The sequence below is a fragment of the Chroicocephalus ridibundus genome, chromosome 1 (genome assembly GCF_963924245.1).
Source record: "Chroicocephalus ridibundus chromosome 1, bChrRid1.1, whole genome shotgun sequence".
In the NCBI taxonomy this organism is placed as follows: domain Eukaryota; kingdom Metazoa; phylum Chordata; class Aves; order Charadriiformes; family Laridae; genus Chroicocephalus; species Chroicocephalus ridibundus.
Genome location: NC_086284.1, coordinates 181,728,777 through 181,872,955, shown reverse-complemented (window position 1 = coordinate 181,872,955; position 144,179 = coordinate 181,728,777). Strand labels below are relative to the sequence as shown.

At 40.8% G+C, this 144,179-nt stretch overlaps 3 protein-coding genes across 3 annotated transcripts; all 3 read left to right on the top strand.

Moving 5' to 3' along the window:
* The first annotated feature begins 46,439 nt into the window (after window positions 1-46,439).
* On the top strand, window positions 46,440-77,964 carry RAP1B (RAP1B, member of RAS oncogene family). The gene is made up of 8 exons (XM_063322992.1): window positions 46,440-46,601; window positions 65,418-65,502; window positions 66,909-66,977; window positions 69,775-69,831; window positions 71,256-71,396; window positions 73,286-73,429; window positions 75,228-75,343; window positions 76,784-77,964. The coding sequence occupies exons 2-7, from the start codon at window positions 65,446-65,448 to the stop codon at window positions 75,312-75,314; spliced, it is 555 nt and encodes a 184-aa protein (XP_063179062.1). The 5' UTR covers window positions 46,440-46,601; window positions 65,418-65,445; the 3' UTR covers window positions 75,315-75,343; window positions 76,784-77,964.
* A 6,948-nt stretch (window positions 77,965-84,912) lies between these two features.
* NUP107 (nucleoporin 107) lies at window positions 84,913-119,647 on the top strand. Its single transcript, XM_063322991.1, has 28 exons — window positions 84,913-85,030; window positions 85,828-85,913; window positions 87,649-87,738; window positions 94,003-94,118; window positions 96,079-96,214; window positions 98,174-98,277; window positions 100,170-100,297; window positions 100,625-100,673; window positions 101,878-101,949; window positions 102,523-102,611; window positions 103,509-103,587; window positions 104,569-104,682; window positions 106,877-106,967; window positions 108,012-108,088; window positions 108,610-108,669; window positions 110,053-110,198; window positions 110,305-110,353; window positions 111,476-111,545; window positions 111,990-112,108; window positions 113,779-113,817; window positions 114,170-114,320; window positions 115,202-115,308; window positions 116,299-116,401; window positions 116,580-116,740; window positions 116,933-117,058; window positions 117,816-117,929; window positions 118,207-118,374; window positions 119,339-119,647. The coding sequence occupies exons 1-28, from the start codon at window positions 85,023-85,025 to the stop codon at window positions 119,444-119,446; spliced, it is 2,760 nt and encodes a 919-aa protein (XP_063179061.1). The 5' UTR covers window positions 84,913-85,022; the 3' UTR covers window positions 119,447-119,647.
* A 901-nt stretch (window positions 119,648-120,548) lies between these two features.
* SLC35E3 (solute carrier family 35 member E3) lies at window positions 120,549-127,264 on the top strand. The gene is made up of 5 exons (XM_063322990.1): window positions 120,549-121,080; window positions 121,265-121,375; window positions 123,199-123,357; window positions 124,306-124,388; window positions 124,857-127,264. Exons 1-5 carry the CDS (start codon window positions 120,691-120,693, stop codon window positions 125,041-125,043), a joined length of 930 nt encoding a protein of 309 aa, XP_063179060.1. The 5' UTR covers window positions 120,549-120,690; the 3' UTR covers window positions 125,044-127,264.
* Window positions 127,265-144,179: the final 16,915 nt, after the last annotated feature.

The window sequence follows — 144,179 nt, the reverse complement described above, 5'->3', positions numbered from 1 at the left end:
GGTGGGTCCAAAGTCAAGCCAGAAAGTCAGTCCATAGGCCAGGATCAAGGTGGCCTGTGGCTGGGCATAGCTGTGGTGGCACTGGAGACCGGCAACCCAACATCACAGCTCAGATAGAGGTCTAAAGGCCTGGGCCAAAATGGGGTCCATGGGCAGAAGTTTGGTCCCTGGTGAGGCTGGGCAGGGCCAGTGAGGCTATCAGTGCACCCATGACCCTGAGACGCTCAGTCAGGACACCTTGCTCGCTCAGCTGTTTTTAAGGATCTGGTTTTTTTCCTGTGGTCTTCATGCCTTTCCTGTCTTTCCAGGATTTCTGTGATCTTTCTTGCTGCATTCCCTGTAGGCACATGGAGGCACAACTGATGTTATCTCCTGTGCTGCCATCTTGCATCGGCATCCCCTTGGGCATTCCCTCTCCAGCTCCACTGTGACTTTGGTAGGAGCAGGGGTCCTTCCCGTTCAGATAAGCTGATGGCTTTTTTATGTTTAAAAGCAGCTGATACGCTCACAAAGTTTAACTTGATCCAGAAAAATGTTAGCAGAGACCAGGCAGTCTCAGGTACTGTCTTCGTTCTATTTGCTTAGCACCAAGCCCCTCAGGTACTAATAAATAGTAACATTTCAAGGGTCAGGTTTCAGTGGTGAGTTTGTGGACATAAAAAGAAAGGATATTAGCTCTGCAAGGGGTCTGGTAGTCTGGAACGTCTTTGTTTTCACCTGGGAAATCTGACCTCCCCGGGTTCGTACTTGGCAGGGCTGGGCTGCAGGTGCTGGTGGCAGCCGCGGCAGGCTGTGCAGAGCCTCTCAAGCCATTCCCAGTGACCTGATCAGGCAGGTCAATAAATATGGCTGATGTATTTTAATTGAGTAGTTTCACGGGCCGGTTATGTCCTTGTTCATAGATGAATTGCTAGGATAGAGATTCACAACTTTTCATATTAAAAATGTCTGAAGCTGTTCGCCACCACTGCCATAACTCAGAAGGAAACTGCCCCAGCTGGACCTTTTTCTTTTTAGCAAAGCCACTCATCTGTGTGTGTTTGATCTAAGGACAGTTATGTCGTATTAGCCTGCAGGATCTGATAAGCAGGGTGGATAATAAGATTAGAGTCTGTGGTGTTGACAGAAACATGGTCCATCCACCAAAATATGCACAGTGCTTAGTGAGGACTCAGGGAGCCCGTTCCCCAGTGATCATATCCCACTTCTGCCTCCCACCCACCCTCACCCACCGTTCTGTTTCACTATTGTCTCCTTCCCACAAGGCACCACAGTTTCTGTAACTATTGACTTTTATGACTCAAATGCTTTTCCAAATGCAAAGCCGGGTTACAGAAGAACTGGTGAGGCCACACAGCCAATGTTTTTGTTTCTTCCAGACACATCTCCTAATGCACCCCTCAGAAGAAGGGGAGGTATAACCTTTTAGCATAAGGGCTGTAATGTAACTATGAACTTTCTTGGTCTTTTAGGAAAGCTGTATATCATCCATTAATGAAAGCAGTACAAATCCTCAAGTTACTGTCTGACTGTACTATGCCTGAGTGACCAAGGAGTGCCAATTTTTAAAAAATAACTCATATTTGGGACCCTCCCTTCCTATTAGAATTGGGGTATATTGGCCACTTAAATAGGAGTTAGGAGCCTAAATGCCATTTAGTCCTCTAGCCCTCAGTTGATGGCCTGCCCACAGGGATGCACGGCATGGGTTTGCCACTAAATTAATTAATCCTGAAGCTGGGTATAAAGGTGAAGAGCAAGATTCTGTGCAAGACAGACATGCCTCCTGCATCATCCAGGCTGTTACAAGTATATCAAACTATGGTTCATCTCTTCTCTCTGGACCTCAGTAGCCCTTGTTAAGACTTTGGTCCTGATTGTAAGGATTCTTCTAGGGGTAGATCTAAATCCAGCAAAAACTGAATTTAATGTTAACAACTGCCATAGCTGATTGCGCTAGAGAGCCAAGAGGTATCCATGCTAGGAATGGCAGTCTTTGTAGAAGGTCTTGTTTAAATAGCCCATGAGAAGACAGTTCTGGCCCCCAAAAACTTACAGTTTAAAGTTAGGAAAAGATGCAGCAGATGATAGGCAGAAAAGCAGAGAGGAGAACAAGCCTAAGGAAGTGATGAAACAAGTATTTGTCAATCTAGCAGGTCTCATGCAAACTCACGGAGGCAACATGGCAAAAGGACAGTTTTAAGGGAGGACTGAAGAAAGATTATGAGGCTGCTCTGCAGATGTTTACGGAGAGTTTCTCTTGATTGTTGGGGACAGCATGAGACAGAGCATGGAAGCATGTGTTTGAAAAGCTAGCAGGAGGCAATGGGCGTTGATACAGTGAGCTGGTCAAAGACGGGAGTTGGCTTCTCATCCCTGAAGGAGATGGTGGGTAGGATGAGGATAAGCCGTGCTTCCCCCCCCATCCCCAGTCAGGCACGGAGGGAAGGTACCCGCAGAGGAACTCCCTTAGAGCATTACAAACACTGGCTGTCAACAACCAGAGAGCCCCCCTTCTTTTTGACCTGATGTGAGTCAAACGTGTAACTATAAAGCTGAAATGGAAATGGATGGACAGATAACTGCTGAGGAACAGGACTTCATAAAAGCAGTATAAACATGCACGCAGTGTTTTTCAGTGTTCTTCAACCAGCTTTTTCTCTGGTTACAATTCAATAAGAAGATACTGGAGGTACCTTCTGATGTTAGTAAAGAGTTATCTACAATTTGAGAGTATATAAGATTTTTATTCCCCCACTTATCCTTTGGCTTGTTTGTACTTATTTTTATAGATCTTCCTTACCACAGTGTTTGCATTTGCTAACATTCAGCAACCACTTGTTGCTCCAGCTGCGCTTTTTTATATCAGTGTAACCACTTTTCTCATGGTCTCTTGGTGTTTGTTCTCTGCTTTGTTTGGATTAAAAAAAGGACTTGCACTTGCAATCCCACCAATTGCTACTTGAATATTTACCAGTACCTACTTGTAAATTCCTGAAAGTTTTTGTGAGTTTTGCATAATTGTTCTGATGATTATCTCTATTGTCCTTTATAAAGGAAAACTTGTGCCAGAATCATCACTATTCTGCATTCTTCCAGCTGAACAACCCTAAAGTCAGATCCAACAAATGCCTGGATTTGACCCTGCTGGCCATAGCGTCTGTGTCTTTGCCAGGTATCCAGGTTAGAGCATAGCCCCAGACCATTAGAAGTGCAAGTAGGAGGGAACTAGAGTTGCAAGGAAGAGACAGCATTAGCTTGTTACACTAGGGACACCACATTCATACATATTTCCACCCCTCTCTCAGAAACTGAAGAAATCTACCTGACATTGCCAAGGTCTGTGCTCTCCCTGAGGAGGTGCTCTGTAGGGGTGAGACTTGGGCAGGATGCTATCCTGCAAACAGTTGTGTTGAAGTCTGGGCACAGATGGATCTAAAAATCATTGACATCTGTCCTAAATACAGCATTGTTCCTTCCACGCAAAGACTGCCGGCCCTTTTTTCTCTTCATTCTTCTGCTTATTACAGTCACCTTAAAAGACTACTGGAACACGCAAGCAAAAAAAGCCCAAATTATCATTAAAACCTGTTCCTTTGTGACTCTTCTGGACTAGCTGATCTCTACCATCTGTGCAGTGCATAGATATTTTTAGCAATTGTAAACTATAGTGATGGGCCAGAAACATGCAGCCTAGTACATTTCAGTCAGAATCTGAAATGGTGCCATTTGTGTCAACCACATGCAATGTGAGTATTCGTGATAAGTCACCTACATCAATAATGTATTTTTCCTCTATTAAAAATCGTATTATATACAATAAAGTACCACCGTTCTTTTTTCTTATTTATTTTCCTGCTTTATATCATGGTGACATGATCATCAGAAGTCAGGGTCAGTGTGGCAGGTCAGGAGGTTGGCCACTACAAGCTCTATCCCATTAGTTGACCGTGAGTGGGTTGCATGAACTCACTGGGAAGTGAACATTAAAAGGCTCAAAAAAGACCCCACTCTCACCATTCCATGTCCAGGCACTTATATGTAGCTAGCGTTGCTTTAACTACAGGAGAGAGAACATTTCAAAGGACAGTATTTAAAAATGGCTTAGTCACCTCATGGTTTTTTGACCTATTGGTTATGCTTTATGTATAACCTACAAATATGCAAAAGAAGAAAACTCAGATTCAAAAGTAGGTGGCAGTGAGATCCTTCACCACATTTCAGTCCCTTTATGCCAAATACGATACTGACAGCATGAAAAAAAGAGGTCCACAAAATTGGCAGCAGCAAATATTCCTTTGGTTAAAGCTCCGCTGAAGACAGTGGTAAAACCTGGACACTTGTGCAAATACTGCCATAGGAGAATGCTGGGAAGGGGACCAGGGGCAAGGCTGGCTCTTGGTTGGGTTTTGGTCATTGGATTTAAGCTGCAATACCTTTGGAAAGCTCTGGGAGCTCCCCAGTATACACCACTGATGGTGTGCGATCAGGAGAGTGCCCCCAGGCCTATGTCATTTATATCGTATCTCCTGGAGACACAGCACAGAATTTTACCTGCATATTTTGGAAGGCACTGCTACACAATATTGACAAACAGCTGAATTATTTGTTACAAAGGATGAGAAGGAAAATGGTCCAGCTGCTATCAACAAGAGGCTGGGAGTCAGGACGGCTGAGTTATGTCCTGGCTCTGCCTTTAAAACAGCTTTTTAACTGTATAATTCTCTTAAGATACATGCACATTGCCATGTCCATCTTAAAATAACAGTGCTTATCTGCTGAGAAGCTTATATAGTTTCTAAGAAATTCATTTCAATACTTGGCTGACTGGAGCTATGCGCACGCATTGCATTATTACAGGCCCATGTGGTCTGAGGCGACCTTCACTGAAATATTAAGCAGTGATCTGATTGATTATTCTTACGACTTCTTGAACTGAGCCAGTACCCAGAGTTAGATGTCTTCTTTGATGATTTGACAAGAAGCCTTGAAGTGTGTCCCAGGTCTCTCTTTGCTTCCAAAGACCTTAAAAAGATCCATATTTGTGCCTAGAGGTTTACCAAACAACAAGTCACCATTTTGGTGCCCATAGGTCAAAGAACAGATCTCATGCTAGGCTCTTCTCAGGGCTTGTTCAAGCCTTGGTCTTGCTTTTTTTAATCTGCATCTCTGTCACTTTGTTGCTGGCCTGTGAGTGGGTTATCATTACTTCCATCTGTCAAACATATTTCTCTTCTAAAACTATTATCCAGTAGGTGCACATTGGCTTTATACAGGCATTCTTGTAGGTGATGATCACCTGCCTTTTTATTATTATTATTATTTGTAGAGACTCCTATTTTTTAAGTTCTCCACTACAATGAAAGGCCCTTTTTTTCTCCCAGTTTTCCCACTGACTTGAACAATAATCTCACTGCAAACTGAGATCAAAATTTGCTCGGCATTTGGGAGTGCCTTGACTTAGTGGCTAGCAGAGCCACCGTTTTTCAAATAAATATTTACATTTGTGTTTATTTGTGGTTGATTCCATGGGAAACAATTACATGGGTTCTTTTCCCAACTAAATCTGAATGATTCATATTTGGGGCTAAAGAGTTCATTGTGCAATTTTTACTTGCTTTGCTATATTTTTATTGCTGAATTTGTTATGTTGAAGAATCATGTGTGTCAGAAGTAGTCAGCAGGCTACTTAATTAGTCATGAGTATACATTTCTGAATGTCACATGGATCGTCCGGAAGAAAGCACAGAGAGCATCAGAAGAAAGCCAGCAGCATCAGAAAACATTCCTCTAAACAACTGGGAACTTTCGGGACAGATAAAGGGTTTTCGTACTTAAAAATAACCTCCTAGATAATTGTTCTGCCCATATGTTGGAGGGCTGCTGCTTTGTCATTTCCTTATGTTTGTTTAGTTTATATGCTAGTATATGCAGTGTGTAGATAGATTATGGATTGTTTTCCTGACTTCAAAACTCTGAAGTTTCACTTAGAATTTAAAAGGGAATATTAAAGTTACTTTAAATGGGAAAGAGATACTGCTGATATTGAACAGTATGGGCTTTCATGCTTCTGGCTCCGAGTGAATGCAAAAATCATTAGACAAGCCACTCTTAATGTTGGGAGTTTCTCGATGCTCATAGTGACCCCATGAAAGCAGAAAAATAAAGTGCATAATCCAAGCTACAACAAAGTGCAGTTCAGGGAACACACACACACACACACAATCTAGACACCTCACCTGCCGTCCTCATGCAAAAATCCTGCTGAGGCAGCGGGGAACTCCTGCACAGAGAAATCTAGCAGGTGTGGGCCCTATCTTTGTGCCTTCAGTACTTCAACTCTGTTTTCCCAGTTGCAGATGCTTTTGCCCCCCTTAAATTTTTGTATTGAACTATTAATATTTGATGATACATATCCTATTTGAAAGTGTAACATTTTGTGTTTGCATTTATTTTATAAAATGCCTTACTCTTGGTACAAGACACATGGTTTTAAATGCATATTCCATTGACCACCTGAGCAATCAGGGCTTTAATTCTGCTTTCAGTGAAGTTTCAGTTTTCAACAGACACAGGAACAGATCTGCATTCATGACTGCTTTTTATAATTAAACCAAAAAGAGAGGAGCTGCCATTAATGTAATGCAGTTTTCCAAATCAATATTGTGGCTTCTTCCTCCCTGATCTGCTGAAATACAATTTCAGAAACGCAGAGCACATCGCTGCTTGGGGGGAGGAAGGCACAGAGTACCCAACATTCCCCCACTGGCTGATAAAGTAACATCGAAGTTGGTGGACCTTAAAGAAGAGAGGCCAAGGGGAGCTGGTAGAACTAAGCAGTTTTATAAAGCAAAGGACATCAGCTGAAGCCACTGTTGTGCCTGTGATGGTTCCCTGCAGGGGGAAGGTATTATCAACCTCCTCCTTGCTTCCTCATTAGTTATTTTTGGCTCCAGATGAGTCCTTCATTCCTCTTTACCAAGAACGCTAGACTTCCGTCACCATCATAAGAAGAACAACAGCAGCAAAACAATGTGCACGTCTGGGTGGGCTCCAAAGAATGAAGCTCAGGAATGGAAATTGTTGTGACATTTTAACAGCATAAAGAAGGTTTCTAATTTAGCAATTGTGTTTATGTCGTAAAATGTTATACTGGCAAAGATATAACATACTTTGTAAATACATTTTCCAAGCTTTCCCAAAGTCAGCTCACGCTACACATATTTCATCTTGTCATTAGGGTATCTTGCAAAATTCAAGAAATAATATGAAGATTTCCAAAACAGCGAGGCCTGACATTGCAAAGTACAGAGCATTAGAGAAACCTGCGCGGGACTATATACCATCAGAGGACCAAGGTCTATCAAACACTGCAAAACTGCACCAACTTCACCCCTTTCTTGATTATTATTTTTAAAAGAGAGAGAAAACTGTGATAAAACAAAAAACAATGAAATACTTTGATTAAAATTAGTCTTTCAGAAAATGTTTTGGATGATCAGGGCATTTTCTCCCACAAGAATGAAACCTCCAAATTCTCTGGAATTCGTATCACGCACGTGCACTTTTGGACATTCTCAGCATCTTCGAGGTCCAGAAACTTTACCCGTGTCTGGGGTTCTTTTGAACAAACATACATGTCTACATTGTGGGTGTTTCCATCTGAATTAGTCATCTAAGCTTTCTGCATAGCCAATCCCAGTAGGAGAAACAGACCCTTCTAAAGAGTGGTTAATCTTATCCCGAACTAGGCATCTAAAATAGACCTAATAAATCAAGCCCACTTAAAGTGCCTTTCTATCTGTTGATGGCAAAGATAGCCCAAGGTGCCTAGCTCAGATGTAGATGTTTGAATTGTAGATGACTCAAGTTAGGTGAGATGAATTCTGCCCCATATGTCTCCTTGATTTTACAGGCTCTCTTGGAAGCAAAGTCTGGAGTAGGCAGTGAAAATACTGAGACAATTTTGTTCCATAAACCAGAAAGTTTGGTGTTCCCCAGGCAGGTCTACTCACCATATGTCTTTACATTTGTTCTGTATCACAAAATTGACTTCTTGTTGCTTGGTTAAATACAACATTTTTAAGAAGCTAACATATGGTGGTATCACGCCACTTTTCAGAACTGGGATGCTATGGAGAGCAATGGGGAATTCTGTTTAAAAAATGGTGTTAAGAGCTATCCTCAAAAAATCTCTGCTAAATGGGGAAAAGGAGAAAGTTTTTTTTACCAAAAGCACCTCTTCTTAAAATATTGATAAATTACTTAACATACTATGAGTTAGTTGTATCAGAAAATGCTTATGGCAGTTGTTGAGTATTGCACGGAGGATTTGGTTCTGTGCATCCAAATGCATGAAAATTCTTTACACATAGACAGATGTTTAAGATGCAAATACGTTAGAGCTGAACCTGTCAGGTCTAAAAAAATCTTCTTTGCTTGCTGTTTTCTCCATCTTTCAAGTAACATTCATTTCATTATTATTTTTATGTTCCAGGGTAAGGAGTAAATAATGTAATGGCAACCAGCTGTCTCGCTGGCACCAATCTCCCTGCCCCCTGAGGCTTCGATACAGTCAGTAGGTGTCCCATGCTGTGAGAGCCAGCAGAAGAGAGATCAGATGCAGGAGAGAGAATCAGGAGGAAAAAATGTCTCTCTGGTTCAGATTTGACACACTTTTGGCCAAATTGTTGCCTTCAGGGTACAGAGGGCGGTTCTCCAGACCCGTGGTGCTGCCCAAGGGCAATCCACATCTAGGGCAATGGCAAAAACGGGTGCCACATCTACACAGCTCCAGAAGGATGAGGCTATTTTACAGAAGCTTTCGGAGTGTTGCCACTTCCCTCCGGAGTAGGTCGCACAGGTCGCACTGAACAATGTCCGGGAATAATGTGTTAGGAAATATCAACAAAGCTGCTTGCTCCCGTGGCGCAGTACTCCCTTCATCTCAATACTTCGGATGGCTAGTGTCATCTTCAGAGCCTTCCACCCACTGCCTTAACCTCCCTGCATCTGAGCTGAGGAAGTCTCAGCTGCGGGGTTCTCTGTCTGCACCGATCATGCCAGACCTTGGGTTCAGAGTACCCGATCTTGTTTCACACAAGCTCACAAAGCTCTGCTGGCACGCCAGCATCGCCGCTGAATCACCCGCGCGTCTTAGTCAGCCTGCTTAAAATGGCACAGCTCTGAATTGTCTGGTTGCCTCCTCCAAACTGCATCTGACCTTCTGCCAATCCCGCTCACTCGTTTCTAGCTACTGGCCTCTTCTCTGAATTTGCACCCCCACGCTCCTTGAGACATCTCAGCTCCGAAGGCCAAGTGCCCGCCTGTCCATGGCCCTTTCCTCTGATGATGTACCAGGGCTTTCCTCCATTTGCACCATCAGACCATAAACCCTTCAGGGCAAGGGCTTATTATGTGTTAGGCGCTGACCTCTTCCTGTACCACATCATGTACATTTACAGCACTATCAATTATTTAAAATAGCTCTGCCTTCAGTTCAGCCACATGCTGAGTTAAGCTCCATCGCCTTTGGGTAGTTTGCAGCAATTTTATTTTTCTTCCTCAATGTTTCACAAATTGCTTGCTGCTCTGTAGCACTTGTTACTATTTGCTAAGGGAGATGATATGGTGTATTATCACTCCAGAGAAGTGTTTTTGTGGAGATAGTGTTAGCTTTCTTCCCAAAAATTCAGCTACGCCTGCATAGGAATGGAAGCCCAGACCCTACCCCCAGAGGGGCCTTGACTTCATTAGCACTTTCATTTAGCTCAGACAAGTAATTATTAATATCAACATCCAATTCTAGCAAATCTAGCTGGATGTGCCACAAGGTGACAAGATGTAATAAACATAAAACAATATAGACTTAGAAGAAGGGAAAATGTTCCCTTCAGTTAACAAGGGACAGACAAGACAGCAATAGCAGCAAACAGTGATGCACATAAGTAGTTTCATATTTTTTTACTTAATCTTTCTCCTATATACTAAGTTAATTTTTTAATGCTTTTTCCCTTGAAGTGTTGAGGGACAATTTTAATTATTTACTCAGGTTAATGAAGAAATTAAGCTCTGCCTCCTGAAATATAAATACCAGGATGTTAGATGACACAAATGCTATTTTTATTTAGCTCAGGAATAGCTGGAGACAAATGCAGAGGACACGGGGCGGTGCTCTGGTAGGCTGCTGCAGTCACCTCCAGCCCCGCGTCCACTCCATAGGCTCCCACACCTCCAGGTCTACTCAAAGCCTCAGGAACCTCACCTCTCCCAGCAGCCCTTCAGTTCAGTGACTGAAACGTGTTGGGACACATCCCTCCTGCTTTTCCACTGCCTCCTTCCCTCTGCCTGCATAGGGTTGTCCATGCCCCTACCTGGAAGGTGATGCCTCCCCTCCCCAGGGTCTGCCAGGGACCAGAGCACCCCTCCCCATCGTCCCTCCTGTGTGTGCTCAGGGCTAAACCAGGAATAATGGTGTCAGGGCACCCAAGGACACGGCAAAAGCAGACAGAATCAGAGAGATCCTTCTTGCACTTGACTCTGTGTGTGTACTCACGTGTGGTAACGTCCAAGAAGAGGAATCTGGGAGCAAGACTTTTACCAGGAAACCATGTCATCAAATGACTCATGTTATAGCCATGAAGAGTTCAAAACCATTATTGTTCCTATTTTTCTCTCTTCACTCAGGCCTGGACCTTTAGATAATTATTTATTTTAGCTACTATGCCAAGAGCTATTGTCCTAAAGCTATTGAGCCTCATCACAGAAGACATAACCCCCACTCCCTCTTCTCAGATAAGCTCCCCAATCAAAATGTAGGGCCACTTGCTTAGGCTACTCAGACAGCAGACTTAGTTAGTATAATACACGGCAATCCACCTATTTCCTTCAACAAGCTCAAAGGAAAAGAAACTATCACCTGAATCCCTTCCCATGGCCTGCAAATCTGTGGCCAGCCTCCAGCAGTGTCATAGCCATCACAGGACTGGGTCTGTTGGGTTGCTGGCCTTGGAGACATCCCAAGGAGGTCTGCAAAGACCTTCCTTACAGGAATGCCTATGCTGAACATGATCAGCTATAGCTCAGTCACTTCTAAACCTGCTAAACTCAAGGACAGGAAGAAGGAACAAAATCCTAAAGCATAGTTCCTATATTTTGCTTAGATGTCAAAATCTCTCTGTTTGGCAAATTCATACCAGGAATTACAGAGAAGAGTCTCTCTCTCTCCCTCTTTCATCCTTCCTCTAGGATGTACTAAAGCTGAGGCGGCTGTGGGCAGGGCTTTCTGGGGTGTTTGTGACTAACAGTGGCTGTGACACTGCCTGGCTGCGTCCTCAAATGGAGTACAGAGGAAAGAGGAAGAGCCTGAGAAATGAAAGGGCTAAGCCAGCTACTTGAATGCTGCTCCTCAAGTCATCTTCTCTGTTTCTTTATGCCTTTAGCCAGCAGAACCCCTTTATGCCATATGTGAAGGGGTGTCACCATTAGGAGTGTTTTCAAATATCTGTCTGAGAAAAAAAATCCTTCTTGCTGCGATCAATGCCCTTTTCTTCTTGTCTAACTGACATACTTTACACTTACATTCTTAAAAGGATTTATTTTTTTTCTCCTGTATCTCCAATATCTAAAAATTATTTTTAAAATTTCATCCTCTCCTCTGGTGTACTAACAGTCTATCCTCAAATGGTGGTGTCTACAAATTTACTAAGCTGTTTCATCGTCTGAGTTGTTAACAAACACATTGAGTAGTACCAGACCCAGAAGGGCCCCTGTCCAACCCTACTGCATACCTCTCTGCTGTCTGTTGGTGAACTATCAATTACCACTCTCCAGACACAGTTAGACAATAAACTTGGCTAATCATGCTGTGTATCACATTCAGGGTCCCCAGTAACTTCAGTATCAGTCCAGGGAGGTGACTCAAGTGAAGACTCATTGCCAACCTTCAGGGCCATCCCTCCTTCCTCACAAACCTCTCACACTTTTGCTGCTTTCCACACTTCCTCCCATCCATCACATCCCTGCCGGAGGCATCACAGCAGTAAGGTAGTTATTGCCAGTGCCATTCTGAGGAGCAGCTACCAGATGGTGGAGCCACACACAGAAGACCCTACAGAACCAGGTGAGGGAACTCGGGCAAGTTCTCAGTCCTATATTTTTGTCTAGAAAAGAACCTGGAAGTCCTGGAGAAGAATTAACAATGGAGTAAGCTTTTACACCCTTACCTCAGGAATCTGACTCTAGGACCCCATGGTGAAACGCCCAAAGGAAGAACTTGAGCAAAACCAGACCAGGGACTGCAAGCACTGAATGAGATGGAAATAATTCAGCAATTTTTGCTTGTCCACAAAGCATATTAAGAAGCCACAGAAGCACAGCAGAAATAAGGCCTCTAAAGGCAATACTATAAAACTGTACCCTTCATCTGACCCATGGCTCAGAGTTCAGACAGCCCGAGGCTAGACGTGCATGGCGTTCTTGTCCAAGTTTTAAGTAATCATCATGGTGGATTTGCCATTTTTTCTATGGCTGACCAAAAAAGATACAGTTGAAAATGCCCACATCTTTTTTAAATTGTTTTTAATTCCTTATTCAGTGAAGCCAAGGTATTACTCATAGTCCCTTAGCTCAAAAAAGGGAAGCAATAGAAGAAGAGCAAAGAAGTATAAGCTTATGATATATGTAGATGGCCGGTCCTCTATGTATTCCCCGATCTTTTCTACTTGCCTATTATGCATAGACTGGTTTCTTAGTGGCCTTCTAAAAGATGTACGTTTCAATGAGGAATTTGAGTGAAGGGAACAGTGGCCTTAGTGACTCCTTAAGGCAATAGCTGCAATAATCCTCTCAGAAGAGAAAATATACATATATATAACTTGATTAATATTCTGCAGGATAACGTATTACTTTTAGAGTGACTTCTTAGGTGAATAGCTGAGCATCCTCTAACATTCAAAGTGGTTTTGTGTTAAAAGCAGCGTGCAAGGCAAAAAGCATGACCTTGTAGAGCACATGCCAGTTACAGAGCGTAGTGCTGTGAAATGCAGCAGCCACATGAGCAAACCTGTCCCTATGGGTAAAATTGTATGCCTAAGGCATTTGCTGGGTGTAGCCCCATAGCTGCAGCCACTGTAGAAGTTGTTTTATAGCCTGTCTTTCCAACAGAACTAATAAGCTTTTCCAAGAATAAAATACTACAAACACCATGTCTTTGCTATCAAATTTGGGGTAACAAAATAATGCTTCTCTGAGGCATAACGTGAGAATAATCACGTGCGGGGAGAGCTTTCCTCAAGAACAAAGTCGTTCTCTCTCCTTAGGGGCCCATTCAGAAATGGCTGGTTTTCAGTGACTCCAAGAACCAGACAATTGCATCCCTCAAAGCAGAACATACTCTTCAGGTGTGTTTCTATGTGCCATATTCCTCTTCAGGAAAAATGATTTTACAGTGGGTAAGCACATGCAGACTATTGGTAAGCTGGTTAGCAAGCGTAATGAAAAGTGGTGGCACGGGCAAGCGACTACTAGGTGTGCCCAGGCTGCTTGTGCTCCAGTTGCTAGCCCGTGTTGTCATACCTTTACTGTTGCTGTTACCAGCCTGAAGTATATTAAAATTAACACAGGTAGCTCATAGGCATGTCAAATCTGCCTCGAACAAATATTTATAGTCTGTGTAGACATATCCAGTTCAAAAGCCAAAAAAAAAGTGGAACAAATGTCTATAAAGACGCACTTTTCCTACTCTTTTTTGGGTTTTTTGCATATTAGCAAAATAAGCTTCCTTTGTGGAAGTTCTTATTATAGTCTTACTTAGAATAGACTGGCAAGCGATAAGCTGAGTCATATTGGGTTTGATCTCCCTTATATGGCAGCAAACCAGGAGTCACGCCGCTGAAGTTCATTGGAATAAAACTAGGCTAAGTGGGAACAGAATCAGGCTCACAAACTTGTGCAAGGGTGTTATAGGTGCTGCTGGTGATACTTGTATTTTGGAGTTCACCCTCACCTAATTCATCACCGTCAGGGTTCTCGGAATGGAACAGGAGTCCAAATCCACATGGAAGAGTATACGGCAAAATGATCTACAGCCTGGGAAACAGGTTTTGCTTTAGCATATGATGTATGAGAGTTTCTCAAACACACACTTGATACTCGCATCCCATAATGGTAATGGGACTAAAAGCATAAGTAAGGGTTACAAGATAATCCCTGACATAATTTTACTAATGCCTTACACTCATTTTTTTCTGACCCTCTAGGCTGTCATATAACTAAGTAGTAAAAACTACCGGGGGATTCCTTGTGATTTAGCTCTAAAAGCTGGTTCATGAATCTTGTGACCTGACTAGCTTAAAAGGCCAGTTGTTCCCTGGCACGTAAGCAACATTATAACAACATTAAACAGCAAATCATCTCGTCTTCAGACAATTCCTGAGCATTTATTATTGCTCAATTGATAGAAGTTTTGTCGGCAAAGACTGTACCAACTACTTTCCGTGGTGTATTCACTTCCAACCATTTTTATTGCGGTCCCTGCTGTTCTTCTTCATTACTTTTACCCTCTATGGGCTGCGCACCACTTTGCTGAATCCAATGTCTTTTTCTTAAAAGCCAGTTTTCCTTGCTAAGTTGTTAATTTTTTTTCTGCTAGCTTTGATGTCTTTCTTCAGTTTCCCAGTGCGTCTTCAGAACTCCAGTTTATTTCAGGCTTTTATTTGTGTTGATGCCTGCTCTTTAATTTACTACTACGTATACCAGCAATTTACAACTGTCTGATTTCTTTAATTTGAATTTTTCACACAATAATAAGTAAGACACTAAGTCGATGCAGCGCTATCAACCTAAGGTGAAAAAAAAGAAAAAAAAAGGGAAGGTACCAAACAACATCTTCAGTTGCTTTATGATTCTAAGCCTCCATGGCATTTTTGGTCTTCTAATCTAAAGTTAAGGACAAAGATATGCAAATTACAAACAACAATGAAAGTAACCCTGAAGGAAAGTCCAGTGTATTTGAAAACATAATTGAGTTTAGCAATGAAGCTAATAGACTCGCTTTTTTTTCAAAAGGTATTCTAAATTTCAAGTCAAAGTGCCCAATGCCATTGGAAACTGGCTTTCAAGAATTCTTTGAAGGGAAACTGTTCTATCAGGGTGAAAACCCCCAGCCCAACCGTGCAGCGCTTGCACAGAGGTGGTGTTACACCCTTCATGGGCGTTACAGAATGGGGAGAAAGCACAGGGCAGAAGGAGCAGACAAAAGCAGAGGATGGAGGAAGGGAGAAATAAAAGCTTACAGAATTATCCTGTGGATTCCTAGGTGCCCCTCAGTCTACAAAACCACCGTTCCCCCTTTAGCCCGCTACAGGGCACAAAAGTATAATTTATCTGTGCTTTGTAGTTCGCCTTTAAGACCTTGCTCTCCCGAAGTTAAACCCTTTACGAAGCTCCGACATACAGAATCATTCTGCTCAGATCACAAGGAACAGGCCTGTATCTTATGTTGATGTAAACTACAAAGGCAGCATTTTCTGTATCTGGTTAAAACAAAGAATGGAGAATTTAGCATGCCTAAATTCACAAGAAAACCTGAACATACTTCTAAAGGAAAAAAAATGTCGGACACCGTTCTCCTTGTCATGTTCGTAAAACCATCATTTCTATGTGATTCCTTTTAAGTTCAAAGCACTGGGTTTTTTAGTAAATGAGACAAGGGGGAAATGGCGAAAACAGTTTCCCTGAGGAAAACTATTCCCCAGTTCTTAAAAAGTTTGAACATATTGAAGCCTTAGGGAGATGAAAGCATTTTCCATTACATTTGTGCTTTTCTTCTTGTTTTTCTTTAATTATTTTTACAGAACGTAGCATGGTGAGAAAGAAAGGAACAGATCATTCAGATCCATAAACCAGCTCTTGCTTTGGCTGACACCAGTCCGTTCCTTCTCACAATGTTTTGAAAGGTTTCCCACCATTTTCAGTGGTGTGGCATCTACCTTTTGCTGTCCTCACGTTTCAGGGATTTGTAGGTGTTTTGTGCCTGGTGTGTTGATTGCAGAGGAAAACTCAGCACAAAAAAAAGAACTAAGAAGGGTAGTTGCAGTTATGTCCCACTTGTGTGGGTTTTTTTTAATATATTTCCATCTGAAAGACCCTGGAAATCTTTATACATAGCAATAGACTCACAAATAGCAGGCAGCAAGGGACCTTGGGAGATCCTCTAGTCTATCCTGTCACCCACAGTCGGAGGGACCACAGCTATGCCACTTCTCACAGATGCTTCTCCTGCTTCCTCTTAAAGATCTCTAGAACTTAGAGATCTGCTTCCTAGGACACATACTCTAGTCCTTCACTATCCTTACCATTAAAAATCTTCACTAATGCCCGAACTGCATGTTGCACTTGCATTGTCCCCCTTAGCACATTTTTTCCAGTCTTATCCGACATGAACACAGAGGTCAGACGATTTCCTGCCCGCTCCCTGGCAGGCCTCGATGTGTCTGAAAAAAACAAGTTTGAAGGCTGACATCGTGTCACTCCTCTCTCCTCATTTCTCAACAGAAAATAACCTCGGTTCCTCCTGCCTTTCCTCAGAGCCTGTGCCCTCATGATTATTTCTCGAGCTCTGATCATTCTTGTCGCTTTTCTCATGAAACACCGTCATTAGCCCCCCCCTCTTCTGAAGTGGGATATCCAAAAATGGATTCTGTGTGGATGAGGAAAAGATCCCACCCTCGTCAGACCCTGCCTCTGCAACTCAGTATGGAATATCAAGATGGAAAAGCTTCATCAGCCACAGTAGAAACAAATAGTATTTAAGGGTCTATTAAGCTCAGCTTTCAGGAAATTGCAGTTTGGCCTCATTGTGTCATCTGCAGGCATTAACAGGCGTTAAGGCTGGTACCACATGCACTAGTGTAAGTGAATCCATCCAGAGGGAAGGAAAGTTGTAGGTGCTGTTGGATCCAGACATGGAGTTCCCCTAACTGCTACGTAAGGGCCTCCACCACAGCATGCCACTACTAAAGGTCATTTGCCTTCCTCACACACACAAAAAAAGAGATGCAGAAAATCTGTGTTAAAAGGGAGAAAGTGCTGATCTGCAGTAACTTGATCAGTGTTGCTGCAAAATGATTCTTGGATAGCAGGATCGTTATCTTCATTCTTTCCTTCCTTTACAAAACTCAATCAGGTTCACACTCAATTAGTATAAAGTTTGCTGGAGCCTAACTTTCAGAGTTAATCTCCCAAGAGACTGGTCAGTAGCTTTAATAACAAGAAACCTTGTGCTGTGCAGCTGCCCAGGGCTTCTCTCGTGTAGTATTTAGGATTCCATTCAAGAGCAGTTCCCCTTTGTCTGCTGCCTTCATAAATAATGGATACATCTTGCATTAGAGATTAGCAAAGATTGTTAAGCTTCCTTTTTTCCATGTGTAAGATTTGGTAGCTTTTGAAATATTGATATAGTTGTGCAATTTGGTGCACCTATTATATTTTTAAGCAAGAATGAAAAAAAAAAAAAGAGAAGAGGAAAATTATGGTAAATATGAAAAAGCAGATCTTTGACACTCAAAAACATCAGAAAACATGATCCTTCCATTTTTAAGTCTATGGAAAAATAGTTGCATTACTAAGTTTTGTAATATTCTTTTAAGAAGACTCTACAGAGATTGCTGTAGGTTTCAAAGCAATTACAGTAGGAGGTTGTGAAAAGCCTGCAGGAAATACTGCCAAGGTACTGCACCATCTAAAAGGAAGAACAGAGTGCTGGAAACTTTTCAAATCTGATTGAGAATAGACAAAGGAAGACAAATTTTCAAAGTCTTCTTTACTCATTTCACTGATTTTATTTTTAATGTAATACTTCATAATTACATCTTTTATCTGAAAACACTTTCATGTTTAGGTATTCCTTATTGGAAAAAAAACCACAGGTAATTCACCGCATGTTTTGGTAGGAACCAGCTTTATCAAAACCAGTGACTTCTGTTTTTTCTTTTGTGTGCATGCTACCGAGTTTAACTGTCTAAGCAGTGACATTGTACTTGTTATTGTGGTTCTTTGTATGCAACGAAGTCCTATTTCCAGCTCTCTGGCCCATCCCTTCCGCATATGCCACAGACAGGACTCTTAAGTGCAGCTTATTACAGGGACGAGTTAACCGGTAATTTCATTGTGCTGCGTGGCTAGGATCCTGAAATGCAGGCTGCCTAGCCAAAAAAGGGTGGACAAAAACTGAAAGACTGCATTAAATAACCATAAAAGTTACAGGGTCTGATAATACATACAGTTATGGCAAAATCATTGCTTTCATGCTGTGGCCAACTTGCCATTATCCAGAGCTATGGGAGAGGAGGAGAGGAATAAAGGCCTGAAATAACCTAGCTAATGGAAAATTGCAGGCAATATGGTACTGAGCAACTTGGTGCCAAGGCATTTGAATGGTTTGCTGTGAAGTCAGCCAGGATGGCTGGTGCCACATTAGTGCTAATATGCCTTTCTGGAGCATGTCGATTCCTTCAGGACCACACAAGTGTGGCCTTTTGTCCACGCTCCACGTTGCAGGAACACTCGGAGCTGGCTGAGGAGCACACTGCAGTTGTATTCAGGGCTCTGCAGGATTTAGCTCGGGTCCAGCTGGACTTAGTAGCTCACGCTCAGTGCCAGGCTTGCTAAACTGAGCCTGGCTTCGTGCAAAGCCACCTTGAACCGCGGGGTGCTGGGACACCCAAGTTGCCTCTGTGCAGAGCAAGCTTCAGTCTGGCGGGATTAAATAGTTCAGTCTTCAATGTACAAAACTGGCTGAGCTTCCTCAGAGACAAACTTACTCTAGATACAGTATGGTGGCTGTCTATGCAACACTGTCGGAACTACCGAGCCTGGCCAGATCCAAAGTGCCTTGTAATCACAATATAATTTATCCTGAAACTACAGATCACTGAGAATGAACTCCTTTAAAGACACATGATCTGAGACACACAAAAGATAAGAGATTTACTCAAAGTCTCATTGCATGTCAGTAAGAAGCCCACAGCTGCTAAATATCTCAACCTTTTCCCAAACTTTAGGTCTTAGCCCAGGCTACTTTGTGAAGACAAGGCTGGAGACGCTGTCCATACTTTCCCCAGCCGCAGGGACCGGCCGGGTGAGGAACTCCTAACTTGTGAAATGGAAACTGCAAAACTCGTCATTCAGCAGAGAGGGAGCGGAAATAACAGGACTGAGTTAATGGGGACCGAAAGCCTCGGCTTTCATGACCGCACAGGGATACCACAAAAACAATCAAGAAAACAAAGCTATTTGGAAGTTGGAGAGCAGGGGACAGGTACTCTATATCCAAACGCATTCACTAAGGCATGACTGAGTAGAATTACATGTGATTTTTTAAATTGCACGTTTAGCAGCGCTAGGGATGTGAAGAGAGCAAGAGAGACTGACCACATTGTTTTCTTTTGACTCCCAGGCAGACTGTTTGGACTGGAAGTAGATCACAACTTGCAACAAGCTCTTCACTCTTATAAGATTCATCAGGTTACACACAATGCATCCAAAAGTGGCTTAGCATCTCCTCACATCATAAATATGTTATGGAAGGAGAGTGGGGAAATGCATAGAGAAATGACAATATTTGGAACTTTCCTCTTTCAGTGTCCCTCTTCAGGACCCCTGTTCACGTTCTTCTGTGGGTTATCATTTGTTTCCTCTCTTCTTCCAACTTTTCCTATGAAGAAATGTGAAATAACTCACAGAAATCTTTCAAAGCATAGAAACAGGGATACCAAGTCAGGGGACATCAGCACCGCCCAGTATCCCGTCTCTAACAGCGGGCAGCAGTAAATGCATAGAAAATAATTTAGGAACAGAGCAAGTGCATGATGTTATTCCCAGAATATCTGTCGAGCACACAGCAATTTGTGGTTGAGAGGATTCCTGAACCAGACATGGTGATTTTGCATTTAATAGCCCCCAATGGATTCATCTTTCATTAAGTTGTCTAGTCACTGTGGAACCCACGCTAATTTTACTCATCTGCAGCATTTTGTGGTGAGGGGAGGGTCACATCTTCAGCATTCTGTCCTCTGTGTTGTTGCTTAGGGTTCTTGGTTTTGATATTTGAAGGAGATATTTCAGGAAGTATTTCAAGAATTGACAAAGTAGGGTTGATCTTTGACCGTGAGATGACGAGAGAAGATGTGATTCTCCTTCAGAAGATCAGACAAATGTACCTCTACCTTTAAACAAACAAAATACCCATAACTGAGCACAACAGTAGCATGTGTTTTTACACAGTGAAAGTATTTGAGTCTGGCTTCAGGTGCAAGCCTTTCATCGTGAATCCATTAGAAAAGTTCTCAAGAAGTAATCTAAACTTGGCTGCCCAGTGGAACTGTGTAGATGTATTGTTTTTTGATAAGTATTGAACTGAATTTATGCTGCAGTGTGGCTAGACAGACTCAGTCCCACAGAGTTTCATAAGCAGTATCTTCTGTTTTCCACCATTCCTTCTTGCCAAAGGAGACAGTTTCCTGCACAATTCCTCATAGGGTTCAAAGGAATTCACAACAGAAGCGTGAAGTCTATTGTATACTGAGAAAAAACAGATCCTTTGTGCCATAAGGTAATGGAGCATATCTAAAATAATACAGCACAAGCATTAAACTCAGCAAGAAAAATTCTGTTCTGTTACCTTATTGACAGAAAATGAAGCTGAAAAATTTGGCCAAGCATACTTCTGTATTTTCTTCACGCCCGATTGTTGTGTTCAAACAAAGGCCTTCTCTTTCCCACACAATATAAACGCTCCTTGTTCGAACCTAGAGTTCATAACTTCAGAATTCATTCCTAGGCAAATCGTTTTATTGTTGTTGCTAGTGCTACTGAGAAGAAGAAGGGAAAAAAAGTGCTACTAAAGCATTTAGGATTCTGTATTATATCAATACAGACAGAAAGAGGGGAAACATTGAAGCAGTGAGATGACTTTGGACAGCCTGGCCGGCGATAGCCTCTGCACCCTGCTGGCGTGCCCAGTTTGACCTGACATCTGCTTTTGCAGTTCAGGGAGGGCGAGATCTGCTTTCTGCTTCCCTCTGAGGACACCATGGGCCCAGAACAAGTGGGATGGTGAAGAGCAGTGGTGTAAGCAGGCTGCGGTCAAGCAAGCAGCATTTTGCAAAGGAAGGGTGGGCAACGAGACCACAGGGCTGCCATCCAACTGAGTGATGGCTTCTCAGCAAGGCAATGCCTGGTGGGAGCTGCAAGCAGCCACGGGGCCACAGCCATCCAGAGGGAGAACCAGAACCTCCTGTGTCTCTGTTGCTGTGAAGCCAATGCTGAAAGGAGGAGAGAAAATGCCTTCAATTGCTGCACTCCCAAGCATCCCACCTGGCGTCCTGCACCCTCAGATTGAGTGGATAAAGATTTTGCCCTGAGGAAAAGACATAGGTTGTTCTTCAGCCACTGTTGTGTCGTCGTGCTGTGCTGTTTGCTGTAAACTTACATTCAAAACAGAGATGGACTTTTGAACTGGAGGCCCCCGGGGAGGCAGAGCTATGTACCATTACTAAATTTAGATGCTTTTAAAGTGGAAAATGGTAACATGTTTTGCAAATAGCAAACTTTTCAGGATGCAGTGCACAAGACTTGTTCCACATAGCCCGGCTGCTACGAACAGATGATTGGAAAACAGGCAGTCATTAATCTCCTTCTGGAAAGACATATAGATTCCTCAACTGTTCACAGATGACTTCAGATACATCCAGGATGAAAGGCCTGATTTTTCTTCCTGGCTCCAGTCGCAGAGAGCGTTTCACACTGGCACTTCTGCCTAGGAATCGCTGTTCCCTGAGGAGGCATTTGAATCCTCTGCAGAAACACATGAGTCTACGTAAAAGCTGCTGCAATTCCTGACAATACTTGGGAAGGATGTTTTTATCCTATATTTGGCTTTTCTTTTTTTTTTTTGTGAAAGAGAGAGGAGCTTTATAGGTATCATCAAATTGATAATCTGCTATGTCAGATAATCATGTTATTTATGGCCTTTATCCCCTTCAGCTCAGTTCAGAGTATTTAATTATACTTCAGATATAACTCACTTTTCTCTACAATCTTCAGTCATCGTTCCAACAGCAACGTACAGCCACCTTCTTGAATAAGTTATTATTTCTTAATATTGGGATCCTCAGTGTTAATTAGGATACCTTACTACTTTGTGTCTTGCATATTTACAAAGATCTGTAAGAAATCTGGCGTTGGATTTCTTGGCTCTCCTGAGAAAGCTCGTCCACTGCATTGCATCACTGCAACATCTGCTTCATGTAAGCTCCTTGAAGTTCACTGGGACGCAGCATCACGAGAAGCAACGAGAGGTTAGCTTGTCTGGTGGCGGCAAGCGAAGGTTCATCTGCAGAAGCCTTGTGACAAGCACCGCGGTCACTACAAGTGATCTATGTATTTCCATGGATATTCAAAACCGTAACTCCCAAGTGCCTCTGGGGATCTACAAACTGGAATAGATAAGAGAAAGAGAAAAAACCCAGAGCTATGTTTCCTCCTTCAGTTTTTATTCATTAAAAATAGAGAAACCAGATGCAGTGAAATAAAACGTGTGTGTTTACACAAGAATTCTTTACTATTTAGATAACAGAATTATTTAATAACAAGATGTGAAATCATATAAAAATTAGCATTTTGCCTCTCTGATGTGGAAGATATGATGCAGACTGGTCGTTCAGAGTAAAACTAGAATAATACAGTTGCATGAATTAGGAGACAATACAATTTAAGAGAAAATGTAATTCTGTTGCAACACCATCTCTTGGTTTAAGTTGCACAGCAGGACAAGGGTTTCCTAAGACAAATTTGATAACCACCATGGAGGGGTTTTTTCCTTTTTTAGTTGCCTAGTTACAGAGTTTGCAAGCATATATTACAAGGTTAGCCCATTTGCGAGGCAGCCTAAATATGTTAGGCCTGAAACTATAGCCTTGGCAATGTACCAGAGACCCAAAGGTTTCTTACAGGAGACTCTGATATGCATCCGTTTCCAACAAAACCTACAGATTAAAATCATTTTTGGCAGACAAAAAGGTCCAGGCTAGACCCAGACGGACAATGACCCAGTGTTTCTCCATGGTTTAGTCATTAGACTTCTTTGTGATTCAATCCACTTGATATCTGTAATATGTAAAACAAAAGTATATTTCCTTTATTTCCATAACGAATTTTAAGATCTACAAATAAAAGAGTTGTATAACAGAGCTAAGTACTATTATCCTAAGTAAGTCCATTGCTGTGTCTTAAATTGATATATCTATATTCCATGAGTCATAGATTTGCTCTCTTTTTAACAGTAGTTCATATAGGTTTTGTGGATTTTTTAATTATTTTCAATATTTTCTGATTCCATGCCCTAGAATTAACAAGGATTCACTTTCCTCAGGACCCTGGTCTAGAACCTAAATTGCCATGGTATCTGCTCCTCTCCCGGGTGGTCACAAAGGTAACCTTGAAACTGTGACGGCATCATCAGCCGGTGCAGTAATGTCTTCCTGAGGCTGCAAACAGTCTGAATTTAGCACAATAAACTGCCTGTTCGCATTCCAGGTGACCATGCATACGGTGTGATTCTGTGGCTAGGGTATAAAATTTGAGCAAAACCAGGCCTTTTTTCATAAAATATTTCACCTTCACCAGCCTCTTCTCTCAAACACTTTGTTTCCTCTTTTTCTGCCCTACCATGACCTCTCTGAATCTGCCCTTTTTTCAGCCCTCTAGCAGCAAATTAATTGGATTAAGCGACTCCTCCTTCAACCATGGCGAAAGGAAGTAAGGTGTTAGAGATCCCGTCTGCAGCTCTTTGGGCAGAGAGCCATGCATGCAGGAGGTAGAACCGGGCAGACCAAGGACCAGCTGGGAAGCTGGGACCGGCCAAGTCCCAGCACAGAGCTGCTGAAGCCGCCTAAAAGCAACCTCTTTGCTTTGAATAAATGGAAGGGAAAGAAGGTGATGAATAAACATCAGCTGAGCCAAGACCCAAGGAGCAGAACCTAGCCAAATGAGAGGTGTAATGCAACAAACTCTTCCTCTGACATAACCTTTGTTGAGAAAAATCACCAGTTAGTGTCACTGTCAACTTCAACACTCAGCTGCCAATTAGCCATCACTGATGATCCAACCTGCTCTTGGTAACTCCTAAGACAGCTCAGCGCAAGTCCAGGTTGGGTCTAGAAACAGTATGGGCCCTTCACAGAGAACTGTGCCTGCCTGGTAGGCACCGTGCTAGCTCACTGTTTTATTCCTATTGTATGTCTTTATAGCCTAATTTAGATATGTTTCGTGTTGCTCATTTTGTTTCTTCAAGACGAGTGTTCACCTCTGTCTTCCCTGCCTGCATTTTGCTAGATAATTAGCAGCTGTGTGAACCATCCTCATGAGATGGAGGTGGGCATGGAGAGCTGGGAGCAAAGATTAAGGCCCCATTCTTTCACCTTAGAAACAGCATTTTGTTTCAGAGGAGCCCATGAGTGTTGCCATGGCACTTGGGGATTGTTTTTGTGCATTGGGTTCCACTGTGTGGCAACTTACATAGAGCTTCTTTTAATTTCCTGACATTTTCAGTGATGGGGCTAAACTGTAAATTCTCAGATCCCTGAACTTTGCTACTATTTTGTGGTTTGAGCTCATTTTATTGACTGATAGTGATTTTATAATAAGATAATTGTTTCACTCATTAGCAGTGCAGTGACTGCGGGAGGTCTGTGCCCAGCGTAGATTATTTAATCCAAGCTGGCCAGAAACTTAAATCAACAATGTATTTTAGCTGTTTCAAATGAAGACTGTTTTTATTGAACTGGTTTCTATTAATTTTCACTGCCCTCTGACAGATGCTGCATCAGAATTTCCTTTCTGTAATTAGTTATTGCAAATTTGTATATATGAACAGTTTTTAAATACAAAAGGTAGCTGACAGTGGTACTGTTTGCGCTGCCGAAGCTATCAGCCCAGCGGGAAAATGACAGTAGCAGGGAGAATATGGGAGACCTTACAGAAGTGAACTCCTGCCATGTGAAATGTTGTCGGATGCAGTGAAAGGCCTTAGAGCCGCACAACGATCACACAGTGTGCGACATCCCCCCCGGCCCTGCAAAGCCATGGTCCACCACAAGCAACCAGCATTCCTGCGGAGCAGCTCCCTCGCGCTCTCCCGGACCCCTCCGTCACAAAGCTAACTCTGCTGCTGTGCATTTAGCACCCTAAATATACCATAGGTTGCAATGAATAGTTGACATGAAATGCTAGCTGCAAAGAGTAAGGCCATGAAGAAGTGAGGCTGCCAAGGTAGGCTAGCCATCAGAGCTCTCTGCCCTGAGACACCTCCAACGGAGAAGTCACTCGCCATCCTCCAGCATAGCAAATGGGCAGCTTTTCCTCTGGCCGTGACAGCTTAGCCAGGTCTTGACATTTCTTTTAGCCACTCATTTTTCCACCCCAACAAGACTCCCTCAGCAGGTTAGCAAAATTCTGTGTGGATGCTCCATGACCTGTGACCACCAGATCAAATGACCAACATGGACTAACAGGAGTTCTCCTGGATTTCCCAACAGAATTCACTTCGCCCCCCGCAACAACAGCTTCACAAACACCAGTCACACAACAGTGCAGAGGAGCGGGAAGGCAAGGAGACAAAAAGAACCGCAATTTAATTAAAGCCATCGCTGACAGCAAAGGAATAATCTGTGGAGCCACCACATCCATGCTGACTGTAGAACGACCAAGCCTCCCCTGGTACTTGTCTTTCTCTGCTAACTACAGGCAGAGCCTAGGAGACCTCCCCAGGCTGAACACCTAACTTACTTTGAGATGGTTATAATCAGAATAAAAACACCCACCCAAAACACCTCTGGGTCTTTGGTGTGAAAGCACCACATCCTGATACCCTGTTTGCTAACCATTTTTCAGGCAATCAGACACTTCACATCATGCATCTGTCTTGGTGCCCCCTCACTACCGAATCTTTTTTTCTCCCCGTCCTTTCAAATTGTATTTTGACCTTTTCATTCACTCTTTCTTCTGTCATACTTTTTCTCCCCTTTCTTTCATGTTTTTATTTTTCTTTTTTTTTCTCCTCTGGTTTCGGCTTTACGCTCCCGTACTTTGTTTTCAGCGTGCTGCTGCCTCATGGGTTGTCACAGTAACACCTTGTACATAATTAGCTCCTGTGCTCTTCATCGTCCTGTTGGGTAGAGATCTAATTGGCCACTCATTTTCCCTGCTGCAACTCCATGGCCAGGCTGAAGACAGCCTTGATTGTCCCTTCCGCTTCATGCTAGCTGTCACCACTGTCCTCCTGAACCTTTCTTCACCCCTACCAACCACATGCCTTTGGTGAGGAAGGCTGGGAAGCAGCTGATGTAGCCCCAGAGCCAGCCACTTCCCCACTTTGGTAGCTCATCAAAAATCTGCATTCCTCAGAACCCAATTTGGAGCTGTCAAGTCCAAAGCCGAGCGTCAGCAGTCGGAGGAGCACATCATTTCAGGCTGGTGTCACCGACTTTGGGGATTTGCATGTGCCAGAACCGCCCTTGGGCCCTCGGTACCAAAATCTCTGAAAGACAGAAATAGAAATAATTCTGAGAATTGAAGCCAGGGGTGGCTGGGAAGGAGGGGGGAGGAGGAACAGACATGCTCCTCGCTGTTTGCCAAGAGACAGCTTGCTGTTCAATCTGGTTTATAACCATTAGCTTATAAAGAGGTACTTCTCAGCTCTGCTGTGCAGTAACACCAAAGAGTCAATGCTCTCCAAGTTGTGAAGGGCCCATGCACAGCCTGTTGTAACCAAACAGGGCATTTGATACGTTTCCTCCAGGTATTGCCACACATAAAAAATACCCCAGATGGTTTAGTTCCATTAAAGAAAGCAGTTACACTGTCTTCATTCAGCTGGACTGGCAGGCCAGCGCCGCTGTAAAGGAAATTCATCTCCAGGATCCGCAAATGACAGAGCTGGCTCCCCTGTACAATAAAGCTTACTGCAGCAGCATTAGCTGCAGTACCTTTTGTTACATTCTGCTTACACTGTACGATATTGGGTAACTTGATATTTCTCCAAGTGACATCTAAATTTAAGTCCTGAAGAAAGCTGATTGTCATCTTTTGTGAAAACATTACGTGAGAATTTTAGACCCCTATGTCACTTGATGTAAATCAGCTCTGTATATAAAAAGCTACTAAACTACCCTCAGACCCTGTAAGGGCTATAATTTTCACATAATTTTGGTGTGATTATTGTTCAGCCATTTATGTGTGACTATGATAAACATACTCCCTTGGAATTAGTCCATTTAAAAACACATTTCCATGATCAGCCTGCCCTTCTTAGCCCTTCTTGACCCCCACTTGGTAATTTCTTCTAAGTCATTTTAATCATGTTTTATCATTACAAGGCTTCTTAATAGGACAGGCTAGCCTTCCCCTCTCACTGCATGAAACACTGCTGCCGGAGCTTGATTTGCATGACCTAAATGATTTCTGCAATCACTGCTCTCCAGTTGTTTGTCCTGGAGGGACAGTGAAGGATTATACTGTTTTAAAAGCATTTCTATTTAGCAAATACCTCATTTGCAATAAGATATCAGCATTTACCACATTCATAATGCAGCTTGTCCTGCTAATAAATTTCATTTCTGCTTCAATTTTCTTGCTTCGCAGAAGACCAGAGACAAAGATTGCATAATTGAGATCCAAGAGCAGGTAATAATTCCTTACCCGTTAGCCCTCCGACTGCAGAGCTGTAAGCTCATCCAAAACAGTTAATCAGCAGCTTGTACCACCCATCCTCTCCCAAGGACCCCACATGAGGACCTCCATACCCCCCTGCATAAAAAGGGAGGAAGACCACTCTGCCGAAGCCTTGAAGTTCTGTCCCTCATGCTACTGTTCCTTTCTGCCTCAGTTTCCCTTCATTTAAAAATAAAAAATTAATAATAATAAAAAAAAAACCCACAGAGGCTTTTAGCACCACAAATACTTTGAAACTAAAGATGATATTTCTTCTCTTTGAGGGACTGATCCAATCACTAGGAATCTCGTCATGGAGTTAAATCACTCCTAGTTCAAGTCCATTTTTGGGAACGGAGAACAGAAAAACTGTGAGGTGAAGAGATGGTGTTAAAGCCTTTTCCAGCTGCTCTTCCAAATGGTCTATTCTCAGTACCAACAGCTAATGGAGGTGCTGCTCACTAGGCCAGGAGCTATTAAGCTCATTTCCTTTGCTGCCACTGCGCAGATGCACTGAGGAAGAGTTAGGTGAGAGGAGGAAGGGTCCAAAGTTTCCCCATCACGCTGCAGCTATGCAAGGCAAGAGGCACAGTTTTCTTCATAACAGTAAGCTAAATGGAAGTGAGTTGATTAATGACGATGGCAGGAAAAGAACCAATAGTGAAAGCATTTATAAGTCACTGTATAACTTCCAGTCCAGCAAAGGATTCTTAAATGAACTACTTCATGCAGCAGTTTCTGTTAAAGGGAGGCATTCGTCTTGCATTATGATTTTGTTTATTCATGCAGGTCTTCACTGTAACCACCAATGTCATGTCAAAAGCAACAATAATGGATTTCCATATCTTCTTGACATAGCCTATGTCTTTCTTAAAGCAGGGTATATCTCTTTCCCACGTTCCCATAGTGCCTAGGACATTGATATTGGACCTATTAAGACCTCGTCATGGTAGAAGGAGTAATTATTTTATAATCCTTGTACGAACAGTATCACTCAATAAAACATTTCCTTTTCTCAGCTTCTATACCCGGACGATGTGACAGCATCCAGCTCCATAGGTTCTTTTCATAAACCTGGTCTGTTTCTGGCAAAGGGAAAGAACTTCTTTGGGGAAACATTTATTTTTTTTTCCATCTGTCGTTGAATCCAAACCAGCCTCTCCCTCATGACCACCAGCAACCCAGAATATTGCCGCTTGGAGCAGAGCACGCTTTCCGCCGCACTGCAGGCCTGCCTTTGCGGGGGATAAAAAAGCAGCTGAGCCAGCGGACACTTGTTGAATTCTGAGTATTCTCCGTCACCCACCATGGGCGGTGAGGGCAGCTCAGCTGCTGGCTGCAGCAGGAGCCACACAGAAGACATATTAACAGAATAGACCGGTTATCAGGTTACACAAACACTCACACACAAGTACACACACGCACACACAGAGAAATAATAATGGCCCAAGAGAGATAAAAGCGATTTATAAGGCTTCCACCTTGCAGTGCCACGGCAATTTAAGAGACAGACAACTCCCTAAAACATGGCAAATGGCCATCACTGGAAGTCTCGCTATTAGCAGTCTGTTTCTCTGCTAAATTTGGATGAAAGGGGGAATCACAAAATCTGTTGCTGAAAGGAGCAGAATCCCCTATAGAGCCAGTAACACTCTCAGAGCAGGTGAGATTTGCAGTGAATTGATACAGCTCATGCAACATCAGGCAATATGAGGTGCCGTTTACAAAAAAAACCCGAATATTTGGCAGATAACTTTGGGTCTGTTGGCTGAAGCAGAAAAAGCAATCAATACATGTTGGCAATATTTACCCACTTACAGTCCTGCCAAATGTGAATTTGCAGGAATGTATCGGCTGTTTTGAACTGATCTTTGACTTTGTCTCTCCACAGATGGATGTGGACTGAAACTAGAATAATCCACATTACAGAGAAAGAGATATGGCAGGAATGCACAGGGTCACCTCTATTATTTGTTCTTGCCGTAAGAGTCACTGCTGAAAAAATTAGGTCAGATACAATTTCCAAAGGGATTAAGTGAGGTAAATCAGATTGATAACTGAATGTGAGTCTGAAAAAAATCACGATGTCAGACTTGATCACCCTTCTACCTGGAATAAAACCTAGATTTTTTTAAAAAATTGGAACAGAAATTTTGGATTTTAAAAGAACGAGCCCACATCTGGTACATAATCTGCTTCCAGCTCTCTCACTCTCCCTTCCTCTCTCCCTGCGCTGAAAGGCAGCGCCTTTCAGATGCACCCCCTCAGAAATACAGACGGAGACACCAGTAATTATATGACATGCTGCATGTGGACAGTAAAGAAGAACACCTACGACACAGAAAATCATCCTATGGCAATAAAAACTAGGACAAACATGACTTCTGCTTATTGAACTCAATTCATCGCTATTACAACACGAGTGCTGTGAAATTTTCACTGGAAAACAATAATAATTTCAAATATCAGACCCTAATTAAGAGCAGCAAAAACGTCCCGCTAAGTCAAACTAATGATCCATCTCATCCAGTATTCTGTCTTCAATGCTGGCAGCGGAACATGTTGTTCACGGAGAGCACGAGCGTCTAGACACTGAGTCCACTCAGTCTTCCAACAAGCGGAATTGCTGGTTTAGGGATGTTAGATGGCGCGTTGCTGCCTAGTGCTGTTAGCACGTTTACTGACTTTTAATCTGCAGATTTGCCTCATCTCTTTTTGTCCTGCTGACACCATCTCCCTCCCCAACCTCCCGTATCTCCCATGTAACACACCAAAGCCTTTCCACTCTCTGTCCCCGTCTTTGCCAGGAAAGCCCAGCCGACTCAGAGAGACAGACCCTGGGCCATGAACACCAACAAGCGGGTCCCTTCCTGGAACAAAGTCTTCCTTCTCATTCTGCAGATGCCAAGAAATAACTTGAAACTGAAGAGCTCGTTTCTGTGGGAGAGCAAAGGCAGGAAAGGAAAGTTAGCCATTTGCCAATGGAAACGGGGCTCTCCTACGGTCATACGGAATTTTTAAAAAATTAAGCAACAAGCCTGAAACATGGAATAAATCAAAGGAAAAACTAACTATTGTTCTAGGGCTTTTGCTAGCATTTCTAATTGTGGAAAGAAATGAGAAAACTGTCAAGTGGAATCTCTTTGATACGACTGCATTAAGGATAATTTCCATTTCCCGGATGCATGATCTAACTCCTAATGAAAGGTGTGTCCTGAAGGACAAAATTTGGCCTTATGTGAATCTAATGAACCCAACATCTTTAGCAGGCTTCTCAAATACTCCTTTGTTCTGCAAAGTGCTTTACTGTACTGTTTACATGAAAGAAGCTGTACAAAAAAATGAGTCAGATTAAATGCTCTAGGGCCAGATTTCATCTGACCTTCCCGTGATACCCTGGTAAAAAATTAAAGGAAGGTCTTGTACAGGGAGTAGAGACAAATGTATTTCTTTTTACTGCATGAAGCAGCAGGTCTGCTCCTTCGCTAGGAAGGAGACAAGGACTCAGGTCTAACTTCCCTCTGCACTGGAGGAGATACTGAAAAGTTAAGACAATCATCTGCATATTTCCCCCAGTAGCAAAGGTAGGGAAGAATAGTGCCCAAAGCGTACCTTGTCTTTCAATAATATCTAGCTTATAAAAGGATTATGGCCATCCCTAAAACCGTGTCTGCTGGGCAGAGCCGTTTACAGAGTTGAAAGATGTATAGGGAAGGTTGATATAACCGTACAAAGTTGGAAAAAACATTCAAAATAAAATGAAGCTTTTAATGAATCACAAAGCTGTATTGTCCCAAGCAGGTGATGACTGCTGAATAATTAAGAGCTTCATTTGTCTTACGATGCAGGTATATTTATTTTTTAGATTTCTTGCAGTTGTACTGATATCACCTTATACTCCATCTACTTCTAAATGACAAATCTGCTTAGATCCCTGGAGGACTAAGCTCAAGACAAACAGAGGCACAGGCACCAGGCCTAGAAGGACCTATAGTTCACATGTGGCACTCTGGAAGAACTGTTTCTAAGTATGAGCTCTGTTCAACAGTGGTCCAAAACAGAATGACACTAAAACAGACTTGGGAGGTGCTGTATGATCCCTGGGGAACGAAAAGTATTTTGGAGGGGATTTTTAATTTATTGGCAGAACTCTTTAAACATGCATGGTAGAAAAGGAGATACGTTTTCTGCAATTCACTTAATAAATTAAGGTTCTGATTTATGTAGGCATTCATTGCGAACAACTGTTAACTTGTAGATACGGCCAGACTCTATATCGTGGAAAACCTGATGGGAAGTTAGAGCTCTGTCCCTCCCACCCCTCACGATCGCTAATAGCCAGCTTTCAAGCAGCTTTAAAGCTGCTGGCGAATCTCAGCAGCAGAGCAGGAGCGACCATAAGGCCAGGCAGAAGGAAAAGCTGTAGCACAGCACACTGTGTAGCTGCTGGCTCCGATCCGGTTGAGCTACCCCAGTTGGCTTGTGCCCTTGTGCCTGGCTTTGGGTGCCCAGCCTGGGAAGCCCCCCGCCATGCCTTGCGCTTTCCCAGGCACTGAGGAAGGCAACCGGATGGAATTCCATGGCCTCGTGGCCATCACAGAAATGTCTCTGGATATACACCCTGCACACTGCCCTGGTCTTCCCTGGGGAGGTCCTGGCATGACCAGGACAGCAAGGGTGAGGGTCTCTCACCAGCCTGATCTTGCAGTGAGCACAACTTGTCTACAAGTGAGGGGTGGATGTGTGGCACTAAATCCTGGGACTGCTTCAGGCACCAGATCAGTCTTGGGCCTGATCTGGTGCTTCCTCACTTGGCCACTGAGACTTACTAACACTTAAAGGTTCAAAAGTCCCAGATGGGGATCAATAGATCTGAATTTTGGCCTTGCCCTTCCCCATAATTCTGTATATTACATGATGTTTCTGCTGACAACTGTAACAGAAATGCAGGCTGGTACGCATCTATCTCAACTCTCTCACATATTAGAAGCCACCGCTATTTGTTTGTGAACGCTTTCCCACGCCTTTCAGCTGAGAAAACCACGTGAGAAGCCACATATGATATCCAGTTTAAACACGAAGGGTGACAGAATTTTTTTCTGAGAACTGCTTTGAAAAACCTGTGTGAAACAAATGCAGTATAATGCAATGAGGTAGATGACACTAAGCTGTTTGCTTTACAAGATGGATGTGCAGCGTGAAAGGAAACAAGAGTACAAGAACCCAAGAAACAGACAAGAACAGAAAAGAAACGGTGAAAATCTACTATGCAAAAAACATTCAGGAATTGGAAAAAAGGAAATGTGTACAAAGAGGCAGATTGGGAATCTTGCAGGACTCACACAGCAACAGTAATACAATGAAATGCTATAAATAAGAGGTGGAACCAAGGAACTTAAAGGGAAAAGAGATAGCCCAAGGATTAAGGGAAAGAAATTGATTTCTTTGTCTTTTCCTAAGCCTTGTCTTCATGATGATAAAACTGTGACTATTTAGTGTACAGCATTAGCGGCAAACCTTACTCGGAGCTTTCAAGTATTGTCAGACATGTAGTCAGATTTCAGCTGAGCAACAGCTGAACAGCTTCTAACACATTCCCAGACCATAAATGAGTATCAAAAGGACCTGGTACTCTCCAACATCCCCACTACAACAGTTCTGGATGCTGGGGGTATATGCGAGGAACGGACCACAGAAAGTGTCAGGGCTCACTTGCTCTTCTGCCTGCAAACTGCCTCCCATCTGTGTCAAAGGCAGAATACAGGACCAGACAGATCGTTGGTTTGACCTCGTAGGGCATTTCTTACATGCTTGTGCTCTTAAATCCTTTCAGAAATGTTGTACTAGATTAGTAGTAGAAGAGTAAACTTCAATTTAAGCTCACAACCCCACTCTCTCTGTTGTAGTGTCCCATCCTATAAATGTACTGAGGGCATTCAGCAAAGCTTCTGTGGCACTTGGGCAAAAGATTTGCAGGATGGCCAAGACGGGACCCATTGCCAAGGTGTCTTCTGGTCCAGAGGAATCCTTTCAGCAGACTGACATCTCAAACAGATGGTAGGGAAAACCCCATGGGGACAATACAGAACATGCGGACTGGAGAAACCCGGAAGAAATATTAGATTACTGCGACAGGTCAGGAGAAAGTGATAAAAAGTTTTCATTACTTGAAATCCAGCAGCCAGTTTCTTGCACCCCTTTTGGCATATCAATATAAACCTAAAAATTCCTGCTCTGCTTAAAAGAGCTGCTGGTTAATATATATGCAGTTTTCATATAGGGCTTTTTCCTTAACATTGCTGAGTATCTTTGATTCTCATGTTACTACTTTATCTGACAGTATGAAGGAGCCGGCACCATTTTACGCTTGGCCTACAGGTGCCACTGTGAGTAAGGAGTACTCATCATCTCCTACCATTGCACCCAGTAATTATCTTCGGGATAATTAGCGTACGTATCCTGAAGATCTCCATCAAGTCTCTTCTTTCTATTGTGGACTATAACTATTAGGTTGGATCTCTGGCTGGTATGAACTGGCGTAGCACCCTTAATTAATATCTTTTCCTCTCCCTCTGAGCTGGGAGGAAGCCTTAGGAATAGATGTTGTTAAGGGATACTCAAGGCAGCTGTGAGCTGAAGATTTGAGTCTCTTAAAATCTGATTATGCATTCCTTGTGCACTCAGAGCTCTGAAAGTTTTAGCTTGGTCGTAAATACGAGATCGAACCCTCGATTTTTTTAAATGGAGGACTACGTGTTGCATAGAATGCAGGTATCGTTAAACTGCTAAACTTTGCACTGATAGAAACATTTTTTTAAAGATTGAACAAATTATTTTCAGACCTTAAAACCTCACAGCCAATATCTATGATGCAAAAGTGCTCGGTCTGCCATCCTTCTCATTTTAATCAGTATAATTATAATGGATTGCTTTGTATCATTTAAACACGTTTACATATCGTCGTCTCACAACCAAAATACCAGTGGCACTTCATGGTTCTATCTCAGCTTGAGAATAGCTGAGGTTATTATTATTCCTCTTTCTCTGTTTGTTGTAGCTATAGCCTGTTTCGTGTTTGCTGCTGAAACACGACTACAGCCCATTGTGGCGGCCGATCTATGCACAACCTGGGGAGCTGGCAGTGGGAACAGGGAAGTCGTGTCCCCGCTTCCTTTCAGTGATAAAAGCCTCAGGATAAAATGTCTGTAAAGCCGAGTGCTTCTGAATGAGCCGTTCAGAGGAGTGGAAGCAGGCTGGGACTGAAGGCTAGCTATTTATCTCTTCCTACAGCAGATTTGTGAGCGCTCGCTCTGGAAAGAGGAGACGCTTCAGAAGCCGTCAATGCTCACAAACCACAATGTCAGAGCAGAAGCGTTAACGCCTTTCTGTGGCAATGCGTTGTCTTTGTAAAAGTACAGTAGCTTCTGCCTACAGATGAATGTTCAAAACATGCATCTCTCAACTTGTGGGGAATCTATTAGTAATAATAATGGGGTTTCCGCACCTCGTAACGTTTCTCTGGATTAAAGTAAGGTATGAATTTTAATTATAACGACAATTCCAGAACAGCTACTTTTTCAGGCACACGTAATCCGCTACAGCTATTTTGTTAATTTTCTCTCTGCAAACGAGCACCACTAGTACCACTAGTAATAGCTAGCATGTTGTTACAATCCTCTTACGATCTTTCTCATCACACACATTTATACACAGTTGTAATTATTATTATTACATAGCCCTATATAATAATTATATATGCTATAGGTATGTGTAAGTATGTGTAAGTAAGGCATTATGTTCTTAAAATAATCTGTGTTGTATAAATAAATGGCATATATTAGTGTATATGTATGTGCTTTTATACATATATGCTCAAGGGATAGATGGATACTTTAACATAGGGTATGATATTTTGAGTCACATATGAATAAAAAACTTGAGAAATTAAAAAAAAAATAGCTATGTTAGTTCAAATTTAATTCCCTGGAGCCATGAGAAAAGACCTAAATAAAAGCAGTGCATAAAACATAGACTAGACATAGATTCTGATGGGAAGTCAGTGCTATAGATATTCTGTCAATATCCAATTTGTTAGCAAAAAAGTATATCTGAGGACAGATTAAAATAAAACTACCCAAAAAGAAAAAAAATGTAATGAACAATCAAAATATGTTTTCTTCTCTTTCCCTTACAAAATGACTTTGATTTTTACTGTATTCAAATAGATCCCAACATCCAAGAACTTTCCATCAGGCCACTTGTTATTCATGGGGAAATACAACAGAACTTGTCTTTCAGTAAATGAGACAGGAACATCTGATATTGCCAGTGCCAGTATAATATCAGCACCTTCTATTTCATTTGGATGCAATTAATCTGGAAATACGGTAAGGTCCCAGGAAACCAGTCTTTCCCTAGTTTTGCGCAGCAGAAATAGATGTAATTTACTGGAATAGTGGCCTCACTTATGTGGGACAGACCTTCCAGTTGGAGTTTCCAAGCACCCCAACACTTCTACTTTGCCAAGCTTCCTGTAGGGTATATACATATACATTCTCTGTGCTGACAGTTACGTGAGCTATGAGCTCCAGGTGTAGTGACGCTGGGTGCATAGACTCTGCACTTGAGCAAGGGGGAAACTGCAACACGTTTATAAAAGAAGATTTGGGTGACATATGCAGGAGGACAAAATGATGGATGGGTAAAAAAGAGCAAATACACACTGAAAACATGAAGCTGAGAGGCAAAGAGGGTCATCTTCAAAACACCCCTTGTCAACAACACACAGAGCGGACAACTGCAAGGTCTCCTGCTCCAGTGGAGTTAGCTGTGGTGACCTTGTGAGGCTCAGGAGCTCCGCACTCCCTAGATCTGCTCTCTGTCACGACTGCAAGCACGAGGATGGTGGTTTGTTTCAAAAAGCCGCTTCATCAGGGAGTGAAGATACCCCACTGAGATGCCAATGTTGGGCGCTGAATCTTCCCAGTGCCACACTCAGCTGCTGGCAGCTGTTGCTGGCATAGCCAACACCTAGGCATAAATAAATGTCCTTTATTGTCTCTGATGAGGGATTCAACAACAAAAAAGGCAGGTAACCCATAGCCTATAAAACCGCAACCGCTATGAATATATTGACATTTAACTATTGTGAGTTAATCAAGATTTGTAAATACGTTAGAATGAGTAAGTGATACATTCAGTGTCAATTAAAACAAGAGGATGACACAGCACTGAGCTGATACTAGCCAAAGATATTTCTTGATGATCTGAAAACCGCACCTCTCTGCTGCTGATGCTTGGGGCAAATTATTTCTGTAGGCTCAAACAATTAGAGATATCCTTCTGAATGATGTTTATCTAACGCTGCTTTCTTCACAGTAAAGACTGTTAATGCAGCAGTTGAGCAACTCCAGGAAGGCACAGTTATCCTGAGATAATCAGGAGCCTGAGGGCTCAGAGGCAGTCATCTGTGTTCTCTGCCCCAATTTCATCGGTATATTAAATTAAAAAAAAAAATCTGTATGTTAATACATCATGAAGGTCAAACATTTCATTGCAAAGAAGTGTGGAAATTCAAAAATGGGATTCCCAGAGCAATCCTAGCTGTATGTTTACATGTATATAGGTATGGTGCATTTTCCCAAATATTATTACTGCTGTCATTCAAAATCTATTAGAAAAGGGGACAAATTATTAGGAAACTGATGTCTCAAAAATTGCTTATTTGTTTATTTGCCTCCATGCATGTGTTTATGAAGTGTGTGGGTAAGCAAATAGCCAATTAGTTCAATTTCACTTTGGACATGTATTTAACAATATTCTTTGATGAATTTTGTAATTTGTTTATATATTATGTGATTGCATATATAGGAAGGCGGAGTTAAGGCTGACCTGTCCATCTTAGAAAAGAATGGTAAATATTTCCATGTAACTACATGGAATCTATTTTATGTGATACTGGACCCAGGACACTGGGTATATAATAAGTTTTTAACTGCCCTTTAGGGAAATGACCATTTCCATATAGATTCAGCTGGCAAGCTTTTCACCACTGATACACTCTGAAAGAAAATAGGGTGGAGATTTATTAGTGGTGTTAAACATCCCTAATTATGGGCCAAGCCGCCTTGTACGAGGAAATATACTTACAAACCTGAAATGAGCTGTAACGAGCTGACAGGCATTTACATGACAGAATGGTTCATGACTCTGTTGTGAAATGGTACCTTATTACGGAGCATTTAAAAAATACATCTCCCGAGTGTAAATTGGACTGGTGTATGTACAGCTTTTCAACATAGGTGCCATGAACGTATGTATGTGGCAAGGAGTCATGACACTGTCCTCCCTTACTATCTGAGAGCCATCTAATCACACCCTGGCTAGATGAGCAGAAATCCCGAGTATGGAATTCTGAGAATTACTGGCACAGTGAATTGATGACACTCGGTGTTCTCTGTACATGAAATACTGTGGGCAGCTCTGTTCACTATCTGGAGTCCATGTGCCCATATACTGCAATCCCCACACATGCAGCCTTCATGAACAGCCTAAACCATGCACAGAACGTTCCTGGGAATTACAATACGATGTTATGCCTGGAACAGGGCAGATACAAGGAGAGCAGGACATGGGCCAACCTGGGAAAGCCTGAAGCGCCTCAGAACTTTTTCTATAAAAGGAAGGATTCCCTCCTGAGGGCCTTTCCTTGATTACCGAATGCCCAAAGACAGACAAAAAAAAAATCACTTAAACCATAAAAAACTATTCTCAAGAACCTGCTATAAAATTACTATTATCTCCAAGGCACTGCTCTTTCTCTCTATCCAACGTTATATACCAAAAGTTGTTAAATAACATGGTGCTAATCTAAGAGCGTTTCCAGGACAAAAGCTGAAGTCCTCTCTTTTTATATCATTGAAGGAGCATAAAGAGAAAAACTAAGAGTAAACACTGACCTCTGAGCATAAATTTCAGTATTGTAGTGGATGAAAGGAAATGTAAAGACTATCTTGAAGTTGATTATATCACACAACCCCACCCAATAACTAACTTGCAATCTTTAAACTGCTGTGTTAAAGCAAAAAAGGAAAGAAGATAAAAGATAAAGAGAAGAAAAGAGGGGGAGGGGGAAAGTTGCTGTCTTATAAAATAATGCAATTATATATAATAAAGCTTAGACGGAATTATAAGAGTTAGAGAAGGACGGCATGGTGTCTGTTTCTGCAGTTCATTGTGTCCTCACTGGAGTCTGAAACTCCCGTAATTTGTTCATTTTTTAAGGAAAAGGAAGAATGGAAGGAAAAGGAAGAATGCAGAGAACAACAAGAGTTAGGAAAAGCAGGGAGCAAAACTAACCACTCTAGTGGCAATACCATTAAAAAAAACCAAACCAAAACAAACCACTAGAAGTTTTATTTTATGTTACGTCATTGAAATCATGGTCCTGTGACTTCTTTCACTTGAACTGAATTTGGAAATGCCACACAGCACACACAAACTGGCTGCACAACTGGCACAGACAGCGGAGTATCACCTTAGCACGTGAAACACAGCACCAGGGCAACGGGAGTATCGCCTTCACGCGAGGAAATGCAACGCCAGGGCTACAGCTTCCACTCCGTCCCTGTCTTTGGTAGTGATTCACAGAGCTCCTCTTCACCCAGCCTCCTCTGAATGTTAAAAGACTGTGTAGAGCTCAAATTAGAATAAATTTTATGCTGCTCGAGGTTGTAATACAATATTCTGTGTAGCACAGTGGTAGTTAAAAGGCTTGGGACCTTGGAGCAATTCTGAATTTGTAGGAAAGGTTTGGAGAGGACAGCATCTTAATTTCAAATGCATATTTTTATTGATAAAAATTGAATATAACAATACAGACATCTCATGGGAATAGGATATTATGAAATCTTCAATTTGAAGTTCAGCAGAGCTGCACAGTATAGCAGTAGTAAAACGAAAGGATTCATAAAATAAATCTATTACACAAATAATCTATTCAGAATTTCAGGCCAGTTAAGGGATTTGACCCTGGAAAGTATCAAAGCAGAAAGGGACAAATAGGTTGTAGGCCTACTAGCTGATAAACCACCCTGAAAGACAGGCTAAAATGAACCAAGCAAGCTGCAAAGAGCATGGTGAGAGGGAGCGAGGGGAGGCAGAGCAGGGCACCACCATGTCTCTGCACAGCTCCGATGCCATTGATGATCACAGCACCCATACAACATGAAAAAATGTCAGAACTTTCCCAGATCAGACTGTGAGCCGTGGCCTTTGGCAAATGCAGCAACTTATTATATTCGTGCTCATCCAAGACCAGCAAGCTTGTCACACTTTCCTGGTTTTCCAATGGTTATTTGGGGGATACAAAATTTCACTAAAATATTAACTTCCAACTAAAATACACAGTTGGGTTAGTGGTAAACGCTTTAATGAAATGGCTGTTTGGGGGGCTAGCCATTTATGGACTTGTTAAGAAAGAAGTAAAACAAAGGCATTTTTAGGAGCTCAAAAACCCATAATGCATTCTTTTTGCAAAAAAGATTAATGAAAAAAAAATTACCCCGCTTTTTTGGCTAGTGTTAAAAGACAAGGAATACGCATATTCCTTGGTGTAGGCTCTAACAATCCTCATTAAGACCTCTCTCCTGATTGAAGTTTCAGCAACAGTTCCCATGGCCAGAGGAAAGATATGGCAGAACAAGGCCATGTCTACAGAGAAAGCAAAGGGGAAAATGATCTAACAAAGTTATGAAATAAATTTTCCTTTCTGTGCTGTACGTTTTGTTCTTCTAACCAAACTGAGTACCAAAACTAATGAACTGCTAACATAACTAATGATTTCAAGAGATCCCTGTGAATGCTTTTGGCCCACTGTGTTAATTAAGGCTTGATTCTGAAGTGGACAGAAATGAAAGGAAGCAAAGAAAAATCATATCTATATTTCAGGGTAAATTGCTATGTTAATTGGGATGTATTTCTGCTGCTGGGGGAAGCAAGACAAAAAACACGGTATTTTTAGACCTGTCATCATTAAATATACTTGCTCCTGTCTTAATATTGACGTAAACCAGAAGTGAATATATATTTTAAATGCAAGTATTGCTAAATGTTGCATATCCCTCAAGGGATGAATTTAAGTCCTGGTATAAAGCTCATTAAAATCAACAGTAACTTTTCCTCTGTCTCCAGTAGAGTCTGAATCTGGATATACATGAGTATTCTAAAAAAGAGTAACAATGAAAAAGAAAAAAATCAAAGAACAAAAGAAAGGTAGGATAGTTAAAATGTTGGTACTGACATTCAGTTATAATTACAAACACTCTTCTCCCAAGTCAAAATTCTGTACTTCAATGTTCTGGTAAAGCAGAGTCAAAAGTACCCACTTCCCATATACTTGACTGGGACTACCACCAAGGTCCCAGGGCTGTCTTTGCTCAGGCATGCTCAATGCATTATTCTAAAATATCTGGTAAGAGTGAAGGAGGACATACTCAGGAAGAGTGCAGAATTATAAACACGGGAAACTAAGCATTAGTTTAGAACTTTATACTACCATGTTATCTATATTGTGAATGTATCTGTCACCACCAGTTAACTGCTCTTGCATCCGGTCCTATTATGGAAGACATTGAAGAACTACCCAAGTATCACAGCAGCCGGTGATTCAGAAGGTAGTAACCTTCTTTCTGCATCATGTGCTGCTGAAAGTGTTCTCCTGGAAAAGGAGGGAAGTAAAACTTCTGAGGATTTGAAACTGTTAAAACATGTGTGACTTTTTTTTTTTTTTGAAAGAGAGAAGTGTTCGCCCATATCCTGGACAGATTCTGCTCCAGGTAATTACATTCCCTCTCTAATTCCAATTGGATACATTATTCCTCATTTACTCTTCTAAAACACTTATGCTGCTGTGACAATCTTGTTCATTATCTGATCAGCTGGTTGTCCAATGCAATTTGAAAGATCTTTTCAACACAAGATAAAATAAAGCTTTTCCTTTTACCAAATTAATCCTTAAGTTTAAATTCCAGAGCTCAGGGCATTTTCTTGAATCTCTCTGCAATTCAGAGTACTGTGCTTTCACAACAGCCATGTTGTGAAACACCTATTCCTTGCTTTATCTGAAGTAGCTGAAGTGATAGAAAAAGTAGTCTCTCAAAGACAGGAGAAAATAGATTAAGAAATGAGAGCCCTGTAAATAAATGCTGTCATTTACAATTCAGATTGCAGTAGTGTCCATTGCCTGCTCTTCCTCAGCTTAAAAAAACAAAGGCAAATTTTGTTCCTCAAAGCAGTTATCACAGGGTGGGGAGGCAGAAAAATCACAGGATAAAGGGAGGGCTATATTATATGAACAAATAGTAGGATTTGGGCCAATGGCAGCGAAAAGGGTCAGCACAGTAAGAGATATTGGCAGATAAACTGGAAGAGTCATGGAACATCCCTAAGAGATAGGAAAAAGCATTAATTCAAGATAGTTTGGAGGAGGAAGAGGAGTGGAGAAGTGACTGATGATTTTCCTCAACAATGAAGTAAACATATGGAAAGTGAAAAAGCCTTGGGAGAAAAAAAAATCTTGGAGTTAAGTTTTAGTCAAGCTGGTGTTTAAACTCCTGTTTAAACAACTTTGATTAGTAAATGGCAATACATCAAGAAGACGCAATGAAGAGTGGTTAAGATGCAGAACTACATAATGGAAGCTATGTCAGAAGTGAAGATGATGAACTGGTAGAACTGAAAATTATCAGTGTAAAAATCTCAGGCTGAAGCTTTATCAACAGACATGAAGATACAGAGAAATTGCATCGAGTTTGCAGGGGAAGACACGTCTCCGAAACGTCTCAAGGGGCTATTCGGGCAGGCAGGTATTCCCACTCTACGTGACTAAATCTTCTGAGTATGGAGAAATACCAAACGAAAATCATGTTGAAGGATAAAGAATGATAAAGATATCTGATGCATCTGTGTCTCAAAAATAACAGACATTTTTCTTTAGCGTTGGAGATGTTGTCTCCTTATTGCTCTTACGATCCAAAGAACGTTCTGATCTAGTAAACACTCTTTTGCTGGAACAACTGAGTTTCCGAGCTAAGAATCGACCCCTTTCAGTCCATTCACCAGAAAAGATGAGAACTTTGCCTCCTCTCTGAAAGCAAAGAGTCCTCCTAGATTAACCAAATGACATTTCTTTTCCCTTCAGGACAAATTTCTAGAAAAGTTCACAGCTAGCTGGCATGCAGCCAGCATGACATTCCCTGGCACCACATGCCCATTAAACTTCAGAGTTTGCTGGCACAAGCCAGCTCTGCATTCTGTCCCGGAGATGGCTGTATTTCAGCAGTAATGAAACTGCAATACACATAGAGCCACATTCTTCGCTCCAACACCCATGCAGCACCAGTGAAAACAATGCAGGCAAAGTTAGAAAAATTACACGGAGGTGACCAAAGGCCACCCCGTCAAGCTTTTATTAAAGCGTCATTTAAAAAAATATTCTTCTCTTTGCCCCAAATAGTCTATCAACTCCCCCTCCTCCGCTCAACAATTCCACAGAACTTTTTAACAAGATCTGTCAGTACTTTCCTCCTCTTCTTCCACCAGACAGGATCTTCTATGTTCCCTTGTAGCTGTTCCTCACAACAGCCATGACATTATCAGACAGCTCACTGTCTTAGTGATGAGCAGGCTGAATTAGCTCCAGCTGAGCACTGGTCATTGAAATAAGAGGGTTTTGAAGTACAGGCAGGCAACTGGTAAATTGGGAGACACAAGTTACAGCCCAAAGGACAAGTGGTACAGTGCTTCAAAAAGGTCTGTTTGTCATTAAGGTTTATGGGCATAAGCAGGTCTCTTCTGTTTTTTCATTCGGTGAGCAAGTGGCTGGGTATTTGACCCTTTCTTTTAAAAACCCCAAATCAACGCTGGGCACAGGCAGGCCCGCTAAGAAAAGATGATGCATCTGTGTTGTTCCTACTCAACGTAACAGCACTTCAGCCCTACCTCCCCCATTTCTTCCGTATTCCCAGTTCTCTGGGGAGTTGTTCTGTCCCAGGGACACCTCCGCACTAGCACAGTTGCCTGAGTGACCATCAGCAAGCAGCTCAGGCACATGTGAAACACTTAGCAAGCTGAGCAGGACAAGCCGTGTGGAGTACCGGGCGAGTATGCTTAACAAGCACACCAATTTCTATTCTCCAGTCACACTGATGTGAGTAAAGCTGGTTTAAGAATTGCACTGAGGATTAGCTAGATGATTCATAGGAAAATCCAAACTTAAGGGCCCGATTTACATTCAAAGTATGTGGCTGAGAGAGTTGGGAAAAGGTAACACTCCGTCTCTTGCTCAGAATGGATCCTAATTGCCCATTTCTTCTAGTTACAGTGATCAATCTCCAAGCATGTCTATATTAAGTAAACCATATGTGGATATACGTGTATATACGCTTCTTTTGAAATACTGAGTTTCAGATTCCCCTGTATGAAACTCAAAACACCAAGATCTGCTCACAGGAGATTCACTCAGAATCCCAAAGGCCTCTTCCTGTTTTCTCGGTGTGTAGCAAAGAGCAGTAGTTGCCCCACTGCCTATAAACACAGGGCAATTAAAGGCATACTGTAAAATATTATTACGCTAATGACACACATCTGTTCCCGGAACACTGTTTGTTATTTGTGATTAATCTAGTTCACGGAAGAATGTTGTGAGGGCAGAGGATCTATCTTTCTGTTTGTTCCTTTCCTCTGTACAATGAATATTTCTGGCAGCGGATAATAAAATCTACTGACAGAAAAGACTAAAGAAACAGAGATGTTTTTCTATCTGGTGAGTAAACATACTGTACAGCTAAATAATTACATGAGATACTCCTCTGATTTTTACTTGAGAAATTGTATTTTATCTATTTTGACATCTCTCAGTAATGATTTTTGCCCCGCATAGGACGCCCCGCTGAGAAAGGACTCATTTCTATGTACTTGATTTCTCACAACTTGAGCACTCTTGCATTATCCGTCATTTACAGGGATTCATTATCAAAGTACTGCACAAGGGTTTAAGCTGTAAAACACCAAGAGATTTGTCTGGACTTTGGAAGAGATTTTATGACGTTTGGGATTTGGGAGCAACGCTCTAAAGAAAAATATTTTTAAAATGCTTTAAATCACTTTCTGGATGCTTTGAATCTAGATGAAGCTTCTCTTACCAAGGGCAGTTCATTTCTCCGGTCATTCTTTGACTCTGTTTGCTCTCAGCTCTGGTGTCTCCCACACATTCATTCGAAGCTGTATGGTCTCCAAACATTTATAGCAAGGAACTGTCCATGACACAACTTGGGGAAATGTAATCTCTCTCTTTTTTTTTTTTTTTTTTTTTTTTAATCCTTTTTCTATCTCTGTGCTACAAACAGAAAGCCTGTGCTTCCTCCACACCCACTCTCCTTGCCAGAAGCCTCACTGCAACTTCCTGCCAGTTTTACATGCTCTGCTGTGGACTTCCTCTAAGCAGAAGTTTAATCTGAACATACCACATTAACTATTTGCTTACTAAGTGTTTCCTAGAAACATAAATGCTCGTTTATTTTTAACCTTTATCAGTTAAACCCTTTGTAACTGGAAAATATTAGTGACATTCATAAAGAAAAAAAAAGTGACTTACATTACTTAGGACTGAAATAAGAGAAAGGCTGAGAAATACTGTAATCATTTGCAGGCAATCGGCATCCTGCTTTGTAACAGCAGGGCTAATGATAGGCTGTTCACATCCAGAGGCACGATAATCCACATAAAAATAGTATGTTGCATTTCTAAAACACGCTTCACCAATGGATCTTAAGACCCTTTTGGAAAGGCAAGAAATACTGTTCTGGCATATGTTTCCAGCTCTTGGTGTTCTAAATTAATTTAGGGCAACCATAATGTGCTTTTGACCCACTTTTGACCTATAACTAACTTATGGCTCCTACTTGGGGGCTTACAAGAGCATCAAGAGAGATGGACCATGTTATCCCAACAAGAACTTGGGAGACACAGTGACTTGCATTACCTCAATGAGAACTTGGAGACGGAGGGACTTGCATTACCACAACGGGAACTCGGGGAGACAGGGACCTGCATTATCCTAGCGGATGCGCTGCTATAGAGCACCAGGCATCTTCAGGAACACCTGACAGAAGACAGGGTACAGATCAGAGGCCTGGTCCTGCAAGGCAACCCTGGGCTCTGGCCTCCAGCCTTCACGCATTTTTCCACCCCCTGAAACAGCACATTTTCCTCGGTCTCCATCCCCGGGTAAAAACCTCCCGAGTCCAAGGCAGGAGCGTGCGCACGAGGGCCCCTGGGCGGCCTCCCTCCCTCGCTGCCAGCACAGTCGGTGGCGGCCAGCCTGGGGGGGGAGGAGGCCGCAGAGCCGCACGGCGGGCGGCCCGGCCCGGCTCGGCGGGGTTTCCAGTCAGGGCCATCCCTTCCCTTCGCCCTCCCCTCCATACAGAGCCCGTGTGCCCTGGGGAGGGGGTGTCGCCGCCGCACCGACACGGGACCCTGCGAGCGATGGCGGCTGTACGATGGCGCCGGGAGAGGTGTGAGGGGGGACGGGGGGGGAGGGGCGACCGCGCGGCGCCGCGCGCCTGCGCGGGGGTGGGAGCGGAGCGGCGAGGTCACCCCTCCCCTCCGCACCGCCCCCGCCCCCGCCGCGCCAGAGCGAGGCTGGGCGTGCGGCGTCACGGCGACGGCCCCAAGCCGCGCCCCGGCACAGGCAGCGAGAGGGAGCGGAGCGCGGAGCGCAACGCAGCGGGCTCGGCCGGCGAGGCGGTGGCGGCGGGGAGCGGAGGCGCTGTCCGGTAGGTCGCGGGCGGGGAGAGCGGGCCGGGCCGCCGCCGCTGTGGCGGAGAGCGGTTTGTCTGGTACAGGTGGCGCGGCGGGGCGGGGACGGGCCGGTGGGGGCGGCGGCGGCGGGAGGGAGGGGGGTGGGGGGGAAGCGGCGGCGGCGGCGGCGGGGAGCGGCGCGCTGTGAGGGAAGGGGCACGAGCCTGAAACATGGCGGAGGAGGAACTGGGAGCCGCCGCCTCGTCCGGCCTCAGGCGCGGGGAGGGAGAGGGGGTGGGGAGCGGGGCGCTGAAGGGGCAGCCAGGCCGAGGGCCCGGCCCTGCCCTTCGCCTCCTCCTGCCGCCGGTCCCCGGAGCAGAAGTTGGAGCGGAAGCGGAAAGTTGTAACCCCGCGGGCTCGGGGCCGCGACGTGGGGCCCGGCCGGCTGTGGGGAGGGGCGCGGGTGACGCCCGGCTCGGCCCCCGCCGCGGGCGGGGAAGGGGGACGGATCCCCGGCTGCCGCCGTCGTTTGTCAGCGGGAAGTCCGAGCCCGGAGCCCCACCTAGTCCGATCGGCGGAGAGAAGCTGCTGGCTCTTTCCGGCCGGTGTGGGGGGGCGAGGCGAGGAAGGAGGGGGGGGCAGGTCGGGTGCGGTTGGTGGGCTGCCCGGCCGGCCTCCGCAGCGCCCCGAGACCGGCCGGGCAGCCCACCGACCGCCGGTGCATGTGCTTGGGGTAGCCACGGAGTGGGACAAGCAGGCAACGTCGTGGCCAGCGAATTCTCCTCTTGCTTGTCACCAAACAAGAAGGGGATGACAGGGATGTTCATCTAAACGCCCCACCAGCACACACACACACACACACCCCCCTACCACCACCACCCGTGTCAAAGCAAATGGAAGAATTTGACTGATGCTCCCTGTGCCGAACCTGTCTAATAAGCCGGAGATAACCTCGTACCCTTCTGCATGTCTCGGTGAAGAAGCGGTGGAAGGAGAGTGAAGTTTGCGAAAGGTCGAATAAAAACAAACCTGAGCGTTTTTGTGCTGGCCTGGTGTTACAAAAAAAGGATAATAAACCAAGGTTTCCTGCAAAAAAAAAAAAAAAAAAAAACCAAAACCAACAGTGTGGTTTCTACTCCCTTTTCCATCTTAAAGGGATGGGTTATCCTTTTCAGGGGATATTTAAAAAAAAAAAAAGAGCTCTGGGGTATGATAGTAAGACAGTGTGGTTCCAAGAGAGAGAGTGTTTTAGAGATGCCCAGCTTGAAAATTGCACAGGTCGTGTGTGTGTTCTTGCATTTATATGGTTTGATTAGTGTAACTTGTTATTTCCAGCATAGAACAGATACATCTTAGCCCAATGTGAAATGTGTAGACAGTGTATGACAAAGACTTTTCAGTACTCTTTCACAGTAAAATATACATTGAAATTACTCTTATAAAAAAGAAGACACAGAACACTTCTTTTTCTTAAATTTTAATTAAAAGGCAATGTGGTAATCACATTGTCTTATATAGTAACCATGCAAAAACAAATGTATTTCCCTTTGGAAAGAGTCTCTTTTCTTCTCTATGGAAAACTTGAAAAATAAATCAAATGTTCATCTTTTGGATGACTTGCCTCTGTTAAAATTGCAAGCTTTTGAAAAAAAAAAAAAAACGAAAAAAACTTGCTATAGTCAAGTGTTTTTACTTTCTTTATTCATCACATGTTTTTTTACTCTTACTCAAAGTCTATTCTGTAGACTTCATTCTAGGTAAAAATGAGCTGAGGGAATAGTGGAGGTTACCTTGGCTGTTCACATCAAAGGCGTTGCAAATAAACTTTCTAACTAATTAGATGAAGTGTTTTATTCCTTGGTACCTGCATATTTTCAGGGTTGCTTCTTGCAGTGGTATGAACTACTTCAACTTGCAACTGTAGTGTAAAGCTTTATCATTATCTGTAGCTAGATAACTGAGTTCTGAGTTGCACTGTACAATAGAAATGTCATGTATCTTTTTTGCAGCAAAGCTGATCATACTTGGAGCACCTGTCTGCCTGGGGCTGAAATAATCTGCAAAACAGAGTTGAAAGTCTATAAGTGTAAAAACAGAACTTGTATTGGGGGGGTGGGGGTGTAACAATAGTCTTTTTACTGTCTGTAACTGTGTGTCTTGCTTCTCTTACTACATACGTGCACCAGATAAGTTTTCTGAGTGGAATTAAAATTGTGCTATTTTGTTCCAAAGCTCTGCTCTAGGACAGTTCATCAAAAATAAATCTGAAGTGAGCCATGACAGTTCTTCTTGTGCTGTGCCAGTTTTGCAGAGTAAAACTGACTGTCTTTTTAATTGAGAGCCTTTCTGGAGCAGAGGCAAACAGATGGGAATCTAGGTGAGGGCCTACAAAAGGGGAAAGAAATTACTTGTATGACTGAGGAAGGAAGTGTAGTGAAGACTACACTGCAGCTTGTGATCTAACAGTTAGTAAATGTGACTGGGAACGAAAATAAACGGTTGTCCACCAATCATCTGGGGTGTGGGAAGTGTAGAAGTCACAGAAGTACCTGAGTACTTGATGCTTACTGCTAAAGTGCCAATCCTGTCATATGCAGAGCTTTGCTGCCTGCTTGGAGTTAGGTATGGAGAGGTGCTCTTAAGGGTAAGAATATCTTATAGATAAAAACAGGGACTCTCTTGTCCTTGGGTGTACGGTAAGAGGGTAGGTGGGTCCTTTATGAATTGGTCTGGCTAAGTGACACTTAGATGACTTTCGGATATCTAACTGACGTTTGAGAGCATTCTTCAGGCTAAGCTCAAGTTGTTATGAGTTGTAATCAAAATTGCTCTTTTAGTAAACAGATCTCTAAGCATACCCTGTGCAACAGAAGTTCGTGTTTAGCTCATGGTTACAAGCACTGCTACTCTCTTGCCTCAGAACAAATACAAAAGGAGACCGAAGTGCACTGTGTAATGTCAGTGCCTTGAATCCCTGCTGAGTTGGGGCAGGCTTCTGCTGTATTCTGTTGCATCTAGGTCAGGTAGAAGGATATTTTAGACAGCCTCCTTGTTCGGAGAGATTAAAGGAGCATCTACAGTAACTACACCTTCATATTCAAAGACAAATTTTGTTTTCCTGCTCAGAGGTGGTTAAGGTGGTCTGCTTCTGTTTTTCTTGCGTAAAGGAGGGAAAAAGGAAGGGTTTTTGTTACTTGAATGCCATTAATAGGGGACCTGTTTTCAAGTTGACTGAGTTTTCAAAGTTGTTCAGCAGTTGACTGTAGCAGAGCTTTAGTATCTCACTTGGAGCATCTAATGTATGACTTTCTCCTTAGGGCCTGTCAACACTGAGAAAACTGAGTGGGACAGGCGTAGTAGAAGCAATATTCTGATGAAGTTATGTCAGTTTGCTTGTAGTAGGCAAGCACTATTTGGAGAAAGTTAAAGACCCTGTCTGCTGGCACAAACTGTTTCTTCATGGAGCAGTTGAATTAGGTTACCTTCAAAAGCAGCAGCATGTTCTGGCTTGAAGCTCTCATCTCTTGAGCTTTAGAATGGCTAACAAACACTGGACAGCTAAAAGTGAGAAGGGTTTTTTTATTATCGTCTGTGCCTGTTTATGTATGCTGTTGTGAGCTCCTGACATGCTACATGTTCCTGTCCTCTAGCAGCAAGGAAAGTGAGGAAGGTTGTAAACACCAGGTTGGAAATTTGCCTATTAGGCAACTTTTGAAATACAGAATGATTTGGGGGCCCTCTAGCTATTCAGGATGCTCTCTTTCCAAGAGCAGTAATTTTTACTACAGAAGCAGTAGAGTGAAAGTTACTATAAGACCTCAAAGGAATGTGCGTAGCGGAGCTAAAGGAGCTTTAGAGCTGAACTTTTTAGGAAGAAGAGGAGGCATTCAACGATAGCTTGTATGCTGTCCTGCTTAGCTTTCTAGTTATTAGTCTGAGGACTTGATGTTATTTGAAGTAAATCCCTACTATGCAAGTATGAAAAGAGACTGCCAATTACAGTACACATGGTTAATTCATTTTTGGCTGAGGGAGGAAGACCATAGTGCAGGAGTAGGACAGCCTAGCCCTTCTAATGGACTGGCGTTTGCATCCTGTGGCAGAGAAGCAGCATCTCATGTTTCTCTCCAGCCTGAGATTCTCTTCAGGGAACCCCTAGTTTCTTAGATCACTTCGTATCATTCCTGCAGCTGTTGCAACACAGGAAGGTGTCCTAAATCTGAATGACTTGGCCAGGTCTTCTGCAGAAAGGGTATTGTATGTCGTTGTTACTCATTCATGAAATAATTTTCAATATAACTAATCAGAGAGCTGTGAGGAACTTTATATCATTGAATTTCTGGGCAGTATTGAAGAACTGGAGCAGGAGAACAGTTTATTTTCATAACCAAAGACAAACTTAAAGCAAGGACCTGTAGTTATAATTCTTGTCCTTCTTCATAGAAACTCTGTGCAGAATGTGCTTATTGCATCAAAATTTGTTGACATTGAGGTGAATGTTACTCTTACTTGCTTTGGTTATGTTATTTCTAAGTCTTGATTTCAGTAGGTAATCTGGATTAAAGGAAAAGGTGTAGTTTAACAATATTTCCTTTAGTGTGGCTTACTTCATAACTTTATATGAAATTAGATGGTGAAAGTTTTTTTCTTAAATGAATTTACTATTGCCCAAATAATATATGTTGGCTAGCCCCCTCTTCAGTTAATCTAAAATAACTTGTGAACACAGATAGTCCCTGCAACTGTTTCTTTTTGTTTGTCTGTATTAGTTGTCTTAGTTTTTGAAGTCTTGTTCTGTTTTTTCCTACTCACAGTCTTTTGTTTCTGCAACCTACCAAGTTGTGCCTTCACTTTTTTTTGTGTCTGCAGTGAGGGGAAATTTCTTAAAAGTATACATCATGTATCAGGAAGAAACAGAAAGAGTACCACCACATCTGTGTTAACAATGAACTGCCAGATACATGACAGTTACCTGTGTGGAGTTTGAGAGGGGAGGTACAGGAGGCAGAAGGACCTGTATGTTGCTGGGTGTGGCACTTCAGCACTACTGAAATCAAAGTGTTTTCAGTAGTTGCAGGGCCAGACCAGCTACTTCTGTGTTTTTCTAAAGGTTTCATATACGTTCAATATTTTTTGTTTGAGATGAAGCTAGTATGCTGAATAGTGCTTGGACTTCATCAGAACCCAGACAATACTGGTAGTTAAGTTGTGCAGTTGTACAGTCCTTGCTTGCAGTTAGCCAAACTTCTATAACATCTGGTCTGATACTTCCCCCGAAAGTGATTCATTAGAAGACCAGTGGGAAGCTGCAACATGTTTTGTTTTTTTCGGAGCGTTGGGAAGGGTAACCTGGAACATGGAATGGAAGTAATCTATTAAGTGGAAATTACCTAAGAATCTTACTCTCTGCAATATAGTATTTAGGACTAGATTTATTTGTTTATAATGTGACGTTTAGAGTTGAGACTGAGCTGTGCATGGCTGTGTGTCCAGGCTAATGTGTTTAGTTAAGTGTGGGGGCAGCCCAACAACATACTGTGCAGGAATGTCTTTTATTAATCTTGCAAATGTAAAGTGGTTAAGGTAACTTGTTAGGTGTTGTAAGATGCAGTCATCAGTCCTCCTCTGATCTTTCATTGTGAAGCTACTTACAAGATAACATTCTGAAAGCTTGATGTACAAGATGACCCATAAGCATAGCCTCCTTGTCTTCATGTGATTGCTTTTAGCATACAATATTGCTGAAGGATTTTGTTGGGGTTAGGAAAGTGTATAAATTTACACCACTAGATCTTGACTCATGTGCTTCTGGAGTTATATAGTTAATATGTATAAGGATGTATCATACTGTCTTTCTGTGACCCTTCTGACTTGTTTAAAATGAAGAATTGATGGGCAGTAGGCATTCTGTTAGTGTGGTGGTTTTATTCCCATTTAGGGAATGGTCCTTTTGTCATTTACTGTCTATTGCTTATATTGGTGCAAGTGTACAGAAAATGTTTCATGGGCTGTATGATGAGCAGCATCAGAAATGAGTTCTTGGAAAGTGTGAATTCACCTTAAGAGTTCTTGTACATACTATACCAGTCCATAGATGAATTTCCGTGATAGTTTTATATCAACAGTATTCACTGAATATAATTATACAATTTGAGATGCCTTGGACTTGTGTTCTCAGTGGGCTGCGAAATGCTGTGTTCAAAATCCAACTTCTGCTGACATTGGTTATTTGAGAATATGCAGTGCTTCTAGAAACTGATGCCAAATTGTCATCTTAGCACTTGGTGGAACCTGAGAGACTGCGTACTAGTAGTCATCCTATGGCATCAAGAAAAGGAGCACTGGAAGAGGCAAGAATAGCTGACTGTCGTGCTAGAGAATCACTCTTCCATTTTTCTGATATATCTTTTTTGACTTAAGTAGCAGCTTAGGTGGGGTCTCACCAAAGAAGAGACACCCTGTTACTTGATACAGATCATCCTGGGCATTGAGTAAGTTTGGAGACCAATAGAGAGAAGCCTGTGATACTATAATAAACAGGCATTCATAACTCCTCTCTTTTTTTTTTTTTTCACTGGATGCTTGGCCTTCAAATGTTCCTACTTTTGGTGTACAAAAAAAGGGGTTTTGTATCTGAATACTAAAGAGAATCAAGCATTTCTGAATGATACCTATGTCTGCTCGTTGTATGTTCTTGCAGTTTATTACTACCTTTTCACCATTCTTTTATGTTTGAGCAAGTCCATTGCCTTTTTTTAATTATCCTCTGTTGTTTTGTTTTTTTTTTTTCTGATCTCCCTAAACCTTTTATTTCAGGAAACGCCCTAAGCTAAATTGAGGTTCAGCCAGAGATCTCACATAGAAAATTTAAGTGTGGTAGCTGAAGTTCTGCGAAAACTGAGTAGCTGAAAACAAAGTTTTACAATTAAGAGCTTTAGGCCACTGAATGTGCTGGTGTTTGGTATCCTTTTGATCTGTGTGTTGCTTTTCATTGAACTCTTAAGAGTAATCTCAGAAGAAAAGTGGTGTATCTATGTGAGTAGGAATTAAAGTGAGAAAATAAGAGTATTTTATGTGAAGCCTCAAATGAAAAGATCAACAGTGCAGTTCTATTCCTGAAGAACAAAGAAACAAAAAAGTCCTGATGCACCTCTTCCTTTTCTGCTATAAATCTGGGTCCTGTCTATCCAGGAAACTAATGAAGAAGCAACATTAAGTGCACGTTAGTTTGGACTTAATTTAACTACAGTAACCAATATTTTGAACAATGTGGAGTCTTGCTAACTGAAAGTACATGCTGCTTCTAGCCAGAGGCAAGATCTTAAGTTGCAGTTTGCAATACTTTTTTTAAAAGACAAATGTGTCAGCTTGAATATATTAGTATTTTCAGGTAATGTAATTCTTCTGTTAATTAATCTTATTCACTTATTTCACTTTTTTTTTCCATTTATTTCACTTTTAAAGTGAAATTTGGTACTGTAAGTTTCACAGAGGAAAGCTGAAGCCTCTTTTTCAAGCTGAATGCTGAATCTACTGTGATAGTCGAAGTGAAAATAAGGAACCATTCACAGCCTTATCTACAGAAGGTTGCAGTTGTAGATCCCAAGAACCTAAACAGAGGATGCACTGGCTAAACTGGGAGACACCTAAGCAATGTGGAAATACAAGATTGTGGTTTCATGAAGGATAAACTTGCTTCACTGGAACAGTCAGGGTGGACTGAAAAGTCATTCTTCCATTCAGACTTTGCCCAAAATATAGATTGCTTTGAGATGCGTATATTTAACTTGCTGGAAGTAAAACTCTTCAGTAAAAGATTGAGGATATAGTAACAATTCTTCAAATGCTGTGGTGATTATCATAGTCTAAATAATAGATGACTCGTAGAAGACCAGATAATGCTGATGTGTATTTCGGAAGGTCATCCCATCAGAACATCTGGAGCCAATTTTAAATTTCAGTATGCTTTGGATATCTTCTGCTACCTTATCAAAGTATGTGTTTGATTTGACTTAAAGCAAAGTGTGTTTTAAGGTATGACAGGTTTCTCCAGAAAATGGCAAGCTTTGAAGATGCAGAGGAACCAAAATCTATGGTCTAAGTAAAAACTAGAGTGATCTTAAGAAGATTCAAATAGACTCTTGTGGAGACTTGATTAAACAAGTTTAACTCATTAATTTGTTAACTCTCTACTAAAGATTTAGTCCATGTAAGAGAAAGTGGTGTGGGGATGAGTATGACTCAAATTCATTTGGTTAAAATTATTCAGTGTTTTGTGTAGGTGTCATTGTGTCTATGAGCTCAGGCTTGCAAGCATAAATTACATACCTTTGGGTTCCTGCTCATAACTGTCAGATTTTTCTCTCTCTTGGAAATTCCTGACCCATTAAATGAGACTTTTTTGGGACTGTCTTAAGATGCATCAGCTGCTTACAAAGCAGATGCAGAACTATGGCAGTTCACAGCTTGGCATGTTAAAATAAGCCAGCTTTTGTTTTAGTGAGGGGTGTGGTGTTTTTGTTCGGGTTTGGTTTTCTGGGATGGGTGTTGGGGTTTTTTTTTGTTGGTTTATTTTATTAATACCCTCACGTGAAGCTTGTGACAGCTTAGCAGTTGCCTCAGAAACAACCAAGTTGCGCATCTGCATATGGACAAGAGTGTAAAGGTCATCTTCTACAGTTGTCATCTTCTAATCGAGGTATGTTTGAGTTGTATGTTCCCTGAGGAGCTACCATCCCTGGGTTCAAGATGCTACTGCCTTGTTGCCAGAAACAGAACAGGCTATTCTGCCCAAGTTTCAGCTACTTCAATTAAGCGTTTCAGACGCTTCATCAGTGGAGTCAGCTAATAAAGTTAACTGTGAAAAGAAGCAGTTAAGGTTGAACCTCCATTATTGCAGAGGTGGCAAGACCATGTGGCAGAAGATGGTAGTTATTGCTGGGCGTTGATGTATGCCTTTTTCAACTTAACCTCAGGACATGTCTCAAGCTTTTAACAAAAGAACTGATTGTGAAATTAGGTATAACTTGGGTGACTTTGAGTGACGTTTGCTGCTTACGTTCAAATACCATGTTTCTGTTAAGGTAGTATTGATGGAGAGGTCAAAACAGACACGAGTTACAATTACTTGGGCCTTTGCTGGTATGGTTCATTTGTCATGGAAGAACGAATTTCATTCCTGTTAATGAATGCTAGTAGCTAGTATTCTCAATTTGCATAGAATCAGTATCCTTTCAACAGATAAAACTTTTAATCTTAATTAAAATGACGTATGGGAATTTGTAACACTGCTCTTAGGCTACTAACCTGATTTGTAATAGAATTATTGTAAATCATACTATGGAAGGATACTTTGTATGTAAACGGCCTACACCCACCAGTCTTAAATGGCCAGTAACAAAAGATCATAGAATGATGAAGGAAATCTGTACATCTGTGCCTTGACGATGTGTTAGTAATCTAAACAAGCCTGAATTGAAACTGAATTTTTAATAATGAAGACAGTGCAAGTAATGGTACTTGCTATGCAAGCTCTGGCATTGCCAGGGATATATATGATGCGTGGGTTAAAGAGAAAAATAGACATGAGGGACAAAAATTCAGGTGGTATTGGAATTGCAGTTGAATTTACATTGGTAGAAGGAAACCCGATACAAGGCTTTACTGGTTCGGCAGCCAGTGTCACAATCAGAGTAGAGCTAGGATTGCCAGATGTTAAGCAGATATCACATGGAATTTGAGGCTAGGTCTTGTTTCTGCAACAGAAGTTAAGCTGCCTTTTTCCAAAGACAAGTCAATCTTAAGCCAACTGGCAAGCTTATTCTTGAAGTAACTTTCAAACTTCACGAGTGCGTTTTTGCAAGAGAAGTATCTTGACTCTGAAAATTTCCATGCCTTACTTGTAGTCCTGCTATTTTTAACTGTAGCTTGAAAGATAAAATGTACTGTAACAATTATGGGGAGAAACAAGTACTTATATTTGCTTTTAATCAGAAGGATGCATATCAGGTATAAAGCATGTTGGGTATACCATGATGTGGCAATCCATGAATTGATAGAATTTTTAGAGCTAAATACAGATCCCTCTCTGCAATGACAGCAGTAAATTGCTGTCTCAGTTCTCAAAACTTGCTGTATGGTTGAGTACTTAGCTTATGCATAGCAAGATATCATAATGTGGTAATTATGCATTGTCTGAATTTAATATGCTTTTAGTATTTTAAAAAAATTGAGCGTTTTTTCTGTTTATTGTCTGCCTGGATTTTCTTTGCAAGCATAAAAACCACTTACAATTCAGTTTCTTCAGGAATTCTGAGATCACCGTTTTAGCTGAAAGTCTGACTGGTAGAACATGCACAAACAACTTTCATGGGGGATGGTGACTGTTTTACAGAAATAGGGAGAAAATCCAAACCCATGGCAAACAGTCACCAAAAATAAGAATAAATCTGATAAATGTTACAAACTCCAATTGAGGCTTAAATAGATCCTACAGCTTAGGTTTTATGAGGGACTCCAAATTTGAATTGCCGTATTTGAATTTTTTGCATAAAGTCGAAACTTGACCTCAGTAACTGGTGAAACAGCATTTTTTTTAGTAGCTTAAGAATGTTCATTACATCACTTGCTTTGAAATGACTTTTTACGCTTTGTATGAAACTGCTTCAAGTTGCATATGCTTGTTAGTCTCTCACATTAGGAAGCTTTCATCTTGAGCTTTCAGTGACTTCAAGCAGGCCACTTTTCATCCTTAGAACATACATTAAGTTTGTGTTCAGATTTAAGATCTAACTGGGAATTAACTTTGACGTAAGGAAAAAAAAAAAGCCGGATTTTATTCAGTTACACTAATTCTAGACAGTGGAACTAGTCTCACAAGGTGTAAGCTCATGTTGGCTGCTTTGTGGAAATTGTCCCTGCGTGCGATATTAAGCAAGAAAGCTCCCTTCAATAAAAGGAGGAAAACTTGGTTAAGCTGTCTCTGTGTAAGTGTCCCCATGGGCATTTCAAGGAGCAACTTAAACCTCAGTGTCATGTTTGTGCTGCAGTAACTTGTTCTCATGTCTTTGCCTTTTTCTCAGGTGGTTAGTATGATTTCATGTGACTAGATAAGCTTAATCACCCAGACAGCTTTTTGAAGATCCTCTGGCATCAGTTAAAATATTTGAACATAATTGAAGAAATATTTTTGTTCAAGAAAACTTACTGTATTAGTGCCCAGAAAAACTAGCTGTCCAACTGATAGTATACTTGTTTGTTAAGACAAGAAGTTATCAAAACCAGGTAAAAACTAGAAATAAAATTGGTTCTAACTTTGTTTACTGAACAGTTGACTCGCTTCCAAAGAGTCTGCATTAGTAATGAAATAGCTCTACTTCCAGGAGTCTTAAATATAAAAGTCTTTAATTAGACCCGATTAGCTTTTCAGTGTATCTTGTCTTCAAAATTGACTTCTGAATAACGTTTGCTATAAATAAGTGTGAAAGTCAGCTCTGGAGTATTTTAATTTCTCTTCTATAAGAGATACCGCTTACCCTGTTGAGTAAGGATTTTCTGAGTTGCTTTAATTCCTAAGCATCTAAAAGTTATTGAAAATCACCAGGCTTCCACTTTGGGTTGTGTTGTCAAGGTGCTGCTTATGTACTGCAATTATTCTGGAAAAAAACCCAAACCAACTCCTTGGAGGTGAGGGTTAAGAATGTAGGACTTCACCTTACATGTAAGTATTTGGGGAATATTAAGAACAGCACGCATTGTCTCTTCTCTAATTAGTTGCTTCCCTCAAGAAGGGGTTCTAAACCGGCAAGCTCGAAATTTACTGGAATCTGGATGGTAGAGACAATTAGAAAGATTTAGGTTTGGCCGTCTGAGACTGCTCCAGTACCAGAAGTGGGAAACATCTTGTCTGTAAAGACTTAATGCTCTGACCTTGGTTGGTCCTGTGACTGAACTAGAGCTATTTTCCCAAATGTCTGACCATTGTCCTCTTGTTCCATCTCAGGGCTAGTATCCCCTCTCCCCTCTCTCAGAAGCAGGATTTTTTTCCTTGGCTTTCTTTCCCTCCTCTGCTAACTGTGAGCAGGTAAACCAGTTGTTTAATTTGCTTCATCTGTCATTCTAATGTTTGCAACTTTTTTTTTTTTTCATGCAAACAGTTGAGATTAATTCAGGAGTTCTGTTCCCAAGGTGGTTCTAACAAAGCCTCTCTTCCAGAGAGGTTGCTGGGGGAGAAGCATTATGAAAATTCTAGTGACTATGCTGCAACTTCACAATACAACCAGAATGTCAGGGTCTGAACAAGAATCATGGTCTCTAAAGTGCTGAATAATCATGATCCCTTCTGAAAATGATAATGCTTCTGGGAGGGGCTATTTGTTTAATTCCATACCTGAACAACTAGTTCACATAAGCAAGTCTCAGAGATATCTTCAAGTACTGACTGAATTTAGTTCATGTCTTTGGCCTGGGGCTGAGCTCCAGTTAACAGCTTCATTTGGGTTAATATCACTTGGAAAGACTGGATTATTAGCTTTCCCATTCCTCATATGGTAACAAAGTTGCATCAGAAGCCAAAACTTCAAGCTGAAGGAGCTGAAAGAAAACTAAATTAAAAAAAAAAAAAAACCAAAAACGAAACAAACCCAAACACATCATCAAATCACTTTCATAACTGTGATCACAAGCCCAATTACCAATGGTATTTGAACTTTCCTGAATTCTCCATTACATGATTGCTCTTTTAGGAAGGCTTTACAAGCAGTAAGCGTGCAGTTTCTTCATTCACTGTTCAAGTAGGGTTTCTTATTCCTCAGCTTTCTTAGCGTCATCGCTTTGGTTTGCCTCTTGCTGGAGACATGTTTCAAGAAATTGGTCAAGAAAATGTCCAGGAGGTGCTTTTTTCCAGTGTATCTGAATTAGGGCAGAAGTACAAAGCAAGTTCCACATTCATGGTTCTTGACAGATGTGAAGCTCTTAAAATACTTAATTTCCAGTGACTTGTCCTGGTTAACCTTTCTTGCTTCGGTTCAGATGGGTTTATTCAAGGAACTCATCCTTCAAAGAAAATCTTTATTGGAAAAGGTACCCGTATGCGTATAAAGCTCTTGCTTCTCTTATCAAGTACTTTAAGAAGTGTGCTATGAAGAAGCAGAATTAAGGGGTTGCATTAATACACTACACTAATGCATTAATACATGCATTAATTAGAAAAAGTAATATGAACAGACTAGCGAGAGAGGCTGCACAGACACGGTGGTTTTATGGACTGTTACATTTCAGGAAGTATGCAGGGCAGTTACTGAAACGTCACTGGCAGTTCATGGAGGCAATCTGGAAGTCAGCTCTGTACTTTCGAGAGATTACACTTGAGACAGCACTAAAATTCAGTTTATGTGAAAACGCTGTTTCTTGAAGAAGAGTAGCTTCCCTCACTTTTATCTTTCTAGCTAAATTTTGCATTAGACATTTCCAGAGTTCACAGTTATGTCAAATATCTGTGCATATAAATACTTGACTCAGCTGTTCAAAGCTAGTACCTGCTCCGATTTAAAGGGGAAAAAGGCCTTACTTTTTGCATGCTTCCTGTCTTGTTCTTCAGTGCCTGCAGAGAAAGCACAGTTGACAGTACTTTGCTGCCTAAAGATGGAGGAGCAGAAAAATGAAAAAGCAAAGGAAATTGGCAGTGCTGTCACTTCTTGTGGGTCTGTCACCTTAAAGGTAGCCAGCCTTGAAAGCAAAATGTCTCAAAATAGACTCCACTAAATGAGAAGGGATTCAAACAGGTTATTTGGCTTATTTGGTAGGAATAAGTCTAAACTTGGTTATATCTAATTGTTGGGTGACTTGGTGGATACTTGTCATCAACTATCCAATAAATCTGGGGTATTTTGCTTATCTGTTACTCAGTTATCATAGCCTCTTCATTTCTGTTGTGCCCCTTTGAGTATATCCGTTTTAAAACCCTGAGATCAGGTGATCCGGGGAGTACAGACATGTTGTTGGACTTAACCCTATCCTATTCTAGAAATGCTCGCCGTTCTCTGTTATAGCTGTAGCTTCAGAATGCTAAGTTGTAGATGAGGATACACGTAAACCTAACTCTGTCCTTATGTGCATGAATGATCCTTTCCTCCTTTCCAGTTAACACAATTGCTTTCCGATAGCTTTAGAACTGAAGGGTATTCTTGGAATGACCGGTTAGTGCAGACTCATGAAAATTAATCTTGAGGTGCTACACTGAGCTCTGTCTTGACTATGTAAACAGTTTAATAATTACATGTTCTTCTAAAGTTATTCCAGTAACTTTTTTTGGAGGGGGGGGTGGGAGGGGATGATGATATATGAAATGCAAGGCACAGACTTTATAAAGAGATATTGCATGCACTAACTCCAGTATCTGTTTTAGAATGGCTAGAGAAGTGCCTTTTTTTCGGCAGAAAAGGAAATCCACCAGACGTTTGAGCTTCCATTTCAAGTTTTATACTTTGCATCTCTTTCAGCGGTGGAACTTTTACTTTAATATCTTGCTCAAAGCTTAATGGCTTCTATTGTTTCAACTACTATCAGGTAACTGAAAGATGGTGTGCTTTATGGCTTGAATCTCCTCTTTTATACTTTGTAGTCTTCCTTGTCTGCCCCCGCTTGTTTGTCATAAATGAGTCAAAAGGAAATTGTGTTGGCACTGGATGGAGCTGAATACAATATTAGTTCCAGAGTCAAGTGTTGTGTCAATCTGAAAAGTGAAGTAAGAGCATGATCAAGGTTTAGGATGCAAGCAGTCTGTATGTACAACATATGATATGGAAAAATGGGTTTGAGCTACAGCAGAGTCAGGTCAGGCTAGTTGGGAATCACTGGGAAGTCAAGTTCAGGCAGGATCGGAGCCCTAACTCAGTCTGGGGCACACTTGCAGCCAACAGGCATACTGGTCAGTGAAAAAGTGCATGCTAGGCTTTTATTACACCAAATAGTGTGACTGATCGCGGTGTCCTAAAGCAGCTCCTAGTTTCATGGGCTGGTGTCGCCGTAGTTGAGAAGGAGGCAAAGACCTGTAACCAGGAAAGTTTTCTTAGGAAAGTTCTCCTAGCTAGGAATTGAGTTTCTCTTTCCTGTTAGAAGGTAAGAGGAAGGTTTAGTGGCATTAGGACTGCTGCTCAAAGCCAGTGGGGTGGTAGATCTGAGTGGGAGCAGATGATAGATGGTGCTTTGCTGCATGCTGTGTTAGAGGTGTCCAGGTTAGCTTTCTTAGAGCATTTTGGAGAATATGTTGTTGCTTTGTGTTTTATTCGAAGATGTCATGGCCAGAGTACCTGACGATAGACTAGCACAGAGGTGCCAAGCCACCCCTGTGCTGTATAGGTACGTGAATGTATAAAAGAATTGCCATGTTCTCTCAGTGAGTTAAGGAGTAACCGTACAAATGACAAAACAATAGTCACAGAGAAAGAGGAAGGTTGGTACTTGTATTGTTCATTGCCCAAGTTTGGAGGGAAGGTCACAGAAATGTTTGAGTGTACTGCAGTCTAGCTTTTGTCGCGTCTTCAAAGATCTTAGAGCTTTTTGCTTAGGTACTTCTGAGATTAAGAAGATTGGCTAACCAAGCTGTAATAGTGTGTATATATATGCTTTAATTATGTACCACCACTTAAAGCAGTGAAATTGGCTCCAGAGTGTTGTACAGCGATTGGATATTTAGAGCTGAACTTCCAAATCTGGATGCTGAAAGAAGCTTTGGCTTGCATTAAATTCCTGAATCCCTGTTTGAGAGCCAAAATGGAATTGCCAGTCTCTCACTAAAACCAAGTGGTTAGCTTCTTATTTCAGGATTTGGAATTTTCTTTAAGGAATTGTACATTACTCAGTAAGAAAAAGTCACAAATTACTCAAAACAGTAGGTAAAACAGGTATTTGGTACCTGCTGCCTAAGTTTTGCTACTTCTAAATTACTGTCAGCTTTCATTATTGCTATCTCCCTATTTAGTTGCTAACTTCAGACTGAAAAACTCAGCTTAAACTGTTCTTTTAAAGACGGTGAAATTGCTGCAATTCACCCAGATTACTGTATTGGGACTTCCCCTACACCCACTAAGTTTGTGTCATTCTAGTGACACCTTTCCAAAAACAAAGGCATAATTGAATGTTTGTTTTAAAGAAATGTCAGGTAATGTAGTTATAGGCTTAACTTGTCATGAGTCTGAAAGGTGCATTTCAGTACAGTTAGAGACAGTCCTTTATTCCTATTGTTTGTAGAAAGGCTGGACAATTTACACATTTGTGGATCTAACTGAACATTTACAGTGGTGACAAATAGATTAATCTTGTGGTGTGAATGGTTCTGGAGGTCTATGTTTGCAAAAGAATCCATTGTAGGGAAGAAAGCATAGTTTTTAAAGTCAGGAGTGAAAAAATGTTCTACCAGGTGTGAAAATCACTGAAAAGTCTCAACATTTATTGGTAACAAGCCTGTGGAGAGACTTGCTTTGCTGGACATCAGGTCAATTATTTCCCTATGGCTTTCTCCTTGTGTTCCTTTTGCTTGCTTAAGGTGCAAGGAACAGTTTAGGTAAGTTGAAAGATTGCTTATTGTGTGTTTGCAAGAAGAAAATTAAATAGGATCTGGCCTCTTGATTTCTCAGTCTTCTGGCAGTGTGGAGTTAATCACTGATGGCAAAGATGGACACTAACATGGAGGTGCTCTAATTTCTATGTAAATCATCTTAGCATTTTGTGCTAAACACCTAACAGATGGTATGACTCCAGAGATGCTGTGAGATTACTGCTGATGAGAAGGGTCTTTCTTACTTTACTTCCGCAGCTTACCTTGTACAAACACCTGTGTTGGATTCCCTGCACTTGCCCTCTCCCCCAACTGCCAACTTATTTGTCAGCTGAAGAGGGTTTCATCTTTCTGGTAACTCAATCTGAGAAGTGCTAGAGCACCTGCAGGAGAGGAACTGAGACCTTCCTCCCACGGCAGCAGTAGCAATCCGGTTAGCTCAGTTGCTAGAAGGACTGTAAGAGATGTATTCTCTTGAGCAGTATGACCCAAAGACATGTCCCAAAATATGTGGCTTTGTTCTGGTTTTGCTGGGTCAGTTTTAAACAAAGACAAGCAAGCAGGTCTGGCAGACTGTTGTAGGCAGCCACACTAGCTAGTGTGGAACAAGGGACCAGATTTAGCTTGTAGGAGAGGAATAGTCTCAAAAGAATTTTTTTAGTTGTCTCCAGTTATTAATGAAACTACAGTCATTATAACTGCAGTTAGATATCTAGCAACACACTATTAAACTTTCAGACTTACTGGGGATTTTTTTTGAAAACTGTCTTCTGGGATCCTGCTGTTCTTTTTGAGAAATGTTTGTTTGCTGAGAAGAGGTTGGTGTAATTTTCTTATACAAGTCTTTCTGTGATTCTTTGTTTAGCATTTAAGTGTTTCAGAATGAGAAAATGCCTGCTATCTCGTCTTGGATAATTGTTTCTTATCAATAGTAACTGTTAGCTTTACTATAGTAGGATTTATTCAGTATTTCTTTATGGGAACACAGTAATGAGGTAGAGGAAATGCTATATCTGATGGTTTGCAGCATTTTATCGCAGCTGTATTAAGAGTTGATAGCTTGAAAATGGCCACCGTATTAAAAAAAGTTAACTAAGCCCTTTTATCAAACCCTGCTTAGTGACCATTTTGTCAGCATGCTGATGCTTTCAGTTCTTCAGAGGAGACTGGGGACATTTCATGCATGTCAGCTCATATGAACAAAATCATTTACATGTGTATGTGTATCTATATGAAATTACAAAAACTTGTGTGATATGAAATAAGCTTGGGGGATGGATGAGGACTGAATGTAGTAGCTGTGAAATTTAAGAGACATTTTTTTTAGAATTACTATATCAGTATCATAGGTAACAAACATTAGCAGCTGTTCACCCGATAAACCTATTCAATACCATCAATGCAGTGGCTGTAAAACTGCAAGCCCTTTAGGCATCTGTGTGGCTCTTGGGAATATTGGTTTTGGTCTGTTGTTGCAAAATAAATGGTGCATGCAAGTTCTTGTGAGTGAATGAAAAATCTTGAGAAACCTGTGAAATACCTTAATGTTTGCTGTGATTAGCCGAGAGGTTCTATGGCCTTGTTTGCATGACTAGAAGAGATTTTGTAGGTTTCTGGAAAATGAGATGAACATGCCTCACTGCATCGTATGCTGTAATCCAAGTAGTTGGCCTAACAATTGGAGGAAATTAATTTCTATGCTTGATTCCTCCTTGCCATAAATAAACATGAATCCATCCAGACACCTCTGAGAAAGTGATACGTGGACATGGGTGTGAGCAGTTCTTCCAGTTACTTGTGCACTTTCTTTGGAACACCTGTAATATTTTAGCAAGATCATGGTACTGAGGTCTTTATTACAGAGAGTCTTAATCTATTTTTGCCTTTTCTTTAAATTACTGTTTCATGGAATATAAAAACCTCCATTTTAAAAGCTTTCCAAGTCTGTACTATCTTGGCTATGAAATTAGGCTAGATAACACATGAATAATTGTTCTTCTTTAAGTGGTAACAAGAAAACCTTGGATGTACTTTATTTGTGCTAGATGAAAAAGTAGCATTGTTCAGCAATTAGTGTCTTGAGTAAATGCCCATGGTTTCGATATTGTGTAATAATTAAAGTGACATCCTGCTTAAGTTATGCCTGGTTACGATGGTGTATCTCCTGTATTTATCAGTTGATACCAATGTTTAACTGTTCATGTCTTGTTATATATGCGATCTTGTAGTTGCTGTAGTAATGCTAAAATAGTTCTCCCGTTGATCAAAAGGGTGAATAATTTATTGTGTGTTTTAGGTATTGAGGGTGATTTATCTCTTGCATCATGCGTGAATACAAGCTAGTGGTTCTTGGTTCTGGAGGTGTTGGAAAGTCTGCTCTGGTAAGTACTCTGTGAGGCTGCTCAAGTATGTTTTCTTGGGCTTCTCGTGTCTCTCTTGTCTAATACACTCTTTACTAGCCCATGTTTCTTTTACATAAGTGTGCACAAATAAACAAAAATAAATCTTAAGTAATGACTGATGAGGGTTCCTGGTGAGAATAGATACGTCCTTTACTGGGTGTATCCACATTCATTGGTGGGCTCTCACATGCTAATATTTGTGTATGGGGCTGGTTGATGGTGCTTAATCAGATCTTTGCCTGTCTTACACAGCGAAGTGCATAGCCAAAGCATTATGAAGGTCTCTGGCTTCACTGGGTAACTCAGCCATAGGTCTGTAGGAAATCAAGCTCCTTCATGAAACTCGCACAATGAACTAGTTTGCCTGTGTCTGGCCTTGGTAACTCCTGGCTCTAGAAAGGCCTTCAAGGTGCTGTTTGCTTAAAGTTTGATTGCAATCGCTAAAGCACTAATATTTTTTTTATGCAAATATAAATATATATTTGCACGTTTGCAGGAAGTTTAACATGTTTTCTACATCTTTCCCTGCAAGTAGGTGTGTAGCTGCAGCAGATAGATGATTGTAAACCAAAGAGCTCATGCACTTTAGTTAGATTACAGAAAAGTTTAGTTTGACCTAGACTAGCACTGAAAAAGTTCACAGAATATGATGTTCTTGGGCCACCTAAGAACTTTATGTCTTTGAGTTTAATGGAGCACCTGATCATAAAGTAAGGTCTAGGGGTCCACTCTTAAGAACTATTCTCTTACATAGCGGTTCCTAAAGGAAAACTTAAATGACAAAATCATGTTATATTGAGAAAGAACTTTCTACTTCACCTCTGAATTCTTTATCTTACTGCAGCGTTTCTGGATTTGAACCTGTCTGCTCTGACTTGGGTGTTGAGTCTTAAAGTTCCATTTGACTTGTGCTAAAAACGTCCTACGTGCTAGGTACACAGGAATATCCTACTGAGTCTAGTTAAGACTAGTAAATGCTGGCAGTTGTTTTTTGACTAATTCCTGTGCTGGCAGATAAGTAGAAGATGCAGTAGTTCTAAATGCAAATGTAAAAGCCATGCAGCTGTATAGTGTCCTATTCAACTAGAAACTAATAATGATTCCAAGAGTTAGACAAACCTTAAATCAATGCATGCCTTTAATTCAGTGCTCCAGGTGAGAGTGGATAAAGGAAGGTGTAGAATTGCTTCATCTAACAGTACTTAGTTAAATAAGCATATACACCTAACTTCCTGTTGTTTCTTATAATTTATAGTTATGTCAGTCATCTAATTTGCCTTCAAAAATGTAATGGATAACTGAGTATATACCTAGAACAGTAATTTGTGTACAGCGTTTACAAAATGTCACTATATAAGAATCTTACAAGAACTTTTGTGTTGCAGACTGTACAGTTTGTTCAAGGAATATTTGTTGAAAAATACGATCCTACGATAGAAGATTCCTACAGAAAGGTATATGCAAAAGACCTCTCTAGTTTTATAGAAATGTAAATATTCCACAGCATGTGCTGCAGTTTTGAGTCATTGTTTGAAAAATGGTATGCCTGGTAATGCCACTTAATACCAGGTAACTTAACAAGTCTGAAATGTAAAGGTGCTTTTAAAGTCTGTCTAAAAGGAATAATTCAAGACTAGCTTTTCAGTGTTTGAGCATAATACCTTACTAGCTAGTCAGTAAAAAAAATTCATTGTCAGAATTGGGAACATTGATTTTAAAAAAAAAAAAAAATGTAAACTACACTACTACTTTTTTATATTTTTTATTTTTTATTGTTTTTAGTATTTTCAGGTAGATTTGGACTTGTATGTTGGAGGCCTGAGCTTCTTTACTACTAGGAAAATCTATTGAAAACAGCTTCATGCTCACCTTTAGAATGCTGGAAGCATCACACTGTATTCCTAACAATTTGACTGATAGCTTGATACACTTCCATTAGATGGGTTGTTGTTTTATTAATAAGTTAACACAAACCTATCATAAATGAACAAACACTTACAGTGGCCTGTTAGTTTCTCTCTTCCCATCTCCTGCATGACAGGCTGAAAGGTCTGACTCTGCCTGCATCATCTTGAATCTCCATATTGCTCACTCCTCAGTTTCAGCTGAGACCATGATTAATATTCCAGACTAGGATAGTTTACATCTGGAGTGCTACCAAAAGAGTTAACCATTTGGGGAAGCAGATTAGTTTTCATCTGTGTCAGTTTCTTAATCTTTGTCTTTTTTTAGCTGAATTACTTTTCAGATGCACTGGTACTCTGATGTAGCTCACCATGTGGCCACAAAAATGCAAATGTCTATATAAGGGAGGCAAGATGCACAAACTGTATATGGGAACAGGCAAAACCCATAGGACCTCCTCTTTCAGCACTAGACTACATTTATATTGGAATAAAGAGGCTGCATTAACAGCTGTTGCAGCCTATAGTCACCAGAATCTCTTCTGAATGGAAGAGGAATTAGTGAGAGCAAAATGATTATTTCACACTTGTTTTCTTTGACCTCATAGAAATCTGTATGATGGAAAAATCCTAGTCTGTCTTAAGTATGTGGGCTTCCAGCCAAAGCTAGAAATCTTATTAAAGAGCACAGCAACAAAAAATTCTATATAGCTACTTACTTTTTCTGTATTAGAGGAGCAGGAATTTTGGACCCTCTCCTGATGTTTGGTGCAGGCCCAGTAAATGACTCCAAAAATATTCACAGGCTGTACTAAAGTGAAAGGTTTCCTTTGTTATATATTTACATTCTTCAGGTCATACTAGATTCGTGATGTTTGCTGGGTGAATTTTTCCAAAGACTGTTTCCATGGAGCCTGAAAAAGTAAAAAGTAAAGCCATTTTAAGAAATTTAGTCTTTTCCTAATTGATTATTTATTAATTTTGGGGGGCAAAGATCTTATAATGTTCCTTTCAGGTTTGGTCCTGAAATGACTAGGAATATGTCTGTCTATTCTTATCTCTGTCTATTCTTCTTTTCAAATCAGTCAGGTTGTTGAAGGCTTGCTTTAGTATGGACAACACTTTATGCAGTTGTTTTCTTCCCCTCACTGCTAGTTACAACTCTAACTTCCTCCTTGACTTGGGTGACTTTAAAATGTATTGGTTTGGCAGTTGCAATTCTATACTTTTAATGTTAAATCTAATTTTAAAATATTTGAAGTTGAGAGGATGTGGCTTGAAATATTTTAAGTTTGTCTGGAACTATATATCAAGCATGAAGTCTTGAAACTTGACGCCTTGGTTTACTCCCCAAATATTTCTTCATGAAGAGAATAGTTGCTGCTCAATTAGCTGAATAACTTTGTCAGCAATACATGCTAAAATAGTGGTTATTGAAGGAATCCACATCCCTAGGGGACATGGGAAAGGTGAGAGAAGTGGAAATACTCCTCTTCCCTGCCCCCCAAGCTCAAATCTAGTTACAAAAGAAAAGCTGAAAGTTAAATGAGTGATAATGCATGTATGGGGAGTAAGGAACATGAACTTCTTTGAGTGCTGATCTGCCAAGTAGGAATTTCATGTGCAAATGGAAACAAGGGAAGTGTACCAATAGCTTGAAATAAAAAGAAATAAATAAATAATATGTGTAGCCTGCTTGAAACAGCTTGAGGGCAATTCTGTCCCCTTTAATGCCCTCAAGGCTTTTTTATGAGGTAGAAACTATATAGACTAACTCTGAAATGATACAGAAACTGATCTGACTTCTTAAACCTTCTAGCAAATTTTTCGAAGCTGGATCAGTTTACTAATTAGTGTCACTAAAGGCTTGTTTTGGGGATACCACTTCTTGTGGTTTGCTTGGTTTGTTGTTTGCTGTGTACTATTTCTTGTCTTGTTGTTCTAAATTACTACTAAATGAGTATTAGTATGCCAGTCCAACTTTCTAGCTTCCACCTGTACTTTTCTTTCAGTCTGTGAATGATCCCTGAAACAAATAGAAATTAGTTGTGCTAGTTGCTGATAACCATTCATTACAAATTTAGCAGCATCCTTTTTAATAATCAAAAATCCCTAATCACTTTGCAAAGTGAGTGTACTTGGCTGCTGACGCTGCTATTGAAAATGTCACTAGGGCTCTTTGAAAGGCTTCTTCCTGCTGTTTTCGAAGTGTATATCCATATAAACTTCTTAAGCCATTATGTTGCTTTATGCATTATGAATTTGCTTATAAAATCACACAGTTCCTGGTATCTTTGGAGGGAAGAGTTGCAAGAAAAATTCTAACCACATCTTTCTTTCTTGGCAGCAAGTTGAAGTAGATGCACAACAGTGTATGCTTGAAATCTTAGATACTGCAGGAACGGTATGTAAAACCAACTTCCCTAAATACTGATGTACAGCGTTAAAACCATCAAAAGCTGTAGGGATGTAAATGATGACATGTTTCCTTCCTCATTCTCTAAAGAGTAACTGGTCAGTGCATTGGATTAAAGGCTGTTCTTTAACATACTGGTATTTAAACAACGCTTGAGTATTGCAGCAGAAAATGGAATTGCAAGTTTCCTGTGAGCTCATGTTCTGTAATAGGGGAAACATGAGATTGAGAATTTTAAAATAACTTGTGCTGCTGTTTTAAGTTGATATTGCCCAGAGGAAAATATAGGCCTGATGGTTACTCGTGTTTGATTCTCTGTAGAGAATATATGCTTTCTTTTCCTCTCCTTTTTCTTTTGTGTGTGAGATGTACTCTGACATTGGGTTAAAAATAGCATCGCTTTAGTCAGCTTTGGTGAACTCAAAGTGCAGAGTTTATGCTGACCCTGTGTATATTGGTCAGGTTTTTCAATGACCTGTTCCAAAATCTACTGAAAGCAGTCATTTCCTTCATTGATTCCCATGAGCGCAAGCTTAAGACCCTTGGAGTGTCACAAGTGTTCTCTGAAGTATAATAGTAACCTGGTCCAATAATAATTTAGTTAAATTCTATATTAGAGTAACGCCAAGTAAAACTACAGAAATGTGGAGTGACTGTTCTCAAAATATATTGCACTTTTCACCTGACATCCAGCAAGGGGCTTGGTGAGTGATTGATTAGTCACAAGGTGGCAGAGTCACCAACGTGAGAAAGACAAATGCTGTTCCACAGTCATACTGGTAAGAGTTTTCGAACTGGGGGAAGTCCTAATGCTGCTGTGCACCAGCAAGTCTTCGTATGCAGTATCATAGTTGTCACCACGCTCTAGAAAGTGTGACGTCTGAGTGTCCCCATCCCTTAGTCAATCTCCTTGAAAATAAAAGTAGAATTTAACATAGGAAAATGCCTAGACTACAAAATGGAGGCTGAAAAGGGATGCATTTACTTTGCCATGTGTTTTAAAGAACAGTCAGGAGACGGTGAAAAAGTTGGTATGTAAGGAAGGATTCAGGAGCAGTGTAACTTCTGTAATCTACAGATTACACTGTACATTCTACTGTACCTCCTCTCTTTAGAAATTACTTTAGTTTGTTATATTTCCCCCTGCCGTGTCGCCCCCTGGGCGTCACGCATGTCAATATCTAGATGTTGTTTAGCCACCCCAGATAATGTTCCAGACCAGATTTATTTAAAAGTGGTTCAGTTTTCTGTAATGCTTATAGTCAAACAGTAAAATATTGGTCGGTTTAAAAAGAGGGAGAGGGCACAAATGCATCATACCTGTGATCCGTTTGTGACCTGAAGTATATGGTAGTTTGTGTAATGAAAGTGCAAACTGAATGTGACGCATGTATTTTTTTTCTTAATTACAGGAACAGTTTACAGCAATGAGAGACCTATACATGAAAAATGGACAAGGTTTTGCATTAGTATATTCCATCACAGCACAGTCCACGTTTAATGATTTGCAGGATCTAAGAGAACAGATTCTTCGAGTCAAAGACACAGATGATGTAAGCATTTCTAAAAATGCATAATACTTATGTTTACAGTTTTCATTACAGGTGTTGTAATGTATACACTGTGATCAGATAGCTTCCAAGCTTTAAATTAAGAGACAAATCAAGCAGTAGATGCATAGTACAGAAATGCAACTCTTAAGGCAAACTGGAGAAATTGTAATTGTCGTGTTGTATATAAAGAGAATTGTCTTTTTAATCTCTTCCTTTAAATACTCTTATTTGAAACTGTACATAACTTTGTTCACTAGTACTGCAGAAAACACTTCTAAAGCAACTCTATTACCTCAATTGCCATCAATGAAGGCTTAAAAAAACCTACAGTTCAATTGTTCTTTTCAATATTCCTACTGTTTACGGTATTTTAAAAGCACAGAATTCTAAGTTATTCTAGAAGATGGTACTGTAAGCTTTAAACTTACATGTTAAGTAGCTTTTCTATTTTGTGTGTTTGCAAGTAAGTTTGGTCATACCATTTCCACACAATTTCAGTATGCACCTCTTAGCATTATTAAAGCTATAAAGTTTATAATTGAATAAAAAAAAAAATTTCTGTAGTTGTAGGAAGTGAATACTTAGTCCCTTAATAAAAGGGAGAAAAGTATTCCAAATGTGAAACAGCAGTAAAAGTCTGTTTTTAACCGAAACACCTTGTAGGTTGTAGCCATCAGACAGAAAGTCTTCCTTAACAGAAACCGTTCATTGCTTACATTTATTTTTTTTTTTCGAGTGTGCTCATCTCATTCAAACTGTGCTCATGGAAGCTTTGATCCCTTTCTTACTGCATGTATCCATATATGCTTCTGCTGCCAGCAGACACAGAATGTATTAAATGTTTCAATTTCAGAGAAGTTCATTGGGGCTCTTGTAATACAAACCACCTTGCACTTTCTTAAGCGTAAGCATTTATAGGTCATGCCTATGTTCTGCAGATTTCTTCTAGAAGCGATTTATTACCCATTATCACAAATGTATCTCAGAAGCGTAGTGTTGAAGTTGCATGTGCCTTTCCCATTCAGAACCTACCAAGTTATAGCCTTGTTTAGCATCAAAGTACTTTTGTACACTAAGATCAAGATAAATGTGACAATATTTGAAACTTTAGTTTACCCGGTATATTTATTCCGATTCGCATAAGCTTTCTGTTACTATGCTAGTATTTCCTTGAAACGGTATTTCTTTTTAGAACACTCCCATTACTCTTGAAAACCTTTCCATAGTATCAGGAGAAAGATAATGAGCTTTAAGTTGCAACTTCAGTTCTCACTAAAATTTGTGTAAAGTTTTTCCTGTGCCAAAGCTTAGGCATAACTTGCTTTCTCAGTGGGGAAAAATTAAACGATAAAAATACTGTAAACCTTTATTCAGCACTTGAATTTAGGAGAAACTTAGCTATGTCCTTAAATTAATAAAAGAAAGGAAAAAAACCCCCAACTTTGTGTGATTGCCTTTTCTTGCTACAAAGGTCAATTCAGCATTTTCTGTAGTTAGTAATTTTAATAAACTAGCATGTTTCTTTCCTCTGTGTGCATCAGCTTACTGCTAAGAACTGTGTAAGCAAACACCTCTTGGAAGGAGTGCAGATACGCTGGGAGCAGAGGAATGGTGAAAGGAGCTTTAGCATCCTTCATCATGCTACCCAGTACAGGCCACTTTTTCCGGGATTTCTGAATGTGTAAGAATCCTGTAGCAGATTCTTCAGTCACTTGGATTTCAAGATTAAAGTCTCACACAACTGTAAACTTAAGTTTCTGTTATACTGGAGCTTGATTATTCTGGAGGTCAGGATCCTCTAAGGATTTAGGTAGGGTTTTAGGTGTGCGTTTATGTTGTGCCTTCCCAAAATTTTAATGAATTCTTTGCTGGTATTAAATTGTTTTTAGGTGCCTATGATTCTGGTTGGCAATAAGTGTGACTTGGAAGATGAAAGAGTTGTGGGAAAGGAACAAGGTCAGAACCTAGCAAGGCAATGGAATAACTGTGCGTTCTTAGAGTCTTCTGCAAAATCAAAGATAAATGTTAACGAGGTAAGGCACGGTACCTAGGGGGGGAGGGGTGGCAGGGAGAGAAGGATGGGTCACTGTGTTGTGGTAACCAAACATTACTGTGTCAAGATAAACTAACAAAATTATTAATAAAGTTTACTGGAATGCACAAAACTGTACCCTGCTATTGTGAGAATTTGTGAAGTGTTTATATCAAGGGACCTATTTAGCTTTGATTTAGGACTTTTTCAAGTTATATTAATTTTAATATAATTACTTATCCAATTATATTCATATGAATTTGGGGTAAATATTTTTTCATGTTACATTACCTGGTTGATATAATCTCTATCCACTGAGAACATACTGCTAGACTACTTTTTTTTTAAAAAAAAAAAGACCTTTAAGAGAGTTAAGTCCTTAAAACTAATTGATTTTAAATTATTTGGTATTAAATTATTTGAGATAGTAAGAACAAAAACTCTGTAGGGTTTTGTCCAAATTAGCAGCTGATCAGAGAAGAGACCTAAATAAGTGCTCTGTAGAGAAAAAGGGAGGCAAAAACCTCTCTACTATCTAGATACTTATTTATTTAGCAGGAGCTAGGTGACTGATCATACACGTACATTTTTGGGACTTGCCATAGTGCATGCCTTCTTATCCAGTGGGTGTGCTGGCATAAAGAAAGGGATGCAAAAACTTTTAGAGAAAGAAGCTGTGTTAGTGTTTGCATTTCTGGAACAGCTTGAATATTATAACCCCTGCAATTCATTGTGTCTCCTGGAAAACGCTGTTGGCAGCATCAGTTAAGTTGATAGGGCCTCTGTGCAAGACTTGCATGTAATCAAATAAGTATGGTGGTTTTAAGCACAGCTGATTTTAAAAATGAGTAATGTGTGTTTAATTAGTTGGGAATTTCTGTAAACTTTTCAGTTTTTCTTAAATACAAATTAATCATCGGAACTATATAGAAGTCATATGTTTAATAAACTAAAACTTCCATCAAATACTAAAAGCCCTTGTTGGAATGTTTGCTGCTTTGCAGTCGGTGCTTAGGAAACTGCTAGGATGGCTTTAGTATGAGGACTTCCTTGATTTAGGAGATGCAGAAATAATTGGAACAATGTCAATTATGAACAAAACAGATGCTGTTTAATTGTAGTATGTAGACTTGCCTTAAATTGGCCTTTCAACAAAATCATGTTCTAATTAGAATTCTAGGAGACTCAAAGTGTGAGAGAGTCTTATACATGAGTTACTTTTCTAGAAAATGTTATGCTTATGTCATGCTCTAGACCTAGAGAGGCTGCTGAATTAATTCTCTAGACTTTAGCATTTTTAAATATCTGGAAAAGCATGATCTCATTCAATTACTGAATATCCAGTGTACTTGAGTTACCACGAAAATTTGTATTTAAAATTTACTAGCGCTTTCTTTAAAATAATATCCTTAGACTGATTTGAGTTAGAAGAAAGCTGTGGCCTGTTTCTTGACCTCACTGCTAAATTGCAAAGTAGTAGCATATAGTAATTGATCACTGTGGCATACATCATGCATGTTCAGATGAATTCAAACCAGTCACTAAATAGCTGCAGATTATAGATGCTCTTCCAGTTTGCTTCACTGAAAGTGGAAAACCCTTGGCAGACAACTATCTCAAACAGGGAAAAAAAACCCCAGGTATTAATAAAGCATACAGTTTAACTTTCTGGCTTTGTGATAACTAAATATTTACAGAGGTTCTTGAGTATGCGAGTACGTTATGTGTAAAGATTCAAGGCTTACGTTTATGAGAGAAGCCTCTTAATTCCAATAACCAACTGATTTTTGTATTCTCAGATCTTTTATGACCTTGTGCGACAAATTAACAGAAAAACTCCAGTGCCTGGAAAAGCACGCAAAAAGTCATCATGTCAGCTACTTTAATACATAGCTGTACTGTAGCTCTGAGCCAGGTAAGCCTTTTAAAATTTTCTGTGTATTATGGCTAATACAAACAAACAAAACAACAAAAAAGAAAACCTTAACAACTGTGGTAGCTGCTGATGCAGAACAGCACTGAAAAGTCTTCATTTCCATAATCACAGAAATTTTTCTCGTCTGTATTTTGGTATTCCAAAATCAGAGCTACACATATGTGCAAGATACATGTTCACACTAGTATAAAATTTTTTTTTTCAAGCTTTAAGATGTTGGTAGAGCTCAAATTAAGGATGTTTATTCTGATACTCTGGAACTTTAGCTTTTGAAAACAGGGTTTTCTTTTTTTAAACGCTGCAAGAGCTCAATTATCAGGAATGCATACTGTAAAATACTGCAGTTTCCATGCTAAAACGTCACTTATTGCTTTGAACTTCTGCATATATTTGCTTGATGTCATAGGAATTTAGCTTGCTTTCTTTGGACTATATCTATATTTTATAGGCTGCGTTGTATTTAGTACATTTGGAAGAGAACAGCGATCACTGTAACACTCCAAATATTTGACCTGGAGCTATTGGTTACTAGATCAATTTCTTATTTGTTGGAAGTTGGCTGATGTTCTACGTGACTAAATCCATGCTTTAAGAATGCTGCTGATGGCTCAAGCAAGCTCCAGCCTGCTCTTTAGCAAGCCTTTTTAGAAGTTAGTCAGCAGGCGTGAAATTTTTTCTGCAACTCGTTCTTGGGCAGGTTGTTTCCCCCTTTCCACCTCCGAGCCTTAGTATGGGCATAGGGTTTCTCTTGATTGACCTGACATTATGCAAGTTGCCTGCTCATCTCGATTCCCTTCAATTTTACTGGACATAGGGTGGTTGGGTTGCTTTAGTACTATGATCCATTATTCTGTCATCCGATAGACCTTTTTGATATACTGGAGGATCATGGTAGGACATGTCACTCTCATAAATTGCAGGCTTTTGTTAATATTGAGATAGCACGGTGTTTAACTCTCTTTTTTGGTATCTATATTAAAACTTACTTAATTTGAACAACCTGAATCAGCTCAAAGTAAAACTGAGAGGGTTCTAAAAGCATTAGCTGAAGATGGCAGAAATGTCTGCTGCGTTTCCTTAACAGGGCTTTTGATTCAGGAGCTTTGATCCTCCAAATGTGTTTTTGTTTTTAAAGCCACTGGAACTGTCATACTCTAAGCAAAACTAGTCCCGCCCATCAAATACTACTTCCACAGTTCAGCTTGGTTTACCATATGTATCCCAATTCAGTTTTACTAATTCAGATAGTCTGTTATTTGTATCTGTATGGTAGAAATGATATCACTAGAGGAGAAGCGATAAGGTTATTTTCTCAGTCTGTTTGCGAAGAACTTGGCTAGTTCCTGCTTTAGCTCTTTTAATTAAAGAGGAATGACAAATAGCTGTTACTAATACTGACCTCTTGTTTTGTTGTTACAGGTCTGAAGAACTGTTGCCCAATTCAACAGTGCCAGCATTCCAACTTTATTAAACCTACCAACATCTTAAATGGACTTTCCTGTGGTGGTACCCTTTAAGAAATGGATGAAAGCTACTACATCAGTTTGCACATTCTAATCACTTTCCAGTGTCACGAGAGATTTTTACTTATAAATATTCTAAGTGTATGCAACTGGTAAAACCAGAGCCTACATCCAGTATTACTGATAAGAGACATTGTTCATCCACCAATGTTGTACATGTATGAAAACTGTGTACTGTATACTTCAACAATCCCCACTTTCTATTGGAGAGTACAATAATGTAAATCCTAAAAGCACCACTATTTTAGCATAATAAAAGAAAGTCCAAAGAGCTCCTATATAGACTACTCCAGATAACTTTGCTTCATCGGTATTTGTAGCTTATTGTAACTTTTTTAAAGAAATACAGGATCATCATCATCGTATTGTACAAAAGCGCTTTGATTAACACAACAGCTATAGTTTTTTAATTTTAGGAAAAACCTGTGGAGACAGTGATCTAGTCTTTGAGTCCTTTCAGTATAACGTCTGACTAAAGACATGGCCTTTAATATCTGTTGGGAAGGAAATGTCCAGACTTTTCAACCTTTTATTGTATGTTTCCTTTTCCTTGTTTACATAGGGAACAATGTTTATAGTTGTGTGTACAGTGGGGGTCTACAACAAGAAGTGTATATTTTAAAACGATTTTTTAATGATTTAACAATTTTTTGTAAATCATTTTCGGGCTTCTGCAGCTGTAGATTCTCACTGTGAATTCCCTTGCTTGCTCATGCATAAGTGTATTTGCAATACCAAATATACAGGTTTAGTACTTTTGCCTGTTAGTGATTGTTTTACATGTGTAACGTTTTGGTTGAGATGTTAAATGGTGGAAGAGTACTGTGGATGTGAATGTGGGAAGTAATTTTAATCATGTGTAATTGGTCACAGGGCCTAAGTTGCAGTAATTAACTTTTGCTGATTTATTTAACAATGCCTTGTTGCTTTGTATGCATTAACGTTTGGGTGTAAAGATTGTGTGTATATCCAACAGGGAGCCACAGTATTTAAATTGACCAACCTAATGTTACAACTGCTTTGAGGTGGCCAAATGTAAACTAAAAGCCTTAATTAAAGTGGTGCAATTTTGTATGACTTAGCATCAGTAGTTCAATAAATTTGGATTGCCATGCAAGGGCTTGCATTACAGTTATATACTACTTGAATGTTTTGTGTTTTGGTAGTGCTAGTAAATATTGATTTTATTTTTTTTTAAATCTCTTGCACAGTGCAGATTTATACATCTTAGGACGAAAAGGATCCATTATGACTTTGTCTTCTGACAAATACATGCCGTGGATATTTCTTCTAATAGCATCCCATGTGCTAGGGTGGATGAATTTCTGACCGAATGAAATTCCACTTACAGTTTTGGACTTGGAATATTCCGAGTTCTAACATAAGGGAGAGTCTAACAGAAAAATATCTGTCTTCAAAGGTTATACTATCATTGGCTGTTTTGGGAACTCGAAAATATGTTGCCTGCTACTTTTCTTTCCGAGGAAGAATTCATTGTTAAAACTGACTTAGTGTAGCTAAAAAAAAAAAATCTCTTGGGAGGAAAATATTATTTTGCTGCATGACTAAACCGTATTTGTTTGGTTTCAAGGAAATCTGCAGAAGAGCATTCTTGCAGTATTGGGTGTAGAGTTTTACAGACTTTAAATATCAGTTAACACTGTTGGACTGTGAAGTGGAATGCGTGGACTGTGGATGATTTCCTGATCTTGGCTGTGCTGCTGAAAATTAACGTCACACCCAAATACTTGGTACCTCCTGTTTCTCTGGCACAGAATTATCAGAGCTTGTTCTAATCCATTCCTGCAAATTCAATCAGATTAGGTTAGCTAATACCGGTAAGCTTTGAGGTAGTTTACGTTGCCCAAAGTGAATTAAGGAGCCCAGCTGATCCTTCCTGCTGGCAATTTCATCAGTCATCACCATGGTTTAATGGAGGTAATACACTCTTTCACTGTGCAGAGCCAGAGTTAAGACTGAAATTCCTTTTCGTTTATCATTGGAAACCAGAACATGTGGTTGATGATCCCCATAAATATCTCTTGGTACCCTCTGCATCCTGATTCGTCCCCAGAGTAGATGAGACTGGAGCACTGGATGCTCTAGTTCCTTTTTCACTAGGTACCTTCCTCCTTGATGAGCTAATCAGTATTTTTCCTCCCTTCAGTTTCAACCTCTGCTTATTCAGGTCTTATAACACTTTTATGTCCCAATTGTCCTTTTATCTGTGTTCTTCTTAATGTGTTTCTTTTCCAGGCAGCTGTACAGATGGCATTGGGTGGGAGGGAGAGAAAATTCTTTGATAACATCAGAGAGGGAGCCCTGGTCTGGTCTCAGTGTCCAGCCAAAGAGTACCGATTATAGGGAACATCAGGCTTCGTCCTGAGAGCTCTGTATTGAAGCATTCTTGATTGCTCTGTGAAACAATAAATGTACAGTTGGAGGTAGCCAGTTTAATCAAAGTAATTTTTTTAGAAACTCCAGGCTTTAACATCTAAAGGCTGTGCTTAAAAAGTGAAATGCCCCCTATATTTAGAACTTGTGCCAGATTTGTAAAATCAACACATCATAACCCAGGTAATACCTAAAAACCAGTATTTTTCTCCTTGAAAACTTAGGCAGACTTCAAGGGAGCAGTGTCCCGGTTTTTAAAGGGAAGATGCATGACAAAATGATGCTGAGGAAGTGATGGACATGAAGCGTAAGGCAAAACACATGAAAGAATTTTCTTCATTTCTAAGTAATTGCGACATAAGAAGCTGTTCCCGCTGAGGAAGTGAACATCCAGTTCCCCACAGGAATTGGAACTATGTAAGCAGTTACCAATTCTAGAAAAGAATCCTGTCTGCTGAAATCTTGAACAAACTTTTACATATCTTCAGGATAACTGCTTTGTGTACTAGCGCTTAAGAAGTTCACGCTTGAACTACTTGTACAGAAACAGAATGCTTCTCATAAAGCTTTGAATGAAAACATGCATAATTCATAGCTTGAGAACTAATGCAGTAATTTTCCAAATTCAGTGTTAATACACATGTATTACTGCTTGTAAAGTTAGCTTATGCTTACAGTGCACACAAAGGTTGTGACTGCTTTATTTCCACCCTAATCTGAAATTGCTGTATGTAAGTATTCAAATGTCTTGAGCTTTCTATGGAAAAAGTAATGTTTATGTCTTGAAATATAGAAATATTATTTAATGGAACTGCATTCTTCCTATTAGGACTCCTTCCTGTCAGTATAAATTTATTTCTTATACCTTACCTTGTTACTAATGCCCTCCTTCATCCTCAAATTATTCTGTGAAATGAATGTCTACTTGTTGAATTTTCAAGAATATTTTGAGACTTTGCAAGATGTTTTCAGATGTCCAAACAAACACACTGTAAGCTCAGACTACTTCTGCTCTTCTGCATAAGAGAACGTAACTTGTGGAAAAGTATTGTAGAGTTAGATGTTATTTCATAATGTGTACTGATATTGCAATGCTAGAAATGGGAGGTGGGAGGAGAATCCTGCTGGAATTGGGATTAAACTGTGCATTTTTCTCCTTTTCTGGTGTAACTAGAGTTGCTGTTTCTTTGTGGGTAAACAGTAAAGATAAAGACTTTCTTCTTTTAAAATGCTAAGCAAACTATGGATGAATCAAACTTGATAGATTTACTTTTTTTCCAAAGTTTTCCAATCTTTGTCAGTTTTGGGAATAACTTTGAGGGAGAAATTTTGCCGCGCTACTGTACTAATTTTAGACTTCGGTTTAGACATCTCAACAATAGAAAGTTATTTCTAGATGTGAATGGTCAAAAATAGTAGTCTATATACAGCTGTCTGCAACACTTACTTTTTGAATTGTAATATGAAGATGTAGCCAAGCATCAGCATAGACAAAAACCTTTTTGTCCAATGTTATACTGCTGTCCCAACAGCATTAGGCGATACTTCAATTTATAGCTTTTATTTTGCCTATTTATAAGGAATAGAATAAAAGCAAAAAAAAGTTGCTCAAATGCGTAACAAAATGCAGTTGTATGTAGTAAGGTACCATTAGAGAAGCAGAGCTCTTAATCAAATTAGGTTCTTATTTCTGAGTCTCAAGCACCTTATACTTTTCATCGAAACATTTATGAACAGCTTGAAGATTCTTAAAACCTAATTTAACTTCTCTGTTCTAGAAAGTGAAACTCTGGAATGATACTTATATTTGTCAGAAACTTTACATTCATAGTCTGGAACTATAAGCAAAGTTGTCTTGTAGTCTTGATTTTGTTCCCAGTGTTTCAATATCTGAGCTTCAAACAACAGATAAATGTGGATTTTACTTTTTTTTTCTTTTCTTTTGTTTTTCTTTTCTAAATACCCTCCAAACCCATTTATTTTCAGAATTTTTGAATCATCAAGCAGAGGGTGGCTTCCTGTTCACAATGAGATGCTCTTTAGGGAGAGATTTGCGAATGGAGAAAGGAATGTCTTCGTAATTCCACTGTACTCACTTCAGCCTCAAGAAATATTAGTACTGCTGAACCACAAGCTCTACAGCTTCATTGTTTCAAGAAAGTTCACTGCCACCAGGATTTTTATTTATTTTTCTTTGAGGTTGTGGCTGCGTGAACTACTTCATTTGAAAGTCACTGTAATTTGTAATTAATTCATGTAATTTCTTTTGGCTACCTTCAACTTGTGGGGAGGGGCCATGTCTGCGATCTTGGATACAGAGCGAAACTATAGTAGAAGTTACAGTTCCTTCTTTGTTGAGTATATTTTACCTTTTCATATTCTGTGCCATTTTTACCTTGTACTTCTAAATCTAGCAGGGAGGAGTTGGTAACTTCACTCCTGTACTAAGTACAAAAATCTACATGTGAAATCCCAGCTCTCATAAACTGGGTTTACTGCTTGTAATGTGCCCACTACAGCAAAGACCCCGGGCACTACTGTCATGATTTTCACACGCAAATAAAATGACAGTTACAAATTTGTCTCTTTCTTTTTTTCCTTTTCAACAAAAAAGGGGGTTTAACTGAGCTTCCTCAATAGGAGTAAGCATGGGAATCAATTTGTTTAGGGTGAGACCCCCAGCAAACATCAATTTGACATCAACGCAGGTAACTAAGCAAGCACATAAACACTTTTGCTTTAAAAGAAAAAGTTTCTTTACATTTAAATAAAAAAAAAATTATGTCCAGCAATGTGTTTCAACTAAGAAAAGATGGGCTAAAACATGAGCTTTCTTCCTTTTCTTACAAAAAGGCAAGGTATAACGTAGGTTCTACGTGGGGTTTTTTGTACTGAATGCAGTCGTGCTGCTGTCGCACATTGCACAATAACTTTGTTGGGCTCTTGCTTTTGGTAGTTCTGAATTAAGACTACAGTTTTCTATATGCAGGTGTTATGTATGCAGCTTAGCAATGCATTAGGGCAATTTACTTGATCTGTAAACTGTCTATATTAAAACATGTTTTTCTAAAGGGTAATTGGAGTTTTGAGTTAGTTTACTTGTTTAATTTTAATCTAGTGTATCCTGAACTTTCATCTAGTACAACCTGTAAGCCCTACTAACTTCACAGAAAGCTAGGAGGGAGCAGAGGAATCTTAGGCATTGGCAATAAACTTGCCGAGTTTCTGCGTTAGTTGTGCTAGCTGCAGAATTGTCTTTGCTTCTCCTGCCTGTTAAGTGTGGAGCGTTGCTATCCCTCGTGAGAGTCTGACAACGTGGCTGCAGTTGCAATCAGTGTTGATGCAAATATGTGAAACTTAGGATGGATTTACAATTTTTAACTATAAATCTAAATTCAGAGTCCTTTATATCATGCTAAAAGAAAATTATATGTAAGAATAGCCTGAAAAAATTGCATTCCCTTCTCGTTCTTGGAAGTTTAAGGTACTTGCATGAGACTCCCAGTTTTTGTTTTCTCTTTTTTCTTCTCCTCTTTCCCTTTTGTTGGATAAATATGAAGTAGGATGCTAGTAAAAAAATACTGCCTGAAAACACACCCTAGGGGTTTAGCCGTGTTTCTCCCCGTTGCCCCCTTACTGGAGCCAACTTGAAGCCCTCTAAGGTGCTCCCCCAGCCTATGTTTAAAGAATTTGTACATACCAAAACAAGTTCTCTCAAGGGCCTCAAATTTTTTTTCTTTTATAGGTTTGTTGTTGTGGGGGGTTTTTTTGTTTTTTAATTAAAAAAAAAAAAAGCAGTATGTTGTCTTCTTAATTTCTCTTCAGCTTTATTTCTTATTTCTTTTTATTTTCCTTTTTTTAAAGTTTTTTTATTTCTTCTCATCTGTCATTGCTTTGAATAAACTTGAGGTAGCATGCAAACAAAGAGTTTCCTCTATCATTACATCTCTCATTTGTTTACACTTTTCTGCCCCGAGAAAGGGCTAGCCTGAGAGTGCGAGCTGTTGCGGAAGAATTGAACCAGATGTTAATTTGTGCATTACTCTGAATTTCCCACCGCGCTACAGAGACAGTAATGCTACACTGTTTTGTGAGGATGTGTTGAGAGGGGTAAATTATATTAAATATGTAGTACTGAATTCTGACACAATAGTTTCTTTATCATTCTTTTAGTCTTCTGCTGTAATGAAGTTTGTTGCCTTCACTTGTGCTTTCATGATAATCTACATGATAGATTTTATTTCTTTTTAAATCCAAAACTACATTTCATGAGTTGACTAATCTACTCTCTTAAGGGTCTTCTGCTTGCTTGTGTTCTGCCTGATGAAGACACCCGATCTTCATCAGGCTCCTCGGCTTTCCTCCTGTTGTGAAGCCGTCTGAGGTTCGGCTCTCCAGCAGCTTCAGTGGGACACCAAGGCTGGGTGCTGCATTTTATCAGCCTCTTAGGCAGGCTGTGGGACTTCAGACGATGCCTTGCAGTTCGGCTGCCTTTTGCAGCCACTATCACGTGTATCCCTCTGTATGAGGAACTGAAATGCCTTAATTTGCCCAGAGTACCCCCTTGTAGCTGTTGCCCCAAATACACAGGAGTACTTGGCAAGTGTTTTGCAGAACTTGCTGGGCTACGCTAAAAATGCAGTTCATACCGTTTTCCTTGTACTAGAGCACAAGTAAATGTACTGTCAGTAGCACAGTCATTTGGCAGTATTTTCCCCTAGTTAAAAAGCATGCAAAATCCATTTTGGGGAGGAAGAGGAGCCATAGTTTTTTAGCTTTTTTAGTTTGACCAGGGAGATAGGGGCCGAGTGACCCCGCAGGGTGGGTCCTGCCAGAGAGGTGGTGGAGTATCCAACACTGGAGACATTCAAAACGCGCCTGGACACGTTCCTGTGCAACCTGCTCTAGGTGACCCTGCTCTGGCAGAGGGGTTGGACTAGATGATCTCCAGAGGTCCCTTCCAACGCTATGATTCTATGATTCTGCCTCACCTCCTGGTGCCAGCAGTCCGACTTACGCTGGGAGAAATGGGAAAGGAAGAGAAATGGGCACAAATTTGCAAACTGCTGGGAACGGCCTCATCTTGATAAAGCAAAGGGCGGGAGGCACGCTGCTCAGAAAACATAGAATCATAGAATCACCTAGGTTGGAAGGGACCTTTCAGATCATCTAGTCCAACCATCAACCTAACTCTGACAAAAACCATCACTAAACTGTAAGTGCTATCTCTACCCATCCTTTAAAAACCTCCAGGGATGGGGACTCAACCACTTCCATTCTGAGCATCAGATTAGCTCTTCTCTGTGGAATGAGATAATGCATTTGGCAGATTTAAACTACTATATTTTTTTTAGGCTTTGCAGCATAACGCGGGGTCCCTCGGCCTGGACAGAGGGGTACGGCTCAGGCCGTTCCCCCCTCACCGCCACGGCGGCCTGGCTCTGCCTCGGCGGGGCGCCGGGTGGCCCGGCCCTGCTTTTGCCTTCCCGGACGCCTGACGGGGCTCGGCTGCCCTCAGCCCAGCCCGCCCGCTCCCCGGGCCCCGTCCCTCGGCAGCGCTGGGTACCCGGGGCCCGTCCCGGCAGCCGGCGGCGGCTCGCCCGGGCGCGGCGCGGCGCAGGCGCAGTGCGGTGGGCCGGCCTGGGCCGGGCGGAAGCCGGCTGTTCTCCTTCCGGGCGGTGGGCCGGCCTTGGTGGAGGCGGGAACGGCTGAGGCTGGGCTGCGGCGGGCCAGGGGCCGCCATGGAGAGGTGGGAAGCGTGGGGTGGCCGGTGCCGGCGGGGCGTCCCGGGGGGATGGTGGGTCCCCGTAGGGTGTGGGGGGACGGGATGGGTCTCCCCTGTGGCGGAGGAGCGGGGAGCGGTGCGGGCCGGAAAACGCAGTGAGGCTGGAGCAGTCTCTGAGGGGTATCGAAGGCTTTTATGTTACCGGGAGCTTTAGATCCGCTTGATTTTTTTTCTGGAATGTAATTGTCAAGTAAACTGAAGTTGTTAATTACAGAGGAATCATGGAGCCGGGCCTTTGCAGGGTGCTGTGCAGACAGGCCTGCTTAGGCAGGCACCGCTGTGGCCTTCACGGCGCACCTGTAGCTTCTCCTTTGCGTTTTAGTAATTGTTAACCATTTTTTCCCCGCTTCTGCAAGACACGGGAGCTCTCTCAACCTGTGGAGATTTTGTGTATCTGAAAGAAAAAAAAAGTCAAATAGTGAAATCATGTAATTCTTTCAACGGAATTTTTCCATTCAAAACTGAATATCATGCTTTTGAATCTCTTACTAGCCTTTTTGTTTTGGTGCGGGGTTTTTGTTCTGTTTTGTTTTTTATAAGAAAATGTCTTGTGGTGTAAGAGGAACAAAATGTGGGTTTTCAGACAAGCTGAGCAATACTAGATGTTCTGTAGGGGAAACTGGACAACAGTACTAGAATTAGAGGGGACTTAAGCTTTGTTTAACTTTCCCAGTTGCGGAGTTACTTGAAGCAACAAAAAAATTTTGTATGTTCTTGGATTCACTTACTTAACTTTGTGTCTCTATGTTACTGTTCTCTAGAAATGGTTTTGGAGACATGTCATCCCCCCACGATGCAGAGATGGCCAGACCTGGACGGAAGCAAAGCTCTCAGAAAAGAGTTTCTAGTATCCTTTTTCTTTAAAGACATTATCTTCTCTTCAGTCATTGCTTGCTGTGTTCACAGGGTGTGTGTATTTTTACCACTTCTTTGATTTTGAGCATGTTGAGAATGGTTTTCAAACATACTGCAAGTTACTCTTTGTTTTATGCCTGTTTAGAGTGAGGAATGTATGAATACAATGTGAAATTGTTACCTGATTTGTGAGGTATTCTGCAGTCAAAATTTTGCTATTGAACTGTTTCATATTTTTCCCTTCTGTAGTCTGTTTTTTCTGTGTGGTATTTTCACGCATTAAGAAGGAGAAAGGTTCAGAAACAAACCTGTGACTGCAATATCTAAAAACTAGTAGGAAGGAATATTAATGACTGACTGAAAGTGTGACTACAAAATCTGGATGAGTTTCATTAGAAAAATACTGCGTTATCAGCAACATGGGTATGTTACTTGGCCTTTACAGAAGAACTTAGGATGCAAAAGATGCAATTCTTTGTCTTCTCACAGAATAGTATCTCTTCTGAATGGAATTTTCTCTCTCCCCTCTTTTTCCCTCCCCCTTGTAGTCTCAAACCATGTCAAAGTGGTTGTAGTGATGGCTCAGAACAGATTACTTAATAGACTTAAGGGAAAGTAAGAGATTGACAAAATGCATGTTTAGTCAATTCCTGACTACATTTAGATCGATTATTTTGGTTGTGAGTTCAATATCATTTCACGGGTGTTGCATTGTCTGTTCCTGAATTTGTGCCGTCACATTTGTGTAGCGTGGTGTTTTACAGTTTTTCATGGGCTTAGGAACTCAGGTTGACATCAGCCTAGAGAATTATGTGAGCCATAGTGACTCCATGTCAGTTTTTGAAAAAATTAAGTTTTCTTCACTCCATTATATCTTAATTCTATGGTTTTGTGCACTTTTGCATGTTTTGTGGTATCAGAGTATTGTGATCATTCATTGTGTCTTAACTTTCCATCGACAGTAATAGCAAGAGGAGAGCACAGACATAGATTTATATTTCCCCAGAATTTTTTTCCCCCACTTATTTACAATAAGAAAAAAAATACCGTCTAATTTGACAGCTAATATAATGCTATTTCTCTGGCTATGATAGGAAAGGAATCCAGTACATTTGCTTGTCCTTCTGTTTTTTTGCAAGCAGAATAAAAGTAGTGAGATATTGGACCTAATTTCATTGTCCCTAAGAATCATGATGTTCTTGGACACTGACGCAACATAGAATACTGAAACTGTTACACACTACTTCTTAGAAAACCATACCTAGAGCACTGAACCTAGTTGCTGACAGTAAGAAGTGAAGCAGAGCAACTTCTGTTAGTCATCAGCATCCTGGAACCAAGAGAGAGAGAGAAATTATTTTTAAATGCATTCAGTCTCAGGTTTTCTTGTTATGGTTTATGTAGCATAAAGCAGCTCCTCGTGAGGCAAAAGTATTCTTTGATCTGAGCAGTTATGAGGAGTCCCAGACCCGTCGTGCTAACATTTCTGAACTTTTCTTTGCAGTTTCCCTTTTAGGCCTCCAGCTTTTAAGCTTCTGGTGAAACATTTTGTGCCCTGACTCAGGCTTGTGAATGGGACTTTCTGCTTTGGTCTGAAAGACAAGCGGTGTAATCTTCATAATATTTGAGCTACAGCAAAATATTTCTTCTTTCCAAGTACTCGCAATCATTTTGAATGGGCCAAAAGCATTTTTAGGAGAGCATTTCTTGACTTGTTTATTAATCAGTTCTTACATCTCTGGATGACACTATTGGAAACATGACACCCAGAAGCCAGCTGATTTCCCGAACTCCTGGTTCATTGCTTCGCCAGCCAGGTAAGATTATTTTCTTTAGTGTTTAGTTAAAGGAATAATACACTTGGACTTCATAACTGATAACAATTCATAAGGAGAAAGACAGGGATGCACTATATTGGGTCCAGCGAAGGGCCAAGAAGTCGATTGGGGGTTTGGAGCATCTGACATTAGAGGGAGAGGCTGAGAAGAGCTGGGATTGTTTAGCCTGGGAGAGAGAAGGCTCAGAGGGATCTTGTCAATGTGTATAAATACCTGGTGGGAGGGAGTAAAAAGATAGCCAGGTTCTTCTTGGTGGTCCTCAGTGAAAAGACAAGAGGCAGTAGGCAGAACAGGTTATACAAGGAATTCTGTTTAAAGGTAAGAAAAAACTTTTCCCATAAGGGTGACTGAATGACAGAACTGGTTGCTCAGACGATCTGTGGAGTCTACGTTCTTGGAGATAACCAAAACTGACTGGACAAAGTCCTGAGCAGCCAGACACTGCTTTGGGCGGGGGGGTTGGAGCAGATGGTCTCCAGAGGTTCCTTCCAACTTCAACTACTTGGCGATTTTGTGATTCTGAAGTTAAACACATTTATAAATATGGAAAAAACCACCTAGTAGCGGTCAACGTATACGTTCATATGTTTTGTACTTATGCTGTTGCTGACTGCAAATGGATTTTTGCTTTTCAGTTTTTAGAGGGTGTTTGAGCTTCATTTTCTTTATTTGGCACAAGAGTAGGTCCAGTGTCATTTCAGTTTCTCTCAAGTGTCACATTGAAACTGATTCTTGCCTTTCTAGTCAGCAATCTAGTTTGTTGTGTTTCCTGCTTTTTTGCAACCTTTTGGTTTTGCAGTAGCTTTTAATTATTCAAGATTGTCTGTTGTGTAATATCTCTTTGGGTATTTTTCCATCCTTGTTTTTGTGGCAGGCTAATTCTGTTGCTGACCTTTCTACCAGGTGTATTTATTGGTTGCATCAGTAAATGATTTCCCTCTCCACTTGCAGAAGAAGAAATTAGACGGCACACCTCACAGAAAGGCTGTGGAACCACATGTGGTGGCTAGGGTCAGGTTGCTCTGAAACGTCCCAGTCTCAACCCCTGTGTTCTGCATCAGCTGACTCATACTAGGAGTGTGTTGGGGGTTATTCCCAAACTGGCACTGGTGCAAAGATATCAAGTTCCAGAGAGACCGATTCTTCGTGATTTCCCAGGGTTCCTGACAAGTTCTCTGTGGCCCTTGCTTGTTCTCGTTTAGTGTAATATCTAGTGGCTTCTGTTTTGGCAGCCAGCAGGGAAGATAAATGCTGCTAGCGTTAGCCGCCTTCTCAAGCACGAGCTACTTGTGTGTCAGCATTGAGAGCTCTCACAATGAAACTGCAAGTGGTTCTTAGTGTTGACTTGACACTAAACATCCTGTGAAAAGATCTGTAATCCTCTTAGAGCCTCCCTCACTAGTTGTGGCTGAAATAAAGAAACATGCCCATTCCACACATTTCCATGTCATCATCAGGGCTTACCTCCCTTTTCCTTCTCAGTCTCTTCCTGTAGTCTTTATTTTGTCATCATTCAGGCATTTATATAAGGGATTCCTCTTTTTTGTTATCATCTAGCCAGTGGGTTTTCCAGCAAGCTCGGAGAGGGTGGTTGAACTTTCTGCTGCTCCACATCCTTAACCAACATGCTTAACCGACCTGATCTCTTTCTATGACCATGTGACCCGCCTTCTGGATGCGGGGAAGGCTGTGGACGTTGTCTGTCTGGACTTTGGTAAGGCCTTTGACACCATCCCCCACAGCATTCTCCTGGAGAAGCTGGCGAATCATGGCATAGACAAGGGTACTCTTTGCTGGGTTAAAAACTGGCTGGATGGCCGTGCCCAGAGAGTTGTGACTAATGGGGTGAAATCCTCTTGGCGGCCGGTCACCAGTGGTGTCCCTCAGGGCTCAGTTTTGGGGCCAGTTTTGTTTAATACCTTTATCAATGATGTGGATGAGGGGATTGAGTGCACCCTCAGTAAGTTTGCAGATGACACCAAACTAGGTGGGAGTGTTGATCTGCTTGAGGGTAGGAAGGCTCTACAGAGGGACCTGGACAGGCAGGATCAATGGGCCAAGGCCAACTGTATGAGGTTTAATAAGGCCAAGTGCCGGCTACTGCATTTTGGTCACAACAACCCCAAGCAACGCTACAGGCTTGGGGAAGAGTGGCTGGAAAGCTGCCCAGCAGAAAAGGACCTGGGGGTGCTGGTGGACGGCCAGCTTAACATGGGCCAGCAGTGTGCCCAGGTGGCCAAGAAGGCCAACAGCATTCTGGCTTGTGTCAGGAACAGCGTGGCCAGCAGGAGCAGGGAAGTGATGGTGCCTCTGTACTTGGCACTGGTGAGGCCTCGCCTCGAGTGCTGTGTTCAGTTCTGGGCCCCTCTGTACAAGAGGGACATGGAAGTGCTCGATTGTGTCCAGAGGAGAGCTACCAGGCTGGTGAGGGGTCTGGAGACCAGGTCATATGAGGAGAGGCTGAGGGAACTGGGCATGTTTAGCCTGGAGAAGAGGAGGCTGAGAGGAGACCTCATTGCCCTCTACAACTACCTGAAAGGAGGTTGGAGAGAGGTGGGTGTTGGCCTCTTCTCCCAGGTGAATAATGACAGGACCAGAGGAAATGGTCTGAAGTTGGGGCAGGGGAGGTTTAGATTAGATATTAGGAAGAATTACTTTACTGAAAGAGTGGTCAGGCACTGGAACAGCCTGCCCAGGGAGGTGGTTGAGTCACCATCCCTAGAGGTATTTAAGAAACATCTAGATTTGGCACTTCAGGGTATGCTCTGAAGGGCACAGATTGTAGGTTGTTTGGTTGGACTTGATGATCTCAAAGGTCCTTTCCAACCATGAAGATTCTATGATCCTCCTTTCAGGACTGCTTGGAGATGGGTGATGTGTTAGTTATTTTAAGAGAGAAGCGTTGTGTGTCATGCTGTGATGGTCAGAGAGCACTTGAAAAACAAGTAGCTCTTTTCCCACTTTTATCTTCAAATTAGAGGATGTGTATACCATCTTGACCATTGTCAGTCTTCAGTTATGATCTTTATTTCATTTAGTATGTTGATCTAACAGCTAGCCACAATTGTGTCACTTTGAAGTTTCTGTTTTATCTTTTCAAAAAGTTCAACAGTACAGAATTTCAGTAAGAGGTAGTGTGCAGTTAGCTTGTGCAGCAGCTGCCCCCAAAAAATATGGAGAGTTGGTGTCAGGTGAAAGTAGAGATCATAGATGCAAAATACTGTGATCAAGCAGATTTAATGTTGAGCAGTTGTGTTCATTGTATGGCTGGTCATCATAGAGATGTTACATCAGGCGATGTTACTAGACAGCATATACTCTGTAAACCTACCATCTATTTTTTAACAGACTTCAGAAGGAGACTTTCTGGTTTCTGAATAATACAGACTTCCCTAAACACAGCTGACATTTATCCACATGTGTGGCTATGATTAGTGATAAATCTTCAAAGACCATTATGAGTGGACAGGCAGTCCTTACTAAAGGTTTGCTATTGGATGTTCCTGCATTATTTAATCCAAAGGCTTCTGCGCTTCTTCGTTACAACCCTGCATTTCTCCTTGGCATCCTGGCTTTCTTCTGTTTTACCTCTGCCATTGCATCGTAGGGGTTTTCTGAGAGTCACAAGTGTCATCTGCTGCGTAGACTAGAGCTACTTCTCTTTCAGACTGCCTGAAGATTCTGCAACAAACAAAGCATCAGCATTTTCACTCCTGTTTTTCTTCCCATTTTACAGCCCCATTCCTACAGTGGAACATTTAAAGTGTTCTTATGAAGTGCATCCATTATCTCCTCTCCTGAGGACAAGGGTTTTTTTGCTTCCTTTGATGTCAGTTGCTCCTAATTGTGGATTAGGGGTATTAGAAACTGTGTTTGAGGATTATTCAACATCGTTATTTTCTGCCATCCTGTAAATTCTTAACCTTGAGTGCATTGTATCATATGGGTGAGGGGGGTTATACCAGTTATTTTCTAGTATCATGCAGGACAGAAAGATGAGCCACTAACAATTTAAATGCTTTGATCGGTAACTTCAGAGTCAGACTGTTAATGTTAGTAGCCATAATTCTAGTTCTACAGGTTGAAAATTGATTTGTGTCTTTGATCTTCTGTATGCCTGACTTTCATGTCTCAAGAGTTTAGGGAAAATTTATTTGTGGTGATTCAAGATATGTGCTGGTACAAGGACAGAAACCTTGGGTTCTTCACCTTTCTTGGTCTGTGTGAAACCGATGCATGGAAAACCAAATCTACCTGTTGATATGAAGCCTTCTAGTGTCCCTGTACCTGTTTGCAATGACCTTGCCCCCTTATAATTTGACGGTGTCAGAGATCTGATGAGGTACGCTCTTGGTGATCTTCACAACTGAGGACATTCGAAGAAAGTTCTATTTACCTCAGGCGCTGGGTGTGAGAAGAAAAAAAGTGCCATAGGCATTTGATCTTCTGCTTCCAAACTGGGTGGAGTCTGGTGGACACACTGGATATGCTCTTTATTTTGCGATTGTTATATGCTGTTGTAGGCGTCTTTGATGCCTCCAATTCCAGCAGTCCTCAAGTTCAAAATGAAACATCAATGCTGACTGAAACTGTCTTGTTATCAGGAACTGCTGTTGAGGGCTGTATAAGCACTTCTCTCTGCAAAATTGCAAACAAAGTGTTGGGACTGTGTGCCGTGCCCTCTTTACCACTGTTGACACAGCTCCTGAATTAGCTGTCACTGTCTTAATGCAACCAATGTTTTTAGGTGGCTTACCAAAGGGGGACCAAATCAGCTACTGTCTCAATGCAAATTCTGTCATCCTTGTGCTGTATGCAGGTCTGTTGTGGTGGAGCTCCTTGTGGTCATAGGATGTGGTATTTATTGTCTTGCAAAGCAGTGTCTCTGTTTTTAACATGGGTCAGATATTCCTGGGAACATTAGCCACTGCACTGGTGTGCAGAAGTGTCTGGAGTAAATGTAGTGCTTGGTAGAGCAGACTTGTGGTTGTCTTTTGGTTTAAGAGTTTGGAGACCAATTTCCAGAGTGACTGGAGATTTTTTGCTATTTATGCTCATGGTGTGTGTTTACCTATGAACTCTAGTAGCTGAAGGTGTGTCACATATTTGGTGCATATATACGCTTACCTTCACGGAATCACGGAATCTTCAGAGTTGGAAGGGACCTCTAGAGATCATCTAGTCCAACTCCCCTGCTAGAGCAGGATTGCCTAAAGCACATCCCTCAGGGCTGCATCCAGGCGGGTCTTGAAAATCTCCAGAGAAGGGGACTCCACAGCCTCCCTGGGCAGCCTGTTCCAGTGCTCTGTCACCCTCACCGTAAAGAATTTTTTCCGTGTATTTGAACGGAACTTCCTATGTTCTAGCTTGTGCCCATTGCCCCTTGTCCTGTCACTGGGAACCATTGAAAAGAGCCTGGCTCCGTCCTCCTTAAACCCACCCTTTAGATACTTGTAAACGTTAATCAGGTCCCCCCTCAACCTTCTCTTCTCCAGGCTAAAGAGTCCCAGCTCTTTCAGCCTTTCCTCATAAGGGAGATGCTCCAGTCCCATAATCATCTTGGTTGCCCTTCGCTGGACTCGCTCCAGTAGTTCCCTGTCCCTCTTGAACTGGGGAGCCCAAAACTGGACACAATACTCCAGTTGTGGCCTCACCAGTGCAGAGTAGAGGGGGAGAATGACCTCCCTTGACCTACTGGCCACAGTCTTCCCTATGCAGCCCAGGATGCCATTGGCCTTCTTGGCGACAAGGGCACACTGCTGGCTCATGGATGGCTGGCTTCAACCTGGCTTCAGACTTCTATCTGAAACGCTGATGGATTTCAGGAGGAACTGAAATGACAATAGATGGGCTTTGTCTTTAGATTTATACGGGCCCTACTTGAAAAAAAAACTAGGGCTTGGGTACGCTCTGGACTTGGTTGACAGAGTTTTTGTATAACTCTAGTGTAACTAGATGTGTAGATTATTAAGTACCATTATTGATAATTAACCTCCTTATTTTTAAGTGTTGTTTGGCCTAAGACTTGTTTTTCTGTTATAATTGGTATTTGTGGGTTTGGTGTAAGCCTTCTGATGGAAGGAAAATGATGATGGGCAGGAGCAAGTTATTTCTCCATCAGGTTGGTTTGTCTGTTTCTTGTGTGACTGAGCAGGATTTTGTGAATACTTCATTATAAGAGCTCCTTGATAAAGCATAGTGGCCTTAAATACTTTTTCAGAAAAGGCTCTCTCTCTCTCTCAGGTACTGCACTAACTCGAAGCTCCATGAAGCCATCAGATGTGTCTGCCATCCTGGGAACAGGAGGGAAATCTCCTCTGATTCTACCAGCTCCTGGACTTTTTGGCAATCTGTCAACGGTAAGATGGTTAGAGCACCTTTTTCTCTTTTGTTTCTGTGAAACTTATAAGGAACTAAAAGTTTACAGTGTTTCAGTGTTGTTTGCACCAAGGACAAACTGTGGGTGGTGCAAGCTTGCTAGTACTGTTGCTGCTTGCTACTAGTATTATTTATTACTGTGGTGGCCTTTGAGATGATGCAGTGAGGAATAATAGAGGGGTTTAAGGACTTGCTAAATACACACAGTGTGTTAAGGTAGTCCTTAGAACACCAGCTCGTGACTACAAAAATATTCACTTTGCTTGTTTACAAATTCTTCAAAGACAATTCTGCTGTGACAGCAAGTTAAACCTTCAGAATTTTTCTTATTTTAGCACTCTCCAGTATTAGCCTTCACTTGGGTGTTAAGGTTTGGACTTCAAAGAACAAGCTTTTCTGATGAGTTTTCAGATGACATTAATTATCTTCTACTGTAATGTTTTTGGAAAAACAGTGATTAGAAAGTTATCAGTAGGGACATCTGAAGTATTTTATCTCCATTTATTTTTAAATTAACTCAAAACAAGTTGTCTTTCTGTATATGCATTTTAATTCATTCTCCCTTCTGTTTTTTTCTAAAGTCTGTTACAGACCATTTGTTTCTTTAAATTATTGCATTCTGGGGCCTAGTTGATCAACATGTATACAACTCTTAGCAGTGGTACTTTTCCTCTGATTCAGAGCCTCCTGCCATTCTGTAACTACTGTTTTGTAAGTGGAGTGCATTTTAGTTTAGCATTTAATGCTGTGACTTGAACGTAGTTTAGATTTGCAGGGGGAAACTTGAGACTAGACGAAGGCTTTCACAGGAGGGTGATAGAAAAAGGACTTAAAATTATGTCTTGTGGAAATTTACTTGCTGGCAGATAAGAATACTCATCAGCCCTTTTTATGATATGACCTGATATGATTGTATCGGAACTGAGTTTCTTGTTATTTTTACTCTGCAGTCAGAGTGCTATAGCATTCTGTTCTGGTTGGCTAGAGGGCAATAATGGCAGAGAGAAATCAGGCAAGAGAAATACTGTGGGTAGAAACAGAGGCATAAAAGGAAGAATAACGGGTATATGTCCACAGTTTTTGGATATGCTTAAGAGACTGTTACAGCAGTGTCAACTGGTTCCTTGTTTGTACTTGTTTGGGTGGGACTATTCTAAGAGTCTGGAAAAAGAATGAACCAGTTGCACCTCTCTAGGTTCTTTGTGTAGCATTAATTGCTGCCAAGAAAACAATTGCTGTCATGGAAACAAGTATAGGAAGCTGTCCTATCAGTGTAGTGTATGTACAAGTCTGTCTTCTGTTTTGGCCGTTTTGCTGCTCTGACATCCGATATGTTATCAAATACCTCCCCTGAAATATCCCCCCAAAAATATAGGTATGTCTTTATTTCCCCCTTTAATATTCTGATACTTGCTATTATTTTAAACATGTATTCCTTCATTCGATCAAATGATTTTGAGCAACGCACCAAGAAGGTTGAAAGACTGGTAAATGGTTCTGATTCAAATTTTAACTATTTTGCTTAACTTTTCACAGCTGCTTTACGAACTAGTCAATGTTATTCTCTCTCTTTTTACTTTGAATGACAGAATACTAAGTAAACATTTAGCATAATAGAATATGAAAGTTTAGAGTTATTTATTTGTTTTAAGATGAAAAGTGATACGTGGTGTTCTAAAGTGGAAGGTCTTATTAGATTAGCTTCTACTTTAGTTATTTCCTGAAAAAAACATTGAGAATTTCCTTATCCAGGTTAAAGTTTATCCTTTCAGAGCTTTTTGTTAAAGGCTTAGTTGTACCTTTTCTTATGGCGGTTATTTCACCATTCATTTTTAGAATTGCTCTATTATACCATTCATATAGAATGAAAAAACTTGGAGCTAGTCTTATAGTAGTCTGAGATTGCTATTTATTTTCCGTATGTTCTTGTTACGATTTTAGCTGGATGAAAGTAGCTGGACAATGGCACTCTCCCCTCAGCATACAGGAATGTTTGTAAATCTAGACATGTCCAATATGACAGAAGATGTCACTATGAGCGCTGTACTGCTGCGTGAGGATGATCCCGGGGAAGCTGGTGAGACAGTCTGAATTTTTCGTAATAATTGACTCCTTTTTTTATTTGTTGGATATAAATGTATATGTTCTCTTTTTTTTTTCTGTATTATTTTGCTGAGATATTTCTTTGTCAAAAACAGTCTAGTTTAAAAAGTTCAGAAAGTTAATCTCTTCCAGTTATTGGAGTTTTGAGGGTTTGAGTCTTCTCTGGAACCTGATGGCACAAATGGGATACTGTAGTGATGTAAGACACAAACCAGATTAGTTTTGTGGAGATACACAAATGAGTTTGTTGTTAAAACTTTCTCAGATGACATATTTACAGCAAAAGTTTTATAATTACTTGACTTACCTTGCAGCTTCTATGTATCTTACTATCTTAGCTGATAAGTTCTTATAGAATCATAGAAGGGTAGGAAGGGACCTTAAAGATCATCTCGTTCCAACCCCCCTGCCATGGGCAGGGACACCTCCCACTAGACCAGGCTGCTCAAAGCCCCATCTAGCCTGGCCTTGAACACTTCCAGGGATGAGGCATCCACAACATCTCTGGGAAATCTGTTACAGTGTCTTACCACCCCCACAGTAAAGAATTTCTTCCTAATATCTAATCTAAACCTCCCCTCTTTCAGTTTAAAACTGTTACCCCTCCTCCTATCACTACACTCCCTGATGAAGAGTCCCTCCCCATCTCTCCTGTAGGCCCCCTTTAGATACTGGAAGGCTCCCTGCAGGGGAGGTCTCCCTGGGATAAGGTCTCCCCAGAGCCTTCTCTTCTCCAGGCTGAATAACCCCAACTCTCAGCCTGTCCTCATGGCGTAGGTGCTCCAGCCTTCTGATCATCTTCGTGGCCCTCCACTGGACCCGTTCCAACAGGTCTGTGTCCTTCTTGTGCTGAGGGCCCCAGAGCTGGACGCAGTACTCCAGGTGGGGTCTCACCAGAGCAGAGTAGAGGGGTAGAATCACCTCCCTTGACCTGCTGGCTACGCTTCTTTTGATGCAGCCCAGGATGCGGTTGGCTTTTTGAGCTGCAAGCATGCATTGCCTGCTCATGTTGAGCCTCTCATCCACCAGCACCCCCAAGTCCTTCTCTTCAGGGCTGCTCTCAAGCCATTCTCCACCCAACCTGTATTTGTGCCTGGGATTGCCATGACCCAGGTGCACGACTTTGCACGTGGCCTGGTTGAGCCTCATGAGGTTTGCACGGGCTCACCCCTCAAGCCTGTCCACGTCCTTCTGGATGGCATCCCTTCCCTCCAGCATGTCAACCGCTTCACACAGCTTGGGTTCATCGGCAAACTTGCTGAGAGTGCACTCAATCTCACTGTCTGTGTCACCGACAAAGATGTTAAACAGCACCGCTCCCAGTACTGACCCCTGAGGAATGCCACTCGTCACTGGTTTCCACTTGGACATTGAGCTGTTGACCACAACCCTTTGAGTGCAGCCATCTAGCCAGTTCCTTATCCACCAAGTAGTCCATCCATGAAATCCATGCCTTTCCAATTTAGAGACCAGGATGTCATGTGGGACAGTGTCAAACGCTTTGCATAAGTCCAGGTAGATGATGTCGGTTGCTCTCCTCTTATCTACCAATGCTGTGGCAGCATCGTAGAAGGCCACCAAGTTTTCAGGCACGACTCACCTTTGGTGAAGCCATGTTGGCTGTCACCAATCACCTCCTTATTTTCCATGTGCCTTAGCAGAGTTTCCAGGAGGATCTGCTCCATGATCTTGCCAGGCACAGAGGTGAGACTGACCCATCTGTAGTTCCCCGGGTCTTCCTTTTTTCCCTTTCGCTTCTGACTTTATGGGATATAAATAGTTCGTATTGTCATTGTGCTCATTTAGATTTACAAAAGATTAGACGCCTTGTCATCAGAAAGATTTTTTTTTTTTTTTTTTTTGTAGCGTGTTGAGTTTTTTTTATCAGGTTGTGCCTGACTAATATGGCTGTTTCTTTTTAAATCTGTTTTAGCTACTATGAGCATGTACTCAGACTTTCTGCATTCCTTCCTGAAGCATACATCAACTACTATTTTTGATCTTGTGGATGAGTATGAAAGTATTTGTAACAGTCAGGTAAGTAGTTTGCTTGGGTTTTTTGTTTACTTTATTTTACAGTCCCTTCCCTATTTTTCTTTAAGATGAGAAGTCACAGTGCTTAACATAGATGATTTAAATTTTCCAGCTGGTTGCAGTCTTATGAGTCACTGAACACTAGCATTGAATAGCATCTCTCTTTCCTCGTACACTACTTTGGCACAGGAATACCCATTGTGTAGCTTGCTGAATACTAAAAATGTCATCTGGCTGCTATTCCACTGCAAGTGCCAAGTGACAATAAACATGAGCAGATGTATAGATTTTTTGATAATGATAATAAGCTGGGTTTAAAAGTACTTATTTCTCTCAGGTATAAATAAATAAAATCATTGTATTATGATGCTTTAAGAGTTTTCTGCTACATTACTAACAAGCTGGCAGTAGAGGGCTCAACGTTAGATTTAAGGTGTCTCTGCTTTTAGGTACAGTTTTTTATTTGATTGGCTGTTGACTGCTGATTGGCTGTTCGGGATCAGCAGGGATTGACAGTTTGAAAGGAAGAAATTATGATGCTTCTGTCCATAAGCGTTGATGACAAAAGAGGGAGCTGGGCAGATATTCTTTTTTAAGAGACTTCATACCTGTGTCTGTGTTAAGAAAATGTGTTCTTGGTAGAAGGTTGCTAAGCCTGTTTGGTGCAAATTTGTTGTTGGGCTGAGTTGGAGAACACCAAGATTTTTAATGAGGTGTGTACCACAGTTGTGTTCCCAAGTGGGAAGCAGACGAGAAGGAAAATAAATTTAATTATTTTGTGAGACAGTGGAACTTCTGAGACAAAAGGGAAAAGAAAGACCCTTCCATTCCTCCTGTTTGAGAATATGGATACCATCTACAAGATCATGGAATACACAGCGGTTGTTTTAGGCCATGTGGAACTAGGGGGAGTTGACTGGATGTTGCCAAGGACCTACAAAGTAGAGTGAAGGATGTTGCTCCAAGGATTGGCTTGGATGTTGCTGTGACAGGGCTTGGGATGGGGGTGGAGGGACAGCCCTGAGCTCTCATGCTGCTTCTCGGCTGTACCCTGAGGTCAGTCCAGTGGCTCCTAGCAGCCATGAACTCTTTTCATATTTTGTGGGATGTAATAGAAGGGAACAGAAGATCATGCTTCTGTCTTGCATTGTGATGGTACACCTCATTCTTTTCTCCAAATCTGTTGTTCACCTTCCACTTGAAAACCAATGAATGTATTGATGCCTGAGAAATTGGGTACTCCTAAAATGTAAGAGTTCAGGGCTGTTCTCAGAAGTAGTAGGAGCTCTGGAGCTAGCTACTGATGTTGAAGACTTTATTGTCTAAGTTTTCTTCATAATAAATGAAGCAAAAGATAATAGAATTTAATTTTGGTGATACTGTAAATTATGTGGTAACTAGCAGTTCAGGTTTCCTCATTTAACAGAGCCAGAAAGGAAAGGGTATCTTTCAGGCACCGATAAATGTTAAATGCCACGTAAGTGGGTTGCAAATACCAGTACGGCTGACTTCGTGTTTGATATTCATGTACATGGAAAACAGGTTGGGGGTTTTGGTGGTTTGTGTTTTGGTTTTGGTTTTTTCAGTCATTGCCTTCTCTCCCACCCAGTCTTTTGGTACTTTTTAATTGATCAACACAAGCTGGTTTTATGCTGTGTTTGTACAGTGCCTTGCAAAACAAAGCTACTCTCGTGGTTTATGGCCTGTAGGCTGTAATAATATTATTTTAGTTAATAATTGAGGGAATTTATGGTGTGGAGTATCATTTACCTATTTTGAGGAGATAGCGATCAAACTTGGTTGTTGAAAGCATTCAGGATAAGATTGCTGTAATGGCTTAGAAAAAAAATACAATGTTGGACAATATTAACTATGTATAAATTTATTTACCTCAGGTGAATATACTAGGGAAAATAGTTTATCGGGCAACTCCTGGACAGCAAAAGTTTTCAAAAACTGCCAGTGTCTTGTGGCTTCTCAAGCAGGAGATGGTAACTTGGAGACTCTTGTCCTCACTTTATAGGTAATTCCTTTGAAAAGCATGCTATATTTTTTCACTAAGATGACATTCTTGGATATATTTTTTATGAGTTTATAAATATGGAGTGAAGCAATTAAGTACCTATTAATAATCTGTTTATGGAACTAGGTCCTGATATATATCTCTATTTATTATCTATTTACAGAAATGAAAGTTGTAAATGGGCCTATTTTTATTACCTTCACATCTTCTAGTATTTTTTTAAAAGAACATTTTTGTAAAGGTATTTTTAAGTGTTTTCATTTATGCATTATGGTGAATTTTCTCAGTCTAATTTTATTCATTAACATTTTGCACTTTTATTTCTAGAGACAGAATACAGTCTGCATTGGAAGATGAAACTGCATTTGATATCACAGTAAGCTTGGAGTTTTGGGGTGGGTTTTTTTTAAGCTATGTAATAAGCTAAATAAGCTAACTACAAAATAAATGCTCATATTTTATTTTCACCATCTCAATATTGCAGCTACTCGAAATTCAAAGGTTGAAAGAATGTAAACAAAAATGATACTGATTTTATTTTTATCAAGACATATATTAAATTATTTTATATACTGTGAAAAGTGAATTTAAATATTCAGTTCTAAAGAGAAAATGCTAGTGTAAAAAATATTGTATAGTTTATGATTTATTTCCTAAAGTATTCCACATACACTTTGAAAATCTACTAGAAATAACTTTATTTCTTTTAAGAAGTTGCATCAATAGTGGTAATGTTCCCATAGGTCAGAGATAATTTTGCTTTGTCTAAAAGAACATGTGTTCTCCAGCTGTCTAGCCTTTGCAATCCTGATTCCAATTTATCCCAAGAGAAATCCAAATTTTTTATCATTCTTGTTTTAGCTGTAGTCTTCTTGTCTATGTCAATACAGTGCTTCGAGCCTTTGCTGCCAGAATATGCTTAGGAAGACAAAACAATAAGTAAAGTGACTCTGCCTTTGTAAAATTTATGATAGCAGTTGCTTTGTTCTCAGTTATAAAATAGCTTCCGCTAGGATTCCCACTGCTAAGTTGTCACTATTAAACAATGCTGTGCCAAAAAACAATCTCCTCCTACCTACATTTTTTAGGAAAATGCATCTTCTGTTCTTTTTGTTGCAAGCCTAATGAAAGCTAAATTAATGCTGGAGAACAGATAGAAGGATCAGGGTTCTGTGGTTGGGTTTTTGGTGGTGTTTCTTTTTTCATTTGTTCACGTTAAGTGTGCATATGGTCTTGGAAAACATAATCCTTTTTGTGTATACAGTAATAAATGAGATTTAGGATGATTGCAGTTAATGGAATCAGTGGATCTACTATGTAGAATCTTTCTGTGGTCATACATTTGTGAATTATGTTCTGAATCTCATTTTTTACAGCTTTTAGTGTAACTGGATGTAAAAGATCATCCAAATAAAACAAATGTTTAGTGTCTCTGTTTTTAAAAAAGGGGCAGGGGAGAGGTAGCATACTGAACTTGTGTAAAGTTTGTGAGTTAGTATGTGTTCAGTTTGGTATTCATGGTTTTGTGCCAAGTTTGGGGTTTTTTCCCATAAAGTAATAATCAGCTTTTTCTTAAATAGGTTTTAACTGCTAGTGAAAAGACAAACGTAGACAACTTGTTTCAGAAAGATTCACTTGTTCGACAAAGCCAGGTATGATGGAAAGTTTTTAAGATGAGAATGGAAATAGATCAGTAGAGAGTTAAATGTTGATAACACTAATGCTCTGTGCACGTTATTAAGCTGTTTCTAATACTTATTTCTTTATATTCACTGAAGTGTGTTATTCTTTTTATGCATAATACTCTTTAGTTTCTAAAGATCAGAAATTTCTAATAGTTTTTTTTATACTCACTGGGGTATGTTATCCTTTGTACGCATAAAAATAATGCTCTTTAGTTTCTAAAGATCAGAAATGTTTTTCGGGCTAGCTTGGAGAGGATGGAAGGCTGAGGGGTAGTCCTATATAGAGCATCTGTTACTGTTGATGGTGATCAATAAACTCTAAGTAGAACTGTGGTAACTGCAGCATCTAGTGAGAAATAGCGATCAAGTGCCTAAACAACCTTTGTATTGGTTACTTAAAATGAAAATGGAATAGTCTTCAGGATGTGTACGCCTTTGGTTACCGTGTAGATAAAGAGTAGATGCAGAGATGATAGCAAGGCAGTTAAAATACTATTTGTTACATGTTTGTTTTAAAAATGCAATTTAATTTTATTCTAGCTGGTGGTAGATTGGCTAGAGAGTATTGCCAAGGATGAAATTGGGGACTTCTCCGATAATATTGAGTTTTATGCGAAGTCTGTATACTGGTGAGTTCAGACTACCTTTGATTGTATACGTGCTCCCATCGAGTGTTAAGATTCACAGGCACAAGTACAGTGTCACTCTTAAAGAAGTGGATTTTTAAAAGTTGTTCAGTCTGTTCACTTCTTTTCTTTAAATTCTTAGATGTAAAAATTCAAATATCCCATCAGTTACTGCTTTTGGGAGGTGAGGATGGAAGGAAAGCCATCAAAGCAACTTAATTCAATCTTAACCTGGGTGCAGATCTGATTTTTCATAATAAGGCACAATAAGAGAGGGTCACCTGCTGATCAGCATTTTATGCTGGATAAATTAATTTTTATTAGGTGTTTCTCAGATGGTCATTTCTTTGTCTGACTTCGGTTTTTGCCTATTTAAGTTCTTGTCATCACTTCATGTCATTGGCCCTTCCCCAGAAGACATTACTGTCATCTTTATTATCAGTGATGATGGGCTTTACAACAGAAAAGACCAAAGACTACCTTTGATGTTAGATGCCTAGAATAAGCCTGCTTTTAATGGCCAGTGAATAGAGGCTTTTGGAATCCGGTGTTCATCCAAAGTTGAATTTCTGTTCTAGGCTGACGTTATAGTGAATACTAATGGGACATTTCGCTTATACAGAAATAAATTAATTGTTAAATACATGAATAATTGAAATAATGGATGCTTTTGACAGAAATCAAAGATATGTGGATTTATTCCAATATTGTACTTCTTGTGAAATGTTGCATTTTCACAACAGTAAGTAACACAGTCCATTGATAAATCAGCCAAACCGAGTGTGTCTCTTCTGTAATCATATTCCATGTAATGAAAAATATCTTTCAATATTTGTGTCTTATTAAAAGGTGCCTGCTAAAGAAAAACCATTTTTCTCATAAACATTTTACTACTTTCAGGGAGAACACACTACATACCCTGAAGCAGCGACAGTTAAGTACATACATTGGAAGTTCTCGAGCTCTGGTAACAGAGTTGGTAAGTATTATTTAAAAATAAGGTTTGGTTTCAAAATGTGTTAGAGAGCATATATGCTATTTTCACAGCCTTCCACTAGTTTTTAGATAGTTGTGCTATCCAAAAGTAGTTGTACTATTTAAAAATTGTAAAACATTTAAGTTGGGAAAGATGAAAATTAGTACAGAAATTGTGAGACAGTACACCTCTGGAGTTCCTTTTGGGATACGTGGACTTCTGTATGTTTTTTTTTCAGCAGTCACTTCCATACCTCCACCCCACCCCCATCACAAGTACCTGTACTCTATTTGGTGAAGTAAATGACTTTATTAGTACTTTTTATATCTGAAACAAACTGTGTTCATAACCAGAAAAGCTTATAAAACTGTTTGGAAGCCCTTGCAGGTAAGGGCGTGCTGTCTTTATACAGTAACTAGTACAACAAAACCAAGTCCTGATGGGATTTCTTGAGAGCTACTATACTAAAAGCTAATAGGAGGGCAGTCCTAAGAAAAGAAAGGACTGTACAGTAGAAAGAGGTAATGAACTGTCTCAGTGACAGCAAAGCAGTCATAGAAGATTAATTGAATTGGGGAGTGATCTGAGGTATTGATTGGCTTGAGAAAATCTGTTTGGATTAAGTAGAAGCAAGTACAGCTGTTGTGAAAAGCCTTCTCAGAAGGTGGAGGAGGAGAACCAGTCTGGTAAGTAGAGAGGCAGAAGGGGAAAGGATGTTTGAAGATGAGAAGTTTGGGGCAAAAAGCAAGGTGGTGGAGTAAATAAAGAAATTGCAATGGCTCCTTCTGATAGGAACAGTTACAGAAGAGGAATAAAAGAAACAAGAGAGGAAAGACAGGGAAGTATCATGCTAGATATTGCATGGGTTGTACAGATTGTTGTGACAACGTGAAAAAGCGACTCCAAATTTTAAAACAGGGCAGAAAATCATTGGAAGAGGCATATAGACATTGTGTGGATGGATGGTGACTTTTTTCCTTACAGGATCCAGATGCTCCTATAAGACAGAAACTGCCACTTGATGATTTGGACCGAGAAGATGATGCGAGGTTATTGAAGTATCTCTTCACTCTCATCAGAGCAGGAATGACAGATGAGGTAAGCTGCAGAAAGTTATAGTATCTTCTTGGTTAGCTGGTTTAACTTATTTTAAATTTTACTATTAAAGCTACTGAAAAGCTGTGTACTAGAATGTCTGTTTAAATTTGGCTTGTAGTGATTTAATTTTCAGTTTATTATCAATACTGACAGTGATGGACTGCTAAATTAGTATTTTAATAAAATCTTGCATTTAATTAAGTAATTTTGGATGTAGAATAGATGTTGTGGAAAAAACGTTGTATCCTTGTGGTTTTTTGGTTGTTTCACAATATTTTTTTTTACTGTAGTTGCTTGATACTAAATACTGCCAGACAAACACACAGAATGTTTCAAAGAACTTCCTAACTGCAGCTCTAATAATCAGTGGATTATCATACAGGCTTCCTTCTAGATATATTAGAGTGGAAAGTGCTTGCAATTTTGAATAGAGAGAGGTTTGATGTATGCTTTTCTTAGAAATAGCATTAAATTAAGCAAAATTTACTTGCTGTGCTCCTCTAACATTCCCTTGAGTATATGATCTGAGTGGAATTGAGGGAGAGAGTCAGGCCTATTTTTGTCACCTTTTTGTACAAACAGTTGCAATGGCACATTTGGAGGTGTGTCCCAGGACTGAGAATTGGGAACCAGTGCACAAGCTCCATAGGCTAGTACTGCCATCAAGAAACGTAGTTATTTACAGCGGTTACTCTTATTAGTTAAAGTAACTTTTCTTTCTTGCTTTCTGCCTTACATTTTCTTACCTTTATTGTTTGGCAGAGTCTTCAGCAGTGAAAACTCTGACAGACTTTATTTGAGTATTCTAGAAAGCACGTTATTATCCTCCGTTAACTCTTTTACTATAAGTCTGCTTATTCCCACAGCTTAGAGAATATATGATGTGTATACTTTGCATTAATCCTTAGCTGAGTAAAATTCAGGCAGTTTTGGTCCTAAAGCTGTTCTCAGTAACGATTCCTGGTTGTGAAGTGGCTTTCATGATCTAATCATGTAAATACTTGTATTGTGATGTTGTCTAAAGGTCTCAGCTGGAAACGGATTCCCTTATACTAGGCTCTATGTGTATACATAATGATATTTGAGTAACGGGGGGAGAAAAAGGGACTTGAGATTCTTGTGCCCAAGACCTTAGACTTAGGAATATGGGTACTTGCTAGTATTCTGTTCCGCTGTGATGCACATCTATTCATTTTCTGATAGTATGGGCACATGAGCATATTGCTGCAGGGCAATATGAATATAAATTTGCAGCATCAGTTGTTCTGCAGTCGCTGCTGTGATGTCCCTACTGTCTGATAAGCATGAAGTGGGTTTTTCGCTACTGAAAGAGTAAAAGTTAAAGAGTTCACTCTGAATTAAGAATGAACTGCTGTTCGTTTACCGTACAACAGGTAATACGCAGCAAGTAAGCTGGAACAACTTGCTTGTCTGTTCTTTAAATTTACTGTCTGTCACCATTCCCAAAATGGTGGAATGTCTGCAGCCTTCCAGAGTGAAAAGAACAGAATTTGGCTAAACAAACTGAGACTGCATATTGCAATTTCTCTCACTGTTCATACTGTTTTGTCAGGCCTGGAACAGTACCAGTCAGACTAATTAGACAATCTTTAGCAGCCTTTTTTTTTTTTTCCCCAGGGGTGTAGATTGGAAGAATTGTAGGCAATCTTTTTTGTATAGTTTCTGCTCTACTTTCCATACTATTCAAAATAGCTTTGAATTAAACCTGTTTGTGCTAGTGCATAGACTATTGAATATCATTATGGGAAAGGTGGGATTGCTCTTCTTAGAAGTGCATGAAGGGTTTGGAAAGCGAAGTCAACTGGAAAAATAGATGTCTGCATGAAGAGATGGATTATGCATCTAAGCAACAAGACGACACCTTAAACTAAACTTATCAGAAGGACGCATAACAGCTGTTTAAGCTAGCAAAGAAGAGTCTGTAGCATATTGCTCACGCTGCTATAAATACTGACTGCAAAACTAAAATGTTTAGTGAAAAAACCCACTGATGACATTTTATTTACTTTGAAATCTTTCAGTTAGTTTGAGTTTAAGGTTCTTTGTGCTTATTTTTTGCATAGTAGAATCTCTACACAAATTAACTGTTTTGGTAATGTTCAGATTTTTAAAGGAGAAGTGTGTGGTTTTCCTACCTTGAAGTCTGTTGCTGAGAAAATCCATTATTTTTCAGGCACAGCGCTTATGCAAACGATGTGGTCAGGCCTGGAGAGCTGCAACTTTGGAAGGATGGAAATTGTATCATGATCCTAACATAAATGGAGGTATCTACTTCAAAGTGCATTTGAGGCTGATGTAAAAATAGGGCAGAGCGCTTTGTCTTAATATCTGTCTATGGCAAAGAGAAATAGCTCTTTCTTTTCCCCTTAAGAGCCTTTTTTGTATTTTGCTGTGTCTGTTGAAGGTGTAAAAACTAATGTTGAAGTGAACTCACACTTTCGCCTAAACCAACTAAATCCAGTATTTCAGTCTGTATTTTCTCAACATCTGACTTGTACCACCTAGCAAACGTTTAGTTGTTTACAAAAGATGGACTTTTTATCCAGCTTCAGAAAAGTATAGTAGGACTAGAGTTTAGCAAATTTAAATGCAGGAAAAAGAGGTGCTTTTAAAATGTATGAAAATTGTTAAATTACCTTTCTCCTTGATTCTGGAGTTCCTTGCACATGGTACTATTTATAACACAGTGCCTTTTTTCCCTTTGTGCTCAGGACATTGTAAGATTTATTAGGAAAGAATTTAAGAATGTGTCTAAGTGTTGTGCATAGCCAGGTCTGGAAGGCATAATGCTTTCCTACTTTTGAAATCCTGGTAGCCTGTTAGTTTTATCTGCGTGCTTCACCAGTGTCCTTGCCTTGTTTTTAGTGTACCTACCTAGCTTGCTGTTACATGAGTCTTAATTCCATGGTGCGTGCGCTCATGCAGATGCATGCAGAACAGCAGCACTGAAGCAGTGACATTTTTTAGAAGTTTGTATTCCTTAAGATATAAAAGTTCCATTGCTCCTTAACTTTGTGTTTTCCAAATATAAACACTGTAGATATGTTATGGTCAAAACCATTATTTTCTTCAAAGCTAGATAGCAGCTAAGCTTTCAAAATACTGTGCATCTAACAAACTTCCCAGAAAAGCCCTGTTGCGATCCAGTTGAAAGCATTAAAATACTTTGGGAAGAGTTCCAAAGGGATTGGAATTGGGTTAATAACAGCAAATAGGCTTTACCTTGTTACTGGTTTCTCCTTTTCTAATAGCACCTTTTTCTTCTTTTTTTCCTTTTTTTTTTTTTCTAAATTATCCTTTGCATGTAGGAAAAGAGCTGGAGCCTGTTCAAGGGAATCCATACAGGTGCATTTGGAAAATTAGTTGTTGGCGTATGGCTGAAGAGGTAAGATAATGCTGATGTGCTTGATATTAATTGAACTTTCTGAATGCTATAACATGATTTTAAGTAAACCTACCCCCTCTGTGTTGGCTGCTTATAGGATTTGCAATTAATGTTTCTAAGAGGACTTCTGAGACAACATATTTATGTCTTGTAGTGAGAACTCTACATGAACAGCACTAATTTTTCAGGCTTAGGAAATGTATGGCTTTTTTTATTTGGTTGAAAGTGAAACTGCTGACACTAACTTTTACTTTCATCTTGACTTAGTTGAATGGGAAAGGAAAAACATTGCTTTCTTTCTTTCCAGGTCAATATAAATTTTTCATGTAAGTTACAAGTGAAGGGGAAGTCACTTGCTGTTCTTATTTTGGCTCCTGTTATGTCCTGTGATCTTCCAGCTTTTCTTGGAAACTGTTAAATGGAACATTTTGTAATGGATTAATCTCTAATAAAATGTACAGTGACTAGAAAATATATGTGTTTTCTAATTAAAAATTACAATTTTTTACTGTTTGTTTTAGGAGCAGTTTAATAGATACGAGAGAGCAATCTATGCAGCACTGAGTGGAAACCTCAAACAGGTATGTCAGGCCTCCTACTTAAGTGGTGTTTGGTAATTGTGCATTTTCTTTCTCCTATGTGACAGTGATATCATCAGAAATACTGCAATTACCAGTTATTGTACTTTTAAAAATCTAGTAAACAGGACAATAGCAAACATTGCTGCTTTAGTTGACATGTTCTTTGTAGGATTGACATGCTTTAACTAAATATACATGATAGACTTCTCATAATATTATTCCTGCTAAGTTTCAGTACAAACAGTTCTAATGTTGTTGGTTTAGTTCTGTTCTAATTTAGTGTTATTTAAGAGCTTATATAGTCACCGTCTTGCTCATGCACAGTATTCTTATGGACGAGTTGGTATATCCAGAGATACTCAGTACCCGAATTTCATTATCAATAGGTTCTATACTATGTACAATGCTCACTTTTATCTTTAAGTAGTTCTCTCATTAGTTTTAATCCTCCAGATGTTTTTGTGCTCTCCCACGCCTAACTAGTGACTTTTTTATTATTATTTTAAGAACAATGACAAACATGGCAGACTATCATAAAAGCTTCCCTGCTGTTATAGTAATCAGTGGTAAGCTCCTACTTGAGCAGCTTGATTCCCCGCTCCCACACACCCATCTTGGTATGATGTAGTAAAGATAATTCAGAAAAGAAGAAGAGGGGGAATAGAGAATGTTTTCTGGTTTTATTCACTGAAATTCAAAATTAGGTCTTTTACAGGAAAAAAGTCATTGTAAAATTATACAGACTTATAGAACAGAAGGTATTTACCTTTTTGTGACAGAGCAGAGAGACATTTAATGAAATTAAATTTCAGTAAAACTCAATAATTTTAAAATTACTGTAAGAGAGAAGTGTTTCACGAAATGCAGCATTTTCTCTGGAACTTGTCCCGGGGTTTCACTGCTCCAAGAGCCTAGCAAGATTCAGAGAAGTGGATATAAAGTTCTTTATATCTCACCAAAGCAGCAGTACTCCCTTCTTCCTACCTTCACCACTCACTGCTGCCCTGTGACTTGTGCAACCATGACATAACCCAGTAAGGCAAAGTGATCCGGCTGAAAAATAATTGGCCAGAAAAGTGGATAGTCTTCATCTGCATTGTTTTTCTGAGGTGGTGGTACACAAGAGGGGGAATGGTGTCGGTGGTGCTGCTTCTGGAAGGAGGATAGGACGCTTTCTTTTGACTGCCTTTGATAGAAGATAATCAAGGAACCAGAGCATTATTCAGGGAAAGGATTTTTTTGTATCCTGCTTTGGTGAAAGTTCAAGATGGTTATTTGTCTGCTTTGGTGCCTGAAAATCTGATCCTAAATCACAGTTGCTGAGTTCGGATTCTGATAGTTTTCCATCTCTGATAATTTTTCCTCTGTTTCTTTTATATGTAGCTTCTCCCAGTTTGTGATACCTGGGAAGATACTGTTTGGGCATATTTCAGGGTCATGGTGGACACTCTTGTTGAGCAAGAAATACGAACCTCAGTAATAACGGCAGAGGAGACAGAAGAGCTCCCTAGAGATTATTTAGAAACTAAGTAAGTTTTAAGTAAAATTACGCTTCTACACTCAACAAAGGATCCTGTATGATCTGTTTAGAATATTCAAGGTAACATTTTTTGCCTTTTCTCTCCTACTTTGAAGCTGGACTTCAGAAAAAGTTTTTGAAGAACTTCAGGCAACAGACAAAAAGGTACATATTAATTACAGTGTTTCTCCTCACTGTTTACTATTTTAACTATTCACTAAGTTGTACTTCTACTACGCTATTTAACGAAATGCTCAGATATGCACAGTGACTGATTTATTGCAGGTTTTCCACCTCTGTAATGTGTAATTTCTCAATTCAAATAGATTTTCCTTTATGCTGCCACCTTTAATGATGAAAAAGATACAGGTTTTGTCTTGCCCCGTATCTGCCAAACGAGCTGGGCGTGCTAAAGAAATGGCTGACTGTCAGGTGTTGTCAGACATACAAGGCAGATAGAGTAAATCAACTATTTAACACTTCGATAAAATGTGCAAAGATTGATTACATGCCGTTTTCTTTATAGGAGGTTTGTGTGCACGTTTCAAAACAGGCCTTTCAAAATCTAAAAGCATGTTTGCTTTAACAGACTGTGTTTCTTTGTTACTTTTAACACCCAGGTTACTTACTTCATTTAAGATGGAATATATAACTTATATGTTAATTTTGTAACAATGAAATTGAAATTACACTTATTTGATGGAATAGACACATAGCATGTACCATATTGCTAAGACAAAGACACGTTGAAAGACATCTTACAGATTGATGTGGTCTGCCACAGATACACCCAGCTGCCTTTGCCTTTCTAGTGCAATTTTCACCATGTAGCAACTTTACAGGTGCATTTGAATTGTATTTCATGCATATAATTCCTCTACTGGGAAATCAAAAAAAATCTCTTGTCGTCAAGTAAGTTTCACAGGCCTTTTCTTTCAGGATTTATACACATTGTTGCTTCTTCTGTGACTTTGTAGAATCTATTCTCTGTAACGTCCTTATTTATTCTCCTCTTCAATGCAAAAAGCCCTTAGTCTTGGATCTCTTCCATGAAAGTATTAACTCTACAGATCTATATTCTGGTTCTTCCTTTCAGTTTGTCAATATTCTTGCAATTTGACATTGAGGTAGCAAGTGCCTTTTCTCCTGCTCTTTATGCAGAATACCCTTTGAAATAGGATAGCTTTTTTCCCTAAGGAACCTTTACTTTATTTATAAGTTTGCTTTCTTTATACATTGTGCTATAAGATTTTATTCAAAGTTTGAACTTTCTTTTTCTCTCCCCAGAGGGTTATAGAGGAGAATCAAGAACACTATCATGTGATTCAGAAATTCATTATACTGGGAGATGTGGATGGTGAGCTTTTCTCTAAGTGATTTTTAAATGTCAATTGACTACATTATTTCTAGTGACCTTTCCAGAAACTTTCATGTGAATGGATTTTAGAAGCACACAGTAGGAAAACTCCACCTAAAAGTTAAGTTGCTTCTTTAATCAAGAACCGTAGGGACTCTCTGCAGTTTGACATACAAGGTAGTTTTCAAAGAAGTCATGAAGCCATGTAAATGTGTCAGAATATATGTGAGACTATTGCTGTAACTTTTTCTGAGAAATTACAACATACATACAGCAGATATTTAAGCCAAACAGGCTAAAACTTTCCAAAACTGTTGCTGTTTTGTTTTGTTGGGCTTTTGATGCTAAATTACATTTGTTGAATAAATGCGCAATTTTTAAATATTTCTTAAGTGTTTTTTCCCCATGATACGGCTAATATTGACATTTCCTTGGTGGCTATAGGTTTGATGGAAGAATTCAGCAGATGGCTTTCCAAAGACAGAAGTGTGCTGCCAGGACACCTCCTTCGTTTCATGACGCACCTTATTCTGTTTTTCCGCACTTTAGGTCTGCAGACTAAGGTAAGTTTATTTGCTTTGTTGTCATAGCAATAGGTAGTTTTTGAAGTAGAAATGATTGTGTGTAAATATATAAGCTACATACAATGATGGTGAATTACTAACAGGCTGATGAGGGGCTGCATGTTTAAATAGTGTATTTGTTGATCTTGGAGCCTAAATACAACAGTCAAAATTAGAAAAGATCATCCTTCTCCCCTGCAGTTCAGCTTTAAAATTATTTTTTGAGGATGATGGATTCTACTCATAAGCCCTTTATTGAGAAGGACCTGACTCAAACTTCAATGTTAGGATTATTCATAGCAGCCAAGATGCTTTGAATATAACCTGACCTTATACGCAGTCCTTGGAATTGTACCTATTGCTGTAAACTCATAAATGTATTTGCTTGAGGTAATTTGTACTAGCTAAACTTTCATATTTTCCCCAAATATATACTAAGTATAGCCTGCTGGCTACCTAGCCTGTTTATGCTAAATACGCAGATGGGTCACGTAGGCTGCAATTACCCTTTTCTGAGGCAATCACAAGTAATTAGAAGCTCTCCTTTTCTACTGTTTTAAAAATTAAAAGCGCTTATGTATCAAGTTGCTTAATGTAACCTCTTTTGGCAAAAAACAAATGTGTGTTTTCATTAGATGATTTAAATACAGCTCTGAGTTATTATGTTTTTTCATGCCTCTAATCATTGCTTCATTCCCTTGTTGAAATTTATGTTGAAGCCAGTTAACATTTAGCTAATTAAGGGGAACGTGCCTGTGTGTGTTTATACACATACATATTTTATCCAGACTCAAAATTTGATAGAGTAGGTCTTTAAGCTGAAGTATGGTAGAACTAGTCATTAGCATATGTTTAACAGAGAGGACAAAAAAGGTGCAATTTCCTACATAAATTCCATTGTGGGATTGTGAGTAACTGTTGGTTGTTGCCTCTACAATTTTGGAGTAGGTAAATTTACTGGAAGATTACTTCATCAACCCTCAGCAGACCTCAGAGGGAAGAGGCAGTTGTGCAAGCTTTTATGATGTTCCTTGATGTCTGAGTACAATTCACATAGGTATATGCTTAGATGAAAATCTGTAATTTCATTTACACATAACAAGCTAAAGTGACAATTGTTCACATTAACAAACACTTGAGTCTTAGCTGAAGTGGTCTCAGGTGTTCAGACTGTACTTTGGTTGTTTAGTATAGGCTATTGCAGATGAGCCAGGTGATATTTATACTCTATACAGAGGAACATCAGAATTTTCTATAATACAACAGTGCATGTAGCACACTGCAATAGTCATCTATTCACCTGACATTTTATTTATTAATTAAAAAATACGGTAAAATTGAAAGATTTGAAAAACAATTTAACAAGTAACTTTCCAATTAGACCAAAAACTATTATTATGCAGTTGCTGGAAAAGAAAGTCCTTGCAACGCTAAATCTTTGAATCAGAAAACGTTAATTTTTTTAATCACTCTCAGAAAGAAACAGTTCTTCCAGCTGAGCCTGTTTGAATGTGTAGATTACTGAAGCAGGGATAAGCAAATAATCTTGTGTCTGTGTAATAGTGGTAGCCTGTGAAGTGGTTTGGGGTTTTTTGTTTGGGTTTTTTGTGTTTGGGTTTTTTTGCCACATTATCTGGTTTAAAATTGAATTTATATTTATTTGCAATAAGGAGGAAGTTTCCGTTGAAGTCCTAAAGACCTACATTCAGGTAAGCTTTCAAAAATATAGTTTGCTTTCTCTGATGTAATTTAGACATAAAGGAGGAAGAAAAGGAGACTTAAGGTTACAGGATGGAAAAAGCTATGACGCAGTTAATGTTCTCTTCTCAAGAGATATGTGGAAGCTTGCCTAATATGCACAGTTTCTGTCAGCAGTGCTTAAATAAGAGACGGTTTTATTGATCCTTATTTAGAAGCTGAGAAGTGGAATCTTACTATATCAGAACAAAATAATCAGAAATTTGTTACACATTTATGTTTTTACATAAGTGTAAACACACTTCTGTGTTTGCACAGTGGAATGTACTATGTCTTTCTAAATATTTGGTTCTTATTCTGCAGCGGATGGTATCTGAGAAGCACACAGATTTAATAGCATTTTATGTTAGCCACTTGCCCCCAGAGCTAGCTGTAGCTCAGTATGCTTTATTTCTTGAAGATGTTACTGAAAGTGATCAACGCCACCACTGCCTTGAATTAGCAAAAGATGCAGGTGAGATATGCTGATTTTTGAATTATCATTTTATATCCTAGGTTATTTTGTCTTTCATTAGTTTTTAATTCAAGACATAGCTATGAAGATGATACTGTTTCCTTCCTGTGCCTCTTCATTTTTCAATTAAATAAAACTAATTTGCTGATCGCTTCTTCAAGTAGGTATATTGTGGTTTTTAACTAACCTGGAATTGCAATTCTTTTTCTGAATTAAATAAATATCACTTTTGCTTCTGGATTATGTCCAAACACAGCAGGAATTAAATGCCAGCTGTCTGTCTCAAATATATGCTCTGAAGCTTGACATGATTGTATTATTTCAGAAAACTAATTATAAAAATACATACCTGTTTGTGGATTTAGGAAGGTTATGAGTATCTTAATTTTTTTTTTGTCCTATATATAGTGCCCTTTCTTAGCCATGGTGAGTTGCTTGCATTAATTGTAAGCTTCCTTCCAGGCCTATACATCAAACTAAAAGGGACTACAGTGCAGCGGCACACTGTCCATTGTTTGACAATGCCTCTGTGCCACTCAAAATTCACAAAGAAATAGATTTACTGCAGAATTCTGTGTCTAATTTTTCTTCAATCATTTTTTAGTCATTCTGTTTTAAAAACCTGGCTAAGGTTTCAAAAATAAAATGTCCTGCTTCAGCTTCTGTAAAAGATCTATTCTGAGCTTCTCCTGGTACATTTCCTGTCAAATCCTAGTCTTGCCATCAGAATATCTCAAAAGCTTATAATTTAGTCTGACAATGTGAGTGTGAACAGACTGATAAGAATTACTAGTAGTAAGGGTCAACTACTGGAGTATGAAATTCATTTTGTGGCAAGTTTGAATTCATGATGGCTGTTACATATTTCTTTCTTAATCTAGGTCTGGACGTTGCAACCATAACAAAAACTGTTGTTGAAAACATCCGCAAGAAGGATGCTGGTGAATTCAGTCACCATGACCATATGTTAGACACAGGCACAACGGAAGTGAGTATACTTTTGTAGGCCAGATATTCCAGTTTACAGACAACTATTTTACCATGTATTATCCAGATTTCTCTTTCAACAATGGTGGAAATTGCCTTGAGAAAGCCTGTGAGGGAAATGCACCTTCCATGTGACCTCATAAGGAGTTGAATTGCACAAATGCGTAACTTCTGTTTCTATAGCTCCTTGATCTTCTGGGCTGTGGTGTGTGCTGCTCAGCAGCATGTCTGTCTGCAAACAATAAGTGAAGATAAAGCCCATGAAATGACTACAACAATATGTGTTCTAGATGAGAGTACGATGTTGTTGTAACTTCTAAGAATTATGAGGATTAATACTTTGGATCTTAGAGGTACCTTATTACATGCTTAAGTGCCATATTCTAGCTACGACAGATGCTGCCTTTACTGACAGTTTCCTTGTCATCACTGTTGAGCGTTGGTTGGATCCAACTCAGTGCTTCAGTGACAGTGTGGGGTACTGTTAATAGCTTGCATTCAAAGTATTGTTGAGAAAGCAACTGATAGTTTGCAAACTTGTGGCAATTTTTTGCTATTACGTATGAAGTTTAAACTCTCTAAGCTAAATAGGTAGTTTATCTAACTCAAGAGTTGGAAAACTGTGATTGCAGGCTGATGGCATCCCTGAAGGTTATAGTGAGGGCTCCATAAACCATTTTTGTACAGTGAATCATACTAAAGTTCGAGGAAGATGCATGGTAATCCATAAAAATTTGTGAGAGCTGATGCGCTTTCATTGGTCTGAATATCTTGGGAATACCTCGAAATGGATTTTTCAGTGATTCTAGATTGCAGAGCTTGTTTTCTGAGCTTTTGATACTAAAGTTGTCAATAAAGTGATCCTTGTTAGTATGTCATAATGCTATCCAAAGATCTCTAGAAACTTGTGTATTTCATTGACCAGATTTGATGTGTCTAACACCAGCTGTATGCTTGAAATGTTAGTGAATCTATGTGTTGGTTTTTACAGGCGGACCGGCTGAAAATAGATGTAATTGACTGGCTCGTATTTGATCCTGCACAGAGGGCAGAAGCACTTAAGCAAAGCAATGCAATCATGAGGAAGTTCTTGGGTACTAAACTTCACAAATACTGTAGACTTTTTAAATGTTGGTTTCTTCCTTATTGGCTCTTGGCACTACATTTGATTTAACTTTGAGTCTAGCCTATTAAAAAGCATGGGTTTGTCAGGTTATAAAAGTAAAGTATGGAAATTGCAAAGCCGTTGATACTCGGTTCACATTCTCATAGCATCCAAGAAACACGAAGCTGCAAAAGATGTGTTTGTGAAGATTCCCCAAGACTCTATAGCAGAAATATATAACCAATGGGAAGAACAGGGAATGGATACTCCACTTCCAGCTGAAGATGACAATGCTATACGGGAACATTTATGTATTCGGGCATATTTGGTGAGTTTCAGCTATGCTGTATTCCAAGTTACTACTTAGAAATAATGGTGTCTTTGCCTTGGTGGTGAAACTTTAAGCTTTGTCCATTTGATTTAACTTCTGATTCCTGGATGCACTATAGCTGTGCATTTAATGACATTCTTGTAATACAAGAGTCAAAAATGTCCCAACACTGTTTCCATTGCAATCCAGGAAGCCCACGAAACCTTTAACGAATGGTTTAAACACATGAACTCAGCTCCACAGAAGCCTTCTTTGTTACCACAAGCAAGTTTCACTGAAAAAGTGGCCCATGAACACAAACAAAAGAAGTACGAGGTAGGTAAAAGTTCAAGTTGTTATTTACTATAAACATTTACATTCTTGCTTAGGAGGCGGTCTTAGTTTAATGAAGTGGGGTAGAAGACTGCTAATTCATATTGCTTGAGAACTCTTATAAATTACTCTGGGTTTATGTTGAAAAGAGGGAGTAGATAGAATAGTAATGCCACTGGACAATAAATTCTCTTGCTTTTTTCTTATATGACTCAGCTTTACATGCAGTATTGCATAATGTAATACTAAATATTCGTTATAATGTTTTGATTATAGGTACATATAATGTCAGTGTTGTTAGTAAATCTGACTGCTTGGTGTTGCTATTAACTCTTCCCTGGAAAGGGAGGATGAAGGCTGCCTTGTGTTCTTGCATTTGTCACATTCTCTTCTCTAAAAGATGCTGCAGTTCTGTCTGTTTTGCCGCAAGTTCTTTTTGCGTGTCTGGCCAGAATGAATACGCTCCATTCAGTTTATACAAGTATTTGTTATATAAGTATGGCAGAATAAGTTCTTTAAAATCATCTTCCTCTAGTGGCTTCAACTGCTCCTGAACAACCTGTCTGCCTCTCTCGACAGGGAATTAAGCAAGGATGGAAACAGCTGTTAGCAGCAGCCTTTTAGGTTTTGGCAATTGGCTGAAGATTCTAATCTGAATTGGAGCTGCACTGGCTGTTGCATGCTAGGTGAAGAGTGTGTGTTAAAATAGCCTTGGAAATTATCTTGTTCTGCAGTAGTTTATTTTTTGTTTCTTTGCCAGATGGACTATGGTATTTGGAAAGGCCTCTTGGATGCTCTTACAGCTGATGTGAAAGAGAAAATGTACAACGTGTTGCTCTTTGTTGATGGAGGATGGATGGTTGATGTTAGAGAGGTAAAATGAATTTTTGTATCATAGCATAGACAACAAAGCACAAATTGTACCCAGTTGTACCTTTGTCACCTTTAGTTTGATGTGTGTCTGTTTACTCTGTTGTAATTCACCCTCTGGCCTTGCTGTGACCAGTTACCATATAAATGGGATCTGGCAGTCCAGTCTAGGCTGGTTAGTCCAGTTTTTTGCTTCTGATGCTACTGATTATGTGGTTATGCTGAGTTGTCTTTTCAAGGTAAATGTTCATAATGCTAATATGTTATTTTGCTATGGTAAGGATGCTGAGGATGACCCTGAACGAACACACCAGATGATTTTACTGCGAAAGCTGTGTCTGCCAATGATGTGCTTTTTACTGCACACCGTGTTACATAGTACTGGACAGTATCAGGAGTGCCTGCGACTGGCTGACATGGTCGCTTCTGAACGACACAAGCTTTATACGGTGAGTTATTGAGAGCTGCAGGCAGCCTAACTTCCATTTGAAAGCTCTGTGGGTTGACTGTGGAGAAAGCTTCTATATAGAGAGGAAGATGCCATATGTTCCTTAACATCATGTTTCTTTATCCCCATTCACTGCAGTGGTAAAGGGTTTCCTTGTGTGCTGACTTAAGGAATCAGAGAGTTAACTTTGCTTAAGTTTAGTTCTTGCTTAAGAACTGCTTGTCAAAACACTGAAGGATGATGCCAGTGTTTTGACAAGCAGTTCTGAGTAGTTCAGTTACTAATTTTTGGATGGGGGCTATTGAAATAAGTTCAACGTTTGGACTCGATGATCTTAAAGGTCTTTTCCAACCTAAATGATTCTATGATTCTAAGTTGAACTGTGAATTGTAATGGATTTTATTATTTCCATTACATTTCAGAACATTGGATAAGCAGGTTTTGTTTTGGAGCGCTTGGTTTACCTAAGCTTTCCCTCCAAAAGCCTGAAAAAACAATCCTAAAAAACTTTATCACATAAAAAAAAACAAACCCAACCAAAGAAAAACACACCCTAAAGCACAATAACCGCCCCCCCCCCCCCGCCCCCCCCCAAAAAAAAAAGGATTAGAAATCTGAAAAGAAACATCAAGGCTAAGAAAAATAATGTGATACATTCGCCTGGATTGGCTTAAGATCTCTGCCAGCAATAACAGGAAAATTAAACTTGGCTGTTTACCAATGATCTCTGTGGTAGTTATGAGACAGAACTATCTTGAGGCTACTTTCAGGTTTTGGATTCTGCTACCAGCTTCCGGTCCTTTACTGAACACCATTCTGAAATGTCTGATGTTCACACCGTCTTAAATAGAAAGACAAAAAAAGTAATTAGTAACATAGTTAACCACCATTTACTTCTATATCAGTGCTGTTCATTGCAAATAAATAGAACTTCACTGCGGTTTTGTTTTTTCTTTTATTCATAGGTATTTTCAAAAGAAGAACTCCGAAAGCTTTTACAGAAGCTGAGGGAATCCTCTTTGATGCTTCTGGACCAGGATCTTGATCCTTTGGGATATGAAATTCAGTCATAGGATTTCATGTAGATACTTGCAAAAACTCCTGAACATGGACATTCTGTTTATGAAAAAGAACAAACCCATGACATTCATAAGCTGTTCCGATCTTTGGGGGGAAAAAATCCAACCCTCAGATTTCAATTTCAACTTGAAAAATTCTGACCAACTTCAGAGATTATATTTGTTATAAAACCTTTTTCATAATATTTTTTTTCTAATAAAAGTGCTTCACAAACAGAAAACACTTGTGCATTCTAGTCTAAAATGTTATATAAATATGATGATTGTATGAACCTCCTTAATCTCTGCTATGTGCCAAAGAGCAGCCTGCAGACTGGAAATGTTACGCAGCAGGAGGAGAATGGGTGTGGGTACGGTGGAGAGGGATGGCAGGGGGACAAGGGACGTGGCAGGGGGGGGAAGGCAGCAGCAGCCCGCCGGGGTTGGGGGAGAGGAGGGCTGGAGGAAGGAAGAGCAGAAGTGAAGGGCTGAAGGGCTTGTACTAGTCTCCTGTATGTTGTCCAGTTGCTAAAATGCCGTTTTGTAGTTGCTAAAATGCCAACGTAATTCTGAACCGGAGGAACAGCGATTGTACCTTGAAGCTCCCAAGTTTTGAGATTTTGTCATTTACTTAGAAACCTTCTTCTGGTCCACTTTACACACGTTTAGCAGCTTTTGCCTTAACCGGAGAGCACAAAGGCTGAAGCTGTGGTGCCGAGTACGCAGCGGCTTTGGTGCCTTCACCCAGTCAGTGTCGGAATTCTGACGCTTGACAAAACTTTCTGCAATGTTTGCTATGTATATATATTTATATATATAAATCTTCATGTGTGTGTCTATAGAATTGCCCAGCCTGGTTGTTAGAGGTACTTTGTGCCCGGCAGCGGTGGTGTGTTTGCCCACGGCCGCTGGCCCGTGCGGTGGGGGGGTGAGGGGAGGTCCCGCACCTTTCCCTGGGTGTCGCAGGGCCCCTTTTCCGCAGCTCTCGCCTCCCGTCAGGGGGGTCCGCGGTGGCTCCTTGTCCGCTGCGGCGCCGTGCGTCCGCCCCCCTGCCTCCGGTCGCCGGCGGGCTCGGCGCTGTAGCCCCGCCCGCGGGGCCGTGCCGGGGCGGGCGGGGCCACCGGAAGGCGCGATCCCACGTGTCCCGGCGGGGGCGGGCGGCCGTGGCGGCCCGGCCGGTGCGGTGGCGGCCGGCGGGGCTGCCTCCGCCGCCGCTGCTGTTGCTGCTGCTGCTTGCCGGTGCCCCGTCGCCGGCCGCCATGGGGTGGATCCCGGCGCAGGGTCGCCTGGCGGCGGGGCTGCTGGTGAACCTGGCCGCTTCCATCTGCATCGTCTTCCTGAACAAGTGGCTGTACGTGCGGCTGGGCTTCCCCAACCTCAGCCTCACCCTGGTGCACTTCGCCATCACCTGGCTCGGCCTCTACCTCTGCCAGGCCCTCGGCGCCTTCTCCCCCAAGAGCCTGCAGCCCGCCCAGGTGCTGCCCTTGGCCCTCAGCTTCTGCGGCTTCGTCGTCTTCACCAACCTCTCCCTGCAGAGCAACACCATCGGCACCTACCAGCTGGCCAAGGCCATGACCACGCCGGTCATCGTGGTCATCCAGAGCCTGGCTTACGGAAAGACCTTCCCTCTCCGGATCAAGCTCACCCTGGTGAGGGAGGCGGCCACCGGGCGACCCCTCAGGCCGGGCGGGCGGAGTGGGGGGGGCGGGGAGCGAGGGGGGTCCCCCCGCGCCCCCCCTTCCCTCCGCCCGCCCGGCCTGAGGCGATGCCTGAGGCGGCGCCCGAGGGGAGCGACCCGGCCTAAACCCCCCGCTTTATCCACCACCTCCACAGGTCCCCATCACGCTGGGCGTCTTCCTCAACTCCTACTACGACGTGAAGTTCAACCTTCTCGGGATGGCGTTCGCCACCTTGGGCGTCCTGGTGACCTCCCTCTACCAAGTGGTGGGTAAGATGGCGGGGAGCGGGAAGGGGGCGGGGGGGGGAGCCTGGTGGTGGTCGTCTTCTTGCCCCTCGGTGAGATCAGCCTTTGAACACCACCCTGCCTTCCGGGGGAACCTCTATACTTCCGTATCAATTAAAAACAACCCCACAAATTGTGATAATCCTCCACAACCCTTGGTGTATTGTTTAAGGAATTGATCGTCCTTGCTGCTAAAAATTGGGGGTGTCATCCTTAACGTGGTCATTTCAAGGGGTGAAGGTCGCTTTGTCGGTAAACTCCGTTTTTCTAGAGAGCACAGATTTATCTTTTTTTTTTCTCCTTGCTGAAGCAAGTGCCTTGCATTTGAGCCTTTCCCTAGAAAGGACGTTTTCCAGTCCTTCAGTTAATCCCATGGTTTATCCTTGAGCTATTTACATTTTATCAGCATCCTTCTTCCGATTTCGACTATACGCAGGCTAAGCTGTTTTTGTAGAGGGTGCATGAATATATATAACTAATAATATTGTATACATATGTACAGTATAACCTATCTGTCTGATTATGATTGAAAAAATAGGTATGTCCGAGGGCTGCCTTAGCCCTTTAGGCTGTAACATAGTACTAGCACCTCAGGACCCGTTCATTATCATCCATGACTGTAAAAACCTCCCAAATTAGAGTCCCCTGTCACGTTGATATTATAGTCATCTCCAATCTAAACGTGAATTTCTTCGTAACGGATGTACCGTGCCTCCAAAATCAGTGCGCTTCTCTGACCTGTAGTGTGCAAGGTGGTAAATAATGGTCTCTTGTCCTGTTTTGGGGCAGGAGGAGGAGAGAGATGCTGCATAATAACTCTTAAGTGGTGGTGTGTGTACTGGAGAAATGACAGTACCTGAGTGAAATTATTCTGTAATTTTCAAAAAAAGCTTAGCTGGGCAGGGACACCTCCCACTAGACCAAGTTGCTCAAAGCCCCATCCAGCCTGGCCTTGAACACTTCCAGGGATGGGGCATCCACAGCTTCTCTGGACAACCTCTTTCAGTGTCTCACCACCCTCATAGTGAAAAATGTCTTCCTAATATCTAATCTAAATCTCCCCTCTTTCAGTTTAAAACCGTTAGCCCCGTCCTATTGCTCCAGTCCCTGATAAAGAGTCCCTCCCCATCTCTCCTGTAGGCTCCCTTTAAGTACTGAAAGGCTGCTGTAAGGTCTCCCCGGAGCCTTCTCTTCTCCAGGCTGAACAACTCCTCAGCCTGTCCTCACAGAAGAGATGCTCCAGCCCTCGGATCATCTTCATGGCCTTCTGCTGGGCCCATTCCAACAGGTCCATGTCCTTCTTGTGCTGAGGGCCCCAGAGCTGGACACAGTACTCCAGGTGGGGTCTCACCAGAGCAGAGTAGAGGGGTAGAATCACCTCCCTCGACCTGCTGGCCACGCTTCTTTTGATGCAGCCCAGGATGTGGTTAGCCTTCCGGTCTGCAAGCACACACTGACGGCTCATGTTGAGCTTCTCATCCACGAACACCCCCAATATATAAAATATATATATATTATATATATAATACTTTACCCCCAGGCTATGGGAAAAGGAAGGTTTAGGCACTCAGGGGTTTTCCAGGGCCCCTGCATATGATTTTCTCCTCACATGGTTTGTGTGCTTGAAAGAGACTAAGATACGGGCTTCCAGTTAGGCAAAGGTAGAGGATGATGCTCAACAATCTGTTTATGTAATATTGTCCACATGAGACTCCCTTGTGTATGTAGCCAGTTTACTTTTGCTCAAGTTTTCCATTTATGTTTTTTTCCCCTCATATTTAACAGCTTTCTCTTTTGGTTTTAGTGGGTAGGAGCTAAGCAGCATGAGTTGCAGGTAAACTCTATGCAGTTGCTGTACTATCAGGCACCGATGTCCTCAGCTATGTTGCTGTTCATCATACCCTTCTTCGAGCCAGTCTTTGGAGAAGGAGGAATATTTGGGCCCTGGACGCTCTCTGCTGTGGTAAGGCTTGTATTAACTTTATTTAAATAAATAATCATCATCAATGTAGTTAGATTTGATGGGAAGATCTGTTTCTTTGTGAAACAGATTTTTGTACAGATATTTACTATGATGACATGAGGGGCATGTGCAAAAGGGGAAAAAAAAAAAAGGCACCCTTGTTGTGTCTGCCCCACTTCCTCCCAGAGGAGTCTGTCTGTCAGCTCATTTACCTCCTTATTCTTGTTTCTGTTTAGAGGGCATCTGAACACCGGGAAAATCTTGACAAAATCCAGAAGCTTCCCCTAGTGTATTAAATTAAAATTATGTAAGCGCCCTGGTTCCAGCTCTTACTGTCCACTCAGAAAAGAGATAAGCATGCTCACTTTTGACACTCTCAACTCCTCTTCTGTGGTAGGATGCCAACATTGGTTGTTCTCTAGAATTGCTAGTTTATTTTCACCAAGAAGGCTATAATTTCTCTCTTTATCCTTCTGTCTAAAAGAGAGTCAGTGGCGTATTCTTGCCACAGCTGATCGTGCCGCTCAGTGATGGGCCATTTCTCGTAGCGCTGGCATTTATGAATGGGACAGCAAGTATTCACAATAATAAAATCATTTATTTTTCCAAAATAGTTTTTGTTGTGGCCATAAATAAGACTTTGTCTCAAAGGTAAAGATTACAATCTCTGTGTATATAAGTAGCCAGGTTTTCCAAATCATTCAGTTCCCTGAGAGAAAAGGCTTGTGGTTATATCAGCATATATTTATGGACATCATAGCCGGAGCTGCATATACACATCACCAGTGGCTGTACTGATTCGAAGCTGTTTCTATTTTTGTTCTCCATATGTTCTTCTTGCCTGATATTTTGCATTTGAAAGTAAAGGAAACTGACTAAATAACCTGAAATGTATCTGCAAATGTCCAAAAGCGTGTCAGATTACTGACTGTGTCCGTTAATCCACAGATAATGGTACTGCTGTCTGGAATAATAGCCTTTATGGTAAACTTGTCCATTTACTGGATCATTGGAAATACGTCACCTGTCACGTATCCTTTGTAACATTAGTTGTTTCTCCTGTTTCCAGGTGAATTACGTTAGCATTCATTCGGGTTGATGTACTGTGGGAAAATTGTTTGGTAACCTGCCTGCTTTATCTTGAATGATGAAGCTGGAAAAGCACGTTCATGTTTTACTGTATTTTGTTTCTTTGTTCAGGGTTTGTATAGATAATGGCAGTCAACTTACTGATGTGACCTTTATACCTATAAAGAATATTTAGCCATACTTGGACTACTTCGGGGAAGTGTGGGCCTGTCAGTTAGTTTGTAGTGTAGGATGGGTGAAAGGCTTTAGGTGGAGGTTAATTCTCATAGCCGCAAAAGTGCAGGAAAGTTGCATGAGTTGAAGTCAATGTGACATGCCATTGCATGCTTTGGATGTAATTAATGAAGTTCCCAAGTGTTTCTGTTTACAAATAATACTGATATTTGCTGTTATCCTTAACAGATGTCTAGGTATAACATGTTCGGGCATTTCAAGTTCTGCATCACCCTCCTGGGAGGGTGCCTGTTATTTAAGGATCCACTGTCTGTTAATCAAGGCCTTGGGATTCTGTGCACGTTGTTGGGCATTTTAGCTTACACCCACTTCAAGCTTAGCGAGCAGGAAAGCAGTAAGAGTAAATTGGTTCAGCGTCCGTAAAGCAAGGGGTTCTGGAGATTAGCAATATCATGAAGGAAGACAAGTATTTAAATATGCATTGACTGTAGAATGCACAAAATTGCCTCGTTCATTTAGATCTGTGGTTTTAGATTAACCACCAGGATCGTTATTCTGTAACTAAACCGAACAAACTGAATTATGTAAAACACTGGGGTTCGCCATCTCAGTCCGTCCTGTCGTTTTCATTAAATTTAAATGGTAACTTAAAAGAGAAAAAGGCACACTTCAAATTGCTGTGGAAATTGTACCGAAGTAATTATATTTTTTTGCATACCAAATGAGATCGTGATGGCTACATTTATAATACAGAGAGAGAGAAAAAAAAAAAGGCATCTTGTCTTTGTGATCATGCCAGTATTACTGTTGTGAAGAAACTTGGAGGCACTTCTATGCAGATGTTCTGGTACGTAACGATGCTTCCTCCTTTTTGTCTGGTGAACGATGAAGAGGAAACATACTTTGTTCAGTAGTTTTAAAAAGGGCTGCCAAGCTCAATCCTATTTCTTGTATGCTTTCTTACGTATGTTTGGCTTCAACACGTTGATAGATTTTGGCTGAACAAAGGAGATAAAATTACAGGTGGAGAGAGGCTAGGGGAGACATTGGAAAACTTGAAGCTATAGGCCAAGCTATAGGAAAGTAGGAAATCAGATCTAAACAGTTATCTTAACTATTTCTTTTGGTCCATCAGGACATCAATGAAGTAATTTCTGTTTTAGAAAATTCTGTTACTGCTTTATAATTTTCTCAATGCCAAAACCAAGGCTTTATATGAGATCTTGTAAACACCCATGAGCCTAATAAAATCTCTGATTTTGTGGTAATAGCCAAATATTTTGCAGCCCGTGCACGCAGACACCCATGCTAAAGTTACTCTTGGAGAAATCTTTGTAAAGGTCGCCATCTGTAATGGACGTGAAGGTTGAGCAGTTCTCTCTCCCTGCCTTCAGCCCCACTTCCCTCTCTCCCACATCTTTCCCTTAGAGTTCCCTTTGGGTGGGATCTGCAGATTTGTCTGCCGTTGTTGTGGGGGGAGGCCCGGGGGCTGCCTGGGCAGTGCCAGGTAGGCAGAGTTTCCTCAGCAGAGTCAGTCCCTGGAAACCGATCAAAGTGACTGAAGAGTGTGAGGTGGGACCTGCTTCTGCTCTAATTCGGGAACGCTTTGAAAATTATTTTATGCCAGCATCGAGCACTGATTTTGACAACGTGGAAGGAAGAAGTTGGGTGCTGTTCTATTTAAAAAAAGAAAGAAAAAAATAACTGCTTTCAGTAAATCTGGTGAGAACATATGTTCACTAGATTTGCAGGGTTAGAATTTATTTGCAGTATCTTAATCCTTACATTTCGGGGTTTGTTTTATCTTCATCTACCTCTAGCAGATTTAAAGAGGGGAATTATGTGAACAAGAACAGGTATTTAAGTTTTACAGCCACCGACAGAAATGATACTCAGTTCCTCTAAGCTCTTTTTTTTGTTTTTTTTTACAATAGAGGTAACAAAGTCTTTGTGTAAGAAACAATGCAGATCTTCTCAAGCTTGTAAATTATTTATTCTATTTCAGAGTTCTTGATTTAAGAAAAAGTTACTTCTCTGTGTAACCTAAGTTTACGCCATAATGATACTCGATATTATTTCAGAGTTAGAGATACCTGAATAATTTTACATCTTACCAACTGTGTCTTAGACATTGTACTGGTCCAAGGATAATTTTTTGTACACGTTTTTATAAATCTATAGTTTAAAAATACAGCCTGGACTAATGAAGGATGTATTCAGACAGGACAACCTCTGGATGCATATCCTTCAGTACGTACACTGAGAAAGCCATTTGCATTAATTTGTGCTGTGCACAAGTTCTTCTAAAACGTAGATAAACTGCAAAGACTCTTACAGTTAGGAAACAACAACTGAACTCAAAGCCTGTATGACAACAAAATCTGGGATGAGACTGATGTAAATATGAAGTGGTAGAATGAACAAACCAACCATGTCTGAAAATACAAAAGACTTTTTAAGGAGAGGATCAGATCTGCAAGAGAAAGTTAGCAATCATTAAAACAATACATTATAAATAGTCTGTTGCTGGAACGTGTAGGTCGTGGAGGTCACTTAAGTGACATGATTTTTTTCATATGTTCAAGAACTCTCCTTTGAGATTTACCTGTTGTATCTAACAAATAAAGTATCTTGAACTTTGTCATATGGTTCGCATTATTAAATCCAGGAGGCTTGTGTAATCATGGGGTAAATCGATCTTTGTACGTATTGTTTCTTTGGATACCATGTGTAGGGTGGGAATAAATTTTTAATTACTTGACTGATACCTGCTTATTGCAGGAGAGAATGGTTGTTCCTGTCTTTTTTTCATCTGCTGAAATTGCATACTCTTTAGGGTCTAGGTGTGCATATGACAAAATGGTGCCACTTGAATTTCTGTCTATATCACTGTTGCAAGGAGTTTGCATGTTTTGGGGCTAAGGGAGGCTCATGCCTCCCCTCCCCTGGGCAAATACAGGGACCCGCACGTACATATGCACACACTTGTCCGCTGACAAGCTGCCTGTGGGCTTTTCTTCACCATTTCTTTCCCCCCACTGAAGTCCCTCCTGAATGCTCCAGTCTCTGTGCGTTCTCCATTTCCTTCTCTGTCCTCTGAAAGATCCTCAGTGCCGAGGTTCTTTGGTCTCCCTTTTTCCCTATGCTAAGGCTGTGCAGAAGTCCAGGTGCTCTCCCAGTGGTACTGGGGAGGAGGGCAGGAGCAAAACAAAGTTAACTGTTACGATGCCAGTAGGGTAACTGGCACCAGCCAACTCCTTCCTTCACCAACGAGTGTATGTCGAGTTACACGTTAGGGGGACTGAGTCTTGCTTCAGGAGATTCTAAAACAACAAGGAGAAGGAATGGTAAACTTTCAGTTTAGATGGTTTTACTGCAAGCACTGTGATAATTTACTTAGTTACAGTTTTAAATCCTGAGGTAAAAAGTGGAGTTTAATAAAAATTACTGATACTGGTGGGAAATTTGCTTATTCTAGTTTTCACTATGTCACTTAAATGTGTTTTCCTGATAATTACATGTATTTCATTCAGGTTTGGCTTTCCTGAAAGAGAAATCGGAGACTTGGCATCTTTAACAATATGTAGTCATCACCCTGTATGTGCCGTCGCAATTGGAGTCGAACTGTACAAACCCCCGTGTCTGCTTTCAGCTTTTCATTTTACTTCATAGTCTACATATGTGACCAAACACTGGTAACATGATGGACCTTGGTCCTTTTCTGCCATCAAGTGCTTTGCTGCTTGTATTAGCATTCGTTACTTTAAAAAGCTAACATTAGTGTAGTTCCAGTGGAAAAGCTAGCGTAGGTACCAGGGTGGCATGTAAAAACTAGAGCAAGTCCAGATGGTTCTGATTAAAATACGAGTGACTGGTAGTAAGTTATCTTTGCCAGCCTTGTCCCTGCAAAGATTTTAGAATGACATACACGAGTTTTTCTCATTTTCCCCAAAGGAATAGGAAGTATGCCTTTGCTTACAGATACTCGGTTCAAAGCTTTGTGTTCCCTTTAACTTTGGTAACTCAGCACTTGTTTGAAAGATTTTGCATCTGGTTTTGCACAACTTGGAAAGTTCTTGCAGGCTCTGGGGGCACCGTGCCAGAGGAGTTTTCCTGTTGGTGGGCGAACAGCTGCTCTCTCTTGGGCTGGAGGCTGAAGGAAAGCGGTTTGCTGCTGTTACGTGGATGAAAAGGAGGTGTGTCTTGCAGGAAATTCTACCTTCAAGACAGAGCTGCGATTCAGCAGGAATGTACCCTCTCTCCGTCTCATTTCGTGAAATGAATGCCTAGTGATGGCCCAGGGCTAAAGCAACATTAAAGCCTTGTTTGGGCTACCCATAGTTTTTATTAAACGTTTTTAAAAATATTGGTAGCCAATGCTGGTGTAGTATTAAGATAAAAACCTCATTTTTATAATCTTCTGCATAATAGGAGCTTCAGAAGATTGTTTTATAATATTTTGGAGTACAGCTAATGTCTAACCCATGTCTAGTTTGTCACATCTTCTGCAAAATCTATCAAAAGGTAACGATGGATCTTGTAACTGTCATATATATTTATACAGTTGGGCTGCTGAGGTGGTGCTTGCTCTTGAGCAATACTGTGCTACTAAACAGTGTGCGTGCTGTGAATGTATTTAGCGGTGATTTAGAAATATCTAGCCTGAAATTCACCAACGTGCTTAGGAAGGGAAAAAGGCGGCTCACTCCGACAGATGAGAGAGCTTTTTATCTTCTTGCTTTTAACAAAAAACATGAGGCTTGCAGTTTAAGGGAATTCAGAGAGCAGGCCTTAGGGTCCCTCAAATCACTTTCCATAATAAGATTTTTCTCCCAAGATGCTGTTTTGCTCCCTGTTGTATAGCTGGTGTCTTGCCTCGATCTTAAAAAAATAGAGTTTGGATTGCAGACTTCTGGGTGTTTGCTTGTGTTACGGGGTTTTTTCTCTTAAAATTTTATGTTAGCCATTCACAACCCGACTTCCCTGTTTAATAAGAAAACCAAAAAAAAGAAAGGACCGTTGAACAAACGAAAGGTAGACTTGGATATATAGTGAAGATATGGTTTGTTTTGCGCAAAATGTCACTCTTGGAACTGTAAAGATGCAGCTCTTTCTGTTTGTTTCTCTGCTGTTATAAACAGGTAGATGCACAAAAGCACCAGCTTTCTGCTCCATACAAATTCACTCTCCTGCTGCCGGTGTGCGCTCTGATCGCAGTCTCAGCCTTCCGTTTGGCAGCTCAGTTGCTGCAAAGATGACTGGGATGTCAGCCGCAGAAGGTTAAGAACATGAAGTGAAAAACTATCAGCAGGCGCTGATATAATCTTGGGTAATGAGAAATCCTATTCTAAGACACAGAGCCGTCTTACCCAAAAGACCCGCGCTAAGCAGCGGGGAGAGGTGTGGCTTTATCCCCAGGCAGGTACTGCAAAGAATGCAAGAGCTTAATTGTATGAATTCTTGCTGTGCCGCAGTAGTTGACAAATTTAGTTTAAATCAGCTTTAAATAATATAAAAGACCTGGAATAATATAAAATATATAAATAATATAAAAACCCTGAAGATGTAAATGGCATTAAAAAAAACCCCAAAACATCAAAGAAATCTCTGGGTTCAGACAGCGTAGAATCTTTGCCAGACTCATCCCCCAGCGATGGTTAACCTTCCTGAGAGAAGGGAGCTATTGTTCCACCTCCCCTTCACCCAGTGACTCTGTGCTTAGTGAAGGAGGGGTTGTGTTCCTGAAAGCTGCTCTGCTTTTTTTCGGCTGTATCAGTTGGTCCAATGAAAACATGTCACCTCTCCCTGCAGAGCTCGTATCACTGGAGTTACTGTTTCTGCTTTCATCTAACTGACGTGCAGCGTACTCCTGTCTTCCCCTGGTAGCTAAAAGGTCTAATGGACCTTGGGGAGTAGAACAGACCCCATCGATGGCCTCGGGTAACTGCAGTGCCCAGTCGGCCCTGCTGTAGGGAATCCAACCCAGCCCAACGGGTCACAATTAGAATTTGCGGAACAACAAGAACTAAAGAAAGGGGGAGTGTGATCCCTTTTCGTTGTTTTAGTTGCAAGGCAGTTACTAATCCTTTCAAATTTTTATCTTTGTCATTTCCCTTCAATAGGTGCATAAGAAAGCTCCCTTTCCTGTTTCAGTCTGCACTTTCTGGATAAAGTATAATTATGTGATATTTTAGGGAATGCTGGAATTGAGACAGAAATTGTATTCACTGCTAACATAAATATATTGACCTTACCCAGTGTTGCTTTTTTTTTACCTAGGGACCGTTGACTCCCTTCCTATCCAGGAAAAAAATTTTTTTTGCTTAAAATACAGGATGAGTCAGGTTAACCTGAATTAAGAGGTAATTTGCCAGCTCAGGAGTTGCATGGGCCTTCCCAGCTGCAGGACCTCAGTACCTAATAGGCACAATATGCTGCCTTTATAATGGAAAGGCAGGAACAGACACGGCCAGATTAAACAAAATGTAATGAACTTAAATTATGTGTTTAGAAGCAAGTAGTGGGGGTGATCCAAAGGTTGCTTGAAGATCAGCATTGCAAAGATATATTCTGATTTGTTAGTGGCTTCACAGGGATATGAATACAAGCCGTTTATTTGAAGGCACATGGTTAGATTTAAGGAGCTCCAAGAAGTCCAGCGCCACATGCAGGATGCACATGCAGGCTAGCAGTGTGTCAGAAGAGAGCAGGATTATTTTTAGAACCATAGACGGCTGTGTCACATCCAGGAAATGCAGGGAGGAGATCTCTGATTGAAGCACGGCATAAGAATGTAATTTTTAATGACCTTGGCACAGAAAACAGTTGTAATTTTTATCTTCTTACGAAGCAGAGGCTGAGAAGCCAACTTGTATAAAGAAGCTGCGTTCTGATCGGGCAAAGCACATGGAGTAATCATGGCTACTGGGACCACAGAACAGCGGTGGCTGTGATTAGGGAAAAAAAAGGGGGGAAAGGAGGGGGGGGAAGTTAGGCAGTGCATTAAGAAACAACTGAGAGGAGTATACAGCACACAGACATCTAGTCAGGTTTTTAAATATAAAGGCTAAGTTTAGATGCTTAACTCCACGATTAGGCATCTGAATAGCAGGGCCAGATTTGTCAGTGTGAACTTCTTCCCCTTCAGTTGTACTTAATGGAGAATGGCACATGTTCAACGTTTCCAGAAATGAAGCTGCATAGTTAACAAGTTTGACATTTTTTTATGTCTCCAACTAAATTAGGTCTGCTGTTTAACAAAGAAACTGACTCCTTGTTCTGCTTCCTTACTCTGTCTGTAATGTTTTTAATCCTCCTTACTCTTTGGGGAAAAAGAAACCATTTGCGCACTTTCATTTTCTGTTGCGTAACTAACTGCAGGGACTGAGTAGGTTTTGTTTTACAATATCATAGAATCACAGAACAGTTTGGGTTGGAAGGGACCTTAAAGATCATCTAGTTCCAACCCCCCTGCCATAGGCAGGGGAGTTGCATATTAAAAACTCTGATTAAGATCTTGTAATTTATCTACATGCGCACATGGTGATTCCAGACAGGTTTCTGTCTCTGAGCTGAATGGAAAAAGACGCTGGTATGATACTGCATCAACTGTTGTGAAATAAAGTGCTTCTCTCCAAGGAGTGGAAAGGCAACATTAAGGTCTTCTGGAATCCAAAGTGGTTTACTTGTTAGATGCATTTCTTGTGGTGGTTAGTCAAAAACTGGTTTCCTATTTGTTAATCCGGTTGAGAAGAGAAACCGACAGTGGTGGTCCTTCAGGCAATTACGATACGTTTCTGAAAATATAGGATCTCACTTTTCTGAGTGGTAAAATGATTCTTCTGATCAGAAGTAAAAATGTACCAATGTTTTTTTAGCTAGTATCATTCCCCAGAGACCCACTTCTTCAGTTTTTCTTCAGGTGCAGTTTGTGTAAGACTTTGGTCTACAGGTAGAAAAAAAGAGGGAGAGAGATGTAGTAATTTGTTTCCCAAGCAAAGCCTTCCCGTAAAGGCTGTTTCGATTCATGGATAGCTTTGCCTTTATCGGGGGGGACATGTAAGCCTTAATTCTATACCGCTAAACCTACAGTCTCAATGAGGTCCAGCTGACAGCAGAGTGGATGGACACATGGGAGGATGGCACTGAGCTGGGGTTGCTCAGCACCCGCAGCAAGTTGTTTTTATAGAACTAGATGCAAAATTACAGATCCAGCTGTACTCGGGTGTTATTCAAACCTCAGCTTGGATGCCGAAGAGAGAAATTAAAATACAGGTAGTTTGAAAATCAGAAACTTCGGGGAAACTAGCGGATACAGTGAAAGACGTACTCTTAGCACACGTTACATGAAATGGCAGAGTCAGTGGAATGGCGTGTTACTGCTTAAAGGCGGGTGTCCTGCTCCTCTCCACAAACGCAGCCTGGGCACTGGCTTCTGCCCCTTGATCTGTCTGAGCTGGGAGATTCATCTGACCCTCTGCCAGGCAGCAGAGCCGTGACCGGTTCAGAGGGCAAGCTGATGCCTCGCTGTGCAGGCACACAAGTGTCAGTGCTGGGGCAACGGAGAAGAGTGACACCACATGGCTAGAAACAGGACTGAGGGGAGCGGGGCAGGGTGGGAGGCACCTCTTTCCGTGGTCCGGGTGTAATCATAGCATCATAGAATGGTTGGGGTTGGAAGGGACCTTAAAGATCATCTAGTTCCAACCCCCCTGCCATGGGCAGGGACACCTCCCACTAGACCAGGCTGCTCAAAGCCCCATCCAGCCTGGCCTTGAACACTTCCAGGCGTGGGGCATCCACAGCTTCTCTGGGCAACCTGTTCCAGTAAAGTCCTCATGCCCTGCCTCAGAAGGCAGGTTTCAAAGGGGAAGGTTTCACACACAAATAAAACGGCGAGAAAGCCCTGTTTTCATGTACAGCTACCAACCTCTCAGCCAGAAGCCCTCAAAGAGTTTCTCAAACACTCCACAACATATTTGTGTGCCTGTAAGTGGTCTTGAAGCCTTTGGGAGACTGTCTTGCTCTGAGCCTTAGTGGCTCATGTCCTGCTTCTGCAGCCTCCCGTGGACTGGCAACTCTATTCTCCTTGTCCCCTGTATAGAGGGAAGATCTTTGGAAGGTTTGTTGGCCCTGTTTTTCAGTGTGGTCTATTTAGCTGAACCAGTCTGTGCTACATCAGCTGTTTCTGCTTCTGTGGAGACAGCTTTTCTCATTTGAGAGCCTATAATAATTCACAGGGTGTCACACAAATCAGAAATCATTGGGTTATTATTTTTAAAGGCTGGTTAATTTTCTAATCACTGGTCCCTAAGCAAGCCAGGATTTAAATATCTTATAGTTAAGTATTCTCAGTGTTTTCATTGAGTGTAAAAAGATGAGCAGTCCCCTGATCTCTGGATTTTCCTTTTAAAAATCAATGTAAATCAATGCATGCAAGGATATCTAAAGAAATTATTTTAGGATGTGACATCCTTATTGACTAACAGGATTTAACATTTTGGGCCTAGGAATAACTGAAAAGAAACAAACTTTTGGAAAGACTTTTCTGCAAAAGTAGTTTGACAGGATTGGGTTGTAGCAGAAGAAGCCAGAGACACTTGGCTCTAAAGAAGCATTGCTTGCATTGAAAAATGGAACCAAAACCTAGTGAAAATGGAGAGCTGATATGCATATACAAAGTGTAGATAAACCCATAACATTTCCTTACTTTTACTGCAGTCATCTTTTTGGTCTTGCATAAAATAATTGTATGGCTGCAGGGACCAAAAGGACTCTTACTCTGTGCGCACACGCTGACAGAGCTGTGAGACAGTACTGCTTCCCAGCTACTCGCGGCTTCTCTTCCAGAGATGATTTTCCTTTCCCATCTGTGTCAGCAAAGAGGAATGTGTGCCCGCGCCATGGTCTTCCTTGAATGGGATCATCGGAATAACAGTTTAACATGCCAGACTGTGAACTGAACCGCCCAGATGCGGGCAGGGATCCCTCTGACTTATGGTGTTGCAACAGCACTAACTTTTCCTAAGAAAGTACAGTCAGCAGCAGAGGGAAGTGATGTCTTGAGCTGGACTAACTTTATTTGCTAGAGCTTCTTGATCAAAGCTGTAATAACAACAGCAAATCATGCCTGGTAGTAGGCAAAGAAATATCCAAATCGTAATTTGGGAACTGTATGGGGAAAAAGCTTTGAAAGTGATGGAAAGATTAGCCACAAGATGAAAGAGGGTCTCACTTTTCAGTCTTTTATCAAAAAGAAAAAGAGTTGCCACAGTAAAATGTGGGTATTTGCTATCACAAAGGAAATTCCCTTAATATCTGCACAAGTGGAATGCAAAATACGCAACTGAAATATGCTCTCTACAGATGTCAAGATGTACCTTTACAAAGAACCCTTCACAGAGGAGAACGGGTTCAGCTAGAAGTACAGAGCAAATGAGCTATAAAACAGAACGGCCTGCAAATTCCCATCAGAAGTGTCTTCATCGGCACAATCAACCCAACTCATCTTGCAAGGAAAGCTTTCAGCTCCCTTGTAACACAGGAAAAGCTGGCTAGCGCTAGCTAAAGTCATTAGCAGTGGTTAACATATACTCTTCACATCTCCCTAAGTAACACCCGAGGGAAACTTCTGGGAATTTGGACCCAGTTCTATCACAGGAGATACTGCAGGGGCTTATCAGCCCAGGTGACTGATACCGAAGGTAATGGCAGGACATTCAAGGTGTTGTTAGATGATAAGGGAAAGACTACTAAATGACTCCCTGCCTTCAGAACGGGTTATGTCCACATTTCCATCTCCAGTTCTCTGCTTCCAGCTGTGTGTTCCTGCTGCTTTCCTTGTGATGTCTCATGTGCTCAACTGACTGCATGATAAAACAAGCTGACATACTAGCAGCAAATAAATGTAAATATCCTGCTGTTGATTCAGCTAGATCTGTCCTCAAATGAGCCAAAGCCAGCTCAAAGAAATACTTGGCTGGGAATGCACAGCTCCTGGCAAGGCCATTGTTTCAGTAAGGCATTAGATGGGCTCAGGACATTGTTTCAGTGAGAGAGTGGATGGGCTCAGCTGCATCACCGAACCACACAAGGTGGCCAAATCAATCCAACACCACACTGCTTCCAAAAAAGGTCTCACTATCAGAGCTTGCAGCCAGCAGTGAGGAGGAGGGGACACCTCTCTTTTGCAGTGGCATGCTCTGGAATCAGCCAAGCTTTCTGTAAACTCCAGCTTCAGTAGTGCTGCTGCCTAAGCTAGCCGAAGCAGATCCTGCCTTTTCCCCTGCCTACCAGTCTCCTACCATAGCTGTGTAGCTACGCAGGGAACTGATCTGGCTGAAAAATAACCTGCAGGGGAAAAAAAAAAAAGAAAAAAAAGCATTATTTCTCAGGTGTGCCAGATCACTTTAGCCAATTTATGCCATAGCTGCACAAATATTTGTGCCAATAGAAGAGAAGTGGTAGCAAAAGGATGGAAGAGGTGGATGGGAAGACGTATCTGTGAAGAAGCATGCCTACCAATATTCACTATCTCACCATTAAACACAACCATTTTAGCGTGGCTGTGCAGCTCAGTAAGCCTCAGCACTGATAGGTTTCTTTAAGCAGAGGGGGTATAGTAGATAATGTGACTGATTAGGGATCAGGAAGAGGGTAAGACAGGCCCAAGTCAATGATTCTCTGCTGCTTTACCTTCATCCCATCCAGGAAGAAAGGAAATTCGATATTGTGGCATCTCCTGCATTGAATGAGTTAAAGATCAGGATAGGCAATTATATGCCAAAAGAGATGATCTGTATTCTACCAGAATTTCTTCAATAGATATTGGGGAAAACATTCTCATGAATCTTCTTGAAACTCTGTATTTTGGCATGGAAAGCCAGAAGCCCTGTGCTCTCAAATATCTCACTGCAGTGCATTTCTGGATACTTCTGTGTGAGGCTTGTTGTACTTACATGGGAAAACTGCAGCTTGTCTCCTGACAGACAAGTCAGGATGCAGCAATTTCTTGCAGACCCACAACGGTGGCTTTGGGATTTTTCCCTTGTAACATCACTGTGATGTATTTCTCTCAAAGCGTTTACCATGCTGTGTCCCCTCTGGCCTTGGCTCATGTCTGAACAACTCGGTGTGAAGATAAGTAAGGTGGGTGAGAAGTCACAGCCCAGTTATGCCTGCATAACTCCCAAGGTACACAAAGAAAGGCAGAAGAAACTGCTAACAAAAATGCACAGAATCAAAGCTACAAAAGCTAAAAAGAATTTTTTTAAAGGACAGGGGTGATCTAAACTAAGATGGTAAGATGGACCCTGTGAAACCAGCTGAATGAAGGAATTCCAAAAAGTCCATGCACTTGCTTTCTCTGGAGGCAAGAGATAACTGAGATATTAATACTTCAATGGAACCAAACAAAGCACAGAACAATAGTTTGCGTGGCTTCTTCATCTGCACTCAGAGTTTGGCCTTTGTCCTGCTTTTCCAGCAGCGTCAATGGGTTTGTGCATGTTTTCTCCGCTTATTTCCAAGAATCTCTGTGTGCTGTAGATGCAAAAACCCCTTTTCTCCACCAGATGGCACAACCACCAACAAACCTTCCCTGACAAACCTCCTTCCAAAGCCAGTATGGTGTAAGGCTGAAGGCTTGTAAACGGCGGCAGTGTCTATCAAACCAGCTAATGGAGCCAGGAGAGGTGGCAGAAAAACAAGCTTAACAGCACACACGTCCTTCAAATATTCATATAACATTTGGATTAATACTTTCTTTCTCTCTCTCTCTCCAAGCCTTGCCTTCCTGAAAAAGTCTGTGGATGTTATCCTGACCTGCATTGCCCGCTGGTACTTAGAAAGAGGTTTCAATTTGTAGGGCAGCTGGGGTGGGGAATTCCCCTTGCTTTTCCTGTTTCATATTTAGTAAAAAAAAAAAAAAGTAAATTATTCTGGTAACAAAAACAAGTCACATACAAGAACTACCTGTCTTGTGCGAGTTTCTCTAGGGCAGCTGTACCCATCAGGGTCCTCCTCAGGCTAAAATACGCCATGTACTGGAAACCAGTTCCAGGTGGCTTTCAGGTGGCAGCTATGAAAAAATGAAATTCTACAATAAAAGAAGAAAGGTGGTGTGAATATCCATTGGATATTAAAACACTTTAAAAAAAGGATTAAACCCTCATGCAATATGCTTCTTTATTGATCCAATTCTACATTTTCACATGTAATCACCAAAAATTAGGACACATAAGAGTATTTGCAGAATAGTTTGCAAGATCTTTGTATGAAACTGGTTTTTGTATGTCTGGAGAGTAAATATATTAAATATAATGTGGAAATAGTAACAAAATCTGAAAAGCAGCAATGGCATGGAGGGGAGAAGGAGACAAAGAATATGCAAATACTGGGAGAAAAAAACCGATAAGGGTCAGAGAGGAGCAAGTCAGAGGTGAATGTAAAAAAGAAGCTCAAGACAGTGCTGGGCATCTCAACCAGCATCTGGCACCCGAACTCCAGAACGCAAAAATGCTTTCTTCATGTTTCTTACTGCAGTTGCAAGAGGGGAAAATATGTATGAGAGCTTTTCCCTTGATTTCTATGACTGTCGTGTTCCAGGGCCTGGGCACCCAGCTTGGCACAAGCAGATTTATCATCAATGCTGTTGCAGCAGAACTGCCCACTGCATCTCAGTGGGTCACAGAACTCCCCTCAGGAACACCCGGCTATCTTCTTAGCCAGCTCAGTTCCCCAAAGTTGGCCGGGCCTTTGGAAGAGTCTGGGTGCCCATGCTTAACCCCTTGCACCTGGCATTACCATCCTCCATGGAAGAAGGGGGTTCTCTATGGTAGATTGCCATTGAAGGACAAATAATTTTGGCAAACATCTTTAGATCTCTGAGATCTTGAGCGACATTTGCCTATCCTATTACAGCACAGAAATATTTCCCACATTGGTCTCCCATTAGTCCATCAATAGTCCATTAATTCTGGGAAACTGAGTTTAGTCCTTACTTTCCCAGCCCTTCCTTACCAGACATTTGAATAGGAAAAATGGGCTGTGAGATGTACTGTGAGTAGGTGAAGAATGGGAAATTGATACAATTGATGGACAGCTGGAGCCTAAATGCTGAGGCTAAATAGCTGCTTTCCATGTTTTAGGTAGCCTTTGTGATAGCAAGGGACAAACCTTGAGGATCAATGGAAAGAACAGGTCAAACAGAGCCATTAACAACATCAGTGAATAAACAGTATTTATCACATCCTTAACATTCATTAATAGGACTATGTCATATTGATAAGGTACTTGCACAATCCCGACAGGTTATTGCCAATGGAGAGCAAGATGACTAGTTATGTTCTTTGAGGAGATGCAAGTACAGAAGAGCTATACGTGTGGACTGGAGGAAATCAGACACACAATCAGCCATTCATAAATATGAAGGATGAAAGTTCTGAGAGATTTCAGAAATCTATACCCTACAATTCCAACTATTGCTAGAAGAAGACATCTGTGAAAAGATCACTCAAGATTAAAGTATAAGGTGTGGCTCACTACAATTCCATCACAACTAGGCTGTCTGGATGTTAGGGCAGTTCAAGAAGAACTTCTGTGTATGTCGTGTAAAAATCCTTCCCTTCGGATCTTTTTTAAATCAGAACACTAATATATCACCAGAAACATAACAAATAGTTAAAATAAAAAAACAACAACCAACTTTACTGTGTATTACTTTACTGCATATTCATTATGGTATGCAAACTTAAAAGATCACAAGACCATATGCTTCAAGAAAACTGCTCCTCCAGTATAGCCAGCTTTCTGTGTAAAGCTCAATATGCTTGAGATGTAAAGCACTGTCTCGCAGACTACTTTGCCAGACAGGTAAAAGGAAAACTTGGTACAAGTTTGTCTGTAGCTGTCTGGGATTCATCAGTGAATGTATTTTCCACTCTGCCAGCCTGTCATTCTTGTACATACATGCACTGGCTCTGATCTGGAAAAATCTGCCTTTTTCTTCTGTGTCTTTCCCATGAGAGAGTCTTTCAGTCAGACCAAACACAGCCACCGTTTTGAAGTGGAAAGGGCAAGAGGACTAAATAACCACTGTCTGGTCATAAAGTTAGACAGTGGTTTGTGTTTTCTTGTTTACAAAGAAAACAATGCAGTGCACACAAACTCAATATTAGCAGCCCATGGATTCAGTCCTCTGCTTGGTTTGGGTCTCACGTGGAGTTTGGGTTGATTTGCTGACTGTCATTCAGGATGCCCCAGGCTCTCTGTGCACGTCAGACTTTATGGGCTTCACCAGATGGACAAAACATCAGAGAAGTCCACTGTGGTCACTGAAAGGTGACAGAACTAGCACAGGTATAGCTCCGCTCCTTGTAAAACTGCACCAGTTCCCTCCCATACGTTGTGCTGATGTTACTACTATTTCCTCAGTCCACAGAAACTTTCTGTTTCAGGCGCATGAATGTGTTCCTTACTTAGATGCTGCTGTTTCGTGTTTGTGTTTAAAAAAGTACTGATTCACAGGCAGGCAACTGGATGCTATAAAAAACTTCTCTTCTTGCTTGGCAACAAGTAGTTGCATGGCAGCAATTAGATGGCAAGGTAACATTTGATCAGGATCCACCTGAATCAAGAGAGGGCAGATAGATGAAGAAAAATGCAGAATGGGTAGCCAGGAAAGCAAAGTCTTTCTTCAGATGGATGTCTTAGCAAGGTACAACAGTTTATTTCAGGAGGAATATGCATCAGTGCCTGATTTGGGGGAGATTTAATCTCAAAGAAACTCAAGGAAACTCCTCAGCAAACCCACTTCCAAAGTGGGCTTTGGAATACACATCCACGATTGATAACATAGCCCTGTTTGTGATGGCAAGGGACTCCTGGAGGGAAACTACTCAAATTAACCTTCAAGGTTTCAAATTGAGGCTTCCCCAGACACTAGTAATGCCTCTAGTAAATGCTCCAAGCTACTTGGCTGGCTACGGTCATTGCTGTTCAACTGTACGCGCTGCAAGCTGTATGTTAAAAGCTGTATTGGCAAAGCTATGCTCTCAGAAGTAGAGAGTCATTTGACACGAGCAGAAAGGTGTCTTTGTAATTCACAAGTAAAATCAATTGTATTAGCCAAAGGAGAGTCATGAGGCTTTTCTTAGGAATGGATAGCTTTTTCTGCATAAAGTAAAATCAGTCAGTAAGGCTGCATCAACCAGTATTAAACTGTGGAGCAGCACACAAGAATGTCTGCAATGGAGGATGGTATAGCAACTTTGTGGTCTAAAATAAAGGATATTATTCCTCATTTAGCAGGCAGCTAGAAAGCAAGCAGCTAGAAAGCAAGCATGGGAGCTGGGAGCATGTAGGGGAGATGTGGACAAATGGGTTAGGAAGGCCGGGACAAATCCAGGAGACACATGGTCAGATGCATAGAGTGGGTCTGAGTTAAGAAGCTGCTTGTGTAATATAACAACAGCCTGCTGTGTTTTGTTGTTAGTAACAAACAGTTCAAGTAACAGTCAGTTAAAACCAATTTTTTGTCTTTCCCTCCTCTAACCCAAACTGCAGCCCGACTTTAATAGTACTTTCAGGCCTGACCTCATCAGTGACTGTAGTTCTGTCCATACATGGCATCACAAACAGACTGGATTTGGCTTGCTTGCTGTGTTTGCTCTCAGCCTCTCCTAGATCTCCTTTGTCCCTGAATACATTTCAGAGTGTTTCCTCAGGAGGTTCTGGAAGACATCTCTGTCTTTCAGGTGAGTCCTATTAGCCTGTGCACTCCCCACGCACCCTTCTGGGCTACTCCCTTCAACAGAAATGTGTTTTGTGCTAGACTGAATAGTACATTTGAATGACAAATGAACACTGAATTAATAGAACAGTTCTAAACTGAACTGGGGTCATCCTAGTTTGCTAAAAGAAGGCAGATGACCATTGTGAAACTGAGGCTTTCTCTGATCTAATTACATGCAATCAAGTACTCCTACAGAAGGAGAGATCACTGGATCATTTAATTTTCACAGCTACAGATTAGTAAAGCAGGAAATAGTCACAATCTAGCCACATACTTCACCCCTGCTTGACAACTATAGAAGAAAAAAATGTTTCGCCACTCAGTGATGTTCCTAACCAAAACTACTGAGAGTCAGAAGAGCCTTTTCCTGAGATTTTTCCCTTTCGGTTCTTTAGAATCACTCCATGAGCTCCAAAAGCAAGGACTAAACAGAAAACTAGAGGGGAAAAAACCCACCCAAACCTTTCACTCCGTGTTAGATATTGCACACTTCTAAGCAGACATTCAAGATAATTGGTTTATATTTTTGCCAGTTGGCCTCCCTTCAGAAGGCATACACTATTGTTTTGTTTAATTTTGCTTGTGGCTGATGGAGCTGCTACCAAATAGGAACCAGATTTGAGCAGACAGACTACCAATGTCTCCCTGATGCGCGAAGGAATGCACACGGCAACTAAACAAAAGCAGAAGAACTTCTGATGTGGGATTGTTCCAGCTCCAGGTGGTTTTGAAGCAGCTCGTACTTAACGTTCACAAGAGTAGGGCACACCTGAATGGAGTGCCTGCAGGAGGGAGGTAAGAGCTGGTAAACAGCTGCTAGAAAAAACATTTTGTTTGAGACCATCTTTGCGAGCCCACCTGAAGTAATTTTACATTTTTCAAAATAAGCAAGGTTGAACCTGGAGGTATGGATATGTAAGATACTGCTGATCTCGTACCCAAAGCACCCATAAAGTACTGCAGGTGAAGCTGCAGAACGCCTTGCCGTGCCACCCAGTCTGCAGAGCAGCTGGGATTGAGGGAAAGGGCAGTGCAGCCCTGGGCAGCTCGAAGACACAGCTCCTGCGCACCAGAAAAACACAAGTTTAACAGCAAAGTACGACCTAGTGTTCCCTGTTAAATAGCTGCAACAACATCGCATGTGGTCTTTGGGCTCCAGCTGCTGCTACAAGCCTCGTCCTTGATTCCTGCTTGTCATTACTGTGTGTTCAAAATTGTCCCCAGGAAGGCTGCCTCCCCTTTTAATTTAGTAGAATTCGGGTGTCATTTATAGTAAGAAGTTTCTGGTGGTGGTACTGAGAGACCTCTCCATTGGGATAGGTTTTAGCTTACGAAGCGTAAGTTCTCTGAACCGAATGTGCTATGACTGGCATGAGGGCTTCTTTTCAATGTGCTTTTCCTTACACAACAGAACAGAAACGCTAAGAAAACAACAAAATTCTTTTTCTTGTATTTGTACAGAAGTGTGCTAACCCATTGCCTGGCATACAGGGTCAGGGCTGCAGCAGAGAGGCCTGGCAGAAAGCCCCGCTCAGCCACACACGCCCCAGCTGCATTTCAGCATCCTTTTTCCTCTGTCCTTTCATCTGGCAATCTCCAGCACATGACTGATCGCAGCTTTGTGTCCCACTAACAGAGACAAAGCCTAAGGCTTCGGAAAGGATACATCAGCATAATGCAAGGCACCCCTGCAGCACAGCAACCCATTCCCCTTCTGGCACATGTGCCTAACAGGTAGACCAGATCCAGCTCAGAAAATAATTTAGCTTGCAAGCATTAAGTAATGAAATGTCTACAGTTAGAATCTGGATTTATATTAAAAAGAGCCTCATACCACGTTAGTTAACCACAATGTAAAGTGGGTATCTCCAGTTAAAGTGGTTGGGCTACATATGCTCCAGATATTTTCTGTAGCATTCTAAATAAAATACACAGGTGGGGCCTTGCCACAGCGATGTCTCCTTTTCTTTTTACAGCCTTAAAATAGCGCGGAAATCAGCTCTCATAACTATCCAAGCTTACTCACCCTTCAAGTAAAACTTTTTAATTATACTTGTCCAGAATTATCAAACATAAGAAAATAACTATGCATGTTGATGACCTAGCATGTGCTGTATTAGTGACAAACTGGTGACAAACAGGGCAGAAATGGTTCCGCACTGCATGTCAGAAAATATCCCCCCTATATCTCCCTAAGCAAGCACAGACAGAATGCTTTACCTACTCACAGCCTCCCCTTACTTCTGGAGATTAGTCTGTCTGAGAAAAGAGATAAGATTGTCCTTGAAGACTGATAAAAATTCTAGACATAAACTGTTGGGTTTTTTTATCCTTAGCAGTTAATGAATTGGTAAGGGAAGTTATTATTTAAAGAATCCAAATTTAATCTCAAAGTCGTTGGTCACAAGACTTTTACTGGTTAAGAAGTGGAAAAAGAGTCATAGTTGCCAGTTTGGTAAGTCTTGGACTGGAGAAAATTTATTGCTAATTTTAAAAGCACCTTAATTTCCACACAGCCTTAGCAAAATGATACTGTGCTTAAGACAAGGCTCAATAATGCGATATATTTGGGGGAGAACTATATAGACACTCTATTTTTGTTTTGCTTCAGTCCCGTAAAATGCAGGAACTAAATAGTTTTCATTCCGCATCAGGACAAGATTGAGCATCGATAACGCTGCTGTTCAGTGTTACAGCTGTTCGGGTCTATCCTCTTGCATTTTTGTGTAGAGGTAATTTTCTCCTAATGATGAAGATAGCTGGCTAA

Excerpts from the sequence above, each read along its gene's own strand:
- RAP1B (XM_063322992.1), top strand. The coding sequence starts at position 65,446 with ATGCGTGAATACAAGCTAGTGGTTCTTGGTTCTGGAGGTGTTGGAAAG. Across the intron at positions 65,503-66,908 it reads GTGTTGGAAAGTCTGCTCTG|ACTGTACAGTTTGTTCAAGG; the intron begins GTAAGTACTCTG and ends TTTGTGTTGCAG. Across the intron at positions 69,832-71,255 it reads TCTTAGATACTGCAGGAACG|GAACAGTTTACAGCAATGAG; the intron begins GTATGTAAAACC and ends TCTTAATTACAG.
- NUP107 (XM_063322991.1), top strand. Across the intron at positions 94,119-96,078 it reads TTTTTGGCAATCTGTCAACG|CTGGATGAAAGTAGCTGGAC; the intron begins GTAAGATGGTTA and ends TTACGATTTTAG. Across the intron at positions 115,309-116,298 it reads TAGACACAGGCACAACGGAA|GCGGACCGGCTGAAAATAGA; the intron begins GTGAGTATACTT and ends TGGTTTTTACAG.
- SLC35E3 (XM_063322990.1), top strand. The coding sequence starts at position 120,691 with ATGGGGTGGATCCCGGCGCAGGGTCGCCTGGCGGCGGGGCTGCTGGTG. Across the intron at positions 121,081-121,264 it reads TCCGGATCAAGCTCACCCTG|GTCCCCATCACGCTGGGCGT; the intron begins GTGAGGGAGGCG and ends CCACCTCCACAG. Across the intron at positions 123,358-124,305 it reads CCTGGACGCTCTCTGCTGTG|ATAATGGTACTGCTGTCTGG; the intron begins GTAAGGCTTGTA and ends GTTAATCCACAG.